Below are 144,179 nucleotides of genomic sequence, written 5' to 3'. Positions count from 1 at the left end.
TTGATAAGAACTCTTTCTGCTTACCATGAGGAATCGATTCGAAACATGACTGATTGGAAATACAAGTTAAGCAGTTGCTTTTATGTTTGATATGCTTGTGTATGTGTGGAATCTGATGAGGATGTCATCCCTTTTCAGACGATAGTATGGCCATCTTCATGGCATTTCAATCACCCGAGCTGGAAGTTATAGGTTTGACAGCAATATTCGGTAACGTTACCACGGAGGACGCTACTCGCAATGCATTACTTCTGGTATGTATGTACTTTTACTTCAATTCCCTTATTTTTGATTGACAATTTTGTAGTGTTTTAGGAACAGTTTCATGATTAGTTACCGTTTTTAATGTGTAAAAAAAGGATAGTGTGAGATCGCAGGACGGACTGATGTTCCTGTTGCAGAGGGTAGCCCTGAACCTCTAAAGGTACAAACTGCTTACCAATGTATGAATTCTGTACTTGAAGCTTCATATTTTCTTAGATTACTGATTACATCAGAATTCTTCACCAAAACTTGAATTACAGTTGTTGGCATTATTTCCTTTTGAGGCATCCTGCATGCCTAATCTGTTCCTTGTGAAAATTAGAAAACTTCGCGGTTCCATGAATTTTTTTATTCCTGATTGGTGGTTTCATGTATTGTTTCTAGTATCGTCTCAGTTCTAAATTTGTCTACCCGGTTGATTTCCCTAAAACGAAGATGATCACAAGTTAGAAATGCATTTTTTTATTACACAATTGGCCCAATGTGAGATGCTTTTTGCTTTTTGTCTCATTGTCATTGCAGAACAGATCACAAGTATAAACTATCAAAACATGCAAGAGAAAAAAGCTTTATCTGTATAGGCAGAAGATCATCATACAGACATATGTACAAGTGAAACAAAATTAGGGACCTAAAGCTTTAGAATATAATATTTTTGGAAGCAACTCTTACCAAATGCTCAAAACACTTTTTTGTCTCAATTTTGTTTTCCACAGCCCAAAGCTCAAAAGCAAAAGCTTATCCAAACAGAATCCTATTTTGATGTGCTTGTGAGCCCACCAAAAATGAATCCTCTGTCTTGAAATCATTGTACAAATATATTTATAGGAAAACCAAGAATAGAGCCTAAGATCTAAGAAGGATTGTTGAATGTATACTTTCTACACGTGAATAGTACATGCCTTTATGCATATTTTACCATGGTGCACCCACATAATTATCTTGGAACTGTGGCCAGATGATTTTTCACATATTTCTGTATATTAATTCTCTGAATACTAAAATGCCACCACAATATAAGGTACATCTGGATGGACACACATCTCTTTAAATTTCAAATGAATATATGTTTAGTTCAGTTTTGTCAATGTTACCAAATATTTGGTATTTTCGCATGAAAGGTTTTTTTTTTTGTCAAGGTTTAGATTAATTACAATGTTTGTGCTGCATTATTGGAACAGGGAGGGAAGCCACGTGTTTGTGACTTTGCTCATGGTTCTGATGGAATGGGAAATATATATCTACCACCCCCAAAAGAAAACAAAATTGGAAAAAGTGCTTCTGAATTTTTGGTTGATAAGGTTTCTGAATATCCTGGTGAGGTATCCATACTTGCACTAGGACCACTGACAAATCTTGCTTTGGTAAGTGGTATTGCCTTTCGTCTATCATTCCAGTATGACTAATTTTATTTGCCAAATATTGATGTAATATGGGGTGTGTCTGTGCTTTACTGGACTAGGCAATAAAGAGGGATTCGTCCTTTGCAAGCAAGGTGAAGAAAGTGGTGATACTTGGTGGAGCTTTCTTTGCATTGGGAAATGTCAATCCTGCTGCCGAAGCAAATGTAAGCACTAAATTCCCTATTTGTTGAGCAACTTCATTCTCCACTTCTTGCTGTCCCTGAGGTGTAGCACATCTTATTGGACCATAAATTTATTTATATTACATACAATTTGTAAACTCAAAAAGCTTTTTTTGCAATATCAACTTTCTATTAAAAAGGTACCTGTTCTTACTAATTGTATAATGCAAATGAAGTTTGTTCATGACCAATTCATTCAAACAGAGAACAAAGAAAGTCAAAAGGATCATTTGATCCAACTTGGTTTATCAATGACCATTATCTGGAGTTGTCTAAGCAAATGGTTTCCATGAATATAGACCACAAAAGCCTATGCTAAGGTCTTTTTTTTTGTGAAAAGCAGTGTTAGCCTCAAGTGCTACAATACTATAAGACAAAAATCAACTCTTTGCCCCATTTGTTAGAAGGATACGCTGTGGGAAAGAGATACACCCTATCCTTCTCTCAATTTCTGTATTTATTTTAATAAACTAAACTAGATATTGGTTGTTTAGGCAAGGTTCTTTTACTACAGTTACTCTAACAAGTGACTAGGATAAGAAGCAGAGTTTCCACAGTTAACTATGTTGATAATGATAAGAGTGTCAATCCCTTCTGAATTGCAGATCTATGGTGACCCAGAAGCAGCTGATATTGTGTTTACATCTGGGGCAAATATTGTTGTTGTTGGCATAAATATTACAACCCAAGTGAAGCTAACAGGTGCAATTCATACCTTTCACTTCATTATTTATAATTTATACTTCTATGTTATACCTATACTGCTTAATGTTCCATGCTAACCTTATCGTGAAAACTATTTGTTTATTTCAGATGCAGACCTCTCCCAGTTGAGGGATTCAAGAGGAAGATATGCTAAATTATTAAGCAATATGTGCAAATTTTACAGAGATTGGCACGTGAAATCTGATGGTCTCCATGGTATCTTTCCCTTGATAAGCTTAATGATCCTAAAATATTTTATTTTTCTTTTTCTCTGTTGTTCTGCCACCTCAATGGAATAACTCATTCAATTGCTAAATTCAGGTATTTTCCTTCATGATCCTGCAAGTTTTGTGGCACTGATCAAGCCTGATCTCTTTACTTACAAGAAAGGGGTTGTCAGGGTTGAGACACAAGGCATCTGTCTAGGACATACGCTAATGGATCAGGGACTGAAAAGGTATATCCAAGCTAACATAAGCCTCAGCAAAGTTCTAAATTTCTTTTGTTAACACTGTAAAAATGCTTTGTTGCAGATGGAATGCAAGCAACCCATGGACAGGCTACTCCCCTGTTTTGATTGCATGGACTGTTAATGTGGATGAAGTTGTTATGCATGTAAAAGAACTGTTGATGAAACCATGAAGTCTTAGAAGCAGTGATATTCAAGCCCGAAAACTGTAAAAAGAGAAGGCTGGGTCCACTACCATTTGCCAATTCGTCCCATTTGTCATTTCTTTTCTTGCCTTCGGTTGGTCTCTCATGTGAATGGCTGCTAATTTATTCATCAATGTCGCTTAGTTTATGATTCATGTTTACTGTGCAATACATTATTAGATTTTTTTTTTTTTTTTTTTTTTGCTGCAAATACGTCATTAGAAAGTTGAGGAGTTTACTGTGGTATTTGGAATTGCTAATTGAATGGAAAAAAATTGATACAAAAACAGCTGCTCCTTGCACACTATTCAGCTAGCAAGGATAAGATAGAAACATCATCACTCTTACACCCATACAAAATATAGTCCGAGACATGGTAGGCTCAATGGGCCCCATTTTTCAGGGTGACAAGGTCTACACTACCCTCCCAAAGGCCATATATTCTTTAGTTCTGATGCTTAACCATCCTCTCTTGATTCCTGAAAGGCTGAAGCCAACTTCCTTTTTCTTTGTATATAAATTAGCGTAGGAATCTTATCAATTTCCTTGTTAGTGTTCAAGTACTCAAAAGGTTGCTTGGTGAAACCTCAAATGGGTCATTAACTCTGTAACATGAACAACAGAAGTAACTATTGTGCTTCTCTTGTGATATGGGTGTCCTTAGGAAAGATGTTTTCTTCTGACTGGGACAACTATATGGTCCTTTCCATCTTTAGAGTAGATGGTTGAGTTGAATCGAACAGGCTCCAGACTGGTCAAGTGGTCACCAATAATCTCCACAAGAGCAAGAACCATCCTTGAAGTGGTGGAAGCGGTTTGAGTCCCTTACTACAATCTCTCTCCCCTCAATCACTGATATTAACTTAATAACAGTGTGACAATCACCGCAAACCCTGAGGTTCTTCACAATCTGGAGAGGAGTTCCAGGCGGTGTACTTATCAACCCAAAGGCAATGGCAAGTCTCTCACTATGCTGAGAAAGAATGGCTTCTTTGTGTTCCTCTTCTAGATCATGAAGTACAAAATTTGTATCTGGGCGATGTCCTGCATTCTTGAGTCGGGTAGTCAGTTCTTCAAGTTTTGCATATATATGATCTGATAAAGGATGCGACCTATCACGGGCCATGAATGAATGAGTCTTATTCTTTAACTCAATCCAGCTATACCCAGCCTCCTTTTTTACTTTTCTCTCATCCATCAATTTCCTAACCTTAGCTCTCTCCTCCCATTGTCCAGCTGCTGCATAAATATTTGATAGAAGCACATAGGCAGCTGAGTCCTGTGGCTCAAGCGCTATGAGATTCTCTGCTGCAACCTTCCCTAGCTCTAAGTTGAGGTAAACACGACATGCACCCAATAAAGTCCGCCACACAGTTGCACCTGCTGGAAATGGCATCCCTTTTATGTGATCCATGGCTTTTTCAAGTTTACCTGCTCGGCTATACAGATCTACCATGCAGGCGTAATGCTCCATTTTTGGAATTATACCATGTTCTTTGACCATCAAATTGAAGTATTTTTCACCTTCATCCACTAGACCAGCATGAGTACAAGCAGAGATGACACCAATTAATGTTATACCATCCAGTTCTAAGCCTTGGTTTTGCATTTCCTCAAAGATCTCAAGAGCTTTTTTCCCATAACCATGTTGTGCGTAGCCTGAGATCATAGAATTCCATGAGACCAAATCTCTCTCCACCTGCCTTCTGAAAACTTTGAGAGCATTTTCAATATTTCCTCTCTTTGCATACATGGTAACAAGGGAACTGCTTACACATATGGCCTTCTCCAAACCAAACTTGATCAAACTCCCATGAAGTTGTTTTCCCTGCTCTGTGGGTGCTGTAGGGCCTGCACATGCATTAACAACACTAGAGAAGGTGAATTCATTTGGCTTCTGTCCATCCTTTTGCATCTTGCAGAAAAGCTTGATGGCTCTATCAGAGTCTCCTGTTTGGGCATATCCTGCAAGCATTGCTGACCATGCCACAATGTCTTTATCATTAATCATTTCAAAAATGGCTGTAGCTTCCTGGATGTTTCCAAGCTTTGTATAGGCATCCAATAGAGCAGTACCCACCGAAGGCAAGTTCTCATAATTGGCTTTGATGACTTGAGCATGTATTTGGAAGGGTGAGACAGCAGGGAAAGCCGCAAGGATTGTTGAATAGGTGAAGTGGTTTGGCCTAACACCTTCCCTGCTCATTTTGCAAAAGAGATCTGCTGCTTGCTTGGTATCTCCATTTTGCAAAAACCCACAGATTATGGCGGTCCATGATACCACGTTGTGAACACCATACATTGTAGAGAATAAATCTAATGCACCAATCATTTCACCACACTTACTATAAGCAACCATAAGTGCTGTTGTAATGTTAAGATCATATCCGAACCCATTCTTTAGAACCCGACAATGGAGTTGTTTTGCAAAAGCCAATTCTTTAATGTTAGCACACAACTTGATAACTGTAACAAAGATCAATTGGGTCAGCTTCACACCTGCTAGTCTCATCCTATAAAAGAGTTGTAATGCTTCCAATTCAAACCCATTCAACACAAACCCCGCAATCATACCATTCCAAGAAACTGCGTCGCGGTTCTTCATATCCTCAAAGACTGCACTAGCATCTCTGATTAGTCCTGACTTGGAATACATATTTATCAAAGAATTACCCACAAACGTTGTTGATTCAAAGCCAAGTTTTATGACCTGGTTATGAACTTGAATACCCTCTTCAACCATGCACTTTGCTGCGGAAGCTGCAAGAACACTGGCAAAAGTGAATGGATTGGGCTTAATTCCCTCGGTTTGCATCTGACAGAAGCGTTCCATGGCAAAGTCAGCCAGCCCGTTCTGTGTATAACCAGCGAGCAATGAAGTCCAGGAGACGACATTTCTCTCCGGCATCTTATCAAAAACCTTCTTTCCATCCTCCACGCCATTAGTTTTCATGTACATATCAACTAGAGAAGTTCCGACGCTAACATCAGCTTCAAGTCCAGATTTCACGCAGTGAGAATGTATTTGCTTACCAAGAATTTGATCGAATAAGCAGCCACAGACCTTCAGAATAGAAGAAAGAGTGGACCCATCAATGTGAACATCGGAGCCGTGCATCTCCAAGAAGAGATTTATCGCTTCTTGATTAAGATTGTTCCGAGAATACTCGAAGAGCAACTTATTACACTCTGAAACGTCTCGTTTCGGAATTCCGTCGAACGATTTACGTGCTTGGTGCAGATTATTTGGCTCATAGTTCCAGTTAAAAGTGTCGGGATTGGAGGCAAGAGCATGGGATTGGCAGACGCGTTGGGTCTGAACTGAAACACGGAGATGGTGGAGGATTTTGAGTCCGTGATCAATTTGAGTTTGTTTCAATTTCCAAACGGGTCTTAGAACCATGGCGTCTCTACTCTCTTACTCTCTTTATGCCGTGGAAAAAAACGGGTGCACCGTCATCATGAATATATGTATTCATGTGGGGTTTTCCACATATAGACCCGACTGGAGTAATTGAGGTCTGCGGATCTATCTTGCCACGTGTTAGCTATTTAAAAGATCAAGTCAAAATCCACAATTTGAACCTTTCTCCTCGTCCAATGCCCCGAAAACGAGATCACATCTCCGCCTCCCAAGGGGCCACTCCACAATGCCCCACAGCACTTCTCCGTCCTGTATTGGGAACATTTCCGTTTTGGTATTATCATTGGAAGATGTTCCCATAGGAATGTGCTATGGGGCATTGTGAGGTGGAGATGTGAATACCCCAAAAATGTGTATTGGGAATGACTAACAAGGTCATACTCTGTACCCCACAAGGGGGAGCCTCACAATGCCCCATTGTCATAGTTTGACACAGATTTAGCTTTTCTTATGCTTGGTAGGTCTTACGTTAAGGGACATTATTGTCATTTTTGCCAATAAGATTATTGAGAAATCTCATGTCATCTTCAAGTAGACCACCAAAAATTTAATGTATTCTTTGAGGAGGGGTGATAGACCTCCTTGTGTGCCTAACCTTGGCACTCCCAGACCAACATCCCTTGCGAGGCGACCTTAATTAATGGCTAGAATGACTATCAGGGTTCCTCATTGCTCATGGGGACAGTGCATGGACTGACATTGCGCCACCGACACTCAAGGGAGGCTTGGCATGCGGGCCTGGCTTAAACATGACCCTTCACCACGCTAGCCCCTTGCCTAAGCTGAATGAGTTATCCCGTTGCCCAGAGCGCACGGGTGTATTCCGGCCCAAGCGGGTGCCTATCATCATTGGCATACAAGAGTCCCTTCTCATTAGCACCCAGTCGCCTCTCATTATGGTCGTCCCCCTTTAGCACGTAAGAGGCGCCTCCCATGGACTGGCCAGAGCTAGTCGAGTGCCCTGGCCATGCGAACTGAGGTCATGATCCAATGCTATTAAACTTGGTGGAGCCATCACATCGGGAAACTCCTAGCCCCAAGCACACCAAGGCTTGTCCTGGCCTACCTTGGCCTAGACGCCACATGGGTTTCTTCCGCTGCAAAATTACCGCTGTGACACCACAGCACATCCCCACCTTGTATATCTCCTCGAGATGTTCCCCAATACAAGTTGGGATGTGGTGTGGGGCATTGTAGGGTGTAGATGTGAACTCATTGGGAACATCTCCCAATGACATAGATTTTGGGATGTGCATGTGGGGTATGTTCTGTCGAAGGTAGATGTGAATTCATATTTTATAGGGCAAATTAGCAGGGACCCGGGCAATGCATGAAAAAATATGAAAATTTTAATAATTTTATTTACTATTAATCAATATTAAATTAATAATCAAAATTTGTTGTTAATTAAGTAATAGTATTTAAAGTTATTGTTAATATCTAAAGTTTTAATAATTGTATTTTTCATTTAATGTTAATTTATAGAAAATAATTATTGTTAATTTAATATGAATAAATATTTTTTAATAAATTTAGTTTTATTAATAATTTACAGTTATTTTTATTATTTTCATTATTTTTAAATGAAATTTTGATTAACTTTAAATAAATAAAAATAATTACAAAATCTAACATATTTATTATTTTTATTAATAATTAACAATTATATAGGAATGACAACGGGATCAGTTCAGGGCAGGGCACCCCATCCCTGTCCCTTCCCCATAGTCAAGACACTCTACTCCATCCCCGCCCCATCCCCAATGTTAGGTGGCTTTAGGGAGAGGCAACCCACTCCTCAATGTCGAGCAAGTTTAGGGGCAAGGCACCCCACTCCTCATTAAGGATGGGGAACCCTCGAATTTCCCTACCTCGTCCCTAGTATTGGGCAGGTTCAAGTAGAGGTGTAAATCGGGTCGTGTTGGGCCAGAATTGCACGACCCGCATTTGGCCCGCACAAAGTGTAGACTGCGTCATGTTGGCCCCATAGGGTGTCCTATGCCATGCCTCCCTCCACTAGGATAATTTGGGGGATCGGTTCAGCACGGGCCCATGCCGTGCCATGGGCCAAGCTAGTCCATGGGCCAACCCTTGGGCCAAGCCAAGTCACGGATCGGGCCAAGCTATGAGAGGTCCATTTAAAAAAAAATGAAAAAGATGTTTATAATAGCATATAAGGGCAACTTTTGGGGTTTAATATCAATAAAAGTAATAATTTTAAAATAAATTCAAAAATAGGTTAACTTTTTAAAAATAATATAAATAAATGGCAAAAACACTGCTCATCATCTTCTTCTTGCCATTTGTTCACTAGCACTACCGTCCGTTGCCGCTCGCTACTGCCTCTACCTTCGGTAATGTTGCTGGAGGTGGCCGTAGGCAGAGGTCTCAGCAGCGGCAGCGCTGGTGGTCATTTCTCTGCCCAACACCGCCCACCTCCACCTTTGCCTTCAGTAACATTGCCGAAGGCAAAGGCAGAGATGGTTGGAGGCAGCGACGGGAGGCGACAGCGGGTAGCGGACAGTGGTGGCGGGCGGCGAATAGCAGTGCTAGTGAACAAAAGGCAAGAAGAAGATGATGAACAATGTTTTTTCCCTTTATTGATATTGTTATTAAAAAGTCAACCCATTTTTGAATTTTTTTAAAATATTACTTTTATTGATATTAATTTACTATTAGGAAATAAAAATTGGTTTATTAATTTACTAAATTATTACTAAATTTATATAATATTAGATTATAAAAGTATAATGAAAATAAGGCATTTTGTGTAGAGATCGAGCATGGGCTCGAGCTTCGGGCTTTATATAAGGGCTGGGCTTAGGCTCAAGATCTAAGACAGATTGTCAAGCTGAACTCAAGCTCAGGCTTGCATATTTTCTATTAATAAAGAGGCCCGTGTTAATTATAAAATTTTGATTTTTTATAAATTAAAATTTTTATTTAATTCTAGTCTATATAAAAAAATATCTAACATTTCTATATATTAATGTAAAATTTGTTATTTAAATATTATATAATAATATTTATCATATATGCGTATACCATATAACTTCCAAGTTGATCTTATTAGGGGTTGTTTAGCTTGGGCCCTATCTACAAAAGCCATCGTTGGACTCCAAACGTTTGATACCCAATTAGACTCCGAATTTAATTATCCTTGATAATGTGTGGGCATGGTGCACATATATCAAGTAGACCTTTGAATTAGGTTAAGTTATAAACAACTTGTTACTTTTTATTAATTATTAAAATATTGTAATTATTAATTTACTATATTTATTTAAAATATAGTAATTTCTGAAAAATATCATATTTTTAGAAATATTGCTAATTTCTTGGCTAAAACTAATTAAATGTAATTTTTTGGTAATTAAATGTAACTTTCTACTATTTATAGTTTAAATTAAAATTACTATTAATTACAGTTTAAAAATAATTATTGTTAATAATTAAAATGCTCTGATAAGGGCTACTTTTGGGCCTTAATATCAATAAAAACAATCCTTTTAATATAATTTCTAAAATAGGTTAACTTTTTTAAAAATATATCAAATAAAGGCAAAAAACACTATTCATCTTCTTTCTCTCCAAACCACCGAATAAATTTCTCTCAACTAGTTCTAAATCGAGACCCTATCCACTTCAATCCTCTCATTTCCCCTGAATTTCCACTTCAACTGCTTAATTTGCAATGCCCTTTTCCAATCGACACTAAAACAAAGCTTGGGTTCGTCGCCACTCACACTGCAATTGCCGACAACACTTGGTTGGGATTCCTTGTTTTGGTTCTGTTGTATGCTTCCCTTTGAGAATCGTTGACAAGAAGGGCAATTACACCGTCAATGACGACAGCGACGTAGAACCCAAATTGGGTTCGAGGCTGGAGGCAACGAACTTGGCTCTAGTGAGATCCCAGTAGATTTCAACCTTTTTCTTCGTCGGATTGGCATTGCCAAAGGTGGGCAGAGCGGTGACGACACTAGTGGATGGTGGTCATTGAGGTTCGCAGGGCTAAGGCGAAGATGGGAAAGAGCCAAAGGAAGATGATGAACATTGTTTTTTTCCGTATTTGAAATATTTTTAAAAAAGTTAACATATTTTAGAAATTATGTTAAAAGGATTACTTTTATTGATATTAGGGCCCAAAAATTTCCCATATTAGCTATAATCCCTTATTTTTTTCATTATTATTCAGTATTTTTTGCAATAAAATACAATTAATTTATTTTTTTAATTATTTTTATTATTTTAATTAAGCTTTAGGTTTTTCATAATTCTTATATTCTTAATTAATTTTTGGTGTTTTTTCATTATTATTCAGTCACTTTTGCATATGAGTATTTTTAATAATTTTCAGTTTTTTCAGCATTTACTTTTGCATATTAGTCACTACAAAATTAATTTGCATTTGCTTTCAGTAAAAGTAAATTAAACAACCAAATAAATGCCATAGTTAATAAAAAATATAGCTAATTTTCAATAATTTTTGGCTTGGGTATTTTTTTAATAATAAAATACTATTAATTGTACTTTTTAATTATTTTTTGTAAATACCCTTATTAGTATAAAATATTATTAATTTTCAATATTTTTTAATTATTTTTAGTATTTTAATTAGGTTTAGGTTTTTTAGAATTTTTTATATTTTTAATTAATTATTGGTATTTTTTCATTATTATTCAATAATTTTTGCATATGAGTAATTTTTGCAATAAAATAGTATTAATAAAATGGGTTCTATATTTTAAATTTTCATCAATTTTATCATTTTTAATGAGTTCTTTATGCACAATAAAAGTCTCAACTCATAAAAATTATTAATCAATTAAAAGTTCATCAATACAAAGTTATCTAATAATATTATTAAAACTATCAATTAATATTTTTATATTTAAATTTATTATTTTTGATTAATTATTGTTATCTTTTCATTATTATTCAGTAATTTTTTTAATAAAATGGGTTCTACACTTTAAATTTTCATTAATTTTTATCATTTTTAATGAGTTTATTATGCCCAATGAAGGTCTCAACAAGTTATCTAATAATATTATTAAAAGTTTAAAACTACCAATTAATATTTTTATATTTAAATTTCTTATTTTTATTAGCATTTATTAAGTTTGATTTTTAAGTAGAACTAAAGCACATTTTTAATATTTACTAAGTTTTGTTAATATTTATTTTTAGTGAAAGTTTAATGGATTTTTTAATTAATAATTTCTTGATAGTTTAACCTTAACCTATTTATATTATTATTATTATTCTCTATCTCTCTCAAATGTCTTTTTTAAAGGTAATAATAACATGATAAGAGGCTTTGCAAAACCCAGAGGTCTTTTCTTTAATAGTGTGCAGCTTTATTAATATAATTGAGATAAGCAATGATTATTGTTTTATATTTTAAAACAAAAGAAAATAAGAAAAATGCAAAAAAATAGAGAAAATGAAGAAAATAGATAAATAGCTTCTCTCAAAGGAGAGACATGCTGACATGGACCTTCCAATTTTATTATATATATACATATAAAGATATATATATATATATATATATATATATATATATATATATATATATATATATATATATATAAAGAGAGAGAGAGAGAGAGAGAGAGAGATTCTACTGAATCCCAGCTAGCTTGTTCATAAAATCTCGAGGGTTTCACATGACCTCGCATTTTTTGCGACCTCAGGTAGTCAGGTCCACAATTCGAAGACCCTGAATAATATGCCAATGCACCAATGTTTCTTGGTCCTATAATCGGATCAGTTCTAGCTACATCCATATCCATCCAATTATCAAATCTATAGATCCAAATCCAATTTAAAATCCGGTTCAAAAATCAAACTCTTAGGGTTCGTTTGCTTTGCAGTTGGAAGCAAAGTTGGAATGGTCTATTCCCATAGTTTGTTTGGTTCATATAGGAATGGGAATGGAATTGGAATCAGCAAGAATGAGATTTTATTCCCAAGGGAAGGACAGGAAATGGTCATTCCCTCAAATGGGGGAATTCCATTCCAGCAGGAATGGGAATGTGATTCTGATTCTACCCAATCAAACAGTTGGAACTGGAATAACACATTTTGATTCTGATTCTAGACCCCTATTTCTACAAACCAAACGGGACCTTAATTTCCTTTAATTTGGGAATAGAGCATGCAAAATCGAGTAATGGATCTTAGAAGCTTTGAACGACATGACTCTTTCTGTATTGGCATTTGAGTCATCTCCGCTCCTCTTTCAATTTACACACACTACGTAAGATAGCTCCGGTGGCCCCGACTTCTGCCTGTATCAGGTGGCTACAGCCCCTACTCTCCCCTACAACGCTTCCCCAAGAACCCATTTTTCAAGATTCGGCAGGCCCATCCAAAATCAAAACTGGGATCCTTCCCAAAGAAAACCAAGGGAGGCAACAGCCCCCACCTCCACAGCCATAGCATGGAGGAGAATCTCCTTAATCTGCACTACAACCAATCCAAATTTTTTCAAGATCGATATATATATATATATTAAATTGAAAAAAAAAATAATCAAACCCCTTAGGTAACTTAATTGTTAAGTGAGATCATGGTCTTTATAAAAATGAGTGCTTAGTTCATTTCTTTACATGCTCAAAATATTTTAGGATTTTTTTTTTCAAAGGCAAGTTCAATTCCAAGCCCGGTTCCACGCACCTATGCCAACCAAGGCTAGTTATTCAAGTTGGTTCCGGTAGGGTAAAACGCTAGACCTTGGAATCACCCTAAGTGGAGTTGGTTCCAAGAATTTGGAACTAGACTCTACCTGGTAACAGATTGGGTTGGGTCAGTTCAAGGCCGATTCGAGGTCAATTCCATTCAGTTCTAGAACCTAGTCATTTGCTTGCCCACATCAATGACTCCAAAAATCAATATGCATTATATCTAGATTTAATCCACATCTACCTTATTGTGCTTAAAATGGCAAAAAATTAACATTTGATGCAAGTTCTAATTAACATGTAAATACATGATAACCAGATCAGATGTTGAATCAAGTATAGCATTCTAGGCCATTGACAGCCCCAGTTTAAGGGTTGGGGAGGACTACCACTGTTGTGTAGCCTTATGAATAGAGGTGCAAGTCGGGCAGGTTGGGCTGGTAGGATTTAAGCTCAACCTAGGACCAACCCTAAGAATTGGGCCTAAGGCTTGAACTTGGCCTGAGCTCAAGGTTATGTGTATCCAACCTAGGCTCATCTTGGGATGAAATTTGATGCCAAAACTTAATATAAATTGTCCCATATATCCATATATTGTATGATTTATCAAAAATATATATATATTTGTATATGCATATAAGTATGTACAATGACTAGCTGAGCGGTTTAAGATGGAACCAGATTTGGGCCAGCTAAGTGATGAGGCCTGAGCCCCCCCCCCTTGTAAAGTTGTAAAACTGAATCCGTTCAGGCTCGATCTGGACCCTCCTAAGTTGCACTCGTATGAAGGAACCCTCAACCACAAACTATTACAAATACCGGGGAGAAAATCTTGATCCCAGCATGGAGTGGTTTGAATAAGAAATTCGACAAGAGGCTATCGATGAACATAGAAGATTTCATAAAATATCATGCAACGCAATAATTGTTTTCATGGTGTTAGATTCATGGTTTTTAAAATTGACCCGGTGACCGAATTGGTCAGGGGTCCGGTTATCGGGTTAAACGGTTCAAGTGTTTGAGTTTAGATCATTCTGACAAAAAATAAAAAATTCAAAAAAATAAAAAACGGTCAAAACTGTTTGAATGATTAACCACTCGGTTCAGTGGTTCGTTGACCAAAATCAATGATTTCGAGGGAAAAATCCAGTTTTTGGGGAAAACGGAACCAGTCTCCCAATTTTTCTGATCTACTGTTCAGTCCAGTCCGATTTTAAAAACCATGGTTAAAGTATACAAGTGAAATAAATGATAATATAATTAATATTTATGTTAAAATAGACAAAAAAAAGCAAAGAAAAAAATTCTTCCTCATCTTTGCTATGGTTTTACAATAAATGGTGGTATCCGATTTTATAAAAAGCCAAGTAGAAGATAAAAAATTCAAAATACGAGTGGCAAGACTATAACCTGGACAACCCGTACAAGCCCACCCATGTCCATACCAAATTGTTTTGGATTTAGCTTCGGTGGGGCTGAGTAATTAATAAGCTTGGGCTACGACCTTAGTTTGGGTCCATGCCCATGTTTTATGGTTGGGCTTAGGTTGGCTCTTGGTCCAACTCAACTCATGATATTTATATCCCATTTTATTAGAAAGAGTTATTAGGGATTTAGAGAGATTTAAGACTTGAAAAGAGAGGAGGAATTTGATGGCGAGAAGAGAGGTTGTAAATCCTAATTAGAGAGAGAGAAATTATTATGATAGATTTTATATAAACAATTAAGACTTGAGAGGAATTTTATTGCAATTTTTTATATTTTTCATTTAAAAAAGAAAACATCTAAACCTCCTATATAAGATAGATATAGATCAGGGTTGAAGCTAGACAGTATCCTTCTCACCATCTAAACAAGAACAAGTAAAACACAATTCTATATATGACTATTTCAATTCAGTTGCAGAAATGAGTAGAGTGAAGAGAAATGAAAACAAATAGAGAGAGAATGAATGGGAAGAGAAGGTAATAAATAAAATATTACCTTTTGAATGTTTGGATTCGTCTAATGGTCTTGCATTCGTCATCTGCACATAGTAATTATAACTCAATGCATGGGTGCGCCTTGCAGAACCCAAGCGACCCCTTCAATCTTTCATTCTATTTCAGTGCAAATTAAAGGTCATAGGGAAAATATTCTTGTTCATCAATTTTAGTAAAATTTATGATATCATGTTCATTGCAATTATATATAATTAATTTGAAATCAGGAAAAAGACATATAGACCCACTAAAATTGGCTGATCTTATCTTGGTTCAGACTTCAGATGGGGTGCAAATTTATTAGAAAATCACCACAAAAATTCAAACCTAATAATAAGTTTACAAACTTGGATATGGAGCACTGGGCCAGTGTTTTGATCAAAATATCTCAATGTCCAATTAAATCCAAATCTGCTGCAATCAACTAATTAATTCAGCATTTCATGATTGTATTTCTATTTTTTTTTTGACATATTTCATTCATTAAAAAATAATGCTAAAATTACAAAGCCATAGAATACAAGAAACCAGAAGTAAAAAGAAAAAAAAGCACTTGGCTGAACAAATTAAAGAAATGATCGTGCACTTGGAGTGAACAGCTCGAGAAACCTCTGCCTCACAGACACTCTTGTGACGACAAAAAAGAAGGCCAGCTGCCTCCAAATCGATGTATAACCCAACTACTTATGCCTAACTAAGGTTATACTTGGAGGGTATTTAGAACAGTGCGCCTTCATTAAATAAATGTTGCCTTCAACATTTCCCTTGTTATGTTAATTCATATGTATAGGAACTTGAAAAAGTAGGCTTTGGCTTACATGCTTGTTTATCATTGGGGGAAACTTCATTTTAACGCTTCTCCTAATGAATAGGCATTAACAAACTAAACGCAATACTTAAACAACACTATAAATAATATCTCTTGGGGAATTTGGGTCAATGCACTAATACAGTTTGGTTACCAAAATGACCCTCCAAGATAAGAACTCAACAAATCCCATCTCCATAAATCAAAAAAAAAAAAAATACCCTCATTAAATTGGTAGATGAGATATCTTCAAAAGTCAACAAAGATAGAACTAACCTTAACCGTTAGATTAGACCTCATCAAGATATCAAGAAGGTAGCTTTAGGGGCAGATGACACATATATAGCGAGGTTCCTCAGCCTTCTCATTACCCTGGTCAAATCCATCATAATAAAAAAACTACACTTCACATTCCTCTTGAGAGATAGAACAATGTAAGGTCAAAGTCAAGGAATCAGATGATCACAACTACCTAATTGATAAGGTTGAATCACCACCACAAATCTCACATTTGTGGTCAAACCTCAATCCCATTGGAAACTCATTAAGTATATATGAACAGTTTATGGCATAAAGGATTTATATAACCCTATTTAAGGGCCACAAGATAATCCGCACCTACTTTTATTATACTGATTAATAAATCCCAGAATGCATACCAAACGCCACTTCTCAACTTTGCCTTTGTGGGGCCCTTATAAACATTCAAATTAGTACATTAATATAATATTTGTGGTTTAGTTTTAGATTTGGGTGGTTGGATTACCCTTTTTGATTAGCTGACATTTTCTTCAGTAAGAGGGAGGATTTGTTGACATTTCATTTCTTTTCCCATTTTAATTAATGAGAATAATTATAGAAATATTATATTAGTCTGGATTAATCAGCTTATGAGTTTAATTAGTTGCTAAGGCCATCGTTGAATAAACAAGTGTTTTTTATCATAAAGAGAGAATTCTGGGCACTCTTATTTGCTATCAATAGATGACCTACTTGTCAATGATCGATTACTTACTGTTAAATACAACAAATCCATTTGTTCTCTTTCATTTAAAAATATATATTAATAATTTCTTTCTGAAGTTTTCTTTATATATATATATATATATATATATGCTTTACTTCTTTTTGTTAATAATTTCTTTATCCACCACTTTTATGTAGCCCTAACACCAAAGTATTCAACACATAACCTCCTTCCCATGTGAAATAAAGAATTTCAACTGCAGGAAATATCTTGATCTTTTTTTTCTTTGTGCTTCAAAGTGGGTGATCATGCGTACTACTGATTAGAAATGGTAATCTTCTGGCATCAAAGTCGAGCAGTCATCAACTAATGAGGGTTTGCTGAAGCATGTCATCTGACTTAAAATTTGATTAATAATTTGCACTTTCATTAGCAATTAAAATTTGATCAATAATTTATCTATTCCCTACAAAAACACTTTACTCACTAAACTAATGGGCCTAAACTCTCTCGAAGGACATGCATTACACGTATTTGAAACCAAGGCAATAAAAGTGGATTTCAACCCTAAATTTATCACCCCTCTCAAAGAATTCATTAAACACATTTTGGATATCTTGCTTAAGTCCTAATAGTCCTAATAAAATGCCTTTGTAAATCCATACGGACTTAGTGCTTCCGATCCGTCTATAGAGATGATTGTTTTCTTTATTTCCTCCAATTCAAACCTCCTTTCAAGGCAATGCTTAAGATTCTCAAATAATTTAGACCACTCAAAACCTTCCAACCAAATTCTTTCATTCAAGGGTCTCTTGTAGATTGAAGTGCTCCATAAATACCCTACAATTTCATTCTATTGGGTGAATTTCATGAATCAACTTCCAACTTAGCTATAAAGTTATTTCTTCTCTTACATTAGCCATAGCATGAAAGAATTGTAATATTAGAATCCATTTATATATTGTCTCTCATTAATAACCCCTTAATAATTGTTTATCTATCAATTGCTACATTTAAGTAAATGACCAAACACACCACCATATTTTTTATTATTATTAATGGATGCCCATTAATTCATACTAAAATTGATTATTATATAAATAATAATAATAATATATTGATTTTCTAAAATTAATACATATTTCCGTTCTTCCATAAATTTTCACCAGTTACCCATTGTATCCTTTCATCTCACACATTATATATACTATGGTTTTATCTATATCCATACATATCCAAACTTATCACAAAAAGATCTCTTAAAATTATCCTTTTAATACAGCTTTGTCTTTGATGCGCAAAACCATCTACAAGTAACAACTATATGAATGGGCAAGAAGAATTCACATCTACAACCAACAAGGCAACACTCGTTCAAACAAGCTTTACAACCTTGTATTGGGAATATCTTCGTGCTTATGTACTTTATTTTATGGGAAGATATTTTCCATGCAATGTTGCAAGAGGCTGTTTGCATGGTGTGAGTATGGACTTGCCTTGACCGAAGCCGATCTCCAGAGCATTCCCCAAAAGCGCCCCACAACACATTCTAACCATGTATTGGAAACATCTCCTAATGACAAGTACAAGAGATGTTCCCAATGCATGCTAAGATGTTCATGTGGGACAATTTTGGGGCACGCTCTGTGGGGTGCAAATGTGAACTTACATAAGATTTATGATTGTGGATGTGTCACATCACCTTAGAACAATAATTGAAGCTTGAAATTTTATACGTGGAAGGCAAAAAGGATCACTATCATATGCTTTTTTGGGTTTTCCTTGTAAGTTGCAATCCCACTAACTATATGGGGAGAGCTCGAATCTAGTGAACTTGTCGATTCACAAGAAGAATGGACCCTTCAATAGGAGGCTTGCACATCAACTCCTTTGGACTAACCTCAAAATAGCGGGTGTTTGCCGTTAACTTCAATCCATCCGATTGAACCAAACACTGAAAGACAGAAAAATGGAAAACATCATTTTGGATGATTTATAAGTTCAGTTGAACTGAAGTACGATATGCTCCTCATAGAGGGCGCCCCACATTGACCTCACAACTATATCCCACCGTATCGAAATCTGATTTTGAATTCGAGATTCAGTATAATATAATCAAGTTGAATTCAAATAATTTGAATATCTAATCGATCGAATTCAAATATCCTATTCATACTGAATAGCTAATCGGATTCGAAATGGTAGAATTCTCATTGTATATACTAATATACACACAGCTTATGATGTTATGTACAACAAGGCAGAGCAAAACTGCAAATATAATTTTTGAAATGTTGGATGAGACTTGATCACTTGACGCTGTAAATTGAGCTAGTGGCTATAAATGATGTTATGTACAACAATCAATACCAAGATTATCTTAATCATCAGCCACCGGTTGGATGAGATACTGTTGAGGTACTTGAGCAGCGCTCCTTGTGCCCCTTCCACATTTGCCAATGTGTCATCCATGTTCTCATCAATCCTGTCAGATTGAGTTCAAACAGTAGATATCATTAACATACCCTTGACCACAGATTATGAATCACAGATTCCATTCTATATTTTAATGCAAGAAAAAAATCACCATCAAGTTTCGCTTAAGGACTCTTCAACATAATCAACAACAAAAAAAAACAGCATATTAATTAGCATGGAGCTTAAAAATATAAAAATACAAAATATTGAAAGAAAGACTAAAAGTAAAAACTTCCAGAATCCGTTCAAGGACACAACCTCTGCTTGTTTAGGCTTCATGGATATAGCAGGGGAAATTAAACCTGCAAGTGAATAGCTTACATAGTCAAAGACTTGTTCATGTGGAAACACCAAAAGATATGTATTCTAATAAGATAAATGTTGGTAAGCAAGTTTCACCCCAAAGATAAGGTATGACCCATGAAAAAGCATGACCAACATTGCCATGTCAATTCTATCTTTCTTCAACACCATAGACATTAAAGATCTCCAACAACAAGATCAAGAAAATTGAGTCAAACATATTTGATACTAGAACCTTTGTTGAATCCAAACAACAAATATCCACAATTGACTTGATGAGTTATTAGCTACAAGGTCCTAATTTTTTAAGATGTTCAACAACCTTTGTTGATGTCGAAACTCTCTACTTGCTGGTCCCCACGAACAACTCCGACCCCGTGCTCGGTGGAAAACTTGAGGGCGAGGTGATACGAGGAAGTGGCAGCCCTAAGCGCGTGAAGGGTCGGTCTCCACATGATTGCATTGTAGGGCGAACCGATCATCATGACCAGGAACTCATTCATCCTCGTGACCTACCGAGGCTCAGTCCTTACAGTGACAGGTATAGTAATTTTTCCTTCGGGTCGGACCACATTACCGGAGAAGCCGACCAACGGAATGTCAACTGGCTAGAGGCACTCAGGCGCGATCTTCATCTTCTAGAAGGCTTCGTAGAAGAGGATGTTAGCTGAGGATTCAGTGTTGACAGGGATCCTCTTGACTACGAATTTTGCAATGATGGCCGAGGTCACTACAGTGTCATCATGGGGATTGTGACCCCCTTTACATCCTCATCTGTAAAGGAGAGGGTTTCCTACTGCTTTGATTTCTTGGGGGCAGGCCCGTGGATGCCGTCAATGACGCTGGCTTTTTGCTGGTGATGACATCAATGACGCTGGCTTTCTGCTGGTGCTGCTGGTGTTGGGAGGACGAGGCACTGGCTACTCCCTTTACAAACTACCGGCGGATGAGGGATTCTATCACATTCTTTAGATCGTAGCTATCCTTTGTATCGTGTCCGGTGCCGCGGTGGTACTTGCAGTAGTTTTTAGGACTTCCCCTCTTGGGATTCCTCTTCATCTTCTCAGGCCACTTCACATCTCCTCCTCGCTTTGCATCAATATTTGGGTACAGTTGGAGTTAAGTAGTGTGTATTCATTGTATGCCAGGGCTGAGGGCGCTAGCTTCTTGTTATCCTTACCGCTGTGGTTTTTGGGATGGAGGAAGTCCCCGCCCTTTTGCTTCTTCTTTGGAGGCCCATTGTGGCACTCGACTGCCCTCTCTTAATTGTCCTCGCTTCAACCGTAATGTACTTCTAGGCCTTCTTGAGGAACTCTATCTTCATCTTCAACGAGGTCTTGGCGATCAAGCACTTGAGGGCCAAACTGGGAAGGAGCCCGTTCATGGTGGCATGCATAGAGACCATGGGGTCAAGGTCTCGGACATTGAGCTCTTCCTTCTTGAAGCGGTGAATGTAAGACCGCAAACTCCCACCCGATTTCTGTTTAATCGACATGAGTGAGACTACACTTTTTTGGCATCATTTGCTGCTAATGAAGCGAATAAGGAGTAGGCCGGTAAACTACTCCCATGAGCCGATTGACCGAGGCAGGGGGCTAAAGAACCAACGGCGAGCTACCCCCCTAAAGGTAGCCAGGAAGGTTTGGTACGTCAAGGCGTTAGAATACACATAAAGTATCATGAGAACTGTGAAACCTTCGAGGTGGTCATCGGGGTCGGAGCTCCCATCTTACGTCTCAACCATAAAAGCCTTGAAGTGCCGGGGGAGAGGCTCGATGATGATATCTGGGGTGAAGGCATCCATCCACCCCGTCGAATTGCTTTGGTATGCCGAGGCGTCAGCTCAACTCTCTCAAACTTGGCGAAGCTCATCCTTGACGGCCCCGAGCTTGACTTGCAATTCCGCAATCCGAGGGTCGAGTGGAGCTCGCTACCCGTCTCTGTCTTCGCGGGCATGGTGAGGGTCTGCACGAACTCCGGAATGCTCCGAGGTGGGACCGCGTGCTTCCCATATGGCACTGCGGTCGTTTAGGATGTCGCGGAGGTCTGAGACTAGTGCAGGAGAGCCGTGGCGTCGGCCCTTGGCCCTTGAGTGGGTGCTACGACGGCCAAGGTGTTCGCCCTTGTCCTGGGGCTTTTCCCTCTACCGGCGGTGATGTTGCTCAGGGTTCTTCCTCCCTTCGGTTGGGAGGTCTGTTGTTCCTACGGGGTGGGCTAGCGGGTCGGCTGTTGCCAGACTCGGCGGGCTCGGTCCATTGGGGGTCGACCAGGCCGAGTGTTGGGGGCTCGATGTGCACACATCGGCCCAAGTGATTTGATACCCTGGCGGGGCGGTCGCTTCGGGAGGGACCTCCTTCCTGGGGGTAGGCCTATTCTACGCGTTGCGTGAGGTATTCTAGGCGGTAAAGGACAGCTCGGAACTGTTCATTCGTAACCAGGTTCTAGGGGTTCCCGACTCTTCGTACCATGGTATTTGAAGCTTTAGGAGATCTTGAGTTTGTAGTGTTTCAAGGTATCGTCTTAGCAACATTTCCCACAAATGACACCAATTGTTGACGCTTGGTTTGGCCGAGGACAACAAGGTAATTTCACTCTCAAGCTTTGAGGGAAGGTCGAAGGTTTTGAGGGTCCCAGGGAGTTAAGCCGAAGCCAAGGATTGGAGGGCGAGGCGTATCACTCCTTGAGGTACTGTTGGAACCGAGGGCTAATGTGGAGAAGGATGAATGAGGGACGACGAGGTGTCGTCCCAGCAGTGATGAACTTGCAAGGGAAAAAGTGTTAGAGGCCTTAGGTGGTGACCAGAGGCAAGGAATCTGACGTTCAAGTTAGTGTCCACAAGAGGTAAACAATAGGTCTAGAGCCGAGGGGTCCGGACGATAGCACCAAGTCCTCAGAGGAGAGAATGTGAAAGGTCTCAAAAGTTCTGGATCCTTTACCTTTAGGGAGGTGCCTTGTATTTATAGTCAGAGCTGCCAGGGGATAGTTGGGCTCAGATGGCCTAGATGCAAACCGTATAAGAGCTCGCAAGATGTTCTAGTGGGGGACACGCGGTGCCTTGTGACTGGACCTGTTGGGTCTGTGCCCAAGGGGTCCGCGCGTCCTTATGGCGTGCCCATACTACTACCCGTCGTCTACATGCGTCAACCCCGTATTGGAGTAGCCAAATGCGACTACATCAAATACAAATACAAATATGCAGAGTGCAAAAAGCTTCAATTTAGAAAGATTACAAATACGAATATATAGAAAATAATAGAAATTAATATTAAGACTTTAGACTCTAAATATTTGTATTTATAGTCCTTCTAAACTGAGCCTTTTGAATATTATTCAAAAGAAGAAATTTCCTAAAACCACCGATTCAGGACAAGCCCGAGAACCCTCCCGTGAGTTTTGAACACGCCAATATCAAAAGCTCCATGAAGAAAGGAAAAAAGGAATCAAGTAGGAACGCCTCCAGGATAGAATGAAATTAAAACTGCTATGCTTCCGTTTCAAATCAAACATATTTTAATTCCCATTTTGAATGTCAATGTTGAATTGTATATATATGATGCCTACGAGTCAAAATGGCAATGCTATAGCTTTCAAAAAGTAATAAAGTGGGAATAAGAAATGGTGGTTAATCCAAAGCAACTTTGACAAAGTCATTTTTCGCCTCATTTATGTTCAACCAAACAAATCCTAAATAGAAAACGTCTCTTTTGTTGGGCTGGGAGAATGGGTTACGTTCTCATTGTTGATGAGTCGGACCCTTGTGTAATCTCTTCTATAAATAAGTCTCCTTCTCTGTCTTCGCTTGCATGGTTGCATTGCTTGTTTCATTCTCCTAGCTAATTCCTAAAGAGTGAGACAACGTTGTCCGTGCTGCTGCTGTCATGGGGAAGCAAAAGAAGCACATCTTGTTGTTTCATCTTCTTTTCTTACACCTTCTTCTGGCTGGTACAGACAAGAGATCTTTTAGTCAAGCTATTCTTCTTTTTGCTGTTCCTGCCCTTAAAACACAGACAGAGCGGGCAGGATTCTTCTCTTCACTTGTTCTTTATTTCTAAAACTAATCTCTACTTAATCAATGCTGTTTAATTAATTTCCGCATCTTACAGGAGTTCAAGTAGTAGAAAGTAAATCTCATCATCACCTCCATGGTCAGAACCAGGTTCATGGGTTTTCTAAGCTTTTCGCTTTTGGAGACTCTTATGCTGATACTGGAAATAGCGCGAAATCCACATCTGATTCGTGGCATGAGCCCTACGGGATCACCTTTCCCGGTAAACCATCCGGCCGTTGGTCTGATGGACGGGTCCTGACTGATTACGTAGGTGAGTTTTAATTAATTTTCCTTTTCCTAATTCAATTCTTTTCTCTGTAACTTTCACTGCTTCTGGTGAACTTCTGGCTATGGCTTGACCTTTTCTTTCAGGTTGCGCATTCTGCATGCTTTTCTCCAATTTTTCTAGTGTTTTTAGTTCATACATGAACTTTTCTTGCTAACTATAAAGCATAGATATGATACAAGAAAATTTTAATCAGAACAAAATAAGAATGCCACAAGTCCTCATCCATGAGAGATTCCAATTAATATGAATTGAACGATTCTGGTTTCTGTGACACAACAGTTCAAAATCATCACTGAAAACCTGTTTAAATTTCTACATACAGTTTTCTTTTCTCTTTTTGTGCATGGATGCTATATTCTAAAAAAAGTAGTTCTTTTGTTTTTCAGCTTCATTTATTGGAATCAAGTCTCCAATACCTAGGCAATGGATGAAATATGGACCAAAACTAGTAAAATTTGGGATAAACTTTGCTTACGGAGGGAGTGGTGTTTTTGAGACATCGACCCCAGTTAACATGACTGTGCAAATCAACTCCTTTCAACAACTCATCCAACAAGGGCTCTACACCAAGAAAGATCTCTATTCATCTGTAGCTCTGGTCTCACTTGCTGGCAACGATTATAATGCTTATGCTTCCAGAAATGGCACCGCTGAGGTGATTCTTCATAAAACTTTAAAATTAGGGAAATTGTCTAAAATTCACCATGAGTTTTCAGAATTTCTCTTAAATTCATCGCAATTTTTCAAATTAAAATATCTAAAACTCACAATGTCACTCTAACTTGACGTTAAACAGACTGACGTGCGTTAATATATTACCATTTTAATTTTCATAGAAAAATATAAAATATATTAACATATTTTAACGGATGTTAATATATTATCATTTTAATATTTAGACATGAAAAAAGGAAAAAGTTCAAAAAAATATTTTCAAATAAAAAATACATAAAAATTATAGAAATTGCAAACAAAATAAAAAATTATTTTCAAATTATAAAAACTATAGAAATTGAAAAGCAAAATAAGAAAATAAATTTGTAGAAAAAACACCAAAAATTTATAGATTGTAGAAAATAGAAAAATGTAAAAAACAGAAATTATAAAAACATTAAAAATGCAAAAAAAAAACAAGAAAATTAAAAACTGAAAAAGACCATTTTTCCTCTAATTTACCATTCAAGGGTAATTTGGTCATGAAAATTGTTATTTATGCTGACACAGACACCTCTGTTAAGAAGCATTAACAGTGCACCAATGGAAGGTGAATTTTGAAAAATAAAAACTTACTGACATGATGAATTTTAGACATTTTAAAAAATTATTATTCTAATACTATATTTATAATTAAGAATATAATCCCCAACCTTGTCGTGATCCTTCCTTTGCCGTGCACAAATTATAGGGTCTTCCGGCTTTCATATCTTCGGTGGTGAACCAGCTGGCCTTGAATCTGAAACGCATCAACGTCATGGGTGTGAAAACAATAATAGTCACGGCTCTCCCACCACTGGATTGTCTTCCTCTACGCACACTCTCCTCTTCTTTCCAACAATGCAGTGAAACAGATAACGCAGGAGTTATATTCCACAACCAGTTGCTGCAACAAGCTGTAGACAAACTCAACAACCAGAGCAAGGACTCCACATTCTTAACTCTTGATCTCTACCGTTCATTCAAGACCATATTGAATCAGACGGCCCTACCAGCTGGTAACCTCTTTAATTACTTTGATGCAAATGTTTGGTTTCATAGAAAATATGAGAGAAACAGAAACTCCTTCCGTCCTCTGTGGTGCATTTACCAGAACAGTTGGTGATGAAAAGTGAAAACTGAAAACTGAATGAATTGGTCACTTCTTGTACAGGAAATATGAAGTTTGATGATCCTTTGAAGCCATGTTGCATGGGCGTAAATTCCTCATACTCGTGTGGAAGCAAAGATGAGAATGGCGTGAGGATGTATACAGTCTGCAAGAACCCAAAGACGGCATTCTTCTGGGACATGTTTCACCCTACTCAAGAGGGTTGGAAGGCTGTCCGTTTGCTTCTGGACTCCTATCTGTTCCCACCCAAGCCCTAGACTTCTTCCTGCTACCAAGATTGGATTGCCATTGTTTTCTGTGTTCATTGCTTTCATTCTTAATTCTTCACCTTTATTACATCGTTTCAATTTTGTCCGATCCCCATTTGTCGCATGCATTTCTGCAGTATCCAATATTATAAATAAATTGGACTATTGTTTAAATCTCGTATTATTTGTCCCGTTGCATATGTAATTTGATTAGTGCAGTTTGGGTAGATCAAAAGTAATCCTAACTTGCACATTAATTTAATAGTTGGGTTAAGGGAAAGAAAATTGAACACCAATACATCCTTACTATACCTTCATCTTAGAAATTAATTAACATGCTTCATCACTGAAACAAGCTCAAGTCTTTTGTGATCTATATCAAATAAAATATAAAATATATAGGAATAATAATATTTTGCTTAATTTGATGGAGCATTTGGTCAAACAGACTCTGCTACCACATCAATAAGGAATGATTCAACCTATAAGCTGTTTGATAGGTTCCTGAATAGATTTTTTTCTCTAATACATTGGGATTTGGGCGTGAACAAATTTTCGACCCTAACCCACCCAACTTGAAAGTTGCAACCCTAATACCATAACAAGGCAATTGCTGAATGCTTTTTCCATTCCCTTTTTCTATTTTTTTTTTCTTTTTATTTAACAAGCATCAGTGCATCACGTATGCAATTCATTCTTCATTTGCTGTGCTCCTGCACCGCCCTTTGCAGCAACTCCTCCCCTCCCGTTCCTCCCCCACTCGATATAATCTTCTTTATCACCTCTTCCTCCGGTTACTCTCTTGTTACTGTGAAATATTGGCAACTCACCATCTCTTTATACTCTGTCATCATTTGCTGCCTCAGCTTCGGAAAGTCCATCATCAGATTCTTCAGCTTCTTCCACAGCCCGTCGGTGACTGAAGTCCTTGTGCGGTTCACCGGCGTCCCTTCTCAATAGCCAGAGAGTCTTTTATTGGTAAGCAGGACACTGAAAGAGTTGCGTTTCGTTTGAATTTGGATCGAAAGATTGAAAGAGCTGCCGCCTTCCTCCTCTTCAGACGGTGGAATTCCAAGATAAGAAAGAGGAAGAAAGAGGTTGTTGGAGAGGAAAAGAGAATAACAGGTCGACAAGGATATTTCGGTAAAATAGGTATTTGGAACAAAATTATGCATCGACATGGTGTTTTCTGTTTGAGTCATTGACGGAAGGGAGGTTTTTGTCAATTTTTTTAAAAATTCAAGGGAGGTTTTTTGTATTTTACCCTTTTAAATAATAAGAGATTCCTTTTTTTTCTAGAAATTAGATGTTTTGGCTCGTAATGTTGCGACATGGTGTTTTGGAATAAATCGACATGAAGATTGGGTTGGATGATATCCGTTATGAAATTAGACATATTTTAATCAATTAAATTTATGAGAGACTTACAATAATTTAAAATGTCAAGTACTCCTATCTTAAACACCAATACCCATCTGTATATTAATATTAATTCCGAGTTAGCACCTATTCTAACTGTAGGATGGGACTAAAAATTCTGAGAGTAGGTTGAACAGTCATTCTCCCTTAAATTTATATCAGCAGCAAAAAAATATATATGTAGAATAACCATCAACTATTGCCTTGTTGGAATCGAAATTTTGAAATCAACAGGGTTTTTCTACTTGCCAAAGTAGAAAACATATATAACTCGACCCGATATCTGATTTGACTTGAGTTGATTGGTTGGAAGCCCAAATAAAACCAATCCAAGTGAAGGTATGTGTTATATTATGTTATATCCTTCACAAATAAACCAGTAAAAAATATTTAGCTTATTGGCTTAAAAAAAACATTTAACTTTTTTGATGGAGATATGTAATGATTAAAATACTTGGACTATTTGACAAAAATTTAGGTCCACATTCCAGTAGTTCATTTAATTAAACCCGACCCTAGATTTTCATTTTTGGGGTTCTGGGTTGTAGATAATTAAACATGGCTTGTCAACTTGAAGTCCCAAATGGTGAACAACCAGGATTATATTATATTCTTTCACCATTGACCTAGGGACAAACTTTAATTGGTTGAGCAAATAACGGACAGAGTGTTTAGCTTGATCAAATTGATTTACATTGTTATATGCATCCAAATGTAGCAATTTTGAATCTATAATGCTCACTCAAAAAAAGTTATTACTAAAATGTAAATCAGTATTAGGAAGGCGATGTTTGGCATTGATAATGATTTCTTAAAAATCACTGCCATATCAGAGTAGTATTAGAGGAATTGACATTGAAATTTCTGTTTGGTTGGCCAATTTTGGTGATTCTCATGAAATCATTCAAAAATTAATTTTTAAAATCAGCCCTTTTCAGATATCATCTTTTTGTTGATTTTCTGATTTTTAGTTGATTCTAACTTTTTGAGAATGACATTACATTGAATAATAACTCTAGTACAAAATAATTGATCTTTGAAGATCAATATTACATGGCAGAAATGATATTAAAAGGAGTTTTAATAGGGGAACTCAGCCATGTGACGGGATGAGGTTGGGCCTATTGAATAAACATCATCTAGCAAAACCGCAAGCCAGGACCTAAGATTTCCAAGTCCAAACTTTGCGCCTTAAAAAGTATTTTGAGTTTAGATTATTATGTATTGGAAAGAAAGCAACTCTTACCAAACACAAGACACCGTTTGGATCATTTTTGTTTCCCATGGCTCTATTTATTTGTGATTCAAACGCTGAACTGAATCTCAGTTCACATTTGTGGGCATTTGTTTGACACCTAAAAAAGTAATGATTAAGAGATCAAAAATATTTTTTCATTTGTACTCTGAGGAGAGAGCATGACTGTACTTATTTTTTTGATACAATTTTTTGTTCTTCATAATTTTGCTTTTTGACCAAAGTTTAGGTTGCATTTGGAAACGATGCAAATAGAGTGTAAATCACGGTTAAAGGTAAATTTGCACTCTGGTTTACTTTTGCCTGTGTTTGGCAACATTGCATATATGTATTGGCAAATGACAGAAAATGCATTTTCTAATACATATTTACATTGATAATAAGATGTAAAAGTATATCAATAAAAGAAAAGTAAATTTGCATTCGAATGGGCTTTTGACAAAAAAGGCATATGCTTTATTGAAATTCGTGTTTGTATCCATTACAACTAAAAGTATGTTTGGTAAAAAGGTAAATTTGCCAATGCAAAATTAACTCAATTTTACAATTTATATGGACCGCTTTACCCTCTATATATTTGCATTCATACTTATTTGTATCATTTCCAAACACAACATTAAGGAATTGGTGCATAAGTAATTAGAGCATTAATGATGGGGTCCATGTTTTACTCCAATTTCAAACAAATAAGATGAATACAAAAATGATTTAAAAATGTAAACCTTATTTTATATTCTTGAACCAAAAAAAAAAGATAATTATACAAAGCATATATTTGCGTTTAAATCTCAACCAAACGCAGCCCATAGTCTAAAGCTCAAAATTATAAACTTATCCAAACGTGCATAGTTTAAGTATTTTAAGAAAATGTAATTATTATTTTGAGAATTCAAACATTACATTAAAGAAAAGAAGAAGCAACTTATTGCATAAGAGAGAGGACGTACACAATTCTAATTAAATATTATCACAGTTATATAAACATGTTAATAGGTTGAGCCAAAATGGGAATGCAATAACTCTCAAAAGTAAAAAAGTAAAGCAATACCATAAAGCCAAACAGTATATTAAAACATTGAGATTTTCAAAAGTAAATATTACTTTCTGAAAAAGGTGGTTAATCTAGAGCGACCCCCAGTCGGTCTCGTTAGCCTTGCACGTGAATCAAGATAGAAATATAGCAGCAAGGGGTGATTGTAATCATCAGGGAATTTTTTATTTAACAAGCAAGCATGATGATATTAATAGTAAGAGGCCTTAACTCTTTCTTTAACTAATTAAACAAAAAGAAAAAATAAAATGATGTGGAGACTTGAATTTTAATGTAGCTTCTGAATTCTGCTTAAATATATATGTTCCAAGGCGGCCGGCCGGCCGGAACTCGGGTAGGGTTTGTTGACTAATACATATATAATTAACAATTAATCTAATTTATAAGAATAATTAATGAAGCTAGGTGCAAACTGGACAGAAACAAGTGTGACATTTAATTGAAGCAAAATCTTGTTGATAAGTTTTGCACATGCATGATCTGGAGAGGAAGTCAATTTGCACTCTATACATCAGTGATATTGTCCATTCTCTTGCTCAATTTGCACTCTCTTGTTCCACAACTGTAACCTGGTCTTCAACCCCTCACTTTATTCACCATATATATTATATATTCAGAGATAAATATAACTGAGTTCGTTGAGTGGAATTTGCTTAGCTAGTAGCTACATGCATTTGGCTGGTTGTGGTGAACGCTTGGGAACGATTCCTGCCTTCACATGGGTTGGGGGTTGGGGGTTGCGGGTATGGGGACGGGTTGGTGAATTTGTTCAATTCCCAAATCCAAAACCCAGATAGGTTCAGTTATCTTCATTTGAGATTAAAAGAAAACTAGGTTTCTTAATTATATGCATATTTTTCCTAATTGTAAGCTTACAATCTTTTTGTTTTCAGGATTTCATGATCAACTTATGGTGTAGCCCCATGAAGATCCAAAACTAAAAGCCAAACTGCAGAAAATTGAAAGGAAAGTTCTTAAAAACATGACCTTATATATATATATATATATATATAAACAACTCACCAAGATTACTTAACAAAGTAAAATCTATAGAATCATTTTTGAATAATGAAGAAACAAGGTAACTACTTTCTAAAATAATTGTGTACATATCATTTCATGACAATAATTAGCATAATAAAGCCGATTTTCCTCAAAAAATCCCGAACAAATTATATTAAATATTTTCAAATCAAACCAGGCCAAGACATTTCTTTGTGCAATAATGATAAAATCTCAGGCTCACAACCATGAAAATGGGTTCGAGTTTGAGACTTGAGAGCAGCCACTGGGACCAACATTAAGTCTCTTTTGGTGGTTTTTAATTTGCAAATATGCATGACTTAATTTTTTTTCTAAAATGAAAATAAGTCTAATTTTAAAAAGCAAAAGCCCCCCTTAATTGACCTTACCAAAAAAACAAGAAGAGGAAGCAAGGCTAGCTACTGAATGGTTCTCTCTCTCTCTCTCTCTGTATCCATTATCTCAAATCCCAAACTTCACTAAGAAATAGGGGGCAGCCCATGGATTATTGTTTACAATAGCAGTATAGTCACCGACCAGGCATCACCGTGGTTAGTGTGCGTAGGACGCCATAGTATAAGGCGTAAGTGCAGGAGACCCAGTCCATCTAAGTATGAACCGACTGTCATTGACAAAGTCACATAGTCACACAACAAGAGAACCAGAAATTTAAAAAAGAAGAAAAGAATGGTTGTTGTTTTAATGAATTTGCACTCGATCCCTTAATTTGTCTATCTAGCTATGAACCTAGATTTACTTTCTTCCTTCTTTTTGTTTAATAAATTAATCCGAAACAAACCTCACCCAAATGACGCAATCTGCGAATTAAAAGATATAGATCATCAGTAAGATATATCTATTAATTCATTAATCCTATATTGACTAGTTTAAGGCAAAGAAATCCAGTAGTTGCTTAAAATCGCTGCATGTTTACTAGCATTCTTCTATTTAATTATAAATAGAAAAATATTCATTAACCAGTTTACTTGATCCACTTATTAAAATTTAAATTTGAACAAGCCCACCCATGACCCAATGTGCAGCGGTTAGTTCAATCAATTCTCATTTAGATGGGCGCAAATCAATCTAGCTTACTTCAAAAAAAAAAAAAAAAGGCAAGTCAAAGAATTGAACAATCTAGCTTACTGTTTTACAATTTGTAACCTCAGTGCTTTTCCAAAAATATTTCTTTTTCACAACCATTTTACATGAAACCAAATGCAATAAAATAGCAACTGTCACAAAGTCATTTTGTTGGGGGGAATGGCCACTCATCGTTGAGTTGGACCCATCTGCAAATCGTTTATTCTCTTTCTCTTCTTTTTCATTTTAATTAATTTTTTTACTATCTATAAAAAATTGGTCCTAATTTGACAAATGAAAGCCCAAGTAGTCTATAAATAAGTCTCGTTCTCTGGCTTATGGCTGCACAGTTACATATTCTTTGTCCCACTCCAAAGACCACGTTGATGTCCTCGCTGTTGCTCCCATGGGGAAGCACATCTTGTTTTTTCATCTGCTCTCCTTATCCCTTCTTCTGGCTGCAGCAGGTACAGATGAGAGATCTCAGTTCCTGCCCAACAAATAGACAGAGCTGATGAGATTCTTCTCTTCTTTTGTTCTTCGTTTCTAAAATTAAATATCTACTAATTAATCTATTCTCTTTGATCTCCTTATCATACAGGAACTAAAGTAGTAGATAGTACATCTCATCATCATCATCATCATCACCATCATCACCATCTCCATACTCAAAACCAGATTCATGGGTTTTCTAAGCTTTTCGTTTTTGGAGACTCTTATGCCGACACTGGAAATAATGCGAAAACATTTGCATCGTGGCATGAGCCCTACGGGATCACTTTTCCCGGTAAACCATCTGGTCGTTGGTCTGATGGACGAGTCCTGACCGACTACGTAGGTGAGTTTTAATTAATTTTCTTTTCTTAATTCCTTTTTTCTTCTCTATGTTTCACTTCTGCTGGGTCCTGACTTACCTTCTCTTTCAGTTCTTCTGACTTTCCTTTATCTAATCTTTCTAGATTTTTCAGTTCAAATATGAACTTTAAATGCTAACTAACTATAAGCATAAAATACAAAGTCCCTCAGTCCTAAACCATGATCGAGCTGCTTTGGGATATGATGATCAGAATCTCAAAATCAAAACCCAATTAATAGAGATTTCATGCACGTCCAGATTTAGGTAGTGTATGTTTTCTAATATGAACGATTGTGGTTTCTAAGACGGAACAGTGATTCAAAATCACTGAAAGCCTGTTATAAATTTTCTATAGTTTGTATTCTTCTTTTTGTGCATGCATATTATATTCTAAATAATATCTTTTTTCAGCTTCGTTTCTTGGAATCAAGTCTCCAGTACCATATCGATGGATGAAATATGGACCAAAACTAGTACCATTTGGGATCAATTTTGCTTACGGAGGGAGTGGTGTTTCCCAAACATTGTTTCCAGTTCCAAACATGACTGTGCAAATCAACTCCTTTCAACAACTCATCCAAAAAGGGCTCTACACCAAGAAAGACCTCTATTCTTCCGTTGCTCTCGTCTCACTTGTTGGCAACGATTATGCTGCTTATCTTACCAGAAATGGCACCGCTGAGGTGATTTTTTTTTTTTTTTAGTAGATTCCTATCTAAAATGATCTACTCGTCCAATGAATACATGGTTGGCATTATTTTGTTTCATGAATCCTTCCTTGTATCTTCCCTTGCTAGATTTTAGCTACAAATAGATTGACCAGTGGACTTAAATAAACGGAGCTTAATTGCTCAAGCCTTAAGACCAAATGGGTCAGATATTAATATTAGGCTCCTATAATTGTGTAGCCTTGATAACGATTTAGCTAGGCTCCATTTGTTTGCATTGCAAATTCATTTACACTAGTACAAATGCATAAGAGTACTGCAATTTCTGGTTTAAACAATTTAGCTAGGCTCCATTTCAACTCGTTTTCACTAAGATACTCTTACACCAATACAATTGAAATTGCACTGTAAACAAATCAAATTAGCAAACGTGGGCTGAAGTGATAGATATTGCTCTTGATAGAGCACTATATATGACGAGGCAGCAGGATTGATTCTGTATGTCTATCACTACTCTCACTGAGAACATGTCTAGCTGTGATTCTTTAATTCATGTTTTGCATCAACCAACAAGAACAAATAAAGAAAAATCCCTCATAACCTCGTGACCCTTTTCTCTCCCTCAAATTATAGGGTCTTCCAGCCTTCATAGCGACCGTGGTTAACCAGCTGGCCTTGAATCTGAAACGCATCAACGTCATGGGTGTGAAAACAATAGTCGTCACAGGTCTCCAACCACTGGGATGTCTTCCTCAACGCACTGTCTTCACTTCTTTCCAACAATGCAATGAAACAGATAACGCAGGAGTGATATTCCACAACCAGTTGCTACAACAAGTTGTAGACAAATTCAACAACGAGAGCAAGGACTCTTCATTCTTAATTCTTGATCTCTACCGTTCATTCAAGACCATATTGAATCAGACGGCCCTACCAGGTAACAACCTCTTTAATTAATTACTTCGATATATGCAATGTTTGGTTTGATATTGAAAATACGAGGGGAACAGAAACTCCTTCAGTCCTCTGTAGTGCATTTACAGTGAAAAATGAATATGAATTATATTGGTCGATCACTTCTTGTACAGGAAATATGAAGTTTGACGATCTGTTGAAGCCATGTTGCATGGGCGTAAATTCCTCATTCTCATGTGGAAGCAAAGACGAGAATGGCGTGAAGATGTATACAGTCTGCAAGAACCCAAAGACGGCATTCTTCTGGGACATGTTTCACCCTACTCAAGAGGGTTGGAAGGCTGTCCGTTTGCTTCTGGAATCCTATCTGTTCCCACCCAAGTCCTAGATTGGATTGTCATGGTTTTCTGTGTTCCATGCTTTCATTCTTAATTCCTCCCCCTTCCATCGTTTCAATTTAAATAGTTCCCATGTGACGCATACATTTCTGTATCGATATGTTTTGTCCCGTCGTTGGATTAGTGCAGTTTGGGTGGACCAAAAGTAATCAAAACTTGCACATTTAATAGTTGGGTTACGTTAGGGGGAAAAGCAAATTGACCACCATTTTAATTTCTTGATTGCTTATTATTAAATTTTGCCATTAATTTCATTGTGGGTGTTCTACAATCGTCAAAACGTTCAATAAATCCAATTGCCAAAACTTGAAATATCACTTCGATTACAATAATGCTTATTTTTGGTATAGTCATTTTCAATTCCTAAGTAGGACTGGAATCCAAGATGCTTCACATGATAACTTCTTGCTTACAGAAAATATAAGAGATTGTCCTATTTGCCATCCACGAATAGCAATTAATTTTTGTCCATGAAGCAAAGACAAAACCTTTGTCCTTGGGGAATGGGGCAACCGGAGTCTCTAATGGCCACGTTATTCGTACTTCATCTATCTCGTCTTGCTCTTTCTGTAGAGTAACGATCAATTATTTATTGCCTCATTTGAGTCATTATTGAAGAGACCTATTACGCAAGAAATTTAGATAATTATGTTTGTTTTAATTTCAAGCTATGATCCAAAAGAATGTGATGGAATGAGTTGTTACGGAAATTTTTAAATCGATAGGCTTTTCTGCTTTCCACAAGTTGAAAAATTACCGGGCCCTACTCAATAAACCTTGTCTTATCTTGAACTTGCAGTGACAAGTTGGAGCCCCTTCTAGACCAAGGTTTTTGCCTTGGCTTTAGAAATTATACCTCCCACCCAAGATCTGATTTGACTTCTTTGGTTGATTACTTGCAATCCCAAATAAAACTAACTAGAGTTGGACGAGCTAGGGACTTCGGGCAACCTGCAGGTAGCTAGCTAGCTAGGGGTGTCAATGTGGATTTGGTCCAATCCTATGTGGGTCCATTACAAATGGATCACGTCCAATCCAATCCAATGAATATTTTGAACCTGTCCAACTCAATGTTTTGACCATTCAATCTGTTTAAATTTTTTTTTTTTTTTAATTTATATTGGTTTTAACTTTTAACCCAAACCTGCAGGTCAATTGACACTTATATTCTTATCTTCTATCAATAGATCTAGATATTGTCTCAATCTAACCCAATTCAATATAAATTCATTAGGAATCGATCAGGCCCAATCCAATTCATCAAATACTCTAGACCATTAAATCTGGACTGATCCATTTCAATATGTCTTGTGGTCTGTCCAATCTGTCTAGGTTTATTTTGATTTGGACAGATTCCAATCCAAAATCGGTCCATTGACACCCCTACTACAGGCACAAAGACGGCTAGAGGCCGCAAGTGGATTCTTGAAGTCCCAACTGGTGAACAACCAGGGTTATGTTCCTTCACGGCTTCACCATTGTCCTAGGACAAGTTATAGTTGGTTGAACAAATACTGGGCAAAATGCATGATCAAAATTAATTCACATTGTTCTGAATATCAAATTCTGAATCTTTAGTGCTCTATTAGCAAAATTTATTACTAAAGTGGAAAGCAGTGTCATTAACGATTTGGGTTGGGGGCCTGTGTAGGCTGAAATGATATATAGGGAGTTCAGTCCAATAATGATGAGACAGGATGAGTTCAGGCATATTCAAACAATGCTAAATATTACCTTTCTGTGTAGTGGTGGAACAGAGGGTTCACAGGTTCAAATTAAATAGAAAATTTGAAGATCATCATGAGACACAGGTGAGTCCCTTATTTCTACAATATAATTAAGCAATAAACTAGAGCCTATCCTCCAGTCACTCCTATCTGGCATATCTCATCTACTCGATACAAATAAAAAAAAAAAAAAAAAAAGGCAGAAGTATGGAAGCAAAGAACAAGACATTTTAAAGAATTGCAATTATCCAAATTTGAAAAATGGAACAATTTCAAAAGAGATCCAATCCTCTCATTTTTAGGCTGTGATTTTTCAAGGCTACTGTGTTTGAAAATGTTGTATAAATCTTGACTGGGGTACATATGATGAGGTCAAGTATCCTTTTTCTGACTTCTCTTTTCCTGTATAAATTCTTCAGTGCTGACTTTCCTTCAATTGAATATCGTTTTATTATTGCCTACTGGCCTTTTTTATTAAATAGTTTTTTTCCTTAAAACTAAAATTATTCCAAAATTCCAAAAATATAACAATCTGAAACCACTGAGAGTGTAACCACATATGGGTTAATTCCAAAGAAAAAATCTAAGGAAGTGTGTAAATATGACTATATGAGAAGTCAAAAATTAAGGCATGCTACCCACGTTATTTCTGAAAGCTAATTGCAAGTATTTTAAGAACTCCAACATTGTTATTAGTGACAGGAAAAAGAATTTGATTGAGAAAATTCTTGAGATACAACGGTTCAAAAATAACTAATGGAGACTCAATTGGTGTTTCCTCATAACTGTTATCAGTCCTCACAAAACCATTCTCATATAGTAATCACAGTTTTTTGCAGCCGTGTATTAGGAATATCTTCCTATTTGTATCTATGTTTTTATTCATGAAGACATATTCTCAATGTACAACTACCAAGTAGCTATAAATACAATGTGCACAAGGTTTTCTGAGGACTGAATCCGATTTCATGCCGTCAACGTTTCCTTTGGTTTTTTGTTTGGAAGCGTTGCTGTCAGGAAGGTAAATCGGCAACGTTTCCTCTGATTTGTTGTTTGGCTTCCCGTTTTTATTTTATTTTATTTTTTCTTTTTGTTCTTTTCCGTATTGAAACCGCCCAATCAACAAATACTGATGTAGTACAAATTTAATACAACATATTAATGTATATTACATGACCCAGGTGTTCATCTAGCGGCCGTATTTAACCACATAAGCATCCAACGGTAAATATTAAACCACCATTAATATCTAAAAATCTAAATCCCTTGGAACCATTATCTAACGGTTAAAATTGCTAGAAATGCAGATCAAACGGTCTAAAATTATTGATACCCTTATCTTCCGGTTAAAATGGTATAATAACATTAATCTAATGCTTGAAAATGATTGAAATCCCGGTCCGAAATTGTTGATACCCTTATCTATCTCATTCACAAGATTTGAATTTTGAAGTGTAGTCGTTTATTTTATTGGCCATTTTTGCGTAAAACAAGCCCAACAGAACCAAACAAATTTTCGAGCGTTTAGCTCAAAATGCCAATATTGCACCGATTTTCGAGAAAACAGACCAACATCTCCAAACAACACCCCAGTTTGCCGTCTCTATTGAATTGGATTTTGATGCATTATAGTTTAGTTGGGTTGCAATTGAGCTGTTCTCATAAATCAGATTCAGATGCAAATCAACTACTGTGGGAATGCAAATCACCAAACAACACCCCAATGCCCTTAAAGCTCAGTTTGGAAGGAATATAAATACAAATATGTAGACTATAAAACCTTGCATTTTGTATTAATTTATATATTATATATATATATATATATATATATTGTACATATTTGTATTTATGCTCTTTTTAAACTGTGCTTAGAAGAAATGCATATAACACTGTAGCTAATATATACTAATAGGGAAAGTCTATAATGTAGAAAATATATGATATGGAAAGAGTTTTGACCAATTAAAACCCATCTATGAATTTTGATAAATAAAACTTTATTTGCTATCACGTTTATAATTTCAGTTTATTGGTCAGTTGTTTTTCCTATATTATATCTTTTTCCACATCATAGTCGAACCCCTTTTAATGCAAATTGTTAGATTGGTATTCAAACAAGATTTACAGCAGAAGTGTATAATAGTTTGATGCTCAACACTTAAGTTTGTAAGTTTTACGGTCCTATTGAGCTTTACTTTTTATTTTTACCATAAGTGATAAGTCCTGTAGGCAAGACATGAATCTATATCATAAAATTGTTCTATAATTAAGTAACTAATGTTCTGTAGTTAAGGCTCAGTTCGGAAGGAGTACAAATACACAACTACTATTTAGAGTGCAAAACCTTACTTTGTATGTATTTGTACGTACTGTACAAATTTATATTTGTACTCCTTCCAAATCACAACACTGAGCCCATGCTCTTGGTCCCGGATCATGTGAATTGGGCTTGTTTAGCTTCTAAACTCATTGAGGATTCCCTCTTTGGTTTTGCCGGGTCAATCGGGGTTCCAACCATGGCCCACCCAACATCTTACTAGTTCACATGTGACCCAATAGTGTAAGTATAAGGGAATTATCATAAATGCTGATGATCATGTTGGCATTTTCTCCAGCATTGCGTAATCTGGGTTCAACATTCACCCCCAGGTGGGGCCAGGCCCATCAAAAGCCCACCACTTTAATACAAAATAGGATCATCTTCTCCACCTCCGGGCTCCAGTCCTCCACCAGTCCAACCAACTGCAGTTTTATTCCGCTCTCTCGTTTTACTAGCAGCCTCCACTCAGATGGGGAATCACAATGCGTACATTCTGTGCCTTCATCTGTTCTCCTTTTTGGTTCTTCTGACTGGTGAGCTGAATCTTCTTCGGAGCTGGCTTGTATTTGCCCGTGAAACAGAGCTAATGTCTTATAGCCTGTGATGTTGCAGGAACTCAAGTGGTTCAAAGTTCGTCTCATCATCAAAACCACCACAGCCGCTACCGTCAAGTTGGTCTTTCCAAACTTTTCGTTTTTGGAGATTCATATGCCGATACTGGGAATAACCCCAAATCTGTAGCTAAGTCGTGGCATGAGCCGTATGGGATCACATTTCCCGGTAGACCAACCGGCCGCTGGTCCGATGGTCGGGTCTTGACTGATTACGTAGGTGGGCTCTCTCTCTCTCTCTCTCTCTCTCCACCACTTCTTTCTGCTTCATAGAAATGGAAAATGTTCTCATGCAAGGGCATGAGAAACTCCAATTCTACATTTAATTTGAGAAACTCTAATCCTATTCCTTGGATTTACATTTGGTCAGGCTCCAAATAGATCTCTATTCTTGCTCTGATAATAGAATCACCATTTCTCTAAATTCTTTTCTTTTTTTGAACCATAGAAGGCAAAATTCATTCATTCAGATTACAAAGCAAGATCAACCATTTCTCTAAAATCTAAATTCATCAGCGCTATCTAGATGTGTATGATACCTAATTTGTAATATATTTCTTCCTTTGGTTTTTCTTTTCCTTTCTAACATATACAAAATAGGAAAAATATATGGTAGGCCCATGGCATAGCTTGGACTAAAGCTGTGAATCACTGCCTTCAATGTATTGACGTGGGTCCACCTTGAATCGGATGAAATGACGTTGTAGGGCCAAAAATACATCCAAAAGGCTGTTATTCCGTGAATTTTAGCTCAAGGCTACACCATTGGGCATTTTGGGTTTCATTTCAACAAGATAACTAGCAAACAAGCATGGAGTTAAATAAAAAATTGGTTAGTTTTGGATTAACATATTTGGGTTTTTTGACATCAGGTCCAACCTAGAATTCATATTTTCTTATGGTTGGTCTTAGATTGGTCATTGAGATTTAAGAGGAAAGGAGGGTTTTAAAAGGATTTTAAAATAGGATACGATGGATGGTCTATTCGGTTGCAATGATAAAAAACAAAATAAACATGGATGAGAAAGAGAAAGGTTTTTTTTTTTTATTGAAAGATGGGGACCACTTTTGCTTTCTCTCATCGTCCACCTACTTTTCTCAATCTTCTTGAGAAAACAAAGTGGTCAAAAAGAAAATTTACCTCACTATTTTATCTTTACTTTTTTTTTTTTTCTCTCTTTATAGCCAAGCCAAAGAGAGACTTTTTAGGCTTTATTTTCCTCACCTGCTTTGTTTTTTCACGGCCAAATGCAGTAGCATTAGGCTAACTTCTTTCTCTTTTTGTTATTTAAGCTATTCAAACTCAATAGATGAGATCAATATCATTAATCACAAGAACATAATTTGAAAACCCAACCCAAGCATTAGGCTTGGTCCCGAAGGATAGTCTTTGAGCTTAATTATCTGTGGCTGTTGGGAATCCGGATTTGCTCCTCACAGCACTTGTAATCACACATTGGGAGTATTTTTTTGAATTGGGATCTGCTTCTCACATAAGCCACCTCACACGGATCTCACATGCACATCTCACTCTATATTTAAAATATCTCCTATGAATAATAATGTATAAGTATGGAAGATGTTTCCAATACATGGTAAGGAATTTATAAGGATCTTTGTTAATAACATAATAAAAAACTCATTTTCAAGATCAGATTAGTTCAGCACAAAGGCTGTAAAACCAATAATAACATCCCATGCCAGTAATAATATGCATATGGCCCACAATCGCTCAAGTTCTCACTAAACACTTATGGATGGTGTGGGATATTATCATTGGTATTAGAGCCCATCCCGTTCACCTGATCCAAATTCATTTTCAACTACCCTACCTTTAAGTGGATTGAATCAGGTATGAGGTATCAAATAAATTTACATCCCACATTCCATGTTTTTATCCATATATTAATTACTAAAACTTTTCATTTCTTCCTTTACCTTGTTCTCTAAGTAGTAAGGACTAAGATGTTCATTCGCTTGATTGCAATGTACAGCTTCGTTTATTGGAATCAAATCTCCAATAGCTTACAAATGGATAAAATTTGGCCCAAAATTACTAAGCAATGGGATAAATTTTGCTTATGGAGGAACTGGAGTCTTCAATACATTGGCTCCTCAGCCAAACATGACCACACAGATCAACTTCTTTCAAAAGATCATCCAAACTGGAGTCTACAGCAAGCGTGATTTGGACTCATCTCTAGCTCTTGTATCACTTGCGGGCAACGACTATGGTGCTTATAATGCTAGAAGTGGCACTGCTCAGGTAATCCATTAACAACCCTTTCTTTCCCTCACCCTTTTTAAGGTAATAAGGTGCTTTTATGGTTATGGTTGGTTTGATAAAAAAAAAAATAGAAGTTGAGAGAATATTCTAGCAAAGCCAGTTTCCGATGATGTAAATGCATATTTAGAAGTATTCTGGTTCATTTAGGATGTGTTTGGTTTGAAAGAAAAGATAGAGAAATCTGTACAAACCAAACACAGCCTTATGTCCTACTCTCCTAGATGTTTGGCTTTATACATCTGCATTTGCCTAGGGGTTGGTGTTTAAAGCTGTATGTCCATTATGTCTGATAATGGTTATATGGACCCAATAGGCCCAGTTAGTATCAAATAGACTCTGTTACTGTTAATGGATCTATGGGCAAGGTAACGGGCTACCCCATTGTGTAGAATACATGGTTTTTAAAACCGATTTGGTGACTGAATCGGTCAGGGTTTGATTATCGGTTTGAATGGTTAACCGGTTGGTTCAGTGGTTTACTGATCAAAATCAACGGTTTTGGGGAAAAATAGAACCGGTCAGGTAACCAGTTCCCGGTTTTTCCGGTCTGGTTTTGAAAACCATGGTAGAACATGAAGCCAGGAAAAAAAAGGAAAAGAAAAAAGAAAGAAAGAAAGAATTGTATGCATAATTTCCACCACTGCTCTAATATCTGATATAGCAATGGAAACCAGACGTGAAAATTTTTGGGTGTATCTATTTAGCAGAATTTTTGGTATCTTTTTGAAAAATATTGGGATTTCGGCTACTTATTATTTCACCCAAACTTTTGAAATAATAACAAAAAACTAAAATATTATAGAATAGTATTAAGTTTTTAATAAAATAATTGAAATTTGTTGAAAATTTTCACTTTATTTTGGATGAGAAGGCTCCATCTGCCTACAGTGCAAATTTCATTTGCATTGGTGTAAATACATATGAGTGAAATGAGCTGCTTGTAAATTCTGCTTTACTCTTGCTTTGTTTGTTTGCTAAGGGTAAAATTGAAAGTAAAATGATGTGGTCTCCACTTTATATATATCAGAAAGAATGAAGGTAGGAAAAAGGCCGTTTGTTTAAGAGGAGTAAAATAAAAAGCAAAATCAGGTGATCTCCATTTTATATGAGAGAGAGAGAGAGAGAGAAATAAGGTAAAATGGGAAGTGGTGCAAATCTTGCATCAGTTATTGTGATGTAAAATTTGCAGTGCTAGTGAGTATAATAAACTTTGCATCAGATAGAAATCCAAATCATAGTTACAAACAAACGGATGCAAATTTGCATCTGGTTCAGGTTTGTATTATAATCAATTGGAAGGAGTACAAATACAGATATGTAAAGTGCAAAAACTTGTATTTAGTATATATTTGTACTATACATATTTGTATTTATACTCCTTTCAAAAGAGTTCAAATACAAATATATATATATAGAATGCAAAATCTTACATTTTGTATTATTTTTGTATCTATTTGTACAGTACAGATTCTCATTTATACTCCTTCCAAACTGAGCCTAAAAGGTTCAAAATAGACCAATAAATTTCCAAAATGCTTTTAATCTGGAGGGGTTTTTTTTAATTTTAATTTATCCTTCCATAAATGTAAATATCGATATATAGGGTTTGCCAGCCTTCATGGCTTCCGTGGTTAATCAATTAAAGTTGAATGTAAAGCGGATTCATGAGATGGGAGTAAAGAAAGTAGCAGTGACAACTCTGCAGCCGCTGGGATGTCTTCCCCAAAACACACTCCTTTCTTATTATCGACATTGCAATGCAACTCAAAACATGGCTGTCAACTTCCACAACTTCCTCTTGAAACAGGCTGTCCAACAACTAAACAATGAGGTCAAAAACTCTACCTTCCTACTTGATCTCCACTCTGCATTCATGTCCGTTTTCAAGAAACGCAATTCATCAGGTAAATGCCCTTCATCTCTATTCTCAACAAATTTCTTTATTTTTAATAATTATATATTAATTTGTCTATTTTTTTAATTTAATTTTATTTCCATGCTTGTGATCGATTCTACTTAATTAATTAATTATCTCAAACAAGTAGGAATTATATATATATATATATATATATATATATATATATATACATTAATTTGGGCTTGTGTGTAGGAAATGTGAAGTTCAGTAATCCGTTGCAGCCATGTTGTGTGGGTATGGATGCCTCAAACTCATGTGGAAGCACAGACCAGCTGAGCGGAAAGAAGAAGTATAGAGTATGCAAGCACCCCAAGGCCGCATTCTTTTGGGACCTGCTGCACCCTTCACAAGCGGGTTGGCATGCTGTCAGTCTAGTTTTGCACTCTTCTTTCAACAAACTCTACTCCTAGCCTAGCCTACCTACTTAATTTCTCCATCATATCCCCTCAACAGCTATTACTATTTAGTCTATTATCAATGTGTGTATGGTGGTTTTTGATACATTTCATTTTCCGCCCATCTATCTACTTTCTTTTACATTTAAACTAGTAGAAGGGTCTCTTAAATAAAATCATGGGAAGGTGAATATTATAAGGGATTCAAAAATTTTGAAAGATATTTTTAAAGTGACCTTAAACATAGAAAAAATTAATGATAAATCCACTAAATTAGAAAAGCAAAGGAAAAATAATCAAAAAATTAAGTCCAAAGTTTCGTTTTGAGACGGAGTTAAATATACATGCAATCAAAGAAAGAGGCAAAAAAAATCGTCTTGTAAGAAAAAATTAAAAAAAAAAAACATTCAACAAGAAAATCCAAAGAAAAAACAAAATGGAAGAAATAAAATGGTGGTAAACTCTAGATCATACATGCTCAAATAAAGCCAACAGTAGAAGAAACATTTAAATAGTGAAAATCCAAAATCATAAAAAACCATGGTTTTTTAACCACCGTTGACCCAGATAAACGAACATATTGGCCTAGGAACCGTCTAGGCAACTGGTTCCATTTTACCCCAATCCCAGTCCCTAGCCAAAAACTGTTGAATCGATCAACAATCCATTGACCCGAGCGAACTGTCGACTTGTTGACCCATTCAATGGTTTTGACCGTTTTTTATTTTTTTTTTAATTATGAACCATCTAGGCAACCGGTTCCATTTTATCTCAATCCTGGTCCCTGGCCAAAAACCGTTGAATCGATCAATGATCCATTGACGTGGGTGGTCGAACTGCCGACCTATTGACCCGTTCAATGGTTTTTGGACATTTTTTTATTTTTTTAATTTTTGTTGTCATAACGGGCCGTCTGTTCAAACCGAATAGTCAAACCGTCGACCCGAAAATTGGTGGCCATAATGGTTCCGTTTTTGGGTCGTTTGAGTCACACGCTCGAATGATATAACACGTATGATACTGCTTAATGGATATCACACACTCAATTTTTTGCTTGTAATTTTTGTTATCAGAATGGGTCGTCCATTTAAACAGGACGGTCAAACTGCCATTTTTTTTTTATGTTTTTAATTGGGAACCATATAGGCAACCGGTTCCGTTTTACCCCAATCCTAGTCCCTAGACAAAAACCGCCGAATCAGTCAACAACCCATTGACCCTATTGGTCGAACCGTCGAGCCGTTAACCCATTCAATGGTTTTTGGCCATTTTATTTTTATTTTTATTTTTTGTTTCTAGAACGGGCCATCCATTCAAACTAGATACGGTCGAACCATTGACCCAAAAACCGAGGCTAGAACGGTTCCGTTTTTCAAGTTGTATGAGTCATACACTCAAATGACATAACACATATGATATTACTTAATGGACCTCACACACTCATTTTTTTCCTATAATTTTTGTTGACATAATGGATTGTCCGTTCTAACCGGATGGTCAAACCGTCGACCCAAAAACCGGTGGCCAGAATGATTCCATAATTTTTTACTTGTAATTTTTATTGTCAAAACGGATCATTCATTTGAACCGGACAGTTGAACCATCGACCTAAAACCAGTGGCATCTTATATATCTATTAAAGGGATATCTGGCGAAAGGGGAGACCACCCTATCCCTTTAATAGATATACAAGCAAGTGAATGCCATAGACCAAAGATCATAAACATGAATGGCAAATCCAAATAGCACCTATAGTGAGCATGTTAAGTCATCCTTGGCATCACATGGTTGCTTATATCTTTTCTTATCATCACATTATATCTTTTCTTATATCTTGTCCACTAAATACCAGAAATTTAAAGGATGTAGATTTTGAGAATAATAATGGCAATTCTACTCATTATCTTAATTTGAACAATTTAAGGGTTGTTCACCAATATGTTTGATATTGTTTCTTTAAAAGAAAAACAATTATTCTTTTGGTTTAAAAGACAAGGTCATACATATTGTCAAACACCCTGTTAGAGGTTAGAAATCCTCATCATTTGATGTAAGCTCTTTCCCATATGTGTAACAATTCTGCCAACCTACATCTTTAGTGAAGGTATCAATCGAATCACTCCAAACCCCAAATCCGGTTCTTCTATGGAAATCATCGTCATTTGGTGTAAGCTTTTTCCCATATGTGTAACAATTTTGCCAACCTACATCTTTAGTGAAAATATCAGTCGAATCACTCCAAACCCCAAATCTAGTTCTTCTATCTAACCATTTCCTCAAGAAACCTAAATTTCCTATCTAAAAGAATAACAAGATCAGACACCAATGCTAGTCAAAAATCGTCTACCCCCCATTCCCGAAATACATATAATAAACTACATTTTTCTTTTGTTGCAATAAATATAAACTACTCTTAAGCTACAGTTATTACTCATGTAAACTTTTTCCCAATTCCCAGTCACCAGACAAGATGTACAACTTTTAATTTAAAACACCACAGAGCAAAGGCTGCATGCAATTTTACCAAGACAAACAAAACCAGCAGCAGAAGAAGCCAACCCAGCGATAGTCGGAAAGTTGTTATAGGAAGCAATATGTACGTGCACTTTGTCCCAATCTTCTTTCTTAATGTGGATCCCCTTGTCCTCATCATTAACACTATTTGCATGGCATCGGATTTCTGAGTTCTGAAATCTACCACCAGAGAGGGAAATCTCCTACACTAACCAACAAAAGTTAAAATTTCCTAGAGTGAGCAAATACTAAAAAGCATCAGAAATCAGACCTCAACCAGACAAACAAATGAGATATCCATGAAATACACCTTCCCATTGAGCCACATCCTGTCATTCTCAAAACTGGGACTAACAGCAACAACAGTCGTCGTGCAGAGATGCTCTGGATCAAGCGTTACACTGATGCTGTCATTTACAGGAAGAATTAGGGTTTCATCCCTCTTCCCCCAGTACTTGATGACTGTGACATTCGTTGGAGTCTGAGCAGTCACCATTAGTACCAAGTTCTGCAATCCATTTTCCATTTTGACCACAACGAAATCTGAGAGAGAGAGAGAGAGAGATTTATTGATTCTTTCCTTTCGAAACAAAAGCTGAAGAAATCTCTTCAACTACAAAAAAACGCCTACTTAAGCTGAGAAATGTAGTTTAATAATTATCAAATGAAACCAGAAAGCTGGAATTTCAACAAATTTAAAGGGAGAAGTTAGACTAGGTTTTTTTCCGATTTGAAACCGATCAGAAACAGAGAAAATAAAAGATGATAATTTACTGATTTAAAGATTAAAATTTGAAAATCAGAGGGAAAACGGATTCCAATCAGTTCTAGAGATGAGAAAAAATGAAAAGAAAAATAAAATAAAAACCCAATTGTTCAAGGTTCCAAATCTCTTAACTTATTGAAATTAATGGTGAAGAAGAAGCAGAATGTCAGAGAGCAATTGCAGAAGAACAATGACTTGAGGTCTGCGTCTCTGATCAACTAAGGATTGAAAGAAGGAAACAGCAAGTCTCGACTCAGACTCCACAGCCTCGAGAGCGAGACAAATACAATGGGAGACTCAGGTTAATGTGGGGTTCATTTATATAGCAAAATTACCGAACTACAACCAATTTGTAGTTTCAATTGGATCTTGATTTGACAAAGAAAATAGAGCCCATTTTCCGTTGCCACTGAGGCCCATCAAATCCTTTTGTGGTGAAGCCCAATAAAATAACACAATTAGTCAGCCCAAAAGCAACTTCTTGAGTTAACACTGTTGGGCTCAGGAACTACATCCTGTTATTTCTTTTTAGAAGACCTTGAGCATAGATCATGTCATTTCTTTTGTATAAAGAAAAAGAAAAATAGTCATTTAGACTATTTTAGAGATGAGAGATTTTTCACTGTTAAGCTTAGGAACTACTACATATGGGCCTCATCAAGTGTTTCTTCTGAAAGAAATGGGTCATCTTCATAGGCCCAATTGATGTTGCTCCAACCGAATGGGCTCCATTGGTTGGACCTTGGACGTCCTTGTACTCCAAAGAGGATTCCATGTCTGAACAGGCAACTCCTGTCGTCATTTCAGCAAATAGATATGGATGTTTTTGTAATTTAGCGCTAAAATTTCCCTCTAGTCTATTTTTCTTGCTATCTTCTCACAAAAAACCTACCCAACCCAACCCTGTAGATCAAATTCAATAACGGAAACCCAAGTATCCAACAAGAGCGCTCACATTGGAAAATCTGTGTGAACCCCTTATGTCCATCCTTGATTGGCTCCAAAACCAGAAGCAACATGCAGTATTCACCAGCTTTTTTTCCCATGTAAGCTCTACTGTCCATCCGTCGGTTTTGGGTAGGTCATACCTCAAAACCAATGGACTTAAATGCACGACCATCACCATGGTCCATAGAAGTGGGTAGCGTTGTGAAACATGTTAGCATAGCTCCAAAACTAGAAGCAACCCACAATATTCACCAGCTTTTATGCCATGTAAGCGCTACTATCCATCCATTGGTTTTGGGTAGGTCATACCCCAAAATCGACGGACTTAAATGCACGACCATCACCACGGTCCATAGAAGTGGGTAGCATTGTGAAACACGTTAGCATAGCTCCAAAATCAGAAGCAACCTGCAATATTCACCAGCTTTTTTCCCATATAAGCGCTACTGTCCAACCATCGATTTTAGGTAGGTCATACCCCAAAACCAACGGACTTAAATGCACGACCATCACCACGGTCCATAGAAGTGGGTAGCGTTGTGAAACATGTTAGCATAGCACAAAACCATAAGCAACCCGCAATATTCACCAGCTTTTTTTCCATGTGAGCACTACTGCCCATCCGTCAATTTTGGGTAGGTCATACCCCAAAACCGACGGGTTTAAATGCACGACCATCACTACGGTCCATAGAAGTGGGTAGCGTTGTGAAACATGTTAGCATAGCTCCAAAATCAGAAGCAACCCGCAATATTCACCAGCTTTTTTTCCCATGTAAGCGCTATTGTCCATCTGTCGGTTTTGGGACTGACGGACTCAAATGCACAACCATCACCACGGTCAATAGAAGTGGGTAGCGTTGTGAAACACATTAGCATAGCTCCAAAACCAAAAGCAACCCGCAATATTCACCAGCTATTTTCCATGTAAGTGCTACTGAACATCCGTCGGTTTTGGGTAGGTCATACCCCAAAACCAACGGACTTAAATGCACGATCATCACCACAGTCCATAGAAGTGGGTAGCATTGTGAAACACGTTAGCATAGCTCATACCACCAAGAGTGAGAGCACTTGTTGTGTCTATTTGGAATGTGAAGTTGGGAATCATGTGAACACAAACAGAGTCGTAGTCATAGTCGTGGTTGGTGAGGAGGGACCATTTGACGGAAAATTCAATAAAACAATAATAAACAGGATTAGATCGAGTGGTGTACATCATAGTCTGATGATACATCTTGACCGTGAATTAGCAAGTCGCATATTATAACAATAGGATCTGACTTGGCAAAGACTTTCCTCTGCTGAACTGGTTTGTGAACTGGAAGGGAGGCTAGGAGTCGTGGAAACACTTTGCACATTTTCTCTGCTTACGTCGGACTCAGAAATCAGAATCTTGCGTGAATGTCACATTTTCTCTGCTTATTTTAGGGATATGGATTGCAATCCACCCCAGAAATCTGAAACTGCACCCCCTTGGAATTTATTTATTTAAAAATAAATAAAATAAAATATATTTAGAAATTTACATCTTTTATTTTGATAACTAAAAACTAGCGGTGCGCCCTACTTGATAGGGGCTAGAATGGAATTGCAACTTTGTTATTTACTATATTAAAAAAGACAATGGTTCCTTGATAAGAAACTTGCAATTATAAGTACCCAAGTCTTGAAACTCATATAAAGACTTAAAAGAGATCATCCTGTGCTCGTTTTTTAAATATTGCTTTAGCAAAGCATCTCATATAAAAGAATATGATCATACAGTAATAGTTCTGAGTTCTACTTCATAGCTATTCTTTATTTCACATTGAGAACTCCTAGTCAACCCGGATAGTAAGACCATTCGGCATGGGAACCATCTAGGCAACCAGTTCCGTTTTACTCCAAACCCGGTCCCTGGCCAAAAATTGTTAAATTAGTCAATGACCCGTTGACCCAAGTTATCGACTCGTCGGCCTGTTCAACGGTTTTTGGCCATTTTATTTTTTATTTTTGTTGTTAGAATGGGTCATCCGTTCTAGAAACCGATGGGCAAAACGGTTCTGTTTTCGGGCCGTTTTTTCTAGATGCCAATAATTAGACGAAAGAACTTTGTAGCCATAGTTATGGGAAGGGTGGACATTACAAGGGATTCCAAAACCTTGAAAGATAAATCCAAAGTGACCTTAAACACAGAAAATAAATGGCGGTAAATCCACCAAACTAGAAAAACTAAGGAAAAAAAATCAAAAAATTAAGTCCAAAGTTTCGCTTTGAGACAGAGCTAAACATACATGCAACCAAAGAAAGAGACAAAGCAGATCATCTTGTAAGAAAATTAAAAAAAAATGCACAAGAAAACCTAAAGAAAAACAAAGGGAAGAAATAAAATGGAGGTAAACCCTTGTTTTGGAGGATCTTGAAGAAGAAGACCAAATACAAAAAAGAAAACAAAAAACAAAAAAAATACAAAAGCAAAAAATGAAAAAATGAACATACCGCACACGCTCGAATAAAGCCAACAGTAGAAGAAACCTTTGAATAGTGAAAATCCAAAAGCATAAAAAACCATGGTTTTCGAACCGTTGTTGACCCGAACGGATGGACATTTCGGCCTAGGAACCGTCCAAGCAATCGGTTCCATTTTACCTCAATCCCGGTCCCTAGACAAAACCGTTGATTCGACTAACGACCCATTGACCTGGGCGGTCAAACTGTCGACCCGTTGACATGTTCAATGGTTTTTGACCATTTTTTATGTTTTAATTGGGAACCGTCCAAGCAATTAGTTCCGTTTTATCCTAATCATAATCCTTGGGCAAAAATTGTTGAATCAATCAATGACCCATTGACCCGGGAGGTCGAACCATCGGTCGTTTATCCATTCAATCGTTTTTGGCCATTTTTTGTTTTTTTAGTTTTTGTTGTCAGAATGGGTCGTCTGTTCGAAATAGGCGATCGAACCGTTGACCCAAAAACCGATGGCCAGAACAATTCCATTTTCAAGTCTTATGAGTCACATGCACAAACGACATAACACATATGATACTATTTAATAGACCTCACACACTCAATTTTTTGCCTTTAATTTTTGTTGTCAAAATGGGTTGTCCATTCGAATCGAACAATTAGCCCGTCATTTTTTTAATTGGGAACCGCATAGGCAACCGGTTCCATTTTACCCCAATCTTGGTCCCTAGCCAAAAATCATTGAATCAGTAAACGACCCATTGACCTAAGCGATCGAATCGTCGACCCAAAAACTGGTGGCCAGAACGGTTCCCTTTTTGGGTCGTATGAGTCATACACTCGAATGACATAACACATATGATATTGCTTAATGGACCTCACACACTCAATTTTTTCCCTGTAATTTTTATTGTCAAAACGAGTCCCCCATTCAAATTAGACAATTGAACCGTCAACCCAATACCGGTGGCCAGAACGATTCTATAATTTTTACTTATAATTTTATTATTAAAACGGACTATTCGTTCAAATCAGGCGATTAAACTATCAACTCAAAACCGGAGGCATATATATATATATATATATATATTAAAGGGTGGCAAAATTATATATTAAAGGGTTGCCATTTGACGAAGGAGACACCACCCCTATTTAAATCGAACTATGACAGATTATGTAGGATCGGATAGAGGTGAATTCATATTTGATTCAATCATAAGTGGATTAATTCTCAATATTAATATATATTTGATTTAATGTATATTTATATATATATATAATTTAAATTAATTCATATTTGATTTAATATATATATATATATATTAAATTTTAGTAGTGAAACCTAAGGTTTAAAGTTTGCGAAAATTAAGTATGTGCTTTTCTCATCTAATTAATCAATGGAAGTGATTCCATAATAGTGTGTGTTCACTTCTGTTGAAGAACCATTCGATTCTCCTTTGGCTTATCGATCCATGTGCATATTCATGAGTGTACTTGGCAAAATATGCTACTCTGTGTACTCGCATTTTCACTTGGTCCTCTCCCTCTTCTTGTATTGATGAATGATTAATGATTTTAGTCTTTGGGCTCTTTTAGGAAAAAAAATAGTGAAGAATTAATGCTACGGCAACAAATAGATCAGAACAAATGAATCTGATTTTATTTAAGTTGGATTTCGATATTCATTTAACCATAATTAGAGAGATGATGATGGGATTTTGGATTTGAATAAATTTAGTTTTTAGGGTTCGATGATTGCCATGATCATAACGGAAAAACTTATAATAAATCAATCGGCATCACAAAAAAAGTGTGGGGATTTGAACCTATTAGGCTAAGCTGACCACAACTCAACCATTTGTAAAAATAAGCTTCCAATAAATTATCTAGATCTATATATTAATAAATTTATAAAAACATAATCTGCTTTTTACGGGGTGTTCGATAATATGGTTCGTTTTGTTTTTATAATAATTATTTGCACAGTTGTCTGTGTTCAACCTTCCATGTATATCGTTAAGAGACGAATGCATTAACCCAATACTCTTGATGCCCGGCTCATTGATCAAACCAACACAGATGGAATATTTCAACTACTGTGCTTAATAATAATAATAATATTAATGATAATAATCTGTAAACAATTATAGTGCATTTACTTCCGGTTGTTCAAAGAGACCCGAGAGAAGACCTGAGTTCATGACGACCAAGTGGACCGGCCTCGTCAGAAGTCATCACTATAAAAGTTTACTACTTTATTATCTCATCCTCCACTTTCACTCCCTTCAGACGTCTGTAAATCTTCCCTCCCTTGAGGCCTTTCTCATGGGGAAGACGAGAAAGCAGGTTTTCTTGTTTCAATTATTGTCTTTTTGGGTTCTTATGACTGGTAAAAACCCTAGAGCTTGTATAACTTGTTCTTCTTCTTATCTTTCATTCTTGTCCATCATTAAACAGAGCTGAATTCGTGGTGTTTTCGGTTCCTAAAATTAATGGGTAACAGATAATTTTATAATTTTGTGATTGCACAGGAATTAAAGTGGTTCAAAGTTCATCTTCTCATCATCATAATGGCCACCACCGCCGTCTTCATCTTCTCGGTCCTACAAAACTTTTCGTTTTCGGAGATTCGTACGCTGACACCGGCAACAACCCAAAATCTGAAAAACCATGGCATGAACCTTATGGGATCACTTTTCCTGGTAAACCAGCCGGCCGTTGGTCTGACGGTAGGGTCCTGACCGATTACATAGGTGGGTTTCTCTCTCTCTCTCTCGATGGGTGTCTGCTTGTTTCTAAAATGTGAAAACGCGCCCCAAGTTCTCTCTGCACGTATCATGCAAACATGTAATCACTGTAACACCCTATTGCCATGCAAGGAACCAACTGTCCTTTTTGCAGACTAGTGTAAGAAAAAGAGAATGGTTGATACCACGTGGAAGCCACCATTACAATTTAGAGTAGACTCAAGAACTCCTCTGGGTTTTGTTTGTTGCTTTCCGTTTTCTTCCTTGAATCCTAAGCAATTTTAGGTGCTTCTCACCCGCTCCAACAAACACAATAACAGCCTTCACAATTCGACAGACAGATGTGTCCACTTGGGCTGCGTAGGGTGCATATTTGGAAGCGATGTAAATTAAGAACAATGTAAATATTTATGTCGGTTCAATTTGATCAGCATTTAAAAGGAGTGTAAAATAAATCAAGATCGACGGAGTTGGTGGAATTTTACCTCATAAAGCTTTACCTAATGTAGAGTTTTATGGATGTAAATACTACATCAATAAAATCGATATAAAACTTTGTCACACTTTTTGAAATTCAAACGGTGATATGCCAACAGTTTGATGTAACCCATGTAATTTTACACCGAACGATGATGTTTTGCATCAATTACAAATGCAACCTAAATGGATTTGTGTTAACATGGAAACCATTGAAGCCCAAATTTGACGCTTACATTAACCTCAATCCTCATATACATCAAATCGTGTTCAATAATTTAACTTCTGATTGTTGGATCATTCGCAATTTTCTGTTCGTCTTTCCTCTTGGGGTGTTTTCTAAGATTTTTTTTTCTTTCATTCCATCTTCCATTGAAATATGCAGGTTCGTTAATAGGAATCAAGTCTCCAATACCTTATAGACGGAGAAAATTTGGGGCAAAACAAAGGCATGGGATGAATTTTGCTTATGGAGGGACAGGTGTGTTTGATACACTGTCTCTCAACCCAAACATGACCACCCAAATTGACTACTTTCAACAGCTCATCCACGATAATGGAGTGTACACAAAGCTCGACCTTGACTCGTCCATCGCTCTGGTATCACTTGCTGGAAACGACTACAGTACTTACTTTGCTAGAAATGGCACCGAAGAGGTGATTATTAAAAACCCTCTCTCTCTCTCTTAATCAGATTGGGCCTTGAATCTTGATCAAACAGGATTCATTGTGGGCTATAAATAATAACGGGCTCAAGCCTATGCAAGTAGTCTTGAATTTTGATGGGTATTCTAAGCTTTTCTAGAGCTGCCTAGTAAAATTTACCCCTCTTGTAGATTGTTACATGGATTGAGTTGCCATCTCTATGGGGCTTAAAATCTAAATTGGCAGAGCAATTCAACTAGCTTGTCGTGGCACGTTTAACAATTCTAAATATTAGGCCCCAGGCCTGGCCGATGGGATGTGAAATCCATCCTAATTCTCAAGCCTGTAAGTCTGAAACTATGGCTAATGGCTATCTATGGATGGTGGACCAGAAGTTCAAATCACTTATAAATCCAATGCTGGAAACCATTTATAGGTTATCTATGTTTTTTTCCCATATTTTAATCTTTAGAGTATTATAAGCTATATTTACATCCACTTTCTAACCTAACTAAATTTTCCTCTGTGTTCTGGTCTTCCATGAATAAAGGGTTTGCCAGACTTGGTTAGGTCAGTGGTTAAGCAACTGGCCTTGAATCTGAAGCGCATTCATGAAACAGGAGTGAAGATAGTAGTAGTTACAGCTCTCCAGCCAGTGGGATGTCTTCCTTATCTTACAGCCTCTTCATCGTTCCAACGATGCAATGAAAGTCGGAATGCAGCTGTGAAATTCCACAACCACTTATTGCACCAAGCTGTAGAAAAGCTGAACAACGAGAGTACGGTGGCAGCATACAAAATTCTTGATCTCTACAGTGCGTTCATGTCTGTATTTGAGAGACAGAAAGGCCACCCAGAAAGTTTAAAGTTTGATAATCCATTGAAGCCATGTTGCATAGGCATAGGTGTTTCATACTCATGTGGGAGCATAGATGAGAGTAAGGTGAAGAAGTATACAATATGCAACAACACTGAGACTGCTTTCTTTTGGGACCTATTTCATCCTACACAAGAGGGTTGGAATGTTGTCCTCCGTTCAGCTTTGCAATCTTCTCTACACTCGCTCTATTCCTAATTCTTTGCCATCTTACTACTAGCGATGAGAGTTTGACTGTTACATTTCTGTTCTTGTTCTGCCCTTGTTTCTAACTTTCTTTCTAAACAAATAAATTTCTGTGTTTTATGTTATTGGCCTGTCTTTGAATTAGCAGTAGGCATGGCAGTTTTTTCTGGTCCCAATTGGGATCCACCCGAATGGGATGATTTTCCTCGGCAATGGGATGGGCAAATTTTCATCTTCTTTGGAGGGATGGGGATGAGGAGATTAATACCAAATACTCAACATAAATCCCAAATGACACATATCAGTGATTCAACCATCTAGATTAATAAATCAGCTCATGAGGTTTGACCCAAACCAAGATTATCATCACGTCTCTAGATCACCCGGCTACATCAACAACAGGTTGAAAACATTGCTAACACCCGACACGACCCTGTATTGTTGTCAGTGGAACCCATTACCAGCAACTCAGGCTTAAAATTTTCTTGGCTACCTACATTTTTAAAGTTCAAATACTGATGGGACTCGGTTCAGGTTCTACAACTAGAGAGACCCGTTTAACTAAGTAGCTTGGGTCAATGACCATTGATGATTCGAGCAATCCGAATGAATGTGCTATATGCCTATATCTGCTATTGTACTATTGTATGTATATTCCAATAAATCGACCACAATTTTTTTTATTCCGTGACTTCAGTTTTTAGTAGCTAAAACATCACACCAACATGGGATATGATCATCCAATGTGTTGCAACCAATGTACTGAAAAAATTGGACTTATCCCTTGTCCGTTTGCTTATTACCATCAAAGCACATATGTTTGTCAGTTTGATCGAATACAGTTGAATTTGTGTTTTTATTGGAACACTTTTGTGCTTTGGCAGAGGAAAAAAAACGGAGTTTAGCTAGCATGAAAGTAAAAGCCAATTTATAACCAAAAAAAAAATGAAATCATTTTGGGCTATTTCGTTTTTCAGGCTCAGTCACACTAGTAAAATATGCTTTTCACAAAACACAGTACAGTGTAAAAATATGCAATCTTACAAGTATGATATAAACACAAACAAGACAGTAAGACGCACACATGGCAAAATGTATGTCACACTTAGGTTATGTCATACTTGTGCTTATCAAACACGACATAAATTGTGCACCAACTTTCCAATTATGGTACTTCTGCGTTCTGCCATATACAAGATTCTGCACCAGCCATACAATAAGCTTTCTCAATTTCACCTACTACTCAACATTTATGGCCAAAATCTGCAACTTAGAAATTACTATCTGGGTTACACATTTTGATGGATGTACATAATTCCCCCAAATCAAGAACCTCATCCATTTCTGTCATCATTTATGAATTATAAAAACTGAGTCGTGTATACATTCAACACCCATCTTAAACATATGTGTGGAGGATGGGTAACAAATAAACCATAAAAGTATTGTCATATTTTGTAGACAGGTACAATTCCAAGTAGATAAAAGCATTTCCTCATGACTACGGCTGTTGCTTCACATAACAGCAATCTACTCGTCTCCTCTGCCGATCCAACAACCTGCCCAAGTTGAAGACCAAGTGAGCTCAACAAGTTGTAAATTGATGTAATCATTTATCATTCAATAAACCTACAGAGAGTTCTTTTCTTTGCTTTCATTGTTTGAGTGTGCATGTCTTATAAGAGAGAAAATTAGCATCAGTTTTTCTAAGCCACCTAACAATTTGGACCTTTAGTATGTGCATCTCCAGCTCCTATTGAGTTTTAATTACGATAAGATGAAAGCATTAAGAAAATCAGTTACTGAGAACTGATGAAACTTTTGAACAGATATACCAGACCTGACAATTGGAATAAAATTTAGTGAAGTTCTCCGACAAGTTGTAGAGATATTCGCACAACACATTCGGCAAGAGATTGTTGCAAGCCTCCTCAACAGTCTGACATAGGGGGAGTGAACATAAAGCATTCCATCAGTAACAGAACTACAGAAGTGCCATCTAGCATGTTATGTTAAGAGCTCGACATAAAAGAACAAGACACTAGGAACAAATAAGAACTTTCTATGCAATCAGCAATCCCCTACCTCAGCAAACTGGAGTAGATGAAGCCCCAAGACACGCTCATCTGGATGATCCAGCACAACTGTTGCCGTCTGTTCCAAAGAATAATATTAGAAACATCTAATTGGAACAGAAAACACTCTCAAAATCAAATGGCTATAGTTTCATTAGCAACTCAGACAAATCAAATTCTAAGTTTAGGCATCAAGCAAGCTGCAAGCCTAAAGGGATAATAGAAGTTTAGCCTAAAGGGAATTTACCTTCTTCAACTCTTCAATGTCTTTACCAGATTTTCTGATGATTGAACAAATACGAGCATGTGCATAGAGGAGGTAAACAGCTGTATTTCCCTGCTCATCAAGAGTTCCACATAAGTAAGAGAGAAAACCAAGAGAGAAAGGGATGGAGTGTAGAAGAGAGGACAATGATGATGATGATCAACGTGCTTGATCATATTAATGATGCTCCCTATAGCTATGAGACCCTGAAGTGCACCACATTATATTTTATTGGGTTGTGCAGATGAACTAATTTTGAACAAATGCCCAGTTACTGGTGTATACCAAGAGATAGTAGATATGAATATGCTACTAGGTTGCACAATAATTCATCCCATACATACATTTAATACAAACCCAGGAATGATTACCAAAATTTCACTTGGTGAAGCCTCTCAGAGATGCTGTGTAGCAACAAAATTAGTACAAGCACTGATACCATGTATGTAACCTAACATGTAATTAATGTTCAAAAGAATTTCTACCTCCAGAAAATGGTCAAGGAAAAAGTTTTAAGCAACACCAAAAGGAGCAAGGCGAGTATTCCGTGTCAAGGCATGCCTCGTGGCCCATTATAAAACTAGAGGCTTATACCTATTTCAAACCAGTTGGTATTAACCATATGACTCGTGATCATTCCTAGGGGTGCTCATAAAAAAAACGAAAAACTAAACCAAACCAAAAAATCTGGTCAACCGAATCAATCAGTTCGGTATTTTTGAAAAACTGAAGGTACTGGTTCAGTTTCAGTTAACCAATATGAAAAATCATTTATTAACCGAACAGACCAATATTATATATATAGTCATTTATAAAATATAATATATTTATAATAAATTATATATTATATATTATGTATAATATAATATAGGGTAAAATACAAAAACCTCCCTTCTGTCACTGTCCCAGACGGAAAACGTTAGATTGCACCATTTTTTCCAAATACCCATTCTACCTTATATAAATTATTTTACATACAAAATTACTGAAATAACCCCATTTTAACTCAACAAAAACCCCTTTAAACAATTATTTCAGTAATTTTACATACAAAATTACTGAAATATGTTTTTTTTGAGTTATATTATATTTATAATAGTATATATATTATATTTATATATATTTATTTATAATATAAGGGCAGCCCAGTGCATGAGGCTCCTGCCAAAGTGGGGTCTGGGGACAGATGTACCAGCCTTACAGAGAGGCTGTTTCCAAATATTCATTTATAATGTATATTATAAATATAAAAACAAAAAAAAACAAAAAACCAAAGAATCAAACTGGTCAATTAGTTAACTGATTGATTTGGTTTGGTTTTGGTTCAGGACAATGCAGAAACCAAAGGGACTGGTTTGGTATCTCAGGTCCTATTTTTTCCTAGGTCTCACTCCCCACCATCCATCATCATCATCATCATCAAGAAGGGAACCACCCCAACAAAACATGATCAAGCACACAGACGTTTCAATCTAATAAATGATAAAATGCTTCAAGAAGAAAAAGGCATACAAGAAAGAAAAAGGGTATACAAGAAGACAGACAAATAGCCCAAATAGGCAAAAGAAAAGGAAACCCTGCACATTATTCCCCGATCAACATCCAGTAACCCAAGAAAAACCATCAAGAGCCATACCAACCACAAGAGAAAAAGAACATTCAGAAAGAAACCCCCAACAAAGACAAATCATCCAAATTCCGAACTGAGGACATAGTCATACAATAAGTACCAGAACCACTTCCAGCCAAACACTAAAGAGGTGTTTGCCAATGTCTATGGTTGTCTTCTAAAGCAAAAAACATCTGCATTCTAGAAAGCAAAACCATACACATTGATAAAAAAACCTAAGTGAAACTAAAAGGGGTACACAGCAAACTTAGACCCTTCGCTATTTAATTTAAACATAATTCAGCATGTCCAACCTCCCTTTTACCTGCAGTGCAGATATTCTAGATTAAACTCTCAACCCCATATATATTCATGTCAGTCTTCTTCTTCAGATCCCTCATTTCCACTCTAGAATGAACATTGTATCCTTGAAAATTTCATCTGGTAATGTTCCAGGAACTTTTCTCTTTTTCCATATCCCTTGAAGCATTGATCCTTCAATGAGAACATTTTGATTTAGTTTCATTACCTAACTTCTGACCTAATTCCAACTACTAGAAATATGAAACCAGTCAAAATTCCCTAGCAACACTCTTATCTAAAAAAGATAGATGATATTCCCACCTTCCACACCTTTATTTCTTGAAAGGCAATTACCCCAATGCTGGTCCAAGCAATCTGGATCTCGTGATCTAGAAAAATCCCCACTAAACTTCCTTGTTTCATCCAGTGGAAAGATCCTCATCATCTCTCACTTCCTAATTGTCACACACTATCAGCTATTACTTTTCCAATTAATTACCATTAATGTTCTGAAAATCTTAACCGTTTCGTAAAGCATAAAGAAAATTGAATTAATTCAAATCATAAATTACTTCTGTTTTTACAAACTCTTAAATAAAACATTACCCAATGTTGGTCTCAGACTCTCAGCTATCTGGGATCTTTGGAGGGGTAGACTGAATATGGTCCTAACCTTTGGCTACAACCTGCATTCTCATGTTTGCCAGCCTGAGATATTACCATTACACCAAGTAACAGCCCCTCCCATATCAACCAAGTAATTAAAAATAGATATACTAAAAATCCAAATATATATATATATATAGAAAAGTGATATTACTTTATTTTTAATCCATACTTACCATATATGTACATAAACAATAGAGTTTACCACTTGTATGCTAGAATCATGTTCAACTCGAAATCCAAACAATCCACATAAATAGCCTTTTAACTAACATATGATGGAAAATAAACTCAATATGATTTCTAAAAGGTCTTAAACAACCTGAATAAATCATTTTCTAGAATGTTGTTGAAATCTTACGATTTACGATACAATTCACGATTTGAGTCATGAATCCCAAGGGTTTTGATTTGAATCTTATGTCCAAATCCTTTACTGCAATAATCTTACAATTTTTGTTTGAATCCTACAATTTGATTCATAAATCTTACGATTTATACGATTCAAATAAATTCAATTAAGAATTAGCTCTCTAATTTTCTATGTTTTTGTTTATATCTAGTTTTGTCAAGGGAAATTTTTTTAAAGCCCTTACTAGAAAATGATTTATTTATGTTATTTAAGACTAGAAATTGAGTTTATTTTCCACCATATGTAGGTTAAAGAGCCATTATATGTGGATTTGTTTGACTTTCAAGCCAAACTTGATTATATCATCTCAGGCTTCTATTGTATAAGTGGTAAATTCTATTATTTTAGGTACATACATGGTATAAGTAGATTAAAAATATGGGAAAGTTACATTCCTATATATATTTAGCTTTTTAATATATCTATATTTAAATTTTTGACAAGTTTATAAGAAATAGAAATAATCTTACAATTTACAATACAATTCACGATTCGATTCAGTTCAACTTTCTCTACGATTTACAATACGATTGCGATTTTCAAAACATTGGTGAGAGCTTCAAAACAAATATCCATTGATAAAACTTGAAAGAAACAAAGAAATAACAAAATAAAGAACTTTTTTTATCATTAACAAAATAAAAAACTATTTCTTAATTAAATTGATAGGATTCAGATATAAAATTCAAATCAAAACCCCATATAGTTGGGACAAGGCTTAGATAATGACGACATGAGATTCAAATCAAAACCATAGAATTCATGATTTAAGTTGTGAATAATTAAAATACTAAAAATGGAGCAAGTAACAAAAAACAAAAAACAAAAAGAGAAATTTTGTATCACCCATCAGCATTTGAATGCCTAGTGCCATCAGAATCTTCAACTACAGCCTCATGCAAAATGTAAGCAGGAAGTTTGTGCAGGCAAATATACCTTATCATTAAGCATTTGATCAAAATTAAATGTATAATTTGTTAGTCGATTGTTCTTCAGATCAGCATATCTGTTAAAAAGCAAATTAAACAGAGGTCAGAAAAAGAATGAGCAGACCCAGAGTGACCAATATATCAGAATTAAATTAGCAGACAAGCATGCTCTTATTGTAGTTAGAAGTAAAGCACGAGCTAACACAGTTATTGAGCCAAAAGGACAAAATGCTGCCACAAGACATTGCATGATACCAAACAGCAGCTTTCCAATTTGTTACCAATACAATGGCAAATACTAACGACAGGCCAAATTCATCTCCCTCTCCATCTTAATTTGTATCATGTGTTACAGCAAGGCATTGCAACAGCAGTAAGCAAATCCAACAGGAAGCACCCCTTTTCAAACACCCAAAACAGTTTTAAGGCACAAACAAATGTTTGACTATGAGAAAAACAATTTACATTTGATTGATGATGATCCAAAACAGGAAATTGGGTTAAAAACTCAGTTGCAGAAATATGATTTTTTTAGCCATCAATGAAAATATTATCTTGAAAGAAGAATCTGTAACACCCATAGAATAGAATGTGAATGGAAATATGGAAAAGTAGAGAAATAGAGGGTTAAAAATTGAAAGTGCAAATTTATCAAAACAAATTGAAAAGTACAAGGGGAAATACAGAAGCTTTCACACACTAAATTTGAAACTGCAAGAATTATCAGCCCCACATGCATCTGGTGGAGGATAATCTGGATTAGAAAGGGAAATAAACTGCTAGCTCTCAAAATATCAGAAAGCTAAAGCTCTGGAAATAAGTCTGTATTTTTACTTTACAGTGTCGACTTAAAACTTCAAGTAACTGTTTGAGTGGATGATATAGAATTTCATAGAATCCACTGAAAAAAGTGCACCATTTTGGGATAGTTGTATCCACTTAGTCATAAGAAAAGCAAGCAACATTTAATGAGGCATCCACATCCATGGTTGCACTGAGTGTTCTTCCCCGAGTTATCCAAATTAGTGAAAACCCACTAAAAAATGGCTCCCACGGCTGCACCATGTGCCATTTCCAAGACTAAACCAACCCACTGAAAGCCACTAAACCTAGATGACTGTATGAAGTGACATCTGATTGACAACTTTAATACAGTATTTTAAAACTGACCTGGAAATGGAACTGCTTTCCGTCCAGGTGGCAGGCCAGCAGTTCAATCATACGATTCAAACGGGTCAATCCATGACATCATAAATTAAATAAAAATATGAAAACAGATAAAATAAAGAGAATAAGTTACAAAAAGAACTATAGGAAAAACGGGCATACCTCTAATACTATGTATTGATCAGATAAACAAAAATAAGTGTGATAAATGAGAATGATTGACGAAAAACTAAAAATAAAAGAAAATAAATATCTGACCCATGACCTGCTGACTAGGTCAAATGGTTCAGCAGTTCAACCAGCTGGGTAAAATGTCATTGATCAAGTCAATGGTTTTTTGCAACTCTGGTTCAGTGTGACAAAGCAACCGGTCCAACTGGCCAATTTGGCTGCAGTTTGGAAACATTGCTTTAAGATGAATCACTCACCCCCTTCCCCAAAAGAAAAAGTCTAGATTCTGAAAAAGAAAAACAATATGGTAAATTACTTGTACCTTTCTTAGGGTTTTGGTCAAATACTAAAACCTCACCTAGGGTCTACCTACTAACTTATTACCCCTTACAGAGTTATAGTTTAGGGTTGAGTTAATTTCCAGTATCCCACACCTCTATTAACTTGCTGTAAGTTTTAGTAATGGAGCATTCAAATGACATTTAAAGTTTTCCAAAAGTCCATTTTAACTTTATATATCACCTACCTGTATGTTATATGGACAAAAAGCCCTTGTATTTTTGTAAAGGACATTTTTTCTACGATGCATTAAGGTGGGAATGAAAAATTAAAATAGGTTTAAGTAAAATAAAAATAAATTTTGAGATGGTAACACTGTAGTTAGTTTTTTAAGTTATTTCTATCATTTTCAATATATATATATATATGAGGCAAATTTGACATTTTATTATTAATGGAATTTTAGTTAAATATTTACTTATGTCTAAAGTCTATCTCTTCAATTAATAACAAACCCCCTTTAATTAAATGGTCAATGAAAGAACAAATTAATAGATAAACCTGAAGGGAGGTCTTACTATTTCATGAAACCCCAAGCCCCAAGGGAGGTAGAAGAAGTGATTCACCCAAAATTATATTCAAGTAGAAGCAGGCCTAATAGCAAGATTCTAATGGAGCAAGTTTCCAAACTAGCAATAGAGGTGGGACTTCCCTGTAGAAGCTTCCTGCAAGGATAAAACTAATTTGCCACTTACACATCGCAGAAAATATCAAAGTGAGCCATCACACCCATCAAACATTTAACCAAGTCCCAAAGAAAAGTGAACAGGAAGGGATAGGAATAGAAAGCTCACTTAACAGCCCCGTAACCAACAGCTTCAGCAGTTTGTTCGAGCTCCTTATCGCTCCATTCTGCACCTTTACCTGGTCAAGGATACAAAATTCAGCAGTGCCAATAGTTAGATATGGGTTTTTTTAATAGTTAGATATGGTTACAATAAGCTTATCATATCATTCATCATTTTCAGTACAGGAACAGCCTATGCCTAATTGCCCATCTTGGTAAATGAGTTAGGAATATGTAAGAGATAAAGAAACAGAACAGAAAGAGTAGATTGGTCCTCATCGAAAAGGGAAATGTTAGTAAACAACAGATTTATGCAACACTTTGTTTTTCATCCTACAGACAAGGTGGGACACCTGAAAAGACATGTCCAACTTTGCCTTATCTTTTCATGAGTTCCAACATGTATGTAGAGCAACAAATACAGGAATTGCACAAGTAAACAACAGATTTATGAAACACTTGTTTTTTCACCCTATAGACAAGGGGGGAACACCTGAAAAGATGTGTCCAACTTTGCCTCATAATGTATCTTGTCATGAGTTCCAATATTTATGTAAAGCGACAAATACAAGAATTGCATAAACTTGCTTAATCACATCCCCTATCAGGAAAGGAAAATGGGAAAGATGAAAATAGCAAGTTTGTAGTCAAACTACCTCGTTCAATAAGTGCTGCTTTACTGCGGTTCTTAGCTTCATCAAGTAAATCAACTAATCGAACCACTTCAGTGCTTCGAGTCCGAAAGCGCTTACCATCATCTCCAAGAACAAGACCAAACCCCACATGAGTTGCTTGGGGATAGGCCTTGCCATCAGATGGAAGCCAACCAGCATGTTTTGCAGCCTGAAACAAATCATCATAAATTTAGATCCATTTATGCAAGTAAAATTTCACTTCTACTAGCCCTTTAGACGCTACTAATCAACATTATCAAGTAACATCATCATTAGCCTAAGGTTCCAATCATCATTATTTGTTAAACAAAATACCTAGATTCATTTGAGAAAGGAGTCATTCATGAAAAACTCCATCACAGCATCAATGTCTTGCATTCAATTATATCTTATTAAGATTAATAACATGGTAATAAGGAATAGGAGAGGAGAGAATTATTTATCTCTGGGAGGTAGAATTACTTTAATTAAGTCTACACTAGCTAGTTTGCCTGTGTATTACAGTATTAGTTATCAGTTTTTAGGATCCCAATGAAGATAAGTAGGAGTTTGGAGAAGTTGATAAAAACTTCTTGTGGAAACCAGGGGAGGAGAGGAAGGATCACAGGGTGATTTGGGAACTAGTCTCTAGGAGTAAGGCTGACAAAGGGTTAGGTTTAGGGAACATTCGGAGGAAAAATGAAGCATCATTGGAGAAATGGCTGTGGAGGTTGGGAGGTGAGAGGGAGAAACTGTAGACGAGGGTAATTTTAAGTATTCATGGTCAGGCAGATGATGGCTGGGACATTGGAACTTTGGCAAGGTTTGTTGGTGCCTCTCCTTGGAAATCTATTCATGCCATTCTTCCATCCTTTTTGCAGCACATCAAGTATGACCTCTGCTCTAGGAATCAAGTAAAGTTTTGGGAGTACATTTGGGTGGGTGAGTGAGATACCTTTGAAAGATCAATTCCCTTCCTTGTTTTCATTCTCCCAGTTTAAGGGCAAGGTTGTGTTCAATTTTCTAGTTCTTTCTCAGCCTAATTTTAGGTTTGATTGGGATCTAGGGCTTAGAAGAGGCTTAAGGGATGTAGAGGTTGAAAATGTCACGAATCTGGTTCAGATCTTAGACCGGGTGGTGTTGGATCCTTTTGAGAGGGATAAGAGATTGTGGACCCTAACTCCCTCTGGAACCTTCTCTTGTGCCTCTTTCTTCAAGTCCCTATTGTCTTCACCCAGTCCATTTGCACAAAACTTTCCGATTAAGGATGTTTTGGGTGAACTGATTCCTCCAAGGATTGGAGCCTTTTGTTGGGAAGCCTTCCTCGGAAGATGTAATACTTGTGACGTACTCCAAAGAAAAAGGCCTTTTTGATGTTTGTCTCCGAATTGGTGCATTCTTTGCAAGGCTAATGGTGAAAGCTCCTACCACTTAATAGTTTCTTGCCCCTTTGCTACTAATCTTTGGGAATGGTCTCTTTCCTCTTTTGGATGCAGGTGGACCCCACCGCCAAATATTCAAAGGATGTTTAGCCTCTCATTCTTTGGTTGGCCAAACAAAAGGACAAGGATAATGTGGAGATGTGTGAGGGCTGCTGTTTGCTAGACTCTTTGGGAAAAAAGAAACACCAAAATTTTCTCTGAAGTTGAAAGAAGTAAAGAATGCCTTATTGAAGTAGTAACAGTGAGGGTGGTACATTGGTTGAAATCCTTGGACTTGTTTGTTGATATTTCTATGGATATGTTGCTGAATAGCTGGATGGAGGTGGCAAATTCTGCTCCTGCCTACTCTTTAGTTTGTCCTGTGTGGTCACCACCAGGAAGTGGACTTGTAAAGCTAAACTTTGACAAAAGTAGTGAGGGAAATCCAGGTCCATCAGGTGGAGGGGTTTTCAGAGATGATTGATCAAAAAAAAAGGGGTTTTCAGAGATGAGGATGGGAAGGTGTTCACTTTGTATTCAGGTCACATTGGGTTTGGAGACTCTCTCAAAGCTAAGGTCTATGCAGCACTGGAGGGTATAAGGAAGTCTAAGGAACTGAATATACAAAAGTTAGCCATTGAAGGGGATTTAAAGCTGATCTTAATTTGGTTACAATAAGGTAGTGGACTTTGGAAATATGCTAATGAGAGGAGGGAGATTAATTGGCTAACTAGAGGACTGGAAATCAAGTTTCAGTGGGTCAAGAGAACAGCAAATGTATTTGCTGATGCTTTGGCAAAGCAAGGGGTGGGAAGGGATCAAATGTTTTCGGCTGTTCTGTAACCTTTTCCTTTTTTGTTATCTTACTGGAGAGAGTTAAGCCCGTTTATCTCTCTTTGGAGCGTTAAAACTAAATTCTTTTAATCTAATGAATTTCAGTTATTGATCAAAAAACAATAGGAGAGAAGAGCTTACTAGAAATATAGAAAGGAAAATTATCTAATACTTCCCCTCGTTCTACTGAGTACTGACAATGTCTAAAGCTTCCCCTCAATTTTAGATACCTCCAAGGAACCCCTTGTCAGATTTATTCCATTAAATAACAAGTTAAAAGTGCAAAATAACTACTCTACACACCATACATAGTGTACCATTGTGTATTATAATATGCCCAAAATACCCTTAAATAATGGCTGCTATTAAACTTCCCCTCAATTTTAGATACCTCCAAGGAACCCCCTGTCAGATTTATTCCATTAAATAACAAGTTAAAAGGTGCAAAATTACTACTCTACCCATCATGCAAAGTGTGCAGTTTACTGTTTTGTATTATAATATGCTCAAAATACCCTTAAATAATGGCTGTTCTAAATGAACAAAATCCATTCACCTAACAGATAGAGGACCCATTGAAGTGATGAATTGTTAAGCATGAGGACATATCAGTGTTAGATATTGGGAAATTAAATGGACAGTGGCAATCAAAATTTGGATCTTTGCAACTATCAGAAAATCAGTTTAATATTTAGATTTGGACATACCAATATAAAATAAAATCAAAGTATTCATTGCTTCTATTTTCCAATAATCAAAGTATTCATTGCTTCTATTTTGAGAGGAACAGACTCAGAGCAACATGGTTAGCATGTACCAGGGGTATTTTTGTCACATTAAAAATATGTGAAATGACATCGAATGGGTTATTTTTGTGTCATTTAAAATTACCTTTATGAAACCATAAGAAGGCGTGACATAAGGGAAGTATATTACTCACAAAAAACTTATGACAGGGTTCTTTGGAGGTATCTAGAAGTTGGGAAGTTCTTAGACAATTTCAATAAAGTGAGGAGAGGCTTTAGATAATTTCCCTATGGAAAATGTGTTGCAAATCAATAGCATTGTGCATACACTGAAAAACATTTCGAAGTGTTGTTGTTGCCCAACATCAGTGACATAAATTATCCACTCAGCTTTTTCTTCATTAAGACGATACCTGCAACATTGGAAGCAGCAAAATAAAATAGTACAAGTTTTATGCATGAATGGAATAAATATAAATGGATTAAACATATATATAATGCAACAAAAGGAAAATTAGAAACTCAAAGAACAACAATAAGGTACTGGTGTTGGTGTGTCCATTATCAAAGCAGATGAAACCAGAAAGCTCTTAAGAACTTCATATTCTACCTTGCAAGTTGTGGCAAACCAATCAAACAGAAAGGATAAAATATGAAACAAGGCCATACAAAAGATTAGGACTGTAAATGGATCAGATTCAGCAACATATGAATCCAAACCAATTAATGAAAACTAATCAGAAATCCGGCCAAATTTGAAGATCTTGAATCGGATTCGGATTTCATCCAACTCTACTTCACTTTTTAATAAAGAAACGAATAAAAAGTTTATTACTTTTAACTTATATATATAATAAAGTAATAAACTAATATAAATATATAATAAAGTGATTGTTTATATTTATAAAATGCTATTATATGTGTGTAAGTTAAAAGTAATTAATTTTATTTTTTAAAATTTTCTTTATCTTAATGACAACAGAACAGATTCAGATTCTGAGTTCGATATTTGGGATTTTGGATCAGAATTGGATATTAAGTTTCAGTAATCGGATTGGATTCAGATGTGGCTAGATCTGATCTAAACCCAACCCAATTACAGACTTACAAAAGATCATCCATCATATTTTAAGGCTCAGGGGAAGGAGAAATTTTGCACCTCATAATGATTAAAAAACTAAAAATGATAACAACAGACAAATCATCCACTAGATGTAATAACTTCACAGAAAGCATTTACAAACTAATTGAAAAGATTTTATAAATCAACCAAGCAACTTAAGTAGAACATTATTCAAATTTTAACAAACTACAACATCCAAAGTGTATCTCTTTCACAAACTGATTTCCTTATGCTTAAAATCACATTTTCAGACATGAAGAATTAAAATCTCCATGATTTCTGATGTTCAATCTGATAACCATGGCATGCAAGATTATAGCTCCACCTCAATCAACAAGTTTCATTGCATACCTCCAGCCTCCAGGCAATAATGTCAAGCCATTTTCATTCAATGTTTCTAAAACCTAATGGCTGAGGATTATTTTCGGTACAAGCATGATTTAAGAAGGAAACTTTAAGTAATCACAGAAATGCTATGATCTGTCAACATGGCCATGGTTCTTGTGCATCAACAGAGAGAGAATGCCAATTGCCAAGTATACCAGGCCCTTAGAGAAAAGAGGTTATTCATTATCAGAAAAGGGGGGCTATCACCCAATGATGGTTATGGACCTAATCTGTGGCATTTTGTGTACAAAGTGGCTGTTTATGCCAGCGCCTTAGACAATGTTGGCTGAAGTCTAAAAATTAGAGCACTACCAAAAACTGTCTTCAAATCTAGAAAAGGTCGCCATGCGCACTGTATGCGTTTATCCATAAGCATTTTTTTGATAAATGTTTATCCGTAAACATTACACACACATATAAAGGGTCAGGAAAGACAAAATGAATAAAATATACAGTATGTTGATGACAGTCTAATTTTTTGGGATGCATAGGTGGAACAAGTTTTGCTTCTGAGAGCTATATTAAAATGTTTCAAAATGTTGGCAAGTCTGAAAGTAAATTTTATCTAAGGGCGTGATAATAGGTGTGGGGATATTTCACAGAATTTAATAGAGGGCTGTGCAGCAGTTATCGGGAATCTTGTGGGGAGTTCCATTACGTATTAGGGCCTGCCCATTGGTGCTAAAGCCTCAGCTGTGTCCACATGGCAGCCTGTTTTGGATAGGATTGTTAAAAGAATGGTAGGGTGGGAAGGGAAGTATCTTTCTCTTGGTGGTGAATCACCATAATAAAAGGAGTGTGGAGTGCTATCAAATTAATTCATTATTTATCTTCAATGAAGATTCCTGCTTCGGTGACTGATCCATTGAGAAGATGAAGAGAGAATTTTTGTGGAATATTAAGGTGATGGAAAGAAGACTTCATTTAGTTAAACGGGACTGGTGTTGTAGGACAAAGAAGGATAGTGGGTTGGGAATTAGAAAAGCAAGAATTTTCAACAAAGATTTATTGGGGAAATGGTTGTGGAGGTTTGGGGTTAAGAAGGAAGGCTTGTGGAGGAGAGTAATTAGATGTAAGTATGGAATTTCTATGTTCAGTTGGGATTCTAAAAAGGTTACAGTCATCATGTGGTATCAGTGTGTGGAAGGGTATCATCATGAAATTCCATTCAGCTTTGCTAAATTTTACTTCAAGGTTGGAAATGGAGCAAGTATAAGGTTTTGGGAGGTTTTGTGAGATCTGCCCAAAGCTGTATAGATTAAGTGAGAAAAATGTTGCTATTAATCGCTTTTATGAGATGAGGAAATTTTCAGTTGTTTGTTGCTCTGTTTTTTGGAGACCTTTGCTGGAGAAAGGGATTGAGGAATGTGTGAGTTTGTTGTCCAAACTTCAACATGTGGAGATCAATCCTAACAGGTCAGATCTGAGATGGCAGAACTGAAGGAGTGCAGAAATGGTCAATTCACAGTAAGATCTTTCTACCAAAGTGTTGACAAGAAAATCAGTATTAGCAGTGTAATATTGGCAAGGTTTGGGGTAACCCAATCTCTCCAAGAGTTGAAGCTTTTGTGTGGCTAGTATCTTTGGATTGTATTCTTTTCTTTTCTTTTTTTTTTGATGAATAATCTTTGGATTGTATTCTTATGCAGAACCATTTAAGAAGAAGAGGTTTCCAGATTGCTAACAGATGTAATTTACGTGAGGACCATGAGGAAGATATTTTTGCATCTTTATTTGGGTGCTTGCATACTAAGTTTCTTTGGGGCATATTCTTTCAGTTATTCAGGATTAACATGTAGATGTGGGCCTCTAACAGTTCAAAAGAAAACTTCTCATGCTGTCCAGTTCTTCAAGTAAGAAAGAAAAAATTGTGTGGAGTTGCAGTCCTGCAATTTGTTGGGAGGTGTGGAAGGAACTTTTGAAGACAAATCCAAGATCAAAGAAAAACTCTGCTGTGATTGGAAATCATCTTCTAGATTGGAAGATGAAATGAGGATTTTGGAGAGGGGTTCTGGTCTTTATTGGAATTGAATGTGCAGATTTGAACTTGTAATTTGTGCTTCTTCTATGTTTTAGTTTTGTTTCTTTTGGTTATCACTCATCACCTGATGTACTTTTTACCTTCTAATGAATTTTCTTTTTTATTTACTATCAAAAAAAAAGGTGCCTTAAAATCATTCATGTGGCTTTTGGTTGTTACTTAAACATATATGTTACCAGTATGGCACAGCACAAGCTTCCCAACTTCAAAATATAGGTTCTTAATGTTCTACCAAGCAGGAGCTTCAACTTGTAATTTGTAAGATCTGACAAGTAGGTAATGAGTATCCTCCTTGTGGTTCTTTCAGCAGCTAAGCTGCTGCCTTTGCCTTTTTTGTGTATACTTGTCTGTATATGTTATCAATTTCTTACATTATACAACAAGATATCACCATTCATTGCTTGGAGTAGAGCCTGCCATGAGACATCACATAAACTAGAAATCTTTCTTTTATTCTACTTTCTTCTGATTAATAAGCAGACCTTTTTTATTACATGAAAGAGGGAGAGGGAGGGAGAGAGAGAGAGTTCATTTGGAGTTAGAATACTCAAAGAGGCATCATCTACTTCAATGATCAGAAGACTAACCAAAGTGCTGCTAGATCAGTTGAAGCATAGTTGTATCCACCATCGCTCTTCACAACAATAAGAGGTATATTTTTCCCTTCAATGAAGATCACACGGGCACCCTCACTTTCTTCAACCATCCCTTGCTTACTTAATCCCTCAATAACCCCAGGAATATATGGGTTATAAAAGCTCTCTCCCTGACAATGTAAAAAATAAAGAAATAAACAAAAAGAAAAAAGTAAGTCATGATGTTGCATGCCAGCATACCACATTATTTCATTTTTGGAAAGGATACACGTAAGGAATTTAGGGGGGAAATAAAAGAACATAACAGTGTTATTAGGGTAAACCATACTCGAAATTGTACTTGTGTTACTGTTTTTTACTATACTCATGCTACACTTTAACACTTTCACTGGTTCAATAAATGAAATCTTTATTAGACATTTCAGAGGATAAGCAAAATTTTCACTAGTTCAAAATTACATAAAGAACCGAGGAGTGGGTTAGTTGGTATTTTAGCTGGTTCGCTCCAGCATGAATGCTCATTAGCTTAATCAAATGATCCTTTTTTTCCTTGTCCCAGTTCCCACAGGAAATTTCTCATTAGCTTCTCCAACTTTCTAGCTTCCCTAGGTGGTATCCTAAAGACAGACAAAAAGTAAGTGGGCAAGTTTGTCAATGTATTAAGGTGATCCTACCTCCCAAAGAGATGTAATTCTTCTTCCATGGAGCTAATCTCTTCTCAGACTATTCCAACACTGGAGTCCAAAACCTGCTCTCCCTAGGATTTGCCCCTAATGGAAGCCCTAAGTAGGACATAGGCCAAGAAGAGATGGAACACTCAAGACACTCCACAATAGCCTTGACCTCCCCACTCTCCAAGTTAATATCCGCTATGCAGCTCTTTTCCAAATTTATTTCCAGATTAGAGATTCTTTCAAAACCTTTGATTAGCTCCTTCAAGTTAGCTACCTTCTCACTAATACCCCTTTCAAAAAAAAATTAGGTCATCTGCAAACTGAAGATTGCTGACGGGACCTAGTTCCTCCCTACTCTCCAATCCCTAACGATATCTTCTCTATTGGCCTTAGAAATGATTCTACATCAGCTACTAAAGTAAAGAGGAAAGGAGAGATCCCCTTGCCTAGAACTTGTATGTGGCTGACCAGCATTACCATCAAAAGGTAGAAGAGTTATTTGTGGAGCATAGTCCCTTCTATCATTTATTCAAATGTGTTAAGGAGTCATATGATTTTGATGGGAGGGAAAGACCCTTTGTCATCCTGGTGCTGATGTAATGAGTTTCCTGATGAATGCGGCCTCGGCATTGGAAGTCACTAACAGTTTTTTTTTATGTCACTAGCAGTTTTAGATAGAGGAGGTTCATATTTAACTAGCTAGCTGTTTTCTGTATGGAGCATGGTAAATTATAAAGGTTTCTCTGTACAACACTTTACTTGCATTTTTAACAAAATTGTTTGATTACTCATCAAGAGAGTATATCAAACTAAAAGGAAAAAATACAACTGTCAGACCATGTGTAACTAAGCATGTTCAAATGGACAAATGGAAAAAGGATAAAACTAGAAATGAATGCATGATTGGGAACCTACGGATGGGTCCAAAGGTGACAAAGTGAGGAAATTTGACTATGACGGTTCCATCATGTGCATTGAAAAATATTGAGCAAACCAGTTAAGAGGGATTTGGCAAGTTGGAGGTTCTAAAAGGTTAATGGGAAGCTAAGAAGAATTTAGATGCAAGTATTGAAAGCAATCTTCAGGATCTATGATTTAGCAAGCATGTGATGTGAGCAGTGAGCCCTAGTAGGATGAAGTAGAGAGCACGACTTCTATAACTTAGTAAACAGTAAAATTAAGACTTAGTTCAGTTGAATTAAGTATTTCCACTTTAATCTTATTCAACCATTTTTCTCTTTTTTTCTTTCAAGCAATCCAAGCTCACCATTACTCAAGTTGCTCTGTTAAACAACCCCTAAATCTCTTATTTCTTTCTTCATTTGTCAGACCCTGGATTTCTTCAGTTTCTCCCATTGGTAGCTTTATCTCCAAATTGTCAAAATTCCATGGACCTAAGATGCAAAGTCCCTAGATTGCTAATTCACACCCAAATAGAAGATACTTAGTCCTAGAAAATTAATTTTATTCTTTTTTTTTGGTTGATCAGTTAATAATCTTTCTGATGGCAGGAAGGCTTGTGCTCATCTAAATTCCAATATGCCTTTTTTGGGTATAAGTTGTAATTCCGTGGCCTTTAAAGCTATACAGTGATAGAGATGCAACTTGGGACATGTTAACCCAAACACAACCCAAAAGGTTGGATTGGATCAGGTTGAAGGACAAGTTAGGATTAGGGTTGAAAAACATGAACCTGACTTAAATTTGCGTTGGATTAGGGTTGAGGCCTTGGGCAACCTGAACCTCACAACGTTTTCATATTAGCATATACAAACAAGAATTTAGAAGACTATAGGCAGAGGAAAGGCTGTTGGGTCTCAAGGAGGCAAGGTGTAGGCCTCAAGTATTCTGAGGCATAGGCCTCAAAAAATTAAAAAATTATAAATATAATCTATAAAGTAAATGCATGATTTGAATAACGAATTAAAGCATTTAATAATTAAAAATATAATTTTGATTGATTTAACTTGTATACACACTTAATGTATTATTATATTATTTTTTATTTTACCAATTTATAATTAAAGTATGACACCAAATTCTCAATGTGTTGAATTCTTGCATTCTCATATAAAAAATATAGATAGAATAAACGTAGCAATTAGCAAGTCATTAAATATTTTCTTGAGAAATACCCCAAAGCTATTGGGTAAATACAAGCATAGGAATATTACCTTTTCCTCCAGATGCACACCAAGGCGTTGATACACCTGATCAAATTCCCTGCGACTTATTTCACAGATCTTTGCCCATGCTCTGTGATACTTTGCTTCCCCACCCTGCAGTTCAAGTTTAATCATGGAAAATATGAAGAAATATTAGACATAAAGTTCAAAGATACTGCTCCCTTTTGCTTCATGAAGTTTGAAAGGCCTCAAGTCAGAAAAGGAAAATGAGAGAAAAATGTTCATCATAATCAGAAGAAAGAAAGATCAACCTCAAAGAAGTCCTTGTCTAGTAAAGGATAAGTTATTCACCTGTAAGCGAACCACCGCTTGCTGTGCTCTCTCCTTAAAGGCAGGATCAGCATCAAATCTCGTCTTGGATGCCTTGTAAAATGCCTAGAATAGCCTAGTCAATTAGAACGACAGCAACTACCAAGATATGTTTTTAAAGACAAGAATGATCTTGATATCTTATACCCTTATAGAATATTCAGAGAAGTTTTCCATCAAATTAGAATGAAATAACAACAAACAGGGAAAAAGAATGATTCTTGAGGAGAAAGATCCAATCTCATTCCTAATCCCAGCATTAACAAGTTGACAAAAACTCAGAGGACTCTATTTAATTAGAATGAAATAACTACCAACAGCAAAAGAATGCCTCTTATGGAGAAAGACCCAATCTCATTTCCAAGATTAACAAGCTGAAAGAAGTTCTACCAAAAATATTAATAACACTGTCGCGTAAAAAAAACAAATCTTTGAAAAGTGAAAGTAACATAGACTGCTGTACTGAAATATTCAGTTTGTCCTGATCAAAAACACTTTAGAAGTATAACTACATTTTAAGAAAACGTCAGTCAAAGGTCAGCATCAAAGTGGATCCCAGCCACTCCACTAGAAAGTACATAAACAATTTGACAGCAGGAAAGGGATAGAAAGCATAAAACAAGTACAAAGTCACCATATGAAGCTCAAGTTTGAGGTGAGGGTTCTGTTACTTTTAACTTGAAATAACAGTTTTTACATCCTTTTTTATTGAACATCTACAGAGTAAGTTAAATTTCTAAATCAGCACCTCAATGATTAACCTTATAATCGTTGAGGCTGGAACTTTGTCATTTCTCCCATGTTAGCAGGGCTCAGATTTCTTTTCTCTTCTTTGTGTTTGCACATTTAGTTTTTATCCTCAGTATAGCTAATTTAAATTTCTCATTTCCCCTATTTCTCTCAATAAAGCAATAGTATCTATCAGGACAAAAAAAAAACTCATCACCATTACAGGTACAATCATAGTTGTCAAGGCAATGAATAAGTGACATCTAGGTGACAAGGCGCCCATGGAGGGCCAGCTTGCTTGAGTGCCAAGCTATTTTGTTTGATTTTTATGTTTTAATATGAAGTTCATACTTTTTATGATGATTATAGATAATTACTAGTGAAAGATGGTTGCTGGTTGCTACAGATCCTAGGGAATTACCCTACGATTCTTCAGTATATATATCCATCCCCTAGGCATGCACTAGGCAACAAGGCACCCCCCCCCCCATCACCTAGCCTCACCTCAGCACCTTGAAATTTACGGGTACAATAACACAAAGCTATCCTACTCAGCAAGAAGTTGACTTCTTTCTTAATTTCTAATATTTGATAAAGGAAATAATTCTGGACATTTTACACAACAGAACAAATGCAGAATGGATCAACAATTAGCGTTTAATTCAAGAACAACTTTTTCAGGCAATTGGTACTTTTTATTATTAATAACAATAATCTCCAAGCATCAGTGTATTAAAGAGGTACAATTAACTTGACAGATTTATTAACTTACCTGTAGATCTCCAATAGCTTGCTCCCCTATACCCTCCCAGTTTGGGAATTCCTCAAAAAGGAACTCGATCAACATACCAAACTGCACAAGCATGCAAAATGTTAAATGTAGAAATGTAAATGAGAAAAGAAGAACAAAAACACATAAAATATGTATCCAGCAGAGACAACACAAGTGCTCCAATGGAATGGCCAACTTTGCAACTGATTAGCAGTTCCTGTCCATGTGAAAAACATTATGGTTCTTTTTCAGGAAAAAAAAAACATTTTTGGTGCAGGACCTGATGTGCCAAATCTGTGACTTTCCAAGTTTTTTATGTGTTTATGGGTAGTAGAGGTATTGTTGTAACCTTTTGGTATACTTAAGTTATTAGTAATTTTCCTAGTTACATTAGGAGTTGGTTTTCCTAATTGTATTAGGATGTGGTTTGCCTAAATGGATTTGGAGTTATGTTCACAGATCAGAATTATATTAGTAAGTTAAAGCATAGTCAATAACTCATAAAACAAGTAGGATATGCCTTATTTCTAGTCCTAAGTCAACTAGAAATTGTCTTATAGGTCAAAGTCCTGGTACTTAGTGGACTAGGATTTGTGCTATTCCTATTAAATTTTTTAGTGCTGCTTCTTAGTTTGTTTTGAAGTAAGAAAACACGGGAAAAGGACTTACCTACCCTCCCTCCTTTCCCACAAATAAAAAACCAGTGTTTTAAAAGCACAAGGCGCAACAAAAGCGCAAGGGCCAACTTGTGCCTGAGGCGCAAGGCGCAAGGCAAGGCACACGCCTTTTTAAGAAAGACGCAAAATTACCAAAAAAAACTAAAAAATCAAAAAAAAATGTCATAAAATTCCAAAAAAATGCCAAAAAAATTTTAAAAACATTAAACATAATGTTAATAAAAATATAAACTTAAATTTTAAAATAAATGATTTAAAAAACCTATTATCTAAAATTAAAATACATAAACATAACATGTAAAGTGTATTCGAATGAAAATTTAAAAAAAAAAAACATATAAAGCATTTTCAAGCATGTAAAACCCACAATCTCTTTTTTTCCTTAATTGCATTGCTTCAAGTAGTTAATGTGATGTAAAACATATTGCATTCTTGATTCTATGAGTCGCCTTTGTAGCACGCCCCTCGAGGCAAGCCCAAACAAGTCTACGTTAGGGTCTGAAATTTTTATTTCTCACATAAAAAATAATGATTTTACAACTTTCATTGCCTTTTAACAAGATATTTTATTGCAATGAATGAATGAACAACATAAGCAAATAGGGAGTTCTTGGAGCTCTAGTAACATAGACTTGTTCGGACTTGCCTTGAGGGGCGTGGTCGGGGGTCCGGGGGCAGAGCCCCCGGCCCAGCCGTTAGACTCAAGAAAAAGCAAAAAGCGCAAAATTTTAAAAAGGTGCACACCTGGGCTGAGGCGCAAGGCGCACCAGGCACGCACCTTTTGAAAGAGGTGCGCCTAGGACTTGGGCAAGGCACATACCCCAAAATGTGCCTCGCCTGTGCGCCTAGGCGCGCCTTTTAAATCACTGTAAAAAACAAGGCCCTCCCTTTTTGACATCAGATAAACTAAGTATGAGTTCCATACTTCTGAAGTAATGTTAATTTTTCTTGATAGTGTTGATTCCTTCAAAAAGCTATTAGGTGTTCATTCAGAATAACACCCACTAGGTGTTGATTTCTATGTCATTTTATCTCTTTTTTTTATGCAATCAATCCTGCATTAATTTTTTCATTAATAACAATTATTTAAGCAAAGGTTTTTGGAAATGAAACCCTCAACTCAAACTCTAAACTAAATAGGGCTCAAGCAGTCGAATCAAGTTCACGGTTATACACAATAACATATCAAACAAGTTCCAAGCTCAACCTAATGTTGGTCACATCATCCTATGTGTGGCTCAATGAAGGAACAGAGTTTGCACATAACATATATCAGAACAAATATACATCAATCCATCAATCCATGCAATCGGTTCAATTGATTTGGGGCAACATGAGTAGAAAAGTATAAGAATGCAGAAAACTACAAACTTAGAGAATTCAGATGGAATCAGATTCAGGCAATTCTGTATTTTTATTACATGATCTTCCATTCTGTGAAAGATTTTTGCGAGTATATGAATGCAAAGAAAAAAGTTACATTTTTTTCCTCAATAGTTGTAGACCTGGACGCAAATTATGGACGGCCAAATACTTTACCTTTTTCTCAAAAAAAAAGATATCTATTATTAATGTAATGTGGCAAACAAAACATACTGACACCGAGCATAAATAGTATAGATAGGATAGGATTAACACATTAATTAAATCATTAATGATCACAAAATTGATTTCTGCATGTGAAAGACAATATTTTCATATCATATTTACCTGTGTACCCCAATCGCCAACATGGTTCCGCCGCAGAACTTCAACATTCGAATATTCCAGCATGCGAGCTAGAGTATCTCCAATAATGGTTGATCTCAAGTGGCCGACATGCATTTCTTTTGCAATATTGGGTGAAGAGAAGTCAACCACAGCCCTTTTGACCCGGAGCCTTGGTGCCCATGTTTCAATACCCTCTATAAGCATCTTTTGTATACTCTGGAAATAACAATATCAAAATATTAGGACAACAAGTAACAAATGAATCCCACGCATGAAAAGTTAACAATGTGTCAAACCTTAGCTATCCATTTGGTTGACAAAACAACATTGACAAATCCAGGTCCTGCAACAGAACAAGACTCTATCATTTTAGTTGGAGGAAGGTTCTTCATAATGGCCTGCAAATCAAACAGTGCATCCTTAGTCATATAATGTGACCAGATTATTTTATTGGTTATCTCAATGTAATCAAATGATGATTTAACAATAAAACATTGTTACCAAAATCAAGTTTTTGCGTTCCACAAAAGGGCAAAAAATAAAGCAGTGGGAGATATCAATCTCAGTACCTGTCCAATAGCAGGAGGGCCCCTGAATTGAGTCGTCTTGCCTTTAATCCTTGAATATAAGCTCATAGCATTATTACTACATTAAAAGGAAAAAATAGAAATGTTTATTCCCGCTTAGCACTCGGAAAAACAAACAAATACATTAAAACCCAACTCAGGAGTATCTGAAGAAAAAATGATAAAACTGAAAATGCAGAACTGTTTAAATGAACTAAACATGGAGTCCAAATTCCAAAATCAACTTTGCATGTCTTCCTCTGGGTGAACCCATACCATTGATAATCACCAAACTTTCCAGTGCAAGGAACAACCAAAGGTTCTACATCCAATTCATCGGGGACCGTTGTTCTAAGCGATGCTTCAAATAGCTTCGATAGCTGTTGCTTGACATGACCCACAATTTCTTGGTCCTGTTCCATAATGGCAGGCAATAAGACTGTAACTAACATATTTCGCACATAAAGGAAGCACGAATCAATGTGGAATGGAAGTTCCGTGCAAATGGGTTTGTCAAGTTATTAGTTTTATGAATACAAGTTCATGCTGATATGTTCATCCAACCAGCTGGAACTGGAATGCACTTACCATGGTTGACACTGACACTGATGCCGTAATTGTTGTGGAAACAAGCCTTCGAGGTCTTAATCTTGAAAAATCTGTCTAATTCCACAATACCCACATCAAATTACGTTAAATATAACTCAAATTCGCATAAAAATTAGATCTTTTGGGAAGAAAATAAAAGGCACGAATATCAATAACGCAAGTCATTCATTAGAAAACAAATTTTGCCTCTTTACTACCAAAAAACACTACAAACCAAAACCAAGATGAGAGGCGAGCAGACAGAAACGTTGTCACAAGTGGAGATGCAAACAAAACCAAAGGCAGAGCCGAGCTCATAACAACAATAACAACTAGAGAGAGAGAAAGAGAGAGTACCGGTTTTAAGAAGAACCGGGTGTGAATGCAAGTGAGAGAGGCGATTAAAGGAGACCAACGGAGGAGATGAAGAAGTCGCAGGTAGTAAATGTAATACCCTCGTCATGTCTTATTTATTCCAGCCCCTCCCCACTCTCACTTACCACAAAGAAATTGTTTCCCTCCTCTTCTCTGCTGCTCTCGCTCACAGCCTGGGAAGTAAAGCCCTTCAGAACCACCGGATGGGAATCGTTTTTGGGAGGATGATGGAATGAAACATTGGATGGGAACCGGGTCGGGGTCACTACGGGCTGAGGTGATTCTATTTCTACCCCAAAGATGCTCATCTCCCCCAAACTACCTCGCGTTTCCTCGAACTCGAACCCTAACCCGCCCCCACCGAAAATATTGAAATACACGATTAGGGCTCCGAACGGATCGGACCAAATAGAATTCTAATCCGACGGATTTAAATGTTTGTATTTTGTATTCGGTTCAATTAAATAATGGGATCTATATATATATATATGGAAAAATCTATTATGCGGAAAAGATATGATGTGGGAAGAGTTTTGACCAATCAAAACGTACCCCTTAATTTTGATAAATAACACACCTGATTGGCTACCACATTTATTATTCCAGTTGACTGGTTAGAAGTAGAGCTTGCCATGTCAATAATTTTCTCTTTGCTCCGTTAACCAAATCAAGCAATTCTTGAGGTAAGGCTGCAAGTTGGGTTGGATTAGGTTGTGTTGAGGCCAATCCTAAGTTTTAAACCTCCAACCCTAACCTTAACCCAACTTGACCTTCAGCTCGATTTACCCAACCCTAACCCCAATAACATTCCTTCAACCCTAACTCAACCTAAAGTCAACTTCGGGTTGGGCCCAACATTCTTCCCATTCCTTAAAATCTTGTAGAAATTATTAATGTTAGATCTTAACTCAACTTCATTACATATATTAATCCTATATTTTATTAGTATTTGTTTATTGATGTTTTTATTGGTTCCTTAAGTACAAAATTCAAGAAAAAAATGTTTGAAATGACTATAATTTATTATGATGACTTATAATAGATCTTCTATGGGCAGCAAGCCTTGGGTGGCAAACAACAATGAGGAGATAAAGAATAAAATATTAGGCAACCCTAACCCAACCCGAAGTAAAGTTGAGTTCGTAAATTTCAACCCTAACCATGAACTCAAGCATCAACCCGACCCAACCCAACTCGACTTTTTTTCAGGCTGGGTTCGGGCTAACCCAACCCAAGTTGCAGCCTTATCTAGAGGGGATGCAAAATTCTCTATAGAAGCATTAGGAGTTGCCAACTAATATAGCTTATCTCCCTTTTATTAGTAAACTAACTATCCCCCACTTTCTCGTAAATTATTTATATCTTTCACTAATTCCTATTTATCTCTTAAATTATCTCTAATTCATATTTATCCTCTCCCCCACCTTTCATCTATACCTATCTAAAGAATTTTCAACCGAAACATTTAACAATTATTTAAATATTATAATAAAATCATATTATTAATGATTTTATATATTTTTATGAGACTCATAATGAAATTATGTAATAACAATATAAATTATAATTTTATGGAGTATTCAATTTAATAACTAAATAATATTTTAAAAACATAAATAGAAATATTTAAATAACAAAATATTAAAATAACTAAATAATTATGTAACAAAATAATTAAAATTACATAATAACATTAAACTTTAAAGAAATAAAATTTACATAACAAACAATATTAAATATTTTATATATTATTTAAATATTTAACATAACTAAATTTTAAATAGTTAAAAATAACAAATTTATGTAATAAATTTACAAAAATCTTAAGAGTAGAATAATAATTATAATAGATTTCATAACTTTTGAATTAATAATAATTTTATACTTTACAAAATTAATAACGAAATTATGTAATAATAGTGTAAATTATATTTTTATGGATTATTAAATTTAATAAATAATTAATATTTTAAATTTTTAAATAATGGAATTATTTAAATAATATTAATAACTAAATCATATATTATATATTATTTCAAAAACAAAAAATAGATTAAATAACAAAATTATGCTATAACTGTAAAAAAAATATCAAGAGCACAAAAGTAAATATAACTAGCGAGGCCCCATGTGATGCACGAGATGTGGCACCCCTCATTGTCCCTTGCCCCATAGTCAATACACTCTACCCCATCCCCGCCTTGTCCTTGGTGGTAAGGCAAGTTGGAGATGAGGCACCAATTCCTCGTCGAGGATGGGGAATCTCCAGGTTTCCCCCACCCTAATAAAACCACCTTAAAATAATCTAATTTGTGGATATTTTACAAATAAAACTATAGGAATTTGGGGTATTTTATGAATTAGATTATGACAATTTGGAGGTACTTTATAAATAGAATTGTGGAATCCTAGGACTAAAAGAATATAAGGAAAAACTTAAAGATATTTTAAAAGTCAAAATTAAATCTATTGATATTTTACTAATTTACCATCGGGTGTGGGAAATTATATGCAAACCCTGTCCCTTCCCCATCCCTAATTTGGAGCAAAAATATTTTCCCATCCCTACCCTGTCTCTTCCCTATCCCTATTTAAGATTCGAGAAAACTTGCCCTATTCAGGGGGGGCATGGTATTATTTATGCTTTATATACTATTTTTAAATAAATTATAAATATTTTCAATATACAAAAATGAATACTAAATCATATTTTAAACATTAATTAAAAACAAAAAATAGATTAAATAACAAAATCTTGTAATAACTTTAATAAGAATATAAAATATAAATAAATGAAAAAATAAATATTATTGGAATAGTGGAAGTATATTAAATAACTTAGAGGTATTAAAGCTTTTTATTAGTTATTTCTTGTATTTTTGTTATGAATATATTTTTAGCAATTGTGTATTTTTGCTATAAATTTTCAATAATTATTGGATATTAAACTATTGTTATTTGTTAGAGATTAAACTATTAATTTAGCTGAAATTAGGAGTGTTCAATAGGCAATTCAATTTGGTTGGAGATTTTTTGGCTAGCCAAACTGATCTGGTTGAGTTAGGGAGTTGGTCACTTGAAAGTTGAAACCGACCAACCATTAGTGAAAACTAACCATTGGTTAATTAATAAATGTTCAAAATTTCCAATTTTTAACGTTTAGCATAACCTACATTAATCATTGTAATTTAATAAATTTTTATGACAATTTTATTCATAAAAGATATTACTAATTAACATAATTTACTCATTTCTATAAAATCAATAATTATAGTTAACACTTATCAAATAATTTAGGGAAACTCTTTAACTAATAATACATAATTTTTTAAATAAATAATAATTAAAAATTAGGAAATTAATCTATGAAAAAATATTCTCTAAACTATTTAAATAATAATCCATTAATATTATTCAACTAAATAATTATTAAAAAATTTAGGAAAATTAAATTAGGAAATTAATATATCGGAAACTATTTCATATTTATTTAAATAACAATCCATTATTAATAAATAATTATGAAATAATTTAGGAAAATTATTAAATATATGCACACTAGTCTAGACCACTTGGTTGACTCCAACCACTCTTGGTTTTACATTAATTAACAATAAATGTTTTACTTTTCATTAAAATTAATGTAATTTACCATAATTACATTAATTTACTATAATTACATCAATAATTTAGGCTTAAAAGGTAAATAATTTATATTTTTGGAAACTATCATAAAATATTGTAATTTATCGTTATTTAATTTACTATTAGTTAATTAGTTATAGAGAATTATTATAATAGTAGGGATGGTAATTTTTCTTGCAAAGCTAGGGCCCTACCTTGCCCGACCGATCCCGAATGGAGCAAATTTTCTCAAATTTTAAATTGGGATGGTGAAGAGACAGGGCGGGGACGGGGAAAATATTTTTATTCTCCAAATCAGGGATGGGGTTTGCATCTAATGGTAAACTAGTAAAATATCAGTAGATTTAATATTGATTTTAAAAACATATATAAGTTCTTCTCATATTTTTATAATCCTATGATCCCACAATTCCATTTATAAAATACTCCAGATTTGTTGTAATCCAATTCCTAAAATACCCCCAAAATCCCATAATCCTATTTGTAAAATATCCACAAATTAGATTAGTTTTAAGTTGTTGCATCGGGTGGGGAAAATTTGGGAATTCCCCATCCTTGACAGGAAATGAGTGCCTCACCTCAAACCCACCCCACCACCAGGGACGGGGCGGGGATGGGGTAGAGTGTCTTAACTATTGGGGGGCAAGGGACTGGGAGGAGTGCCCCATCCCATGCATCGCATGGGGTCCCACTAGTATTCTTTTCAAATCTAATTTGATTTGATTATGAAAATTTGCAGTGACATTAGGGTTTCAACAAGCAGGCGGTCTGCCAATGGTTTGCTATTTTTAATTTATATTTTTTCTAATTTTTTATTTGTAAAAAGTATTAAAAACTGTGATTTGAGGAAGAAACCCAGTGACCATATCAAATAGGTCAACAGTTGAATCAATTATATTAGATAATTTTTTACTAAGTCAACAGCTTTTTGTAAAAATTAGATTTGAGGAAGACTGAACTTGCAAGACGATTCAAACAATTCGACCATCTAGGTCAATGGCGAGTTAAATACACTTTAGCAGTTTTTTTTTTTTTGCTAGATAAACGATCAAAATTATAATTCCAAAATATCAACAAAATTTAGAACTTCTAGGACCCCTGGGGTAATTAGAAAGATAAAAACATGCTTGGGGTAATGTTTTAGCCTTCTCGGCTATCACATGAGCTAAAGTATTAAACGTCCTATTTTCATAACAACAAGAGCAAGAATTAAAAAGAAACAAGCCCTCTGGTCTTAGACGAAAGCCAAAGGGAGAGAAGCCTTTGATTGCAGCGCTTGCACCACATTGACTGAATACAAACACACCAAAATACGACTATGGGAGAATTGAGAAGCATACAAGACTTCCTGCAAAATAGCATTAAACTCAGCATCTTCCACGGATCTCAAGTTCTTTGAAATTCCCCCTACAATGCCAACTTTTGCAAAGGTGGGATAGGATATTCACGCATGTGGACTAGTATGTACGTATACGGTTTTATCATATCAATGGATCTCTAGCTTTATATATATATATATATATATATATATATATATAAAGGGAGTATTTGAATTGAATTTGATACGAAGAGCTTGTACAGGATCACAAAGTGATTACCTCGATTAAAGGGTCATTAGTTTGCTCAATGTTCAAAATTATTGATACAATCCAATACGTTGGTAGGGGCATATTGGACTATATCGACTTGACTTTCGCATTTCCTTTTTTTTAGTTTTTTTTTTCTAATCTGGTTCATAAGGGTTGGTTTAATGTGTTCTCGCAGTCTTTTATAAGTCATATATAGAGAATATCTTCATACTTGTATGCTTTTTTTTCATGGAAAGAGATTCCCAATGCAAGGCTGTAAGAGATTGTGTGAATGATGCATGTGAACACGGTCTTGTGAGGACCAAATCCAATTTCTGTAAGGGACATGTGGCATTCTCCTATTGGATCTGCAATGTAGAGTCTACTATTGCTAGATCTGAACTCCTATATTTTTACCTTTTATTTGTGGTTTCTCTTAAAATATATTAGGGTAAATTTTAAAGCCCCCCTTTTACAATGGGGTCAGTAACAATTACCCCCCTGAACTTTTATTAGCAACAAAGACTCCCTTGAACTTTCATTTTGCGACAAATAATCCCAAGCCATTAAGTCAAATGATAGTGTGTTAAATTACCAAAATATCCACCTAAAATTTTCTTATTTTTCTTTTCTTGCCCTTTTCTTTTAAACCATAATTGGCCTAAATATACCTCAATTTTCTCCGAACAAAACTAGCTAAAATAATAAGAATCATTTCATTAACATAGGAAAACAAGTTTTTTTTTCTTTTTTTTTTAATTCTTGTTTCATTTCATTGAAATGAATGTCTCTCTTCATCTTAAAAACATAAAAACTATCCACTTCTTTCTCTAATAAAATAAGAAAAAACAAAAAAATCTTAAATTTATATCTATTTAAATATAATATACAGCCAAAAATATGCAATGAACTATTCGAGCAATCAAGAAGACTTCAATATTATATTTAGAAAAATAATCAAATCATAAACAATTCAAATAAATAAGAAAAGAATAGTTTGGAGATTTTAAAAATAGTAAACAGCTTATGAGAATCTTTTTCAAATTTAATTGATGAAACTCTAATGAAAGGAGGTATTTGTTGCAAAGTGAAAGTTCAAAGGAGTCTTTATATCAAATACAAGCGGATATTTTTAATTTACCCAAAATATTAACCACTTAACTAAAAGGCTACAAGTATAATCTTTAATATAAAATTTAGCCATAAAGGAGGGTAGTATTTATACATGGCAAGTGTTTTGGTTTGAAATTTGCCCTATGCAAGGTTGGCATTAAAAAAACATGTGGAGTTCATTGTAGGATCCCACCTAAATTGCCACATGGAGGACCCCTGGATCATTCAAGGTAGCTCATTATAGGAGCTTGCTAACAGTTGTCCTCCCAATACAAAATCCCAAGATGATTATACCAGATTGATCCTACCTTTACCCTTAATTATATGTGTAAAAAGTTATTTTTGCTAACTATCGAAGAAAATGTTTTTGGTGTTTTAGGTTTGGAAGACTACCAAGGCTGCATTTGGCATTCCTTATTTTAAGGACGTATATCTTTTTTGCAGATAAAATTGTCCTATAAACACTTAGTTTTTAACAACAAAAAGAAGACAAATCATTAAAATAAGGAATGCCAAATAAGGCCTAAGTGAACCCAACTCCCAACTATTTTCACTAAGATTGTGTTTGGTTTGAAGGAAAAAGCAAGGAAATGAAGGGAAAATAGTGTATTATATAATTAAAAAATGTCCGCTTGCATTGCTTCTTGGGTTGGGCCAATGAGTATTACCATACCTATAGGGATCATGGTTCAAAGTATTGACACATGTGAAACACAAAAGTTGTGTATTGTATAATTCAAAGGGGTGATACGCTTTTTTTGTTTGACTAAAATATCCCAATTTTGAATTCGGTTGCTTTCTAATTGTAAGAACAAAAATATAATTCAAACAACCAATTTCATCATTCTTCAAATTCCTCCCATCAAGTCTTATATTTAGGCCTTATGGTATTAACTCTCATTCTTTCATTGAATCTTATATTAATTAACATACTAAATGCTAAAGAAAAATAAGTGTGACGAAGAATAATTGTTATTATTGGTAATAGAAATAAAATTAAAATTTAAAACCAACACAAAAGAAGAATTGTTTTTCTATTTGATGGCAAGTCAGCAATTCAGCCAATGTATGATGATGATGATGATGATGATGATGATAACAATATATGGAAAATACAAAAAAATTAGATAATATTTGGGCACATCTCTAATATTATATATTCATCAAATTAAACAAAAATAAGTGTGACAAATAAGAATAATTTTTAGAGACATATAAATATAAAAAAATTTCAAACAAACTAAAAAATATATCATTTACTATCATCATCATCAAAATTTGCCATGTACAAAGAACATACACACTTACTGATCATTAAAAAGAATGCAATTATGACAACTTAATGTTAAGCACTTACTACTTTTTGACCCATATTGGCCCATCATGCAATTCTTAAAATACCTATACTACCAAGACCAAACACTGCTACTACTTATTTAAATAACACTTATTCAATAAACACTCCCAAACATGGGCAAAATCCTAGTATGTGGCATTTATTGGTCAATACATAGTGTTACCTTGCAATATTTTGAACATTGTCTAGGGATTAGGGGTGATCATGTGCCGGGTCAGGCTGGGCTTTGCCTTCATAACAACGGGCTTAGGCTAGGCCCAAGCCCGACCCGGCCCGCATTATAGGCCTAAAAATATAAGCCCGGGCCCAAACCTACATGGGCCTGGGCTGGGCTGGGCCAAGATTCTAGGCCTGATTATTGTATTTTAGTTCCAAAATTAAACAATTATATTTTTTTTCACTTATTGTCGTGGAGATTATAGTAACCTATAAGGAACTTTAAACTTAATATCAAGATAAAAGCTTCTAACATAGAAAAAATTAAATAATTATACCTTGTAATTTATAAGTTTTAATTGGTCATTAGTATGCTAAAAATGATAATTTTAACAAACCAATTCTTCTAACAACAAAAAATCAACCTAAAACCTATAATGTCTATCAAAAAATAACCATCCATTGTCATGTAATATCCACACAACAACTTTAAACATCTCTATAAGGGGCTCCATCTTCTATTCAACTCCTACAAATAAAAAGTGAAATAAAAAAGATATTAGCAAACTAAGAAAAAATAGTTCAAACTAATGTAAATAAATAAGTAATAAAATATTGAAAATGGTTTCAATTTTACCAAAAACTTGCAACCACTCTAAACTTTAGATTTATCTTTATCAATGGAGTCTTCATCACTAGAAGATTCGTTTTTTGGTGAGAGAGAGAGATTGGGTGTGGCGGTGGCCAAGAAGATTAGGGTTTAGTAATTTATATATTTCATTAAATACTAGATTAGAATTTGGTAAGATCTAAGACTGTAGGATTAAAATCTTTAATCTCCCACAAATCCCTATTAATTTATATTTAATACATAAAACATCAATTATCAAATATTTTTAAATAACATATATACATATATGTTATTTATAAATATCCGAGCTGGGTCGGGCCTTAACAAAAAACCTAGGCCCGAGCCCAGATTTTTCGAACCGGGCCGGGATGAAATGATCACCCCTACTAGGGATGTGAATGGGTTAAGTGGTAAACCTGTCTTGGCCCAACCATATCAGGTTAGGGGTGACCGGGTGAGTGAGGCTTATTCAAAGTTTGATTTATGGAAATCTAGACACATGGAATTTTTTTTGAAAAGTTGCTATTAAAGTCCACTACCCACTACCACCATTCAGACAAGTGGCATTCTCATTTTCTAGAAAGCTAGACACATGGCAATTTTTGAGAAATCCATGCTAAAGCCCATAGCCCACTACCAAACTACAACCCCCCACCATTCAAACATGTGGCCTTCTCATTTTTTTGGAAAGCTAGACATGTGACATTTTATAATAAGTTGGTGCTAAAGTCCACAACCCACTACCACCATTCAGACACATGGCATCCTATTAATTCAAGAAAGAGGATTCAAAAAGTGGGTAGTTTCACTCCTAAGCATTGCCAATAGACAATTATTTATTAGCTCAACACATGTTTATCCATAGTCTATTAAATATAAATGGTAAGACCCATTAAAAGATTACCATAAACCCATGTTTGTTTTTAAATGATTTTTTTCAAAAAGTAAATACTTTATTAATTACAAACTTGATTTAACTTTTAGGAAGCAACCTAATTTAACTTTTAAAAATAAATAACTCAAAATAGATTTATTAGACAAATAGTAAATACCAAGTAAAGTGGGCTATTGCTTACCAATAAGATCTCATTTAATATCTTAAAATCAAATTAAAAAAAACATAAATTAATAATGGTTTTCAAGTAAAATAGGTCATAATAGATTGCCAATTACAAAGATGCAAGATCCATATTAGTTTTTTTTTTTATTTATTTAACTTTTGATAACTAAATAGTAAACTTCAAGCTGAAATATACACTCATTTAGTTACCCCGTACTTAGTACGGGGGTCATTCTCTAGTTAACTATGACGACTGAGTATAGGGATGTTAGCTTTGGGATGGGTTTGGGTGGATTTGGTATTTCATTTAATCCAATTTATTATCATTACTAGTGAGGGGCGTGTAATGCACGGGATGGGGCATCACTCCTTGTCCCTCGTCCTCGTAAGTTAAGACATTCTACTATCACCTCGACCTCAGTGGCGGAGTGGGTGGGCGAGGCACCCATTCCCCATTGGGGATGGGGAATCCCCAAATTTTCCCCACCTTGAGGCAACCACCTAAAATAATCTAACTTATAGATACTTTACAAATATGATTATGTGAAATTGGAGGTATTTTAGGAATTAGATTATAACAATTTGGGGTATTTTATAAATGAAATTATGGGATCCTAGGATTATAAGAATATGAGAAAAACTTAGAGATATTTTAAAAATCAATATTAAATCTTTCGATATTTTACTTATTTACCATTGGGTTTGAGGAATTATGCAAACCCCATCCCTAAGTTGGGGCAAAAATATTTTCCCTGTCCCCACTCTGTCTCTGCCACGTCACCATTTAAGATTTGAGAAAACTTGCCCCGTTTGGTTTTATAGAGAAAATTTTCATCTCTACAATTCTAATAATTTTCTATAACTAATTAACTAATAGTAAAGTAAATAACACTAAATTATAATATTTTATGATAATTTCCAAAAAATATTGAAAATGCTATTAATTAGTAGTAATGTGTAGTAAATTAATTATTTACAATAACAATAAATTAATGTGAATTATTTACCTTTTAAGTCTAAATTATTCACTATTAATCAATGTGATGTAATTATAGTAAATTAATGTGATTATGGTAAAATACATTAATTTTAATTAAAGTAAATCATTTGTTGTTAATTAATATAAAACCAAGAGTGGTTGGAGTCAATCAAGTGGTCTAGACCGGTGTGGATAGATTTAATAATTTTCCTAAATTATTTCATAATTATTTATTGATAATGGATAATAATGGATTGTTATTTAAATAAATATAAAACAATTTCTGATAGATTAATTTCCCAAATTATTTTTTCTAATTTTTTAATAATTATTTAATTGAATAATAATAATGGATTATTATTTGAATAGTTTTGGAATTTTTTTCATAGATTAATTTCTTAATTGTTTAATTACATATTTAAAAATAATTATGGATTATTAGTTAAAGAGTTTCTCTAAATTATTTGATAATTGTTAACTATAATTATTGATTTTATAGAAATTAGTAAATTGTGATAATTAGTAATATCTTTTATCAATAAATTATTATTGTAAAAATTAATGAAAATTTATTAAAATACAATGATTAATGTAAATTACGCTAAACATTAAAATTTTGAACATTTATTAATAACCAAAACTTATTAAATAATGGATTTTTATTAATTTTTGGTAGATTATTAAATTGTTTATTTTTTGTTAAATAATGGATTATTTCTGAAATCACGTCTATAGATATAAATATTGTTTGATTTGGAAAACCAAATCTTAATAAATTATGACCAAGGATCAAAGTATCGGCATTGAGTATCATATCGGACAATTTGGATACGGATACGCTTTGGGAACACATGGATACAAACAAAAAAAATGGAAACGCTTAGATACGTTGGAGAAACACATACAAATTCCATAAATATATTAATAACACTAAATTTAAAATCAAATAGTCGCAAATAATGTATAAATACAAAGGAAATGTACATTTTAATGGTATATATGACAAAATATATTACAATTAATATAGCATGATGCATAAATATCACACAATTTTATTGATAATGCATCAATCAAGAGTCCACGACACATAACATATGCATATATTATATTTCAATTATTTTCTTTTTTACTATTTTTAATTTTTTACATTAACAAAAATGTCAACTAAATATTAAATTCTCAAAATGTAAACTAGAATATCAATTAATAATTTATAAAAAATATAATTTCAATTTAAAATATATCAAACCTGTTAAAATTTCTAAGATATAATATGCAAAATTTTAATTACAAATATAATTTTTACATTATTGATAGTTTTATTTCTATAGTTTTTTTCTAAAATTAAAAATCATTTTTTGGTATAAATGTTGATTAGTAGAGTTGATAGATTCTATTTAATATTATACTCTCAAATATTTTCTAAACATTTTTTAATATGTTGTTATTTAATGTAATGTAAATTAAAATATTAATTAATTAATAATTTAATATATATATATATATATTAATTTTAAGTATTAAAATAATTATTTTATTATTAATATTTTATTTGCATTAATTTCTAGAGATTAAAATCATCTTTTGGTTTAATGTAGATTTGATAGATTATTTATTCCATAGGTTTGTAAAATATCAATTTTGAATATTATTTTTTCAATTTTTAGTTAAAATTGTTATACATAAATAACCCATTGGGAAGGAAGAGGAATGAAGAGAGAAGATGCTGAGATGGCAGTTTGGGAGTGGTGGAAAGGGGAAAAAGAGAGAGAGTCAAAGAGAAGTAAGGTGATGTGGACTGTCTTGCTATATATATATATATATAGATTGTTATTGTTATTGTTAGTATTGATAGATAGTTTAATACAATTTTATAGTTAAGCCGGGTCTGGTCAGATTTTATAGGTTTTGGGTGAGATTCGGGTATAGTCAAACCCGACCCGTTGATATTCATGCCTAACTGCCTATCTCTATAGAAGCTGCGTTTTAAATGTAATTTATGGCCTTTCTTAATAATATATATTTGGAAACTCAATTAGCTTATTGCATATTTTCTTTACCAGATGTGGCTGTGGAGGCTGGGGAGCTGGGTCGGGCAATGGGCATATTCAAATTTCAGTTGTTGGACCGTAACCTACAGCCCCAAGCCCATTAGCTTGAGTCCATGACCAGTTAAACCCTCGACCACAAGGGCCCATTGCTCCCTTGGGGGAGTGGCTTCCAGAAGAGCAAAGGGAAAAAAGCTCTCTGCCCATGCACGTGCTACCAACTGAGTTCACATGAAGGCAAATAACAAGATGGGCAATTGAGCTTAATGTCCATCGTCATCATCATCATTAATATCACTAATAGCTAACATGCTACAACCCGCTCACAATTTATCCGACTTCCCATGAATCCAATACCGTTAGATCAATGGCATCCCAGGGCGATGGGACGATGGCCCACATCCGCTTCAGGCCGAATATTGTTAATTGCTCAGGCTAGAAGGTGGGAGGGTCAATGCTTTTGAATTTGATAGGTCAAAACTTTCCTACGACAGTGTGGTTGCCCAGCATTGATCGTCCTACGCGTTCAAATACCTACTTCATCTATTATTATGCACGTGCAGGGCAGTAGAACCTGTAAATCAAAAGTATGCCAATGCCCACTTCATTCATTGAGTTGAAGCCTATTAATTCCAGCCCCAGGCCCAACCAAGCCCACTATAAGTAACTGGATTCTCATTCTCTCTCCCTCTCCTCAGGTACCTCCATAGCTCCACTTGCTCTGCAACTCTCTCTCTCTCTCTGATGGGGAATCATGTGAAGCATGTTCTCTTTCATCTATTCTCCTTCGTTCTTGTAACTGGTAAAGAAAACAGGGTTTGCTATTGTCTTTCTTCTATTATTTGTTCATGAAACACAGCCGGAATTATTCTTCTTCACTTGTTTGGGATTCCTGGAGTTGATCCTCATTAATTTTGTAAATTTACAGGAGTTCAAGTGGTTCAAGGTTCACCTCATCACAACCACCACCATCACCGTCACCACAAACTTGGTTTTTCCAAGCTGTTCGTCTTTGGTGACTCTTATGCTGACACCGGGAATAACCGGAAGTCTGAAGCTAGTTCGTGGCACCAGCCTTATGGGATCACTTTTCCGGGGAAACCAGTCGGCCGTTACTCCGACGGCCGGGTACTGACAGACTACTTAGGTGTGTTATTCATTCCTTTATAACAGCAGTTAGGCCCCCACCCTCTCTCTCTCTCTCTCACACACACACATAAGAAATGTACTTTCACTGGTTTGTGACAAGTAATGTGTTTTACTTTTATCTTTCTCTAATGGTTTGCTTTGCTACCTTGCTTTCGTTTTCCTCCATGATTTCTCTCTCTCTCTCTACACACACAAACACAAGCACAGGCATGACTGAAGATAGAGTTTGGACTCAGGATCATTGAATTGATTTGCCCAGTTTTTTCTTTTGGGTACGTGAGGAATTGATAGAAAAGATTGAAAATTTACCCTGTAATGTATGAATAGTTGTTGAATTGGCAAATTTTGTTTGGGCTTATACTCTAAGGATTTCCAAGCAAAAGATTCCAAATGGTGGGCTTGCACTGGCCCACCGCAAATGGTTCACCTTTAGTTTTTGGCCTCTTCCTGTACTTTTTGCATTATTATGTCCCTTGCCGCCTCCTTTTTTCTTGTTTTCCCCATTTTTATATTAGCAATTTTCTTCTTATGAAATCAGAATCCCCCCCACCAGCATCTTCTCTTTTTCTTTATTCTTACTTCCTCACGTGACCTCATGCTTTTAGTTGTAGCTGTGAGCTGTGTCATTTTCCCCTTTTCCTTTCTTTTTTACACTTGAAGTCTGCTTCTCATCTGCTCTGTCAGTTAAATGGGCTATCTCCATAGATCCTTTTATGTTTCTACTTTACTTTTATTATTATTTACTACCTGTTTCTTCAATTTACTTCTTGCTTTACTATTGTTTTCCTTTCCTAGGTGCTTTCTTATTTAATTATTATTAATTTCAAAGTTTTGCTTTTTCTTCCCATTATTTAAATAAAAAAGGTTATTTGTTCTAGAGAACTGTGGAAACTAGCTAGAAGCCTCCTTTTCTTTTCTAGTTTTGCATTTTCGCTAGCTGTCTTTAAACCCCACAGTCAAAAATTCCGGTTCAAAGCATACACAAAAGATGTATATTATTTTAACAGGGAATTGCTTTTACAGTATGGGCTTTTTCACTTTTTTTTTTATTTATTAGAATTATTTGAAGATATTGAATATAAAGATTAAATATTACTTATTATTCTTCTAAATAGATCTATAATGTTATACATGTAGTGGTCATCATTTGGACCATAATCGATTTGGGTGGTGATCCTGTTGTTCCAGAAATCAAGAAAAGGAAAGAAAAATACAAAACAGAGAAAAACACAAAGAATGGACCAAAGAAATGCTGGTTTGGATGTGAGGCTTAGGAAAATGTTAGCGTTATATAATAGATATAAATATATATATATATATATATATATATATATATATATATATATATATATATATATATAATTAATAGAGCGACACATGCAAAAAAGTGAGAGAGGATATAGTGGAAGGAGGAATAATATTAGTAAAGGTATATTGTGAAGTAATGGTTGACTGGATTTATAAATAATACTATATATATTTCTATAGCAAGAATAAGAGATAAAGATAGTACGGGAAATTGCATAAGTAGAAGGGGTATTCTGCCATTCTGGTTTCTGGGCATGTAAAATTTGAAAATCATCTAATATATCTAGGGCGTAAAATTTTCTATTTTTATATAAGTTGTAAGATATAAGATATATGAAATACCTTGTATAGATGATATAGGGTTGGATTATGATACCGAAAAACTTGTAATCAATCAACTAGTATCATGAAAATGATAATCAACTAACCAATCAGATGGTATTTACCAAAATTCACCAGGGGATTTGATTGGTCAAAGCTCTTCTAATATCATGTCTTTCTGGTAACATAGATTTTCTTGAATGGGGTGTGGTGGACTTTTGCAAAGGGTTGAGGCTTGACCCACTTTTACTTGTCCACGGCACCCATTCATCAGATTCATAGAACAGTCAATTAATTAAATTGTTAAAATTGCCTAATTGTAGGCTCAATTTAATTTATCTTAGGGTTTGTAATGGGCATAATAGCAAATTCAAGAAGCAAGAGGTAATGAGAATAAAATCAAGGAATAAGAGACACCATAGTGTGTTGTTGCATGTTAGATAGAACATGCCATTACTACTATGTTTTCACCCTGATACACATAAGCCATTCACAGAAGTTGGTTTAATCAGAGCTCATAAACAATAAGGTTTTTGTAGTTCTTAATCTGCACAAAATAAAAAACAAGGGTACATCTCCGTGCTTTGTCTGTTAATACTCTCATATTTAAGCTAAGTGATATATTGTCACCCATTTTCACCTCTGACCAAGCAATACATCTGCTTATGATTCATATTGTCTTAAATGATTCAAATCATGTCTGATGACTTGGAATCAACCATATTGAAATGGTTGGGGAAATTAGAGAGCCCCAGTTATCCAACAAATAGCTTGCTTGGTAACTACAATTAGAGTGCATTATTTTGATTTACATGGCTGTTATATTTGGTTTGACACACACATACACACACACAAAAAAAAAAAAAGATAGAAACAGAAAGCTTTCCAATAAAAATGAAACTAAATTGGTTGTGGGTGGGTTTGGTTTTAAAAATTCTCTAAGTAATAATTAAAAAAAAAAACTATGTAGGTATTATTGGTGCTTACGTTGCATAACAAATTGCTATTTGTATAATATAAAAAATCTAGCCTTATGTATAATCACCTAGATATCCTTAAGACTGTGTTTGTTTTGACAGAAAATAAGAGAGAAATGGAAAGAAAGGTTGTATTTATGGGGCAACTTTATCACTAATCTGTGCACATGGGTCTTTTCTAGTTAATTATTAAAAAATATGCATGTTGCAATTATAAGGCAAATAAATTACCTTTAGAGATAAAGATGAAATAATAGTTTTATGGTAACGATAAAATTTAAAAAAAAAATGAGATAACTAAAGCATTCAATGGTGATGGGGCATAAGGTTAATGTAAGCTACTAACTTACATTGCACTAACAACTCTTGGGGATGTCCCAGTTTTTTGTTCTGGGCCTCAATTTGTCACCCATAAAGACTGGTATTTGGCCCATTCTTTGAAATTTCACCCCCCCAAAAAAATCCATAACTATGGCCCATGGCAACAATCATGAAAGAAAGTAAAGTTGACAATTTACTTACTACTTTTTCTTTCAACAGTTTTCCTTTTCTTTTTTTTTTCCCTTTGTTGTTAAGTATTTGCTATAACTTTTCTTTATCAATTCTGTGGATTGCATGATCAGCTTCTTTCGTCGGAATCAAGTCTCCAGTACCTTACAGATGGAGAAATGTTGCGACAAAACGACTAAGATATGGGGTGAATTTTGCTTATGGAGGAACTGGGGTGTTTGATACACTGGTTCCTGACCCAAATATGACGACACAAATTGACTTCTTTCAACAGCTCATCCATGATGGAGTGTACAACAAGAGTAATCTCAACTCTTCTATTGCTCTCGTCTCACTTGCTGGGAATGACTATACTACTTACATGGCCAAAAATGGCACTGCAGAGGTGATTGCTAACAACTCTTAAATTCATCGATGATTCCCAACCTTTTTTCTTATTTTCTCAGTTTGTTTGTATCAATGTTTTCAAAACCAGACTGGATCAGAAAAACTGAGAACCGGTCACCGGTTCTATTTCAGCCCAGAACTACTTTTTGGTCAAAAACTATTGATTTGGTCAGCGAACTGGTGACCTGGGCAGTTAAACTGTTGACTCGTTGATCCGGAGAATGTTTTTTTGCCGTTTTTTATTTTTTATTATTTTTTAATTTTTTGTCAGAATGGGCCATTCATTCGGTTCGAATGCTCGGATTATTCGATCCAAGAACTGGACCCCAGAACGATTCCCTATCCGGTTCAGTTTTAAAAACCTTGGTTTGCAGTGTGATTTTCATTTGCATTGGTGTAAATGCATAAGAGTGTAAATAGGTTGAGTGTAAATTCTGATTTACTTTTGTTTTATATTTAACTTTATTTTGATGGTGGACCTTGGTGCAACGGTTGGATTACTCCATTGGGTAATCAAGGTTTAAATTTTGGAAACAACCTCTTTGTATGTGCAGGGGTAAGGCTGTATGTATATTGGCGGGAGCCTCATGCATCGGGATGCTCTTACTTAATTTCATTTTATTTGTTTGTGAGAAATAATTAATGATGTGGTCTCCACCTTGTATGCAATGGAATGGTGGTCGGAGAAGGGTTATTATTAGTTTTGGTGTGAGGTAGGGTTATCATATGAGAGAGGATTGAGGTAGATGGAAGATAGTGTAAAATTTGCATCAGTTTTTGAGAAATAAAATCTGTACTGTCAGTAAATGCAAATTATGAGACAAAAAGTATAAATTTTGTATTAGGTAGCAGAGCAAATCATAATTACAGACATAAAAGCAAAAGCTTTGCTAATATAAAATAGATTTGATTCACAAAGATACTATATTGGTCAATATTTTTAGAAGGCTAACTTGGTCAGAACTTGCTCTTTGACAGATAGGGCAGTGGATGCTTACAATCATATAATCTTTTATTGTATGGTGCATGAAGAGCCAAATTAACTTGTACAAATCATTACTAGGTTCAAAGGGTGCATGAGTAGAAATTCAAACTCTTTATTCTCTAATGCAAAATCAAATTGTTGGTGCATGAAGAGCCAAAGTTACAAATCATTACTAGGTTTAGTGAAGCTTATGAACTTTTATTGAACTCTATGGTGTGGTGTATTGACAAAGAAATTAAAAGAAATTGTGCATCAAAATCATGACTTTGTTTGTTTATTTTTGTATCTTCCAGGGCTTGTCAGCCTTCACCATATCCATCATTAATCAACTAGCTATAAACCTAAAACGCATTCAAGGTCAGGGAGTGAAGAAAGTTGCAGTTACAGCAATCGAGCCCATTGGGTGTCTCCCTCAAAGCGCAGCCTCGTCGTCTTATCAGCAATGCAATGAAACCAATAACATGGCTGCCATGTTCCACAACCTCTTATTACAGCAAGCTGTGGAGAAGTTGAATAATGAGACCAAGGGGTCCACCTTCATGGTTCTTGATCTCTTCAATGCTTTCATGTCCATGTTCAATAGACAGAAAGACCATCCAGGTGATCATCTATCAACTTAATTTGAGCCAAAACATTTGTTTCAACCACCCAAGTATTAGTTTTATTGTAAGATAGCAGGTTTGGACCGGTTTAATAACAGGTTGAAAACATTGATAGAGTACTAATAGCTGCACACATTATGGTTGTCTCTTCATTTTGTTTTTGGCTAAATTGGGAAGTCTTCCTCTTGTAATTAGGATCGTATTCCCACAACCTCCGAAGTGTATTGTCAAAGTCCCTTTGGTCGATTACACCAAAATCTAGGCTTTATTAGCTTTTACTTGACAATAAAATGATAAATATTTTAAAGGTCCCTTTTTCCTGTTTAATTTCTTATTCTCTCTTTCTTCTTTGCACAGCCGTGCACAGACATTGAAACACTCATGGTGTAAGCTTAATGAGAAAGAGGCTTTAACTAACATTTTTAGTTTTAAGGTTGATTCTTCCGTTTGATGATCAAGTGTTGTAGTGTTAGATCCTTGTGACCTTGTTGTCTCTATTATAATTAATTAAACTTCAGCACAAGGTATGAATGGGCCTGTTCTTATCCATGCTTCAAATTTGATTGGCTTTCATGTAAGAAGGCATGCTAAAAAAAAAACCCCATTCAGGGACCTTACCTAACAGATTTAAGCTTTAAGATTGAACATTTCCTTGGTACAGGGCAAAAACTTTAAATCAACTGCTCTTATTCATATGCTATGCTTATGGAATTTCCTAACTCGTTGACATCATGTAAGTAACTGAATTAGGATATAGTCAATTCCATTGATCTCACCCATGAAAGTGAATTGGACATCAACCAAATTTATAGGCATAGCAGGCCTATCCAGATTTTGGCAAGTATATATCAAGTTATCAACTGTTTTGAAATATAAAAGACTTCCTCTGTTGACCTTTCAATGATCATTTAATTTTAGATACCATAAATCTGATCTGTTTCCATTTGCGATATTCCCCCATTGATTGTAATCAAGTTTGCACATGAAAATTCATCTCGTATTTGCATTTTTTCCGAACTGAACCTTTGTTATAATTTCTAAATTGTTTGTTGATTTTTAATTTCCATGCTGAAGATAGTTTCCAGCTATTTTGCATTTTAAGATTAATTTGGTTTCATCTCTTGAACAGGAATTATGAAGTTTGGTAATCTTTTGAAACCATGCTGTGTGGGTACAAGTGCTGAATACTCGTGTGGAGACATAGATGAGAATGGTGTGAAGAAGTATACAGTATGTGAAAACCCTGAATCTACCTTTTTTTGGGATGATGTGCACCCTTCACAGGAAGGTTGGCATGCAGTCTATTCAGCTTTACAAATTTCTCTCGACCAACTCTATATCTAACTCCATACCCTTTCTTGTGTGATATGGTTTCCCCTATTTTCATTCTTCTTTTCCCTTTTCTTCCTATTGCATTTTTGTTTTATTTTATTTTATTTTCTGATACACCAATAGTGTTTTCATGTTTTGATATTCTTGATCCAACGGCTTCTAGTGGAGGGTGTAATGCGCATGCATCAAACATTTCAATGAGTTCAAAATATGACTAAATCCAAACATCCAACCTGACATTGGGAACATCTTCCTATGATAACATACATGTAAAGGAGATATTCCCTATATGTAGTTGGATGCCCTGTGCACAGAGTTTTTATTCGTAGTAGTTTCGGACTCCACAAGTATGAACATCCAAACCCCCTTCCTAATTTCCTATTTTTTTTATTTTATTTTTTAATCCACACAATTACCCATTAAACCAATAAGGAAATAACATAAGCTTAACTATTTCTAACAAACATAAGGAAAGAAGGATTTGCTTTTCTAATATTTAGCCAAGTGGCACCACTTTTCCCCCATTTTCTCTTAAATTGTCTCTAATTTCTATTTATCTCCTAAACTATTTCTACTTCCTATTTATCCTCTCCTCCACTTTTAGTAGAAAGAGTCTCTCATAACTTTAAAATATTTATTCAAAACACAAAAATTAATTATAATAGATTTAATAATATTTATGTTATTAATAATTTTAGATTCTTACAAGATTCATCAAGAAATCATGTAGTAACAATATAAATTATAATTTTATGAATAACTCAAATTAAATGTTATTCAAACAATAAAAATTTAACATTAAAAATAAAATATTATTTAAATATTTCAACAACTAAATATCTTAAATAACAAAACATTAAAAATATCTAAATAATTATATAACAAAGTATTTAATATTATGTAATTACTTTTAAAATAAATAAAATTCAAATAATAAAAAAATATTTTAGATATTATTTAAATATTCAAATAATGAAATATTTAACATGACTAAATTTTAAATAGTTAAAATAACGAAATTATGTAATAAATTTAAAAAATTTCTTAAAAATAGAAAAATGATTATTGTATATTTCATATTAATAATAATTTAATATTTTACAAAATTAATAACGAACTATGTAATAATAGTACTAATTATAATTTTATTGTTTATTAAATTCAATAAATAATTAATGTTTTAAAATTTTAAATAACAATATTATTTAAATAATTAAATAATATTGTAAATAACTAATTTCACTTATATCAATTAATAATTATAGAAAATAACTTTCAAAAAAATTAATATTTATTAGTAATGATTTTTCAATAATAGTATATATTCATTATATATTTATATATACTAAAATTAATATTTATTGTATTTTTTGATAAATATGTTTTCAATAATTATTTATAAATCGATTTTTGTTTTGTTATTTAACAGAAAATTGTCAATAATTATTGGAGATGAAGCAATTATTATTTAACTTTTGGAATTTAATTTATTGTATTTTTTGTTATAAATTTATTTTTAGTAATTATGTGTTTTTATAATTGATTGATTAATATTTATTAGAGATTAAACTATTATTTGAGATTACACTATTTATTGACTAATTTAATATATTTTCATTATTTATTGTATTTTTATTAGATATCTATTGTATTTCAATTATAAATTTGTTTTCAATAATTTTGTATTTTTAATATAAAATTTCAATAATTATTGGAGACTAAACTATTGTTATATATTTATTAGAAATTAGACTATTAATTTAGTTGAAATTAGGAGTGTTCAAGGGTTGGTTTATTTCGGATGCAGGTTGTTTCACCAACCAAATCGACCTAGTGAGGTTGGGAGTTTGTCACCCGAAATTGACTAACCATTAGTGAAAACCCGCCAACTCGGGTTGTATCAGTTTGGGTCTATTTTTAGTTTGGTTTGTTTGTTCAAAAGATTTAAAATTGAAAAATAAATTTAAATTTAATAAATTATAGTGATATATATATATACAAATGGCCAAACTAAAATTGACCTAATTCGGTTGGGTTGAAAAATTGTTGAACCAAAGTCGATCGGAAATACTAGAAAACCAACAAACTCGAATCGAGTTCAATCGAATTGATTATTAAAAAAATTAAAATATAAAATAAATATATATTCTTATATATTTCTATTGTTTAACTTTCGCTTAACAAAACCTGTACATCACACGATCCCTGCTAGTATATTCATATTTCCAAGCATTCTTAATATCGTGAAGTTGTCAAGGTAATTTCTTCCTTGATGATGCTACTGCATCCCAAGATTAAGGGTGCAACTTGAGAACTTGAGCCCGGACTGGCCCAGCCTGAGGTTTTATATGGGCTATGCTTGAATTTCAGTCCATGATCTGGGCCTAAACCCGAAACCTTGTTTTTTCATTTATTGGGCTATGCCCTGGCGGAATATACAATATTCCTATTAAATGTTTTAAATTATTGATACTAAATAAATCTAGGGATTTGTTTTTTAAATACATTTGTCTTAATTGGCCTACTTGAGCCCGACTGACCAACCAGACTGTGTCAAATTTCAGGCTTGACCTTTGGGGTCGGTCTGATATTGGTTCTGGTTATCCTTGAATCTGAACCATTCTGACCAAATTGCATTCCTCCTCAAGATGATGCAAATGGATGAATGCAAATTCTGGTTTACTTTGTTTTGTTTTGTTTGGTTCAGTTGCTTTGAAAAAGGTATTGTAAAAATGCTCGTATGGCACATAGATGGCTGTACAATGATCAAATTTTGCTATCCTTATTTTTTTTTTACCAAATATCACTGATATAGTTATGTAGGTTTTTTGGGTGAGCCACACCTTGCAAAGTCATGTGTTTGGAGGAGAAGCCCTTTTACTCAAATCGATCCAACCCACAATTTTATATGGTCTGGTTTAGATTTTAGGGCCTCAGTCTGGGCTTAGGCTCAGAAGTTTGGACCTTTTTTTAATTTTTTTGGGTCTTACTTGGGCTTAGCCATTAGATAGCCCAAGCCTGACTCTATCTTATCCTAACCTGAGCATTGGATATTAAAATTTATATTAAATTTAACCTAAGCTGACTGATCAACTCTTGCTTAGCGTTGGATCGAGTCCAATTTGAATGCATCAAATTTCAATTTGGGATTGAGCCTAAATTGAATAGTTCGGTGCTTGGGCCTTAGGCTCAATGCTTGGATTGAACTTAAACGCAACCCAATCCACCCGACTTGCACCCTACCCAAATGATCACTTGATCAGTTCTACGTATCTTTGAAAATGATTTTAGAGACTTATGTGGTTTGATACTTAACCTAACCAATTTGTAATTACATAACCAATTATAATCAGTTCAAAAAGACATTTTTTTTATTGTACAGTTAAAGGGAATTAGGAATTTAATTTTAAAATCGATCTCCCCAGCAAGGTCATAAATGAGCTATACATGAATAAGGTATGGTTATATATATATATATATATATATATATATATATATATATATATATATATATATTAATTCTGAAGTTGATATCCTCAACAAGATCATAAACGAACTATACATGAATAAGGTATGGTCATTTTTTTTTTTAAATTTCTGAAGTTGATCCCCCAGAAATGTCATAAATGAGCTCAATGTTTTAAAAAATGACTTAGAATCAGAACTTGGCCACTGGTTTCCGGGTTGACAGGAATAGATGGCCCATTCAACCATTCAGGTCATCGGGTCATTAACCAATTCAATGGTTTTTGGTCAAAGACCAAGTTTGGGGTAAAACAAAACTAGTTTTTTGGACAGTTCCTGGGTTAATGATGGTTCGAAAACATTAAATGAGCTATATATGAGGGGTCCAGTCCAAAATCAATTTGAACGGATTGAATGGACCAACAAGACATGTTGGATTGGATTGGATTAAACCAATATCTGATCCACTGATATAATATAAGAATATAAGTGTCAATGAACCGGGTTTGGATTGAAGCTAATCTAAAATAAAACGAATTTAAACATATTAAATGATTCAAACATTGAATTAGATCAGCCCAAAATGATTCAAAATATTCATTGAATTAGATTGGACCTACTCACATTGGAGTGCATCGGATTGTACCAAACCCAGTCCAATTGACACCTATATATTTAAGGTATGGTCATTTTTTTAATAGGTCATAAATCAACTGCAGCTAAAAAAAATAAAGTATGTCCTCATGCCGATATTTTGAAATTGTTGTCAGAATCCCACCAATTAAGGCTGAATGTAATTATAGAGTCGGGATTTGCTGCATGTGGATCTTCTATAAACAAAAACTCTACACACGACACACGACATCCAATTAGGAACATCTCTTTCTGAATTTAATATACATGTTGCATAGATATTTTCAACGTGTGACTGGATGATTGTAATATTAGAGTGTGTATATAGTTTTTAATTGCATGAAATTCCATAACATGGATCATCAATCCCGATGTTTGGTACAGTCATTGCAGATAAGGCGTTAAGTTTGGGCGATGAGAACCCAAAGTCCACGACAAGTTCTGCCCGAACTAGTGGAATGGACCCTAACTCTACGTATTCATCCCAAATTCCCAATAACTGGTGATGATTTTAGTTTGTTTAGGGAAGGACCAATTGCAACTCACTGAATTTGGTTTTACTAGATCGAGGTGACAAGTTTTAACGCCGCAAGTGTGAAGATTATGAAGTTGGTTCAATGTCAAGATTCACATCATTCGTTCCATGCATCATTATATGAAATTAATAAGAAATTGGTAGTCCCATAAAGCCAAACATTATCAACTGTTGGTGGTAGTTAGGACCTTGTTTTTCTGAATCAAGGTTCAAAGTATCGATAGGTATTAGCTTGTATTAGCCGATATGTATTATTCTGGGGCCCCTCTGATATGTCCTTATAGTGGATGTATCGGAGGTTTGACCGATTCAAGGGGTAAAGGAAACCTAAATCTGCCCTCTGAACCGATTGTGAAAAAATAAAAAAAAAGTAATAAAAATGTGTGTTGATTTGCCCAATATGCTCCTACCGATGTATCGAGCACATCGATATTTTGAACCTTGCTCTAAATCGTTGTAATATAGAATATGATCAAATCTTGCTGTCATCAGGACTAGGAGATGGCTATCCCGTTGCATATATAGCACGTTAGCCTATGTTAAAAAACGAAAGAAAAATAAAAAGTCATAGATTGTGACTCCTTCCTTGCTTCATTTAATTTCAAGTTGGTGCTTGAGTGTTTTTTCTTTTATCACAAAATAACTTTCAACATGAATGAAGAGATAACAAAACAGTCAAATTAAGGGCATATTCAACTTAAGAAAAAGAGAGAGGGGTGGCGTTTGATAATACTTTTCAGATGTCTGAGGTTTAGAAACTTTGCTTTTCATTAGATGCATTATTGTTGGGTTTAGGTCTGCTTAGAGGATCTGGAATATAAATTTAGATCCATGGTTTTAAAAAATGACACAGAAATGGAACCGTTGTAGCAACTGGTTTTTGGGTTGACGGTTTGATTGTTTGGTTCTTTTTGATAAAAATAAAAAATTAAAAATAAAAACGGCCAAAAATCGTTGAACGGGTCGACGATTCAACCACCTGGATCAACGGATCATTGGATGATTCAATGGTTTTTGGCCAAGGACCGGATTTGGGATAAAATGGAACCGGTTGCCTGAACAATTTTCGGGCCGAACGATCTAACTATCTAGGTCAATGGTAATTCGAAAACCATGTGCAGATCTAAATTGATAAGACCTAATTTCATGTATTAATAGAATCAGAAGCACATTATATGTGATAAAATAACATTAACGCCCTCGTTATAGTTATCTATTATGTGATAAAATAACATTACGACCTAGTTTCAAAACCAATTTTTTAACCTTTTAAGATATCAGAGTTGAGATTTATGAGACGCCACCTAAATGGATACTTCTTTAATAGCTATTTAACTCAAGACAAAATCAATATGGTGCATGAGCTGCACCTTGAATCTAAAAACATGAATGAGTGATAAAGTAAAGATGGCAAGTAGATCTTGTAAAAATGGATGAAAAATAAAATATATTATATGATGATTTTAATACCATTGGTTGAAATATTGATTTAACATGCAATAACTATCCACGTAATTAGGCTCTTAATTCTATTTCTGACAAAATTGGCCATGCAATGAGAAATTTCTTACATGGGCTGGGCTTTCGGCGTTCCTGTGCTCTCCCTTCATTAGAGTTAAGTCAATATAAGCCATTTTCAATAATTAAGCGGAATAATACACTTCAATCTTCATCAGAAAGGTTAATAAACTTTTTTTTTTGGACTTGTTTTAAGAAGGCAAGCATTAATTATCTGAACCTACCGAAAGACAAAAGAATCAGACTTAGGGACTGTTTGGTTTAGTAATTGGAATCAGAATTGAAATTGGAATCAGAACGAAAGTCCTTCGGAATTGGAATTAGAATCAGAATGGTCTATTCACATAGTCTGTTTGGTTCAGATAAAAATGAGAATGAAAATTAGAATAAACAAGAATGAGATTTTTCTTAAAGGAGGAATAGAGAATGGTCATTCCCTCAAGTGGGAGAATGCTATTCCAGCAAGAATGAGAATAAGATTCCGATTCTGCTCAATCAAACAGTTGAAATCAAAATAGCCTATTTCAATTTCAATTATAAACCTCTATTCCCATATCAAACAGTTGAAATCAAAATAGCCCATTTCAATTTCAATTCTAAACCTCTATTCCCACGAACCAAACAGGGCCTTAATTTGTTGATCCTTTTGAAGAGGGTAACATGGTTTTTATGGATTAGGTTGCAAATAGGTGCATGGTCGGGGTAGAGTTGGAAATGAATTGCTTTAATTTGAATATTGAAATTTGCACCTGATTCGTTTAACTTGGATATAGATATTTAGTTAGCCATAATTGGATCAAATTGGATTTGAAAATGTGATCTTTTTATTGAGCACATATATATATATATATGCTACCATAACGCTTCCTCTGACCATCTATTGATTTTCAAATAAAATCTTAACCCTAAATTTATAAATCCTAACCCTAAATCTTAAACTCTAAAACCTTAAAATTTTAAACCCTTACCTTCGACTAGGTAGAGCCAGATTTGATCATATACACATGAAGAGCGCCCTTTTAGAATCTTGAAATAAAGTTTTTAGACATAAGTGGGATTTTGAATATGCTTACATTGGTTATTGAATCGGATATGAAATCTCTTGCGATTTTACTAGATCGGATCCATAATTATGTAAATTTGACTTGAGTTGAGGAGTAAAATCTCAATTTCAAACTAATCCAAGTCTTACCTAAGCCTAACCCAGCAACAGAGCAACAGAGGCAACATGAGCGCCTACCCTAATACATGTGATGTAGGCGTACATGGCCTTGGCCAATAGCGGGCTTCCACACGTTTGACGGCGGCGCTCAGAGCGGGCCCAATCAGGGCACGTGTAGAGTAGAGGTCGGTGTGAAAATCGGAACCAATGGTGCAGCTGCATTTGGTGACCCCGGATGACCATGCCCCCTGTGTATGGACTGCATCTTGATCGTCCGAACCCATTTACCTCTAAGTGGCCTCAAGTATAAATAGGGGGCAACCCCCTCAAGGTAAACACCTAGAACCCAGAATCAAGAATTTGGACTTGAGAACTCTTAATTTCGTTTGTGACATCGTCTGAATGTTCATACCTCAAGCCTCATCTACCTCACATTACCTTTGAACTAACTTGACTGTCGGAATCTCTGCCTTGAATACCAACCCAGAGCCTCTGATGTCACTCTCTTGTTTGCTCTTCACAGGCCCGGCGTACTAGCCTTTGACCACTTTAGGCCTCAGACTATTAAGTCACACCTCGACCGGCAGCAACATAAATTAACGAAAAAGAAAACATTAATTGTTGAAAGGATGTATTCCACAGGCGTGGCCGGCTAAACTTCATTTTCTTGTAGTAGTGTAATTCATCCTAGCAATACTTCTCTTCAAAGGGGGGTTATATATATGAGGTGGTGTCCATGCATATTAAAACTGACTAGCTTGCCTAACTGTGCCATGCATTGACCATGTACTACTCTAGTACCTATGGTATCCCTCTATTTTATGAGACGCGTTAAGAGATTCAAATCTATGAAAAGGCAGGCTCTCCGCGTTGTGAATGCCACTAAACCACTGACCACCTAAATCAGTCTAAGTGTATCCCCGGTATATGTCCAAAAACCCTCCATTAAAGCCTAGAGCCCTAGCTAGAGGTGTGGCGGATAACACCTTCGGCTCAGTTTGGAAGGAGTACAAATAGAATAATGCAAAATGATATTATATTGTATATTGTATTATTTTGTATTCCTTCTAAACTGAACCTTCGCTCCTGTGGGCGTGGGGGCAAAATTAAACTGCATTATAGAACACAAAAATAACAAAAATGTATGAAGCAGTATGAGCACACCTTCCTGCAAGTAAATTAATGGAGTAGGACTACTTTTCCTCCCTTTCCCATTGCTAGCTGGCACATGAGAGGGAGGATTTGATGGTTCAAATATTCAATACTCATCCTCCTCTTTGGACGAGAAAACATCTCATGTGGCGTTCAAGTGTAGTTAATGTTGTTTATGATGGTTTAAATGCATGCAATTGCACTCCGCGTCTTTGAAAATGACTAGAGCCGGGGGGGGGGGGGGGGGTGTTTATTAATTATGATGGTCCCATTAGTCTGGTGTCCTGATCATAGGTAAGGAGATCCTCCAGGTCCAAGGTCAACGCATACAGACAAATTAGAATTAAGTTGGTCATTGGTGGAAGTTGGCTTCAATGATTCCATGCATCCAAATTCCAAATTATGTTGGCCAAGTAGGTGGCTACTGGCTATACATCATATGGTAATTAAGTGTATGACCATGTACAATGTACGATAGGTCGGTTGTCTCGATTGGAAACCTGTCCAATGAAAGCTTGCGCTACTAGTGACTCATGCTCATGCTTAATTGGATGTATAGCTTTAGCTTGCGGTGCCACCCCGGCCCCTAACTTTAGTTGATTATTAAGACAGGCTTCACCACAACTACTAACTACTCCGCCACCAATGCAAATCTGTAGTCACACTGTGGCTACCAATAGGTAGATGGAAGATAATAAGGAGTCTGGAACTGGTAACTAAGGCAGTAGGCACCATCGCTGAGCATACTTCGAGTAAGCATGTTAACATGCATGATGCATCTGTCCCTTAAATATCTTCCAGCCCATGTTTTAAAGTTTAAACACAAACACATGTATATATTTTCTAGACAGTCGTCAACAAAATGATGACGTGTTTATTCAGTGTGCTAACCGAGTTTCAATCAGGATCTGCTACCTGTATACCGCTTATTAACTGTAATTAAAGTAAACAGCATTGTAGATAAATAAAACCACATCCTGTTCAAAGATACGTGTATGACTTGGGTTCTTGTGAATTAAGTTGGAGGGAGTTTCGTTGGATCCTCCACATGCGCTCTTCTTTCTTTGAGCCTGAGGGTGGTGTTAATTTGGCTCTAGTGCATGTATGTTGTACTACATGCAGAACAACTTCCCCCCAGGGCACGTGGTTTGCCCCCACATGCATTGTGCTCACAATGAGGAGGGGTCAGGGGTGGATTTCATCTTTTTGCAGTTTTCACTTTACATTTTAGTTTTAGTTGGCTGGGATTTGGGCCAGCTGAACCCAGACCAAGAGTTAGGATTCTTAATTTAATTACCTCGTAACCTGGACCAAAAGTAAAGCCTAAACAGGCTACTCCAGCAAGCTCATTCCAAACTGAACCTTAACTCAGTTCAAGGTAGGAGAGTTAATTTGAGTTTGAGAGCAGACCTGGCTGTTCTATTTAATTTGACTATTATTAAGAGGGGGGAGTACCTGTTCTACAACATGCATGGGTTGTTGTTTTTGTTTTTGTAAACAAAAAAATAATTGCCACATCATAAAAAACAATACTCTTTTACTGATGTGGCAGTTTTTGTTTTCAACAACATTACCGATACACCTTGTAATTTTTTCTTATAAAAGCTTGTTTTAATACATATTACATGATTTGCGGTGAAAGACATGGGTCCATGGTTGTTTATTTCACAAGTTACTCCTATGTATCGCATCATATCAATATTTTATAGAGAAATAATGTTTGGTCATAAAGAAGGGAGTACAATTTTAATTAGGTTGTCTGATATTTCATTTGATTATCTCAGATTTGGATGATTGGATTTAAATAATTAATTAATAATTTGATTAGATTTAAATTTTGGAATCTGTATTTATATCATCAGATTGGATTCAATTAATTCATTATATATAAAAGTTGAAAAATAATTAACTTTTATTTTTATTTTTTGTATTTTAAAAGATTAAAGCAGAGTCAAAGTAAATTTGAATCTGATCCGAGTTCACTTAGATTTGAATTTGAATTCAAGGTCTTCAAATTCAATTGGATTTCAAATCGAATTTGGATGTAATTTTTCAATAATCGGATCAGATTTGGATTTTGCTGGATCCGATCTGAAACTAATCTGAATACAACCCTAATTCCAACAACCTGTCTTTTTTTCTCGAATAAACAAAGTTGACCTAACGGAGTGGTTTCTTGTGAGTGCATGAATGCCCTATGCACTTAAAATTTATAGTGAGAATGACAGTTCAGCCCAGGGTCAAAACTTATAGGCCCAAAGTACTGTTAGGGTAGATGCCAATTTACAGGTGGACATTGACGTATAAAGTGTGAGAATAGAAATCAGAAATCTGCATTAAACCTGTCCATACTTTTCCGAAATTTATATGGCTGAAGAAATTCTCATAAAACAGTAAGATATATGAAAAGAGTTTCAAGTATCACCGTATAATAAGTCATTATCATTTCAATAGGATAAATGATTGAGTTATTAAGGTTTAATAGATTATCCATGGCCTTTCACTTTTTCAGGACATTGTTTGATAAAAAGATTAGATTGCATCGTAACTATGAATGGACAGGTTCAATCTATTAAATAAAGCTTGGAAGGTGTTACTCATGATTAATAGATCCCATGTCAATAATGGTTGATTAATAGATCCTATGTTCATTCGTGGTTCTCCGGTTGATGTTGTTTATGGTGAGATTCGTTTGTTGTTCTTTTGACAATAACACTCTTTTGAAATCATCTTCTATCAATTTCGCTCGTCCTTTGTGGTGGATTGGAGATGTACTTGTTTTCCTCTCTTTTGTTGGTGATTTGACTTCACCGTTTCTCGGTTGTAGAAGATCTTTTGATTCTCCTTCATCCATTGCTATATTATTCTCTTGAGAAATTGTTTCTAAGTTTTCTAATTGGCTTTGTCGACTTTTTTTTTTTTTATCAATTTTTTGATTGAATGAAATATGATGTCTTTTGATGATTTCAAAAAAAAAAAAAATCACAATTGAAAAACTTTTGTTAGATTTTTTGCTTTGTGTGGATATTCTTGGTTAATTACTATTTATTCACAATTGAACCTCCAAGGATCAACTGACAGCAAGGTTCCAATAGAGGAATTTATATTATTCTATTATATTTTAATTGTTCTAGATTTTGTGCAATACCATGGGTGTGATCTTGGTCATTCATTCTTTATTTTATTTCTTATGCTACTTATTTTAAAGAAAGCGCTAGAATCTTACAACTTTTGGTTTAGAGCTTTATTTTAGATTGATCCTGTATCTGTCGGTTCAGTGCTAAATGTAGAGAAAGGGAGAGTATTTATTTTAGGTTTTATCAGAATTCATAAATTAATTCCTCAAATATATTTATCCCAACCCTCCAATAAACAGCATTCCCCCGTGAATTAGAAATATTTCCTTCTTAATTGACATTTTGTATTTGAAAGTAGACAAAACAATTAACCCTATATTTTATGAGTCCAGATCTCCTATACATTCATCCCTATACATCTTTTTGTACAGCAAATCAAAGGGTGCCATGTCAGCACTTTCTCATGCATAAATCTAACATGTGTGAGTGATATTAATGCATAGATGTTTCAAACCTCCTCCTATCACATTTTTTTATATATTAAAAATGACAGTAAATTTTAAATAAAATAAAAAACAAAGGTTAAGGGATTTATTCTTCTCCTCTTCTTCAAATCTTTCTCCAACTAACTGAATAACTCTACCAGAAAGAAAAAGAGGGGATAACGCTTCAGACTTCAGAGAACTGAATGCCTGAGATGATTATCACATTGTTTGCTCAATTTTGTTAAATATCGACAAAACTCCACCAGGATCAACGTTCAAGGTATTGAACTGATCTTCTCTATTGATTTCAATAAAAAATTGAAAATACAGAGCATCTATCACCACTCATAGTTTTTGTTAATCAGACTCAACAACCAATGATTTTCACAATAAAAAGGATTTGCAATTCAAATAAACTATAGCTGATTGTTTCAATATATTTTTTTTTGAACTCTTATCCCCTGTTTTTTTTTTGGTAGGGTTATTCAGTTAGTTGGAGAATATTTGAGAAAAGAGAGTAGAATAAATCCTTAACCCCTGTTTTTTATTTGATTTAAAATTTACTGTCATTTTTAATATATAAAAAATGTGACAAGAAAAGGTTTGAAATGTCTGTGTATTAATATCACTCACACATGCATGAGAGATGATAACTTCGCATTATCTCCATTCGTATTGAAAAGGACTGGTCTTTGAGTCAGTATGATAGGGCCACGGAGGCGCAATGTTGGGGATATCTCAAAGACGAAGGTCAAGAAGAGTGACGATTTGGAAATTTTGGCGTGGAGTCTGATAGACTTCAAGGTCGGCCATTTAGAATTACACCATCTTTCAATGGATTCACACCAGCTGCGACGACCATGTCCAATATTAAAGAGTTTGCGTCAGTTTTACTTTTTTTTTTTTCACTCCCCTTAGTCAAATACACCCACAATTAAAAAATTAAAGAAAATATCTCCATCCAACTTCCGTTTTTTCGGGTGGATGAAACTTGAAAGTGACATGCTTCCTTCTGTTTTAAAAAGAAATTGAATATTGGATGGAGTGATTTAACATATATACGGTAGAAATATGTATTTCGTATCCATGAAATAAGTAAATAAAATTTTTGAAGTACGGACAGACCCAATGCAAATATCTGATTTCTACTTTATAGCTATAAACATTCAAAAGGTAAAAAATTCACACTCTATGCACCTATATTCGTTAAATTGGCATTAATTCCAACACCTACCCCAAATATACTTTGAGCCTATAAATTTTGACTCTGAGCTGAACTGTCGTTCTCCCTAAAATTTTATAGCATTGGAAAGTTACCGAGTACAAATATGCTGTAGAAGTTTCAGTAGAAAAATTGGACAAGACCAGCCACAGGGGAGTACACTTGGCGCCATGCCATGGGAAGGTAAGGTTTTTAAAACCGACCTGGAGAACGAACTGGTCAGGGGTCTGGTTCCTGGGTCAAACGGTCTGATTGTTCGAACCGAATGGTCAACTTGTTATGACAAAAAATAAAAAAATTAATAAAAAACGGTCAAAACCGTTCAAACGATTAACTGCCCAAATCAGCAAATTAACAGTTTTTGGAAAAAATCCGATTTTGAAGAAAAATGGAACCAATCACCTAACCAGTTCCTGGTTTTTCTGGTCTGACCATCCAGTCCAGTCCAGTTTTGAAAACCATGTGGGATGGTGTAATTGTATTGAGAACAGATTTGATTGCTGCTAGCTAGCTGAAACACCAGTAGCAAAACAATATGCTGAAATGCTGTGATTGGCGCAGCATCTTAGGGGGGAATTTTGGTAATCAACATGTGTAGGTGTATTGACCCCACATGCCCTAAACATGCATTATCATGCATTATGCTTCAGCACAGTATATATATATATATATATGCTGCTAAAACTTCAACATATATAGCAGATCACATTGCTCAATTGTATTCTATTCCAGGGTGGAAGCCTAATTTCTTTTATGTAGTTATGGGCCTACCACTGTTAATCTATCTATACTTCTATACTATATAAAGCGATTAGATCTTACATCAGAAGCCCTCCCTTCTTCAATTCCCCCTTCTTTTTTTTTTTTTCCTTAAACCTCTCTCCTTTCTCCCTTACCCCTTCCTAACCCTTTCATGTAGCCACGTGGCAGCCCTCTCTTCTTCATTAGATTTGCACTCCATCTTTCTCTCTCTCTCTCTCTCTCATGTTACCAATCGACTCAACCCTCTCCTAAAATTTTTCCTAAACAATCTCTCCCATCTAAAATTCCTCCTAAAACACCTCTTAATCTGTATTATAAACCATTTAAAAACAAAAAATGTGGGTAAATTAATTTGTGAAACATTTTTTATATTTTCAATAATTACTTATATTATTGAATATTGTTTAGTAAATATCAACACCTAAACTATAATTTTGGTAAATTGAAATATTTAATTACTAAGAAATACTTGCTGAAAATTACTGATTTTGGTAATTTAATTTCAGATTTTTTTTTGGAAATTAATTACTAAAATCAATAGTTACTAAAAAAACTAATAATTAATTAAAATATTAAGGAATACAAATTTAATAATTAAAAATTGTCAGTAATTTTAGCAATAAGTAGTTATTGATATTTTCAGTAATTTTGGTCAATTTGTTAATATTTAATGATATTATCAAACAATAATTGAAAATTTTCAGTAATTTTTTAGTGGAAAATTAATTTTAATAAATGTAAATTTATTTTTATATTTTCAGTAATTTTGATATTTACTATAATTTTTTAGCAATAATTAGTGATTTTGTTATTTTAGTGAAGCTTATATTATAAAACCTCCAAATTTTCAAATAAATAATTAGAAAACTTTAATTTCCATAAGTATTGGATACTACATTTATAACTACCATAATTTATGAAACTATATTTACGGGTTTGGGGGGGTGTTATGGGTTTAGGGGACGACCCCCAGGGTAGTAGGATGACAATGGGCAGGTCTGGGGTGGAGATCATACTCCCCATCCCGACCTCGAGTTTTAAATAAATCATTGTCAAAAATTTTAGCCAGCATCCCCGATCCTTGATAGAGAGGGCTTCCCCATCTAGGACCTGAATCCTTGAATTTTTTCATTAAAAGTTTATTTTTAGAAAGGTATTTATTTAAAATAAAGGAAAAATTAAAATGCAAATAATATTTTAAATATATTTTGATATATATAATATAAATAATATTATAAATAACATAAATAATATAATATATTTAATATATATACACATCAGAGGTGACAACCTTGCACCAAGGTTTTAAAAAGCTAAAGGCATAGGTAAGGCATAATGGCCAAAAAAAGGTGAGGCATAAGCCTTAAGGCATTGCATGGTGTAAGCCTCAAAGTTCAAGGAAAAGTTGGTTAAAGTTTGTAAATTGATAAAAATAGCATATAATATATCAAATTAAAATGATATAAGGTACACATATCGATAAACTAGGAGTTTATAAGCAATAAGTTTTGCCATTTAAGCATTAAATAAAGTAATAACTATTTGATCAACAATTATAAACATTTTGATTTCACGTACAAAACCCAATTTAGAAGAAAGGAAATATGTAAAGAATTACCCATATAATTGATATTAAATTTATGGTCATCCAATAGTTTAGAAGAAAGGAAACAACTTAGTTGATTTGATCTATGCAAATAATAATAATAATAATAATAATAATAATAATAATAATAATAATAATAATAATAATAATAATAATAATAATAATAAAAATAAATCTATTATTATTATTTTGGTTGTTGTTGTTATTATTATTAAAAAGAAAAAATGATCCATTAGGAGAAGAAATGAGAAAAATAACAAACTTGTGACATTACATTTAGAATATTAAGAAAAATCTCACTTGATTTATCCAAAAGAAGCTAAGAACTTGATTAGTATTTTTGCACTGCACTCTCTTAAAACACTAATAAAAACTAATAGAAATTGATTTGCCTTATTGGTTTTTAGTTTTTAATTTTTAATTTGGCCCATAATTATTGAAATGTTTTTTTATATGTCTTAAATTATAAAAATACATATTTTCTTGCATTAAATCACTAACGGTCATTCCGATTCTGGATGTTTGGTCGACCAGAATGGGAATGAGGAATCAGAATGCCATTCCCCATTCCCCCATATGGGAGAATGGCCATTCCCGACCCCCTCCCCTAGAATGTGATTCCCATTCCGCTATTAGTTTCCATTTTTTTTCTTTTTGGACAAAAAACCCGTCCAATCCAACCTGTGATTGAGTTGTGTTGAAAAGGACGAATCCCATGCTGTTGCCGTTACTGCTGTCAACCCCATCTCCGGTGAGGAGGTTGATCTCTTCTCTCTTTCCTCTCACTTCTTCTTCTTCTTCTTTTGACATTCCCTCCCTTTGTTCTGTCCTTTCCGATGCAATGGTCGTTGTAGCGGCAGGTTGGACCGAAACCCTTCTCTTTTGATCTCTCTTCCCCCATTTTTCTTTTTCATTCTCCTATTTCCCCTATTTTTTTCCTGATTTCCTTATCATTCCTATCACTCTTTCGACGAGCAAAGCACAACATTTACAGATACTTGTTCATTGTCTTCCCCAACGAGACGACAATCCAGTAGTGGCGTGAATCCAGTTTTCTTGCATATATTCAACGATTTTTCAATGTTTTTGGGTTTATTCTCGTCTACCATCGGTTTCGTCAATTTTCAAGGACTCCCCAGTTCTTGTTCTTTGTCACATGTTAAGAAAAATCGCTCGAGAGAATCCATCTTTCTTCCAGATTTCAAGCAGAGTCCACGCTAGTGAGGTTGTCTTCTCCTGTGAATCGCCCCCGTCCACATTTCTGATCATCATTGTGGCTCACAACAAACAACCTAAGGTGAAAAATCAACAGAAACTCGTCCTTATTGCATCGATCAAGTCCAGGTCAAATCCCAACTCAGGTAAACATGACTTTCACTCCATTTTACTTTGATTTTTTTTTTAAATTTGCTGCAAAATTATTGTAGTTTCTACATTTTTCTACAAAATTTCTGCATTTTTTGGTATTTTCATGCATTTTCTGCTTTTTTATTTTTATTAGGGGCAAAATTGGAAATCATGGCTGATTCCGATTCCAGCCTCTTGATGAAGCAAACAACATCAATCATAATCCGATTCTGATTCCTGTTTGAACCAAACAGGTAGGGGGAATAGGCCATTCTGATTCCGATTCCGAGAGATTCCCATTCCGATTCCAATCACAAACCAAACGGACCCTAAATAATCATTAACACTTGAGGCTCACTCCTTTTTACGCCTTAGACTATACCTCACGTTTTGAGGTTTGAGATTTACACCCCATTTTGACAAAGGTTTAGACCCTACATCAAAATTATGAGACTTAAACCTTAAGGCAAAATCTGTGTGCTTCATCAAAGCTTTTAACATAATAGCTAGATTTGCCACAAGTAAAGTTGGTGAACTAATTACTTTTTATCCCTTCAAAGCCAATAAAGTTGGTGATATAGTGAGTTGGGCCACCATGTGCCTTGAAGCTATAGCAACCCCCAACTTTGGATGGATATCCTTAATCTTTGGACAGTAGCCTCCCCCACACCACATATATAATATTTTCATCATCTTTAGTTTAATTTATTAATGGTATTCAGTATCTCTATCCGATCCGAGTCTCATCGAAAATCTGAGATCCCATGTACATACCCCTGTTTCCATCCTCAATGGTCCATGAAAACTGGGTCTGTTTACTTGACTAAAAAAGAACTTATCAAAAAAAAGGGTTTGTTTACTTCCAAAAATAAACCGGGTCTGTTTTAGCCATTCTATTTCAGGGTTAGTTAGCAAAGTGATCTATTCAACCAACATATGCTGGGAAAAATTACATCAGCTATATATACTATTTTCATAACGGTAGTAAACAAGTCAAATTAAAGGCAAATTTTGGTTGCTTTCATTTTTGAAATGTTTAATCAGTAATAAAAGATTTTCAGAAGAGAAATTAATTTTAATATTCATATATATTATGAGTATTAATAGGTATCCGTGGGAGAATATATTAATCCTAATGGTTAGGAATTTTCTTTTGACACACAAAAAATCTTTTCCAATGATGTATAAGTTAGTCAATTTTCTCACGCAATGTTTTATTTCCTCTGTTTGTTGGTTTTTTTTTTTTTTTTTTTGGTTGGTTGGAGGCTGGGCAAGTCGGTCGTGTCTTGGGCTTCTTGTTAATGGAATACAAATAATTAATTAGCCAACGACATTAAAACCCACGTCCGTGCAGTCCACGGACGTGTCTCAGTTCTCATTATAAATAGACGTAGAATTAGAGAGGTTCCTCAGACTTGGTACTGGTTTGCTTGTGTTAATTTGTTTGGTATCGTTTACGTTCTTTGCTAGCTGTCTTTTATTTCTATCAAAATGGAGTCGGGTGGCATTGTTGAGTCTATTGGGAATAAGACGATCTTAGTCACTGGTGCTACTGGTTTTGTAGCCAAGCGTACGACTCACTGATATTCTTTAATCAATCTCTGTCCTTAATTTCTTCCATTCATAAAGCCTTCTTTATGAATTCTTTTTTATCTTAATTCAGCGGGGCTAACTTAATTTGCTTCTGGGGATGCAGTTTTCGTGGAGAAAGTTCTCAGAGTTCAGCCCAATGTAAAGAAGCTCTATCTTCTTTTAAGAGCTCCTGATACCAAGTCAGCCACACAAAGGCTACATAACGAGGTTTGCAGAATTTTTCTCTGAATCAAGTAGTAGAGAACTTTTAAGAAGTGCTTTAGTTGGAGGTTCCATGTCAATTATTATATTCCAACTACTAGCTAGAGTAAGATAAATTGTTTTTCTTTTTTGTTTTAATAATATATAGGTGATAGAAAAGGAGGTTTTTAGGGTCCTAAGACAGAAACATGGTGCTGGTTTTGATTCCTTCATATCGGAAAAGGTGACTCCGGTGCCGGGGGATATTAGTTGTGAGAACCTGGGAGTAGAAGACTGTGATTTGAGGGATGAAATGTGGAGAGAAATTGACATTGTTGTGAATATGGCTGCAACAGTTAACTTTGATGAAAGGTATATTAATTATATATATATATATATATATATCCATGGGACATCGATCCCTTCTCTCTCTCTCTAATTAATACATACACTGATCCGGGAAAATTTGCAGATATGATGATGCGTTGTATACCAATACCTTGGGAGTGAAGCATGTTCTGAACTTTGCAAAGAAATGTGCTAAGTTGCAGATGTTTGTGCATGTATCCACGGGTGAGAACACAGATTTTTTGGTTTTGACTTTAGCTTCTCTATCCAACTCAATGCACAAGATTTCAATAGGGTCTTTTGTAGTACAAATAAATATATAATTGGGTCCCCCTTATACTGATAGATAGGATATGGTGATTTAATTTCAGCGTACGTGGCCGGACAGCAAGAAGGAGTGATAATGGAGAAACCATACCGAATGGGAGAAACACTCAACGGAACTCCCGGGCTGGACATCGAACAAGAGCTGAAAGTGGCAGAGGAAAGATCGAAAGAAGTGCAGGATTTGGGGTTTACAAAAAAACAAGAAAGAATTGCCATGAAAGAACTGGGATTGACAAGGTACGTAATTAACACCTCCTATAACTAACTAATATATACATATATGTCATGGATATCATCATGCATGGTCTTATCATTTAAGAGACGGTCCTCTTTGGTCTTTTTCAAATTGAATTGAAGGCCCTTCAGTACTCCTCCTAAGAAAACCCCACAAGTATTAATGGTTTTTTTGGCATTGAATTTCTGTTTCTGCTCCACGTGATCGTCGAGCTCAGGAAAGGCGATTCAAACTTTAATAATCGTACACTATTTTGTATGGTTGTTAACAAGAAATTAAACTGCATTCTGTATAGAGCATAGACAATCGAACCACCGTAGACCCGGTTTAGTTCATATCGATTTGACAAAGTTAATCCAGTCCAATAATCAACCCGGGTCACCAAGCAATAATTAAATTTAAGAAAAACAATTATAGTGGCTTAGCTGGCTGCCTTGGATGATGTGGCATGGAATTTCAGAAAACTCTCCACTTAATAATTAGAAAATACAAATAATAGATATTTGGCAATTAACAAGCTGAGGGGGCTCTCTCCCTCTACCAACATTTCCCCCCTTAATTTGCCCTTTCAATATCTTCTCGGGGGTAGTCTGTCTCTTTGACCACTGCCATTGTGTAAGAACTACACCGTGCACTAGGAACATCTCCCATGAATAATAACAAATAAGTACAGGAGATGTTCTCAATGCATGATAGGATGTGCGTGTGAGGAGCAGATCCGGTCTCCTTGAGAGATGGTACTTACCGCAGCCCCTCTAAGGACTCTAGCTGATTTACATGAGTCCAGATCTGCTCCTCACAGAGTGTAGCTCACAGTCCCATCTCACTCTGTATTGAGAACATCTTCCCATATTCTCAATACGCGTTGGGATAGATGGGGCTGTAAAGTCAGTGTGAGGTGCAGATCCTGATTTGATTTACACTTCTTCAGTTCAGCCGCTTTCTGAGACATGTGTCCGATTGGATGGTGGGGCAATCCTTTCCTAAAATCTTTTAAATCGCCTTCTTGATTTTAGACTTAGGCCATATTCGTTTTTTGGTAAGTTACTTACCTGGGTAAGTTTTTTTGGGGAAATACTTACTCGGGTAAGTGCATTTATCCATGTTCTTTTATTTCTCATGTAAATAAGGCAATGACCATTTTAGTCATAAAAATCCATTATTAAAAGGGGCATTCCTGTCCCATTCAAGTGTTGACAACTTTCCCCCTATGTGGGAAAGTTATTTACCCACCTAGGAGATGGGTATCACTTACCCAGGTACATGGTACCCAGGAAAATAAATTTTCCTTGGTCCCCACATAAATCTCAAAAAAGAACATGAGATTCTTGGTCAATGGGAATTAAAATCCCATTGACCAACTTTCCCCCCTCTCAAAATCCGAAAAATGAACACCCCCTTAGAGCCATCATTCTCTCCACCATTCCCTTACATTTTGATTTGGGTATATGTATGTATATATATATAGTTAAAAATCCAAAAGGGGCTTTTCTCCAATCCAATGTGGATGTTGGATAAGGATATAATCCTGTTCTATCCTCATGGCTATGTGGTTCATTTATTGCTGTAATTAATGGCAATATCCATATTTAGGGCTGTTCATAAGAAGGCCCAACCCGACCAAACCGACCAATCCGAGTTGGCCGGGTTTTTATAAGCACCGGTCTGTTTCGGGTTGTATAAATTCATAAACTGATGGTTTGGGTCGATTTCGGTTTTCTTGTGTGAAAATCGAAACCGATCCGAACCGAACCGACTTAGTTCCTACTTAACTAAGTTGCCTTTATCCTAATTCCCAATTACAACCTAACCTAGTCTTATAGTTCCTATTTAACTAAGTTGTCTCTATCCTAGTTTCTATAGTCTTTTACACCAAATAGGCAATTACAATTAGAATTAGGTGTCTTTTTTTACTTAGATTAGAACTTAGAAAGTTTCTTGAAATATACAAATTTCAACATTTTTTCTATAAAAGAGTTTGACTTTCTATTTTCTTGATAACTTTTGTCTTCTATTCTAATTCTAACTTTTTAAATATATTTTCAGAAAATATCTTAAAAACTTCAGTTTTCAGTTTTCAGTTTTTAGAATAGATATTTCCTTCTAGGCTTCTATGTCCTTTTTGTACAGAAACAAAACCGAAACTGACCCAAACCGACTCAAACCGACCTGGTCGGTTTTGCTTAACACTGGGTCGGTTTCGGTTTCCATCTCAGATAACCCGACCAGGTTGGGTCGATTGGGAAAACCCCAATAAACCGACCCAACCCAACCCATGAACAGCCTTATCCATATCAAGCTTGTGATGAGATGCATATTGGGTGGAGGGAAGACCCGTGTTCGAACATTCTTTACAGCCTTAGTGGGAATATCTCTTTACTAATGTGTTTTATTTCATAGGAAGGTATTTCCAATACAAGTCTATAAAGGCTGCTCGATTGGGCCTTGTATTGACTGAACCCGATCTCTAATTAAACATTATTTTGATATGTTGTTATTATCTCTCAAGTTTTTTTTTTTTTTGAACCACACAATTTAAAAGAGTGTTTTTCTTTCATTTTTTTTTTGAAACATGATGTATGAACATTGATTTGTATGATTCATGTGTTTTTTTTTGGTATTTAATTCAAGGCACTAAGTTTTTAACATCTTAGGAAATCGGGGGATTCAAATCTGCATCTCTGTTAGGACTACACAACTAACACGCATTTATTAATTATTATTTATTTTGATAGTACACATCATCATATAGATACATAAAGACTAGACAGCTATATTGGTGCATGGCACACATCATATAACTGTTATGTCATGCTTGCATCAGTGAACCATGTTTTCCAGTTGAGAAGGCAATAAAAAATTATTTTGAAATTTGCTTTTTCCAGAAAGCTGGTTTGGTCGTGATTCGCGAACCAAAAGCTAACTAAGACTAAGTTCAATTGGGTGGTTCAAACCATCAGCCCTACCAAAGCTGGGAAGTGGACAGATCTGTTCAGTTTACAGAATTGACCATCCAATTTGTTTAGGGTTTTAAAATATTGCTTTTAACATGGTTTTAACTATCAACTTAAACTAGCAGAAATCTGAAAAAAATGAATATATATATATATAAATAATAGCTACAAGGTTTAATTTGAATTTTAGATTTGTTGTAATGGAAGATGATCAAGTATAGTTAGGTCTGGAATTATTTTACTTGTAAGTCTTCCCAATATTTTTTGCATTTATTAAAACAAACAATTTGATATATATATATATATATATATATATATATATATATATATATATATATAATGTTAACCAGGTCTGAAGTCTTGGCTTTTAATTTGTTGATAATTAATTTCCTTTAATTACTTTGGATAATGAAGGGCAAGATTGTATGGTTGGCCAAATACCTACACTTTCACAAAGGCTATGGGAGAGATGCTTATTGGGAACTTGAGAGAAAACATGCCTGTTGTTATCATACGCCCAACCATGATAACAAGCACTTACTATGAACCATTTCCAGGTTGGATTGAAGGCCTCAGGTAATTCACTTAAAATTCATAATCTCTCTCTCATCCTCTCTAATACACCACTTTGTCTCTTAAATACAAACAGATCTATATATAGATTCAGTGGTTTTGTATATTTTACTTAGTCTTCTAAAATAAACTGATTTTTCATATTCCTATATATATGAACTTCAGCGCTCATCAAAATTCATTTTGTTGACTACAGAACCATCGATAGCTTGGCACTGGGTTATGGTAAAGGAAAGCTTACTTTCTTCCTTGGAAATCCTAAGATGATCATTGATTTGGTAAGTTAATTCTCACTATATCAACCATGACTAAATATCCAGTATTGAATAGCCATATATGCATATATGTGCTTCAGATGTTTTTTTTTTTAATACCCAAATATTGTGATCTATGTGCTTAATGCATCCAATTGATACTCTCTTAACCTAACCCCCCCATCTTACTTCATGTCTACAACCCAGTTCATTCATTCAGTTACCTCTATACATTTTTCTTAAGGCTGTATTTGGTTTGAAAGAACAGGTATGGAAACCTTTGCAAGGTTTGTACAGGTTTGCATACATTTTCTTTCAAACCAAACACAGTCTTAAGTGATCATACTAGAGATATAGAAGAGAGAGAGATGGTGGTAAGTTCATTTAAGCATGCATATGTAGTACAAATAGGCTTGTTGTCTTGATACAAAACTTGATTGATATCACAGATACCTGGAGATATGGTGGTAAATTCTATTATTGTGGCCATGGTTGCTCATCTCAATCAACCTTGTGAGCATATCTACCATGTGGGATCCTCTGTCAGCCAACCCCTACAAGTTACCTTCGTTCAGGAGATTGGATATCATTACTTCGCTATGAATCCATGCATGGATAAAGATGAAAATCCCATCAAGGTTGGAAAGGTTGCAATATTCAGCAATATGGATGACTTCCGTAGATACATGCTCATTCGTTACTTGATCCCTTTAAAGGTTTGCTTTATGCATATATAGCTTTTATTTATTTATTTGTTTCATTCTTTTGTTGAATGATACTTTAGCTTTGGACATTGTGTATCTAGAAACTTTTTATCACCCTAACTCCTAAAATAACAATCTATTGAAGGCATTCCTATTAATACAGTAATAAGGGTTTTCCTCATCTAGAAGAAGTAAAAAAAATAGTTGAGAAGTTAAGTTTAATTATGTGTCCTCTTTTTTCCTCTTTCTTTTCACCATTGTTGATCCTTTTATTTTTCTTGTCTATTTGCTTTCAGGGATTACAATTGTTAAATGTAGTATGTTGTCAATATTTCGAAGGAGCCTATGGTGATCTCAAGCGAAAGATCAGCTTTGTATTACGATTGTTGGAACTTTACGAACCATACTTGTTCTTTAAAGGAGTGTATGTATTTCTTCTTCTTCTTTTTTTTTTTGTGCTTATAAATGATCATCTAATATGTTTTGGGATCTCATTTTAAACGTATAATTTCATTAGTTGATTTATTAGGGGAACAAGTCAGACCAGATTGAATCAGATTGAGGTCAACCCTAGCCCAACCTCAAATGTTGAAACCCCCAACATTAACCTTAATGCAACCTGATGGTATGGGCTTTAAATTGGCTTTATATTTTTCAATACTAACCATATTATCAAACCAATTCAACCCAACCTGGCTTTTTTGGATTTGGTTTGGGCTATCCCGACCCATGTTGCACCCCTATGATTTTTTTTTTACATAAAAATCTTTAGAATTTCTATTAACTCCGAGCTTTCTTGTGTATGCATAGCTTTGATGATTTGAACACAGAAATGTTGCGCAAAGCAACTCTGAAGAACGAGGTAGAAGCGAGTATGTTTTGCTTTGATCCCAAGCATATCAATTGGGCCAACTACTTCATGAACACTCACCTCCCTGGTCTTGTAAAATACGTCTTCCGGTCACAATAAATAAGTCTATGCCTGTACTGAGGTAGCTCTTTGTATTTCTCTCCAGCCATCCTGTTTATTATATCAAAAATGTATTTTTTTTTCATAATAATTAGTCACTTAGTTGATGTAAGGTTTAAAACATATAGCTCCATGCATGTTTTGGAGACGTCATTAATGTTGTTGCATGCAAAAACCGAATCGAACTGTCAAAGAAGCAAGTTTTTGTTTGGATGGGTGGTTTCTAACATTCTATTGAGTTTGGTCTGCCTGATAGAAACCGAATCGAACTGATTATATGGTTGTTCTGGTTTTGAGTTTTGTGTTTCGAGCCCACCCGTTGTCATTCTATTTGTATGTCTGTGGTGGACCTAGGAACAACCCGAGAAGCTAAAAACTGATCATCCGAGAGAGACCTTTGGGAGGAAGAGAAGATATAGGATTTTTAATATATAACAGAGGCGAGAACATATAGGCTTTGAGGCATTAGATACTATTTGTACCCATTCAGTAGATGGAATTTCGTTGTTGGATTGCAGGAAAATCTATTCTTAATATATAACAAAGTTTCTCATGAAAAAATGCAACCATAAAGGTTGAATAGCCTCTAAAGAAACCTTTCACAAGATAGCAATAATTTAGATTGAGAGAGACAAGTTCTAAACGGAAGTTTTCAGTGTATGAAGGGTCATTTTGAATTTTTGAAGAGGCTTTTGATTGGTCACCAAGTGACCATGCACTATCAAGATGAAAACCAAATGGTCAAAGATTCCTTACATCGACCATGTGGGTACAAGCAAAATGAGCCTCTAAAGCATTGCATTGCATTTGGCTGCATATGTCAGCTGGGATCAGATAGGCACAATATTGTAAGCACATCCAATTAAAACTTGAAATTGTTTTAACATCTATCCCTTAAGAATACTCTCAGCCCATTCTCAAATGCTCATTTAACATGCTTTACTTATGTTGTGCCCATTAGATCCGCGGGTCCCTGCACAAGCATGTATTCCGATGACAACATGTGTACATACTCTCCGATGTATGCTTCTAAAGGGTGTAAACAAATTTGTGCAAATAAATTGTAATTTTTCCATTTAGACTAGACTTTGAAGAAAGCAGAGACAATGAGAGGTGTTGTATCCACTGGTCTGGTGTGGTAAATGGTAACTAACTGAAAGCCGAAAGCCACCATCCAACACTTTAAAAAACAAAAGAGTTACGTAAAAAACTCTTTGAACCCTCATTATTAATACAGACTCTCCGTGACGAGGTTCACCTCGAATCAATCAATCAGTGGCTCTGCAACGCTGTATATACGGAAAGAAACAGAACCAAAATTGGGTTGTTTGAGGAATAGAAGGATGTGTGTGACACAAGTAGTTCTTGCAGAGCTAATTCCATCAACTGTGCAATAGTAGTCATTAATCCGTGGACAATACCCATTTTGGTGAGAAAGCGGGAGAAAGTGACTATCAGATGATATTGACTTAATCCCTGATGGTGAAGGGTGAAAAACACTATGAAGACTAAAAATGACAACAAGATTGGGTGGCGAAGGCTCATGTTTCTGCCTTGAAGGAGAGAAACGATTCCGGGGAGACATCAAGGAAGAAGCCATGTATGTATTCATGGAGATAGCTTTCTTTGACTTTTCAGGGCCGGGGTGGGGCACTAATATGAACCTAACGCTCAGTTTGGAAGGAGTGGCGTACAATGTAGAGTGCAAAATCTTACATTTTATATTATTTTGTATGTATTTATACTGTATATATTTGTATTTGTACTCCTTCCAAACTTAGCCTAAAGAAAATCTTAGAGGCCATTGACCTCCTGCCACCCCTAACTAACATATGGGTGTTTTGTGGACTCTTCCGTTGGACGTAAAAAGCCTTTTACAGCTCTCTTTCTACTTTCCTCTTGAAGAAGCAAAATGATATGGAGATGTACTAGAATAGCTGTTCTTTGGGTTGGAGGCCAGTTGATGGGTTGAGTTGTCATCATCCTTATTGACAGAGGAATTACTTACTAGCAAGGCAAATGGGCTTGGTAGTCCATTCCACTGAGTCCTTCCTGGTCCAGGTGGCCAATGGTCATAATATCAAATGCAATGGAATTTGCAGGGGAGTGAAGCTTAAGGTCCAAGGGAAATTCTTGATAGTTGACCTTTACACTTTGGAATTAAGTGGAGTAGATATTGTCTCGGAGGTTCAATCGTTGAAGCAATTGGGTTGGGTAATTTGTGATAGGGTCCAACTTACCATGGAGTTTCAGTTTAATGGTAAGGAATTAGACCTAATGTGGCTCAAGAGGGAGACCGGCTTCCATTAGGGCAAACCTGTGCTCATACTGTTCTAACAGCCTTTCTCAACTTTGCATTGGGAATATCTCCCCCATGAAATAACGTACATAAGTATGGAGATATTCTCAATGCCAGGCAGTAAAGGCTGCTCGAACGGGCTTTGCCTTGTCTGAAGCTGAATTCCTCAAGAGGAGGCTTGAGATTTTGAACTCAAATGATGTCAATTGATACCACAACTAAGGTGGTGTTTGATAAATTTGAAATCTGAAATCTGAAAAGTTAAAAAGATATTAAAAGTGTTTGAAATACGAAAAGAGGCATAAATGCTTTTCTACATTTTAGAGACTCTGAATACTCAAGCTTGTTTGTATTGGACCAAACCTTTAACATTTGAAATTCCTTGATTTTACTATTTTACACCTATAATAAACTATTTGGTAATTTTGAGCTCAATTTGTACTATTTCATATAAAATAATTTATCAAATTCAAAATAATATTTAATAATTAACAATAAATAAAATTTAATAATTAATAAAATAGATAACTAATAATTAATAATTACTAAAAATAACTAATAGTTAAGAAAAGTTATTAATACTTAATAAAAAACACAAGCAAAAATTAATAACTAATAAAAATTGAAATAATTAACACTAATAAGGATTAAAATAATTAGCAAAAAAATTAATGAAATTAATAATTAATAGTTGAAAAAATTAAAATTAAACAAAATAATTAACAACTAATAAAAAAATTAAAATAAATAACACTAATAATTACTAAATAATAATGTCAATCATTAATAATTAACAATTAATAACTAATACATAATATTAAAATAATTAAAACCAAATAAAGATGAAAATAATTAATAAAATCAGTAATTAATTAATCATTAATAATAAAAACAAATGATTAAATAATAAATACATAACTAATATCTAATAAAAATATTAAATTAATGAACAATAATAAAAATTAAAATAATTTATAATTAATACAAAAAACTCATAAAAACTTAAAATAATTTATTCAATCCAAAATAATATTGACTGAAAAATAAAAAATAATTTGTTCAATTCAAATAATTGATTAAAATAAATTATTCAATTCAAAATATAATTTATTTAGAAAATTATATCGTTCCCTATGTAATATTAATTTGTCTGTGTTAGTAATTGTTCTGAATTTATATTTTTTATGATTTTTCTAAACAAAATGTTGAAAAAAATGCAGTTGTAATGCATTTTTTTTTCAAAAAAAGATAATATTTTCAAATACCAAATTTACTCCTAGAATTATCCATAAGTGATTATCATGTAACCATCTTCCCAGAATCATTATGAAGTGAACTAGTGACCGAAAATCCAACACCGAGAAGGCGAGAACAAAATCCAGAGGTGGTACGTCGGCCACCTAGCCGGAATTTTCCAATGCTCCACTATCTTCTCCGGTGACTATAGGCAATGGCCAGGACCAGGATGGCAGCAATCCCAATAGTTGCAGCAACATCCCTATCCACAGTGTGAAAGCTATGGAGGAAATGCAGGGCGGGCCAGTCCGGATGAATTGCAGACAAATACTAGCGTGTTTATTCCTAATAGGTAGCCAATTAGGAACTGCAATTGCCACAATTAACCAACTTGCCACGTCAGTTCAAAACATTAATGGCCAAGCAAGCAAGTGTTGATAGTGAATGGGCCGGGGATAAGATTGACAAACCTGGGTCCACTCCTTCTCCTTCTGACCCAAGGCCCATGGACATTACGCTTTATATCTGTTCATACTTCATACACCAAGTTCAATGGGTCTAAAAACAATGGATATTACACGGCTATATTGGGAACATATTCCCTTTTACATGTTATCATTGAAGTTCTCAATATACAGATGTAATGTCAAGTGGGTAGGAGATTCGTGCTCACTTAAAGAAAGGAGATGACTTGTGTCCTTGTTTCAGGGAAGAAGAGGAAGAGAACAGACCCTTCAACATCCATAACCCAGATTTTCTACTCATTTTCTTTTTACCCATGCCTTACAGTACATTTCAGCCACACATCTCAGAATACAAGATGGCGATGAAGGCAGGTAGAGAAAGTGGATGTGGACCTTTATGCAATGGTTTGAGGATTTGTTTACAACTGACTCTGAAAATAACGTCCTCATTCTCATATGCTCAGTAGTTCTGTGGGATGCTTGGAAGTGGAGATGCAAGCTTGTATTTGAATGTACTAAACTAAACCCCTCGTATATCATTAATTGCTACAGCTAATTCACAATTTTCTACTTTAATCTCTCATTTACAACAGCAGCAGGATTGCTTCAAGCTAGCAGCTCAGCTCAAAATGACACCACCCCAGTAACAGAATTGTACTCTTATTGGAATCCAATCCATCGTTACATAATAGTCTGAAAATCAATATTAATTAATTGATGGATCCTTAATTCTCTCAATCAATAGCTGTGGTAGGTTTAGTAATTAGGAAGCATAGAGGCCGGAGACTTTGTTTATGAATTTTGTTTTATTACTTCATAAATAAATAATTGTATACGATAAAATTTCATATGAAACAAAATTTTAAGATGTTTTTTTAATTTTAACGGAAAAGTATGGGACAGGCCTAATGCAGATTTCTGAATTCCACTGTAGGCGTATAAATATTCAAAATGTCAAATACTTCCACTTTGAACACCAATGTCCACCGTAAATTGGCACCAATTCCGAACTGGCACCTACTCAATTATACTTTCGACCTAAAAATTCTGATCGTGGACTGAACCGTCATTCTCCCTTTTTTTAATTTCTTGTCTAATTATGCCACCGGCCCGGCCCGCGGTTCATTGGATTCGAGCGGTCGGACTATGGGAGGTCATGCCGGACCCCAACGTTCTTATTCGATATAACCTTATCGGATAAAGAGAGAGGCGGGACTCGGGAGGGAGAGAGTGGAGAGCGCGGGTGAGCGGTTTACCTCCCCTCCGGTGGGTAACTGGTACTCTCCAGAAATTTCACATAGGACCGAGTACAGCAGCATACGAAATTACGAATGCGGGGATCGTGAGGAATTTAGGTTTTTTCCTGTCAAATTCTCGCCCATGAATCTCGAACCAGATCCGTTCTCATTTTTCAGAGATTAGTGTTGTTGAAAGACCAGTCTAACGAATCGTTGAGGCTAGGAAGATTGTGGCCATTGAAAACAACTGCGGTTTTTATGTATTGCTCGGAAATCAGATTCAAAGTCATTACAGATAAACGAAATAGAATAAGCAGAACAGAAAATTGAGGCATGAGAAGGAAAAACAATTTTGACTGTTTCTTTCCAAGATTTTGTAAACCGTTATTTATTGGAGTCTTTTGTTTTAACATTCTAGTAGAATGGAGAGATTACAGCTAAGTTGCAACAAATGCACTTGCTTTACAGAAGAATGCACTTGGAGTTGTGGTGGGGGATATGTTAGGAGACACGATCTGTACGCCCATTGCAATGGTTGGAGTATCATGCTTTCTCAAGGTACAAAATCGGGGATCTATTTTTCCGTGGATTTTTGTTAAATTTGTTGTTCTATCCTCCACTGTAATTTAGATTTTGTGGGTTATCAATGATAAGCAGTTCTAAATCGGCCATGAAGAAGGTGTTTGACTGTCAATTCCCTCTGGCCGTCATGGCAAATCAGATATGCTTTTGATTAAGGGTCTCCTTATATAAGGTGTTCTTTTGATTATTCTAGGCGTTCTTGGCAGATGAGATGAAATAAATTAAAACAAATATTCTTTTGATTAAGGCCTCTCGGTATCACGCTTGGGTGACACAAACTGCTCTCGATGTGTTGCAAATGGGTGGCTCCAAGAGAATATCCTTTCGACTCCAAATGCACTGGATCTAGAGTGAATTAGTATTCTCAATTTTGATGTACTTTTCGAAACCCCAATTTGGAGAATGTGGTAGGTTTCTTTTAAATTCATGGTGCAATTCGTCTGGTTTGGCATTTTTAGTAATAAAATTAGTCAATTAATTCCACTAAGTATTTATATTCATGTCGATGGTAAATGTTGCTTTGATGGTCTTCTTTCGAATTCATAGTGCAATTTGTCTATGGCTTCAAAAATAGTGCAATTTGTCTGGCTCATTTGGATGGTAACTGTAGCACCACTATCTTGTTGTTGCTTTGTGTGTGTGTGTGTGTTTTTCCCTTTTTTGTTCATTGTAATTGAGTAAACTCTATGTTCTATTGCCATACTGAATGATGGTCTTTTTTTTTTCTTTGCATTTTTAATTAATGTCATATTGTTTGGAGTTTTTAGGGTTGACTTTAGTTTAAAAGATGAAATTATTAGGGTTCCTTCATACAAGTTCTGATTGTAAAATGATTTCCAGTCAATAAGCAATTTGATCTTTGAAGAAAAGGAGATTTTAAGTATGTATAGTGACATGATTAAATGTGTTTAGAGACAAGGGAGTTTCTATTCAACCTCTTTCCTTACCTTGAAAATTAAGCAAGAGCTTCAGAGAAAAAGAATGTAGTTGGTGGGAAGCATCCTTTATATTACTAGGATATCTTCCACCATAACTTCTGCTTGGATCTACTATGTAGCCACTTTGTTCTTCACCCCTCTACATCACTTGCAATGACTATCTCCTCCAGTGAGAAGCCTTTTGATGAAAACCAGTAGGGATTGAATGGGTTTGAAGAGAAGTTTTTGCTATTAGATCTAGAATCATTTCTTTGTCCTTCAGCTTCCGAAGGGCCTATGGTCTAAGGGCATTTTGCTTGGATAGTCATAGACTTGGTTGTCATTAGAGATTCAGAATGACTCATAAGCCATTTGTAGTGAAGGATTTGGTTATTAGGAGTTGAGCCTTGATTTATAGGCTTTGTCTCCTTTGTTATTAGATTGATATCATCTACTCCTTATTTGACTTTAAAATCTTGAGCAGTGTTTTCAACTCGTCGTTGACCCGGCTGGTTGAACTGTTCGAACCATCACCCGGCCAGGATTCTGGGTCCGGTTCTGTTAAAACCCATTAGTTAGTCAGAAACCTTTGACTTGGTAAAAAACCGTCTGACCTGGTCACTGGGTTGCGGGTTGCACACTCAATGCATGCAAATTTTCGGAGGCCATAACATTGCACTCTGAATATAGGATCCGCAACCTGGAGGCAAAAACGGTTTGGCCTCCGGGTTAGTTTTTAAAACACTGATCTTTAGGTTGAATTCTAATTATTGTTTGTTGTGGAAGCTAGGACCTTGGAGAATTAAAGGGGTCTATGTAAATGTTACTGGTGATATTTTGGCAATCTCCTTGGTTAAGGTGGGCTTTGGAGGCTCTATCAAAGCTTAGCTCTTAGCTCTAAAAGGCTTAGGTGGAGGTGGATACCAAGTTTTAAAATGTTGGTGTTGATGGAAATACAATCATCTGAATATGGGAAACATGTCAGAAATGTCAGAAACATCATATGGAAGTATTGTAAAAATTATAAACATGGTGGAAGTGGAACATTGTAAAATATGCAAAAATATAGAATTTTATTTTATGTAATGATAAAAGATGCATAGTGATGAAGATCAAAGGTGTGCAAGATGACCCTTGTTGTGACTAGGTTTCTCGAACTCAGGTGCGGCCTTTGGTGAATGGTGGGGAGTGAGAATCTGCAGAGAAAGACAACCAGAGGGCCTGGGCAGGTCTCCCAAGCTATGGATTCTGACGCTTAAGTGAACCAAGCTGTCCAAGGTGAAAAATTAACTTGAGCAGGAGTCAGAATGCAACTAGTACCTTCGGGTTACAATTTATGGTTGCACATGTTAACATGAGAGTGCTTGGGGCCCACTTCCTTGTGAAGTGGGGAAGTGGGATAACGACACTGCCAGATGGCAATTTATGGTTGCACGTGGTACAGGTTGGTCATACGCCCATGACTTTGGAGGCAAGACCAGGTCGGATGCACGTTCTTGGCAGGCAACTTAGTTCGGGCTCACTCTAGGTCGGCTGCCACTAGGATACCCAGGTCAGGCTATTACTGCTAACTCTCGAGGTGCTTTCAAGCTCTATGCCGCCACATGTCACAATGTGGTGCACAAGGATCAAAGTTTTGATATGATACACCTCGTATCAGGCATATCGTGTCGTATCTTTTGGGTTCTGAAATAACTATTTACAGGTGTTTCGGAAACCCTCTTTTTTTAATAGAAAATATATATATAAACCTACCCAAAAACCAATTTTTGAAAAAAAAAACTAAAAAAATATAAAAGTGCATGCTTTTTAGTACCGATGCACTTTTGTTGATACACAGGGGTGTATTGATACTTTGAAACTTGGTGGTGCAATCAAGTGTCCCTCACATTGCTACGTGCCAAGGCATTATTGGAGGTTAATTCGACCCCCCATCACATAGGTATGTGCAGGGCTGCTCCATTGTGGCCTGGGTGACCAGGGTTCAAATCTTGGAAACAGCCTCTCTGTATGTGCAGGGCTAAGGCTGCGTACATCTGTCCCTCCCTAGACCTCACATTGGTGGGAGCTTTATGCACTGGGCTGCCCTTTTAGGTAGGCCCTTTGAAATTATTATCTTGTTCCCAATCATCAAAACCACATGATAAAGTGATCTTTCAAGAAAAATTTAAACTCAACCAAATAATTCATTATACAATAAAAACTATGATTTAACTTCATGTTTGAAAAGAATTTCTAGGTGTCTCAAAATAGTAATAATGTCCATCAGTCGTTTTATAGTTGTCATTTAATCATTTTGTGATTTAATTATAGTATAATAATGTCCATCATTATACCACCCAATTGTCATTTTTGTTTGTTAATATTTTCATCTCAGTGACTAACTTTATTTCGTGGAATTTCTTCGGTTTTTATGTGTTCTTTCAACATGTTCTTTGTTTTCAAAAATGACATACCTGCTTTTCTTTTCTTTTTAGCAGAGAGAATGAGTATATTTTTACCTTTTCATCACTTTTGTCAGTTATAATAAGTACTGTAGGCTATAATGCCCAGATGTGGATACTGAAATGGACATGGATATGAGGAATGGGGATATAATTCTTCATTTTCTTAGATCCTTGATATGGGTACAGATACAGGCATAGGTATCCCATTTAATATGCTTATATTATGCTTCCATATCTAGTTTCTGAAGCTATATGTCATTTCTCAATATTGCCAAATTTTATTGAACTTCTAACAGATGCAGATTTTTTATAGTTTGATTTATTAAAACATACCATTATACGTATTTTAAAAGTATTGGTGCTACAAAGAATACTCTGGAAGTATGCATGTAGCATCTTGTGTCATATCAGGTAGGTATCATGTCTAACACTGGTAAACTAGTCATTTGCAGGTATCTGGGTGTCATAGTCTCTAGGTTATTTTCCTTTATTGCTTCCAGGAAAGCTGCAGGTGAGACACTATCTTTTTTTTCCCCTCTCTCTGAGAACAGGTTTTTCCATTCTCTTAAATGATTAGATGGAAGGTGATTTATCGTGTTAAACAAGTGGGAAAGTAATTCTTGAGGCTGGAAGTTGCTTGTGCAAAGCAAGATGGTCTTGCTGAAACATTACTCCTAAATTTTAGGAGCCATTTCAGGTTTCTTGTTGTCCAAAATTTCAAATCTTAATTCTGGCATTACATTTCTTTTCAAAGAGGCTGTTTAATAAGGCTACAACATTCAAAATTAAAAAGAGTGCTTAACATTATAAAAGAGGTCATTCATTTCACAGCTTGGGCTATGTATCCTTGTTTCTCTTTGTCTAGTTTAGCCTAGTTTAGTCATAGAGTGCTTAACATTATAAAAGAGGTTAATATTTCTTGAAGAAAATAATATTAGATGCAACTTTTTAAGTTGACATCATACAAGTTAAATGGTCTTTAATTTTCAAGCCATATTTGATTGGCCTTTTTGTTTGTTTTTTGCACTTGGATTTGTCATTAGGCTCCATTTGGGAAGAGTGAAAATACAAACATGATGGTCCATGAAAATGTAAAGTTGGTTTAGTTTTGCATTTACAAGTTTTACTTTCTTGCCAAACGATTTTTAGTTGTGATGGGTGCAAACATGAATTCCATGACTGGAATTCACCTTTTTGACATTGGCCAACTTAGGGTGCAAACATGCCTTGGAATTTGTAAGAGCTGTCATTTTAGTACGCAATTGCACTCTTACCAAACGCCTGTGAAACTGAACCTGAGTGCATAAATGCACTGGACTGGCAGTTGCACTCTTGTTAAATGGAGCCTCAGGCTCAGTTTGGAAAGTGTACAAATACAATTATGTACAGTGCAAATACAGGTTTAGAAATACAAAATACAAGGCTTTGCACTGTACATATTTGTATTTGTACTCCTTCCAAACTGAGCCCTATGAAAATTTGTTCTTCTTCAAACTAAAACAAGCTACACATACAGTATTTATTTTCTTTTTCTTTTGGAGAGGGAAGAGCGGAGTAAATTCTGATATTAATTTGGTAATCGAAAGAGAGGAATAGATAAGAAGAACAGAGCAAGGGAAGAGAGTTTAGTTTAAGGGAGAAGCAAAAGTGTGAGGCATATATATACAACTTAAGTTTACAAGAAAATGACCATTTCACCCTTGGTCATAACATATACAACATCAATAACATAAATAACTTATTCTTTCAATGGTCCCCTTCTAGCCAAGTATGGATGTATGTCATGTCCAGCTTAATTAAAAAATGGTCTAGTTTCATATAAGGAAGGTATTGTTTGTTTGATAAGCTCTCTTGTATAAAGTGACAGTCAACATCAATATGCTTATTTGTAATCATGCCATATAGAGTTATAAGCTATATTAATACCTGTTTGATTGTCACAATAAAGCATTAGTGGCATGCTCAAAGAAACAAAGTATTAGTCACATGCTCAAAGAAACACCCAACTCCTGTAGCAATGAATATAACCACAGGACCCTTGAAACACTATTTGTCATGGATCTGTACTCTTCACTAGAGCGGGCAATTATAGGTTTCTTCTTAAGAAAAAAGGTTCCCTCCAACAAATGTACAATACTAACTGTAGATCGGCTTTCATTTAGACATCCTGCCTAATCAGTATCTCTAAAGACCTCCACCTTCATGTTAGTGTTTTAAAAACCATTGGAGGCATATGCTTAGAGGTGCATCCTAGAAGCGACAGACCCTTGAGGTGTATGCCTCTGGCATAGAGGCGTACACTTCCAGCCTAGAGACGTATGGGGCCTATGCCTCTGTTGCACTTTATACAAGAGGATTACACCTCTTATGCTTTTGTATTTAAGCCTCTTTTTATAATAAAAATGCTATAGATAGAAGTGGGATAACCACCCTAGTATAAATAAGAAGGCGCTGCCAGCCCATGGTTTTTGGCTGCCAACATTCTTTCTCTCTTCTCCTTCTCATCTCTTCCTTTTTCTTATTATTTCTTAGTGGATAATAGTCTCCATTAATGGGAAGTTGGGGGCAGATGAAGTAGATGACTGAGTTTCACTTGATGTAGCTGCTACATTTGTACTCCCCTTCTTGTATTATTCTTCCTGAACCATTGAGGTGTGAGATGTAGGTGAGGCTTCCAACATGTATTACAGGTGTGTTTTGGCTTTTTATTGTCACTCACCACTTCCTCATTTTCTTCCATATCACTTCCTTTCCCTGCTATCTGTTGAGTCCTTGGCTCTGTAGTCACAAGAGTAGAATGATTGTAACATAACCCTCCTACTTTCCTCACTATGAACAAATACATAAACCTGTGAAAGTATTACATCATCTCTGGTCAGGATATGCTGTTGTATGATATCATATTTGGGATTAAGTCCAGCAATGAACTCAAAGATCCAATTCCTCTCAATAAGTTTTCTATAAGTGACAACATCCTTGCGGCTTTCTCAAATTACAGTCTCCAACAAATTAATTTCTTGTCATAATAACCTGAGAGAAGATAAATACATCTCTAGAGAATTCTTCCCCTACTCTTAAGACTGTTCACTTTTGATCTTAGCTGATAGGCATGAACTACATTAAGTGCTTGGGACTACAACTAAGATGTGGTTGAATGGAATTCACCAGCCAATACATTACCATCTTATTCTCTTGCATCCACCTCCCATGTCTCACATTCTGTGGATCTGGTTCTATCTCTAAGCTTGTGAGATATCCCAGATTACCATACATACAAATATATGCTTATAGATTGAGCCCATGCTAAATAATTGTTCCTATTAAACATTATAGCAGTTATCTGTGAACCTAGGGGTCTCCAGAACCTCTAGGGTTCTACGGATTTATGCCCTGCTCGGAGTCCCCTCCAAATGCATCCATTATTATAACCAAAAAAGATTAGGTTAACTCCAACAGTGTATTTGTAAAGGACAGGGTAGGTTTTCAGTTTTCTTGACCTATAATCAAGAATCTTCACAACTTATTAGGGTACTGCCAAAACCTCAGTGCCAAAATAGAGAGAAATAGGAAGCACTCCTAGTAGGCTCACGAAAAACAATCAGAACAGGTGGCAACCTCAGAAGTCGGAAAGGAGATAAAAGTCTATAAAATTAATACCTGAGCGCCACAACCAACATGCCTCTGGCCTCCAATCAAAATCAGATACCACTTCTCTGTTTTTTCTTGATTTTTGTGCAGAAATTTCTAGTAACTATTCCTAGGCAGCAAGCCAACCCAGAAACATCTCCTAAAATCCTTAAAATTCAGGCTCTATGACCTATAATGATCAGACTTCTTTGTTTCCCATGCATGCTGCTTATCCTAGTTGTGCATGGGTATCAAACATAGAGAAGAGAGAATGGCCAAGATGTTTCTGTTGCCCTCCAATAAAAATCAGATCCACCCTTTTGATTTTTTCTTGATTTTTGAGGGTGGGCCTTGGCAATGGTTGGGTTTGCTCCATTGCCACCTGGGTGACCAGGGTTCAAATCTTGAAACAGCCTTTCTGTATGTGCAGGGGTAAGCTGCGTTCATCTGTCCCTCCCCAGACCCTGCATTGGTGAGAGCCTTGAGCACAGGGATACCCTTTTTAAACCAATCCAGAAACTTTTCTTAAAATCCTAAAAATTTAGGTGATATGGTCTATAATGCTTAGTCTCCTTAGTTTCCCATACTTCTGGTCCTAGTTATGCATGGGTATCAAACATAGAGAAGAAGAGAGAATAGGCTCTGAAACCAACTTGTTGAATAACCAGCAACAATTCTTCACTTATTTTGATGTATTTGATACAGAAAAGTAAGCAGAAAACAGTCCAGAAGAAACAAAGTATAAGAAAGGAGGTGTGGAGAAAGAAGGAAAATCGTGGGGGTCAATTGTAACCCCATTATGCTTTATGTTAATTGATTATAATTAGGAGCAATTTACAGAATTGCCCCTGGATTGCTTCTGGATAGGTGGTGGAATCAAAAGAAATAAAAAAAGTGCATAAAAGTCGCATCAATAGAATCAACCCAATAAAGAAAAATAAAGCCTATTATAATGAAATAAAACAACCCACATAAATAGCAAGAAAACAAGAAATAGACCCATTTTTCAATAGTTATCAAGGAAATAAGATGGGACCAGAGGTTAGCAATGCATAGCCTGAACCTTAGGTTTGACAGTCAGAAAATTTGATAATTGAGCATTTTATATACTTTTTACTTTAAAAAATCATTACAACTAGGATAAAATATGATTGGACCACAAAGATGTCACTATTACTATAGAGAACTAAATGTTTTACATGTAGAGACAAAATGATTAACAGATATATACATTAGCTGTTTTTATTGTTCAAAAGCTTCTGTATTCTTTTTTGCATCTTTTTTTTTTTTGTTTTTCAAAATATAAAACACTTGCAGTCTTAAATTTGACATTTCTTTTTTGTTTTTCAAAAGAAACAATCATCTGATAAATTTTATTTTATTCTAGCATTTGTTAAATTCCAATATGGATGATGAAGTCTTATGCAGAAGAAGCTGGTGTGGATCTAATCTCCAGCCACTCATAAGCATCATTTAGTTGATTGTGCCTTTCAATGGGCATAATTTTGAATGGAACAGTATAGTACAAGTCGATTGTCTGTTACTGATATTTGTGGATAGCCTTGAGAGACAGATTTCACAATACAACTGTAAAAGAGTACAATCCATTGTCTTTATTGATAGAAGAGAGACTAAAGTATCACCAAAATATTTTCTGATGACTATGAGATAACAGATAGTCAGCCAGCTTGTGTGCCATTTAGGTCCCAAACAAAAAAGACCACTCTTTTTTCTATACCTGGAATGGAAAAAATTGCCTTGGCATAGTCGCTTTTATGGGGCCTAAAGCTATTCTCATATAAATGATTTGTGCCAATTTGAACTGCGCATCTGTGTCATGACATTTGACCCGGTCTTTTAAATGTTACTCAGGCATTTCTCTGGAAGGATATTGACCCAATTATGGTGATGCCTGCTCTAGGTCTGTGACATTTTACTATTTGATTGGCAAATTGAGGGACCAACATATCTAAGTAATGCACGTAGATGCAGATGCAGATTAAGGAATACAATGTATGCATACGGGCATCTGTAATTTCTATGTCACCTTCACATGTGGGGAATTGTACAATTACTTTTCTGAAATTATATTTGTCTATATGTAGTTTCAACGTCATCACATGCTATATTGAAGGCTCAAGTTCTCCCCTCAGAGATTATTACAGATCACTCGTGATGCACATGGGCATGTTCACGGGCCAATTCTTTACAATACACTGCCAGATCTGTTTCTGTTATCATAATTCACATGGAGTCTCTGGTAGGTCAAACAATTGATGATGGTTCTCGAATCCCCTTCTATATTGATACTCTTTCGCCTAAACTTCATCTTAATAGCGTGAATCTCCAGCACTGCCAATGCTTCTTCCATGTTGATTGAACACAAACTGACATTCTTGCAAGCATTGAACAGCACCTTACCTTCATTCTCCCCTTCAACCACTCCTATTGCTCATCGACCATTCTCTTTTCTGGACACATCAAAATTGATCTTCATCGTCTCTACTGGCGGGCTACCAAATTACTTTCTCTTTAATGCTTTATGGACTTTTGAGTCAAGCTTAATAAATGATCTGCTAGCAAACCTGTTCCCTCTTTCATTGAATGACATTGTTTATTTATTATTGGAGATTGGGGCCTTATTTGACTAGACATCAAACCAATTCTCTTGATTGTTGGTTAGATGATTATGAATCAAACTGAGAACTACAATTAGACAATGGTATCTGTCCACTTATTTTAACTTTTATTAGGGTTTTTTTTTGTTTGATAAATACTTTCACTGGGGGTGTTCATTCATATTATTATACCATTGTTTTTTTTTTTGATAAAGAGGAGATACCATTGTAATGCTTGGAAATCTCAGGCTCCCATGTCTTGCTGGTTGTCGATTCAGTGAACAGAGTTCAGATTTCTCCCAACAGAAAACCATTCCAACACGTTCCTATGTGATATGTATCTTTTACATCGCATACATGGTGGATCTCAGTCTGATAGTGAGATGTGCAAACACAGATCATATTGGAATGTGTTGGAACGATTTTTCTATTGGGAGAAGATCCCTTTTGGCTAATTGTTTTGGAGATTGATTGATGTGCATGAGTTTGTACATTTGAGTGGGTCAGAGTGAGATTGGCAGTTTGCTACCTCTCATGGCTTTTTTCATAATGGTTACGAGAATGCGATGCTCCACCATTTTGGCTACTATTGGGCTATCTCTGGTCGGGTGCTCACCTCTCAAAACTTTTTCCGATACCATCCCCAAGCTTTGTCCCACAGTTGTCTTCATCTAACGTGGGTTCATCTCTTTGGTCAGTAGAGAAAAAGCTCAACACCTCATATCATGAGTTCCAAAAGAGAAAATGTCTCTGTAACTGTATTAAATTATTGAAGAGAGGAGACAGATGTGTTGGACTACTGGAGAGGCGCCACCATTTTTGTCTAATATTGGGTCATCTCTGGTCGGCTACTCATCTCTCAAACTTTTTCCTTATACCATCCCCAAACTTTGTCCCACGGGTGTCTTCATCTAACGTGGTCTCATCTCTTTGGTCAGTAGAGAAAATGCTCAAGTGAACACCTCATATCATTAGTCCCGAAGGAGAAGATATCTCTGTAAACTCTTTTAAGCTGTTGAAGAGATAACTGTTTCCTCGTACCAACCAATGAAATGATTCCACGTTACAAGGTTAAAGTTGTTGAAGGGATAACTCTTTTAAGTTGTTCAAGTTATAGCTTATTTTGTTTGATTGCAGTACAAATAAAATGCAAAGACATGAAGCAGAATAAAGTAAAATCCAAAACAAAATAAATAACCTAGGCTATGTATGGATGGTTTCATAGGCGTTTATTGGAAAAACGCCACCACAGCATGAAACCACTGGTTGGTTTTAGCATTTATCAAATTGAACAGCCATTTGAAACTTCTCATATTGGAAAAATGCACATAAATCCGAGTCCCAAGTTCCAAATAGTGGTGGTTTCATGCACAACCATTTATCAAACTCCACCACTGTTTGGATTTAGCATTTATCAAATAAACACTAAAAATAGAAACACTTGGATTTATGTGCTTGAGCCATTGGGAGAAACTTCATATTCTGGTTTTTTCCCATACCCCACTGTTTCTTGAAATGAAATGCTTAGCTGGAGCATTGTAAGCTGAGGTGGAAGATAATTTTATGGGGGTGTGTTACTTGATACACTCATAAAACATCCAACCAAACAACAAAAACAATAAACACTTTAAACACTTAAAGTAACATTTTTCAATTAAATGTTTACTTGAGGAACACTCCATCTATAAACACCCATGGAATCAAATACATACCAAACCTTTAACAATTTACACTGATATCTGTTGCTTTGAAATTAGCTTTGGAAGGGTTTTTAATCGACTAATAATTATATAGTTAGTTTTTATTTATAGACGATAAATGAAAAGAATAACATGCATGAGGGTGCTTATATTAAGTCAAAATAACCCCAGAAAAATGCTCTGAATTAGCGTTTGATGAAAGAAGCCCAAAAAGCGTTTCCCAAACAGCCTGATTAAAACAGCCAAAAATTTTGGATTTATAACTTATTACCTTTTGGAGAAGCCTTTTTTATAAAGAAAAAGTCCATTTAGAATGTCACATCAAATGCTCAAATGTATTTATATAAGAAAGCACTTATTCAAAAAATATGCTTCTTTTTTTTTTTTTGAAAATGCCCATTTAAAAAGAAAAAAAACAACACTCCCAATGAATTTCAAGTATTTGGGAGCAATAAGACATTGGATGTAGCCCAATCACTCCACTTATAAAAGATAAGACATCATATACATTATAAGCCACACGTTATGTTATATTGATATGATAAATAACAAATGTAGCATCAATGATAGAATCTTTGTAGGAAGGTTTTTATGATTTGGCCGACATTGGTGGTGGTAGAGGAGGTTTGAGGCCTATATTTATTGCAACAAGATGGGCTATCTTTATCCATGAAAAAGGAACTCCGGAAGTAACTTTAGGGACAGACTTGATTGTGGTAGTATATATCATATATCTATTATAACTTGTGGCTGTGGATTCAAGGTTTTTGCAGTTGATGGAAAGAGTTAAATACAAATATGTAGAGTGTACAACCTTGTATTTTGTATTATTTTGTATTGTATATATTTATATTTATACTCTTTCCAAATTGAGCCATAGTTACAAACAAAATTGGTGAAATTCTA

General features: G+C 35.3%; 9 protein-coding genes, 1 long non-coding RNA gene and 1 pseudogene across 16 annotated transcripts in view; 8 read left to right on the top strand and 3 right to left on the bottom strand.

Annotated features, from left to right (window-relative positions):
- The window catches only part of LOC104588224 (uridine nucleosidase 1-like), a 3,968-nt gene extending 473 nt beyond the window's left edge, over positions 1 to 3,495 (top strand). The window contains exons 2-9 of the mRNA XM_010246071.3: positions 139 to 254; positions 365 to 424; positions 1,446 to 1,628; positions 1,727 to 1,831; positions 2,455 to 2,551; positions 2,663 to 2,770; positions 2,876 to 3,011; positions 3,088 to 3,495. Of these exons, the coding sequence (XP_010244373.1) occupies positions 139 to 254; positions 365 to 424; positions 1,446 to 1,628; positions 1,727 to 1,831; positions 2,455 to 2,551; positions 2,663 to 2,770; positions 2,876 to 3,011; positions 3,088 to 3,196 (914 nt within the window). The 3' untranslated portion in view covers positions 3,197 to 3,495. The remainder of the gene's footprint in view (positions 1 to 138; positions 255 to 364; positions 425 to 1,445; positions 1,629 to 1,726; positions 1,832 to 2,454; positions 2,552 to 2,662; positions 2,771 to 2,875; positions 3,012 to 3,087) is intronic.
- On the bottom strand, positions 3,455 to 6,753 carry LOC104588232 (Tetratricopeptide repeat (TPR)-like superfamily protein). The gene has a single exon (XM_010246082.3). It carries the CDS (start codon positions 6,609 to 6,611, stop codon positions 3,972 to 3,974), a length of 2,640 nt encoding a protein of 879 aa, XP_010244384.1. The 5' UTR covers positions 6,612 to 6,753; the 3' UTR covers positions 3,455 to 3,971.
- Positions 6,754 to 23,662: 16,909 nt separating this feature from the next.
- On the top strand, positions 23,663 to 26,443 carry LOC104588204 (GDSL esterase/lipase At5g03610-like). The gene is made up of 5 exons (XM_010246049.2): positions 23,663 to 23,801; positions 23,963 to 24,178; positions 24,583 to 24,851; positions 25,602 to 25,908; positions 26,064 to 26,443. The coding sequence occupies exons 1-5, from the start codon at positions 23,738 to 23,740 to the stop codon at positions 26,276 to 26,278; spliced, it is 1,071 nt and encodes a 356-aa protein (XP_010244351.1). The 5' UTR covers positions 23,663 to 23,737; the 3' UTR covers positions 26,279 to 26,443.
- A 6,001-nt stretch (positions 26,444 to 32,444) lies between these two features.
- LOC104588213 (GDSL esterase/lipase At5g03610-like) lies at positions 32,445 to 35,251 on the top strand. The gene is made up of 5 exons (XM_010246061.2): positions 32,445 to 32,567; positions 32,702 to 32,938; positions 33,368 to 33,639; positions 34,258 to 34,561; positions 34,713 to 35,251. Exons 1-5 carry the CDS (start codon positions 32,507 to 32,509, stop codon positions 34,925 to 34,927), a joined length of 1,089 nt encoding a protein of 362 aa, XP_010244363.1. The 5' UTR covers positions 32,445 to 32,506; the 3' UTR covers positions 34,928 to 35,251.
- A 4,058-nt stretch (positions 35,252 to 39,309) lies between these two features.
- On the top strand, positions 39,310 to 44,406 carry LOC104588179 (GDSL esterase/lipase At5g03610-like). 4 transcript variants are annotated; one of them, XM_088889383.1, is made up of 5 exons: positions 39,310 to 39,517; positions 39,597 to 39,815; positions 41,590 to 41,861; positions 43,690 to 43,786; positions 43,993 to 44,406. In XM_088889383.1, the coding sequence occupies exons 1-5, from the start codon at positions 39,454 to 39,456 to the stop codon at positions 44,208 to 44,210; spliced, it is 870 nt and encodes a 289-aa protein (XP_088745509.1). In that variant the 5' UTR covers positions 39,310 to 39,453; the 3' UTR covers positions 44,211 to 44,406. The 4 variants fall into 4 exon arrangements, with proteins under 4 accessions (XP_088745509.1, XP_088745507.1, XP_088745508.1 ...); XM_088889381.1 differs by having other exon boundaries at positions 39,311 to 39,517; positions 43,540 to 43,786; XM_088889382.1 differs by having other exon boundaries at positions 39,313 to 39,517; positions 43,486 to 43,786; positions 44,022 to 44,406.
- Positions 44,407 to 46,223: 1,817 nt separating this feature from the next.
- Positions 46,224 to 47,235, bottom strand: LOC148790606 (diphosphomevalonate decarboxylase 2 pseudogene; annotated as a pseudogene).
- Positions 47,236 to 53,106: 5,871 nt separating this feature from the next.
- LOC104591317 (GDSL esterase/lipase At5g03610-like) lies at positions 53,107 to 55,930 on the top strand. Its single transcript, XM_010250122.2, has 4 exons — positions 53,107 to 53,262; positions 53,405 to 53,626; positions 54,483 to 54,754; positions 55,293 to 55,930. The coding sequence occupies exons 1-4, from the start codon at positions 53,199 to 53,201 to the stop codon at positions 55,815 to 55,817; spliced, it is 1,083 nt and encodes a 360-aa protein (XP_010248424.1). The 5' UTR covers positions 53,107 to 53,198; the 3' UTR covers positions 55,818 to 55,930.
- Positions 55,931 to 56,890: 960 nt separating this feature from the next.
- Positions 56,891 to 81,194, bottom strand: LOC104588161 (arginine--tRNA ligase, chloroplastic/mitochondrial-like). 3 transcript variants are annotated; one of them, XM_010245993.2, is made up of 18 exons: positions 80,898 to 81,194; positions 80,541 to 80,615; positions 80,229 to 80,365; positions 79,956 to 80,031; positions 79,683 to 79,784; positions 79,387 to 79,602; positions 77,000 to 77,080; positions 75,481 to 75,564; positions 75,178 to 75,282; positions 72,321 to 72,499; positions 68,511 to 68,595; positions 65,185 to 65,371; positions 64,536 to 64,605; positions 62,072 to 62,141; positions 58,128 to 58,217; positions 57,891 to 57,959; positions 57,646 to 57,744; positions 56,891 to 57,364 (listed from the first exon to the last, which is right to left on the bottom strand). In XM_010245993.2, exons 2-18 carry the CDS (start codon positions 80,541 to 80,543, stop codon positions 57,254 to 57,256), a joined length of 1,764 nt encoding a protein of 587 aa, XP_010244295.1. In that variant the 5' UTR covers positions 80,544 to 80,615; positions 80,898 to 81,194; the 3' UTR covers positions 56,891 to 57,253. The 3 variants fall into 3 exon arrangements, with proteins under 3 accessions (XP_010244295.1, XP_010244286.1, XP_010244302.1); XM_010245984.3 differs by having other exon boundaries at positions 80,541 to 80,611; positions 80,898 to 81,084; XM_010246000.3 differs by lacking the exon at positions 80,898 to 81,194 and adding an exon at positions 80,776 to 80,869 and having other exon boundaries at positions 80,541 to 80,611.
- A 12,922-nt stretch (positions 81,195 to 94,116) lies between these two features.
- LOC104588153 (GDSL esterase/lipase At5g03610-like) lies at positions 94,117 to 101,235 on the top strand. Its single transcript, XM_010245973.3, has 5 exons — positions 94,117 to 94,274; positions 94,401 to 94,619; positions 97,851 to 98,122; positions 99,403 to 99,709; positions 100,841 to 101,235. The coding sequence occupies exons 1-5, from the start codon at positions 94,217 to 94,219 to the stop codon at positions 101,053 to 101,055; spliced, it is 1,071 nt and encodes a 356-aa protein (XP_010244275.1). The 5' UTR covers positions 94,117 to 94,216; the 3' UTR covers positions 101,056 to 101,235.
- Positions 101,236 to 119,402: 18,167 nt separating this feature from the next.
- LOC104588145 (alcohol-forming fatty acyl-CoA reductase-like) lies at positions 119,403 to 126,372 on the top strand. Its single transcript, XM_010245969.3, has 10 exons — positions 119,403 to 119,577; positions 119,704 to 119,807; positions 119,950 to 120,152; positions 120,253 to 120,353; positions 120,500 to 120,692; positions 124,059 to 124,220; positions 124,414 to 124,495; positions 124,921 to 125,187; positions 125,472 to 125,599; positions 125,986 to 126,372. Exons 1-10 carry the CDS (start codon positions 119,499 to 119,501, stop codon positions 126,143 to 126,145), a joined length of 1,479 nt encoding a protein of 492 aa, XP_010244271.1. The 5' UTR covers positions 119,403 to 119,498; the 3' UTR covers positions 126,146 to 126,372.
- Positions 126,373 to 131,338: 4,966 nt separating this feature from the next.
- Positions 131,339 to 141,704, top strand: LOC104588135 (uncharacterized). Of its 2 annotated transcripts, XR_016077912.1 has the most exons (4): positions 131,339 to 132,371; positions 135,781 to 135,839; positions 140,828 to 140,968; positions 141,061 to 141,704. It is a non-coding gene; the product is annotated as an uncharacterized LOC104588135 (long non-coding RNA). The 2 variants fall into 2 exon arrangements; XR_733744.2 differs by lacking the exon at positions 135,781 to 135,839.
- Positions 141,705 to 144,179: the final 2,475 nt, after the last annotated feature.

Source organism: Nelumbo nucifera, chromosome 6 (assembly GCF_055504915.1).
Source record: "Nelumbo nucifera cultivar China Antique chromosome 6, China Antique-T2T, whole genome shotgun sequence".
Classification (NCBI taxonomy): Eukaryota; Viridiplantae; Streptophyta; class Magnoliopsida; order Proteales; family Nelumbonaceae; genus Nelumbo; species Nelumbo nucifera.
Note: the sequence above shows the minus strand (reverse complement) of the source record. Positions and strands in the feature narration are given on the sequence as shown.

What these genes read in the sequence shown, in the direction of transcription:
- LOC104588232 (XM_010246082.3), bottom strand. Translation starts at nt 6,611, where the DNA reads ATGGTTCTAAGACCCGTTTGGAAATTGAAACAAACTCAAATTGATCAC.
- LOC104588204 (XM_010246049.2), top strand. Translation starts at nt 23,738, where the DNA reads ATGGGGAAGCAAAAGAAGCACATCTTGTTGTTTCATCTTCTTTTCTTA. An exon ending in GGTCCTGACTGATTACGTAG is followed by an intron (nt 24,179 to 24,582) that starts GTGAGTTTTAAT and finishes TTTGTTTTTCAG; the next exon opens with CTTCATTTATTGGAATCAAG. An exon ending in CCAGAAATGGCACCGCTGAG is followed by an intron (nt 24,852 to 25,601) that starts GTGATTCTTCAT and finishes CACAAATTATAG; the next exon opens with GGTCTTCCGGCTTTCATATC.
- LOC104588213 (XM_010246061.2), top strand. Translation starts at nt 32,507, where the DNA reads ATGGGGAAGCACATCTTGTTTTTTCATCTGCTCTCCTTATCCCTTCTT. An exon ending in CCTTCTTCTGGCTGCAGCAG is followed by an intron (nt 32,568 to 32,701) that starts GTACAGATGAGA and finishes CTTATCATACAG; the next exon opens with GAACTAAAGTAGTAGATAGT. An exon ending in AGTCCTGACCGACTACGTAG is followed by an intron (nt 32,939 to 33,367) that starts GTGAGTTTTAAT and finishes ATCTTTTTTCAG; the next exon opens with CTTCGTTTCTTGGAATCAAG.
- LOC104588179 (XM_010246028.3), top strand. Translation starts at nt 39,454, where the DNA reads ATGGGGAATCACAATGCGTACATTCTGTGCCTTCATCTGTTCTCCTTT. An exon ending in GGTCTTGACTGATTACGTAG is followed by an intron (nt 39,816 to 41,589) that starts GTGGGCTCTCTC and finishes TGCAATGTACAG; the next exon opens with CTTCGTTTATTGGAATCAAA. An exon ending in CTAGAAGTGGCACTGCTCAG is followed by an intron (nt 41,862 to 43,485) that starts GTAATCCATTAA and finishes ATCGATATATAG; the next exon opens with GGTTTGCCAGCCTTCATGGC.
- LOC104591317 (XM_010250122.2), top strand. Translation starts at nt 53,199, where the DNA reads ATGGGGAAGACGAGAAAGCAGGTTTTCTTGTTTCAATTATTGTCTTTT. An exon ending in TTTTTGGGTTCTTATGACTG is followed by an intron (nt 53,263 to 53,404) that starts GTAAAAACCCTA and finishes GTGATTGCACAG; the next exon opens with GAATTAAAGTGGTTCAAAGT. An exon ending in GGTCCTGACCGATTACATAG is followed by an intron (nt 53,627 to 54,482) that starts GTGGGTTTCTCT and finishes TGAAATATGCAG; the next exon opens with GTTCGTTAATAGGAATCAAG.
- LOC104588161 (XM_010245984.3), bottom strand. Translation starts at nt 81,003, where the DNA reads ATGACGAGGGTATTACATTTACTACCTGCGACTTCTTCATCTCCTCCG. An exon ending in GCCCTCCTGCTATTGGACAG is followed by an intron (nt 79,785 to 79,955) that starts GTACTGAGATTG and finishes TTTGATTTGCAG; the next exon opens with GCCATTATGAAGAACCTTCC. An exon ending in CAACCAAATGGATAGCTAAG is followed by an intron (nt 79,603 to 79,682) that starts GTTTGACACATT and finishes TGTTATTTCCAG; the next exon opens with AGTATACAAAAGATGCTTAT.
- LOC104588153 (XM_010245973.3), top strand. Translation starts at nt 94,217, where the DNA reads ATGGGGAATCATGTGAAGCATGTTCTCTTTCATCTATTCTCCTTCGTT. An exon ending in GGTACTGACAGACTACTTAG is followed by an intron (nt 94,620 to 97,850) that starts GTGTGTTATTCA and finishes TTGCATGATCAG; the next exon opens with CTTCTTTCGTCGGAATCAAG. An exon ending in TAGACAGAAAGACCATCCAG is followed by an intron (nt 99,710 to 100,840) that starts GTGATCATCTAT and finishes TCTCTTGAACAG; the next exon opens with GAATTATGAAGTTTGGTAAT.
- LOC104588145 (XM_010245969.3), top strand. Translation starts at nt 119,499, where the DNA reads ATGGAGTCGGGTGGCATTGTTGAGTCTATTGGGAATAAGACGATCTTA. An exon ending in GTTACTTGATCCCTTTAAAG is followed by an intron (nt 125,188 to 125,471) that starts GTTTGCTTTATG and finishes ATTTGCTTTCAG; the next exon opens with GGATTACAATTGTTAAATGT. An exon ending in TACTTGTTCTTTAAAGGAGT is followed by an intron (nt 125,600 to 125,985) that starts GTATGTATTTCT and finishes GTGTATGCATAG; the next exon opens with CTTTGATGATTTGAACACAG.